We start from the raw sequence: 144179 nt of genomic DNA on the forward strand, positions 1-144179 counted from the left end.
TCAGTTGCTCCGCGGCATGTGGGATCTTCCTGGACCAGGGCTCGAACCCATGTCCCCTGCATTGGCAGGCAGAGTTTTAACCACCGCATCACCAGGGAAGCCCTAGACTTCTTCTTTGGCCATATTATTTTCTTTAATTTTGTTCCTTTCTTTGCCAGTCTGATTTGTGTAATTATTTTGTTGTTTTAATTTGCATTCTCCTAACTTCTATCTTTCGGTGTTTATTGGCTTTTTGCATTTCCTCTTCCGTAAATTGCCTATTCATATTCTTTGCTCATCTTCTAAAGTACTGTCTTTTCCTATTGATGTGTAGCAGTCTCTTATATATACTGGATAATTATTCTTTTTCAGTTACATGCTTTGGAAATATCTTCTTCCAATCTGTGGCTTATTTCAACTCTAGGGACTTCTGTCGGACAAAAGTTGTAAATTTTTATGTAGTCAAATTTATCAACATTTCCACATCTTATAAGAAATATTTCCCTACCCCGAGGTCACCAAAATATCTTTCTATATTTTCTTCTAAAATTTAAAAAATTTTACATTTCACTTTAGGTCTTTAATCCACCTATAATTGGTTTTTGTATGTGGTGAGGAATTTTTTTCTCCATGTGGGTGTCCTTTTCCTCTATCAAACCACAGTCCATGTCAAGTTTCTGTTTCTGGGCTCTCTATTCTATTTGTCTGCGCCTGTGCCTGTACACACCATCTCCATCATTACAGCTTTAGAGCAAGTCTTGACATTTGGAATGTTACTAAGCTCTACAAGGGCAGGGATCAGTGACCTTTTTGTTAACTGTCATATTCCCAGCATCTAAAGCTATAGCACATAGTAGGTGTTCAATAAGTATTTGTTGAATGAATGAATGAATAAATGGTAGGGCAAGTCTCTTTTCTCATTTTTTCTTTTTTCTTCAGGAGTGTCTTAGCTATCTCTGGTCCTTAATTGTTCTGGATAAATGTTAAGATCAGGTTGTCAAGTCCCACAAAAATCCTTACTGGAAATTTTATTAGAATTGCTTTGAATTTATAGATTTATAGATTAGTTCATGGAGAATTGACATCTTTATAATACTGAATCTTTCCATTTAGGAACATGGCATATATCTAGATTTATTTAGGTTGTCTTTTATTTCCTTTAGTAATAATTTGCAATTTTCTCTGCAAAGGTGTGGGTGCATATGTTATTGAAATTATTCCTGGACACCTTGTAGTCTTTATTATTATTATAAATGAATTCTTTTTTCTTTCCATTTTCCCATAGTCTCTTCTTGGTGTATTTATTTTTGTACGAATAAATCTTGAATTCCCCGAATACTTTGTTTGCATCTACTGAGATGATTCAATTTTCCCCTTTAATCTGTTAATGTGCATTTCTTTGATAATTTATCAAAGCCATCTTTGCATATGGGAAAAGCCCGTTAATTTTCTCCATTAGTGCGGACCAGTAGAAGTCTCTGCAGTGATGGAAATGTTCCGCTCTAAGAGAGTAGTTACTACCCATGTGTGGCTATTGAGCATTTGAAATGTGGCTAGTGTGACCGAGGAAGTGAATTTTAAATTTTACTTAATTTGCTCAATTTAATTATAAACGTAAATAGCCACACGTGGCTCATGGCTGCTGTCCTACACAAAGTCCAGCTGCGTGCCTGGTGCCGGCCAACCTGTGATGCTGCGCTGGGTTTATCTCCTGTGTTCTCTTCCCTTGAATGGGCCCTTCCGGAAACGCGATAAAGACTCTTGCTTTTCCTGGGGAGACATAAAAAGGCAGCTGAACCCAGACCATGATGCAGTGAAAAAAGTCACATGGCAGCCGGAGCAACCACCACCCCAGGTTCTTCTGTTTCGTGCTCCTTCCCATAAGCAGGGGGCTGTGCCCCTCCTCACTTTACCAGACAATGCAGACACCACACCTTGAGTGCAACTCCTAACACCAGCTCTTCTTGGGAAAATAATGTGTATGTGTATTCCACTGTTAAGGAGATACATATTCACTATAGAAGACACAGGAGATACAGAAAAATGACGAGGAAAAAAAATCAAATCAACCACTTAACATTTTGGTGTATTTCCTTCTCGTATGCTTTTAATGTATAAGTTTTTGTTGCTGTTGTTTGTTTGCAGGTGTACAGTTGAGATCATTCTCCAGATATAATTTAAAATCCTGTTTTTTTCCTATAATATTATAACGTGAGCATTTCTTCCTCTTATTACAAACTTTGTAAACATCATCTGTTAGAACTACCTATTTTTTGCAGTGGAGAGACTATAATTTACTTAATTTATTGCACATTATTTATTCCTCTCTTTTGCTATTATGAATATAAATATCTTTGGCATAAAGCTCTTTCACCGTTCCAGAATTTACATCAAGTAGAATTACTAGGCACAAGCAAAGTAACGCATAGTTTAAGGTCTCTGATGCCTATTGCCCAGTTGCTTTCCAAACAGGCGTGCAGATCTACCCCCTCAACAGTAATGCAGGGGACCCTGCACTTCATTACCCCACCCCTTCTCCTGCTCTGCCTGACCGTGATGGGCAGGAGTACTGGTCAGACTGTCCTTTTCTCACTCGACAGCCCTTCTGTTGGCAGTCTTACTCCGGGCTTGATCCTCACTGACAAGTAGCTGCCTTTCCAGCCTAGAACACACCTTGGGCTTCAACCGCCCCCTGACAGCTCTATTTGGATGACTCACGGGTGCCTGGGACTCAGCACACTCACATCTGATGTCATGACTCTCCCCTCAAATCCCCTTTATCTGTGTTCCCTGTTCGGCCATCTGCCCTCCTCACACACCCGCCTCTTTCCATGTTCTCCACTGTCTACCTGGCTGCCCCTGCCAGAAGCTGGGGGACATCCTTGACCAACTTCCTTCTCCACTTTATGCTATCAAATAGCCAGTCCATTCTGCTTCCTACCTGCCCTTTCTTCATCTCCACTGTGATTGTTCCTGTGAATTCTCTCCTGGATTACTTGAATCATTCCCCCCTCCCCAACTTTCTTAATAAAGAATTTTCAACATATAAAATGTTATGTTGGGACTTCCCTGGTGGCGCAGTGGTTGAGAATCTGCCTGCCAATGCAGGGGACATGGGCTCAAGACCTGGTCTGGGAAGATCCCACATGCCACGGAGCTACTGAGCCCACGCTCCACAACTACTGAAGCATGGGCCTAGAGCCCATGCTCTGCAACAAGAGAAGCCCATGCTGGCTGCATCTAGAGAAAGCCAGCGTGCAGCAACGAAGACCAACGCAGCCAAAAATAAATGAATAAATAAATTTAAAAAAAATGTTATGTTATACAACTATGCAACCTACTACTCAGACTTAATAAATGCTAACATTAGCCACTAAACGCATCACATTTTTAAAAGAATGAGAATACGAGATATAGTTGAAACTCTCTTTATGACTCTAAATGCTGTCACCCATTTTCTCTCCCCAGCGGTAACCAGTGTTCTACAGCTGGTGGCCTCCCTTCTATTCTTATACTTCCATCATACATATAAGTCTGCAAATACAGGGTATTATGCATTTGAAGTGTTATATAAGTGATACCAAATGCCACATAATCCTTCTGCCTGCAACTTGGTTTTTTCACTTAATATTATATTTTGAGATGTAGCTCTGTTAGCATGTGTGGCTCCAGTTCATTCTAATTGCTGTATAGATTCCACGGTATGAACTTACACATCTGTTCCCGTATTGGTGGACGTTAAGTTACCACCCCCCGCCCTTTTTGCATTACAAACCATGTTTTAATAAATGTTCTTACACTCACCTTCTCTCATATGCAGATGGTGTCCACAGGGCACCTCCCTACAAGTAGAACTGCTGACAGAACACATCTGCAACCTCATTAGATTCTGCTAAATTGTCCTGTTGCAGGGTTTGAGGGCTTGTTTTCCCACATTCTCGCCAAAAAGGTATTGACAGCTTTTCCACTGCTGCTGACTTGATGGGTGTGAATCACATTTCACTGCGGTTTTGATTTGCACTTTCCTGTTTACAAGGGAGGCTTAGTGTCACTCCCCTTGTACATTTCCTCCTCTGTGAGTTGCCTGCTCGTGACCTTTGCCCCCACAATAGCCTCCTGCCCTCTCCAGTCTATTCTCTGCACTTGCTGCCAGAGCAAGCTTCTAGAAAAGGCAGCCCTGACCAGGCATCCACTCTGTTTAACAACCCCCCGCTTCTCAAAGCCCAAGACTCATAAGGTGGCCTCAGACCTGCACCAGCCACTGCGGCCTCCGTTCCGGCCATGCCCCTTCATCTCTCTGGACACCAGTTGCCTGGACTTTTCTTAGTCCCTCAGATGTGCCAGGCTCTTTCCTGCCTCAGGGCGTCTGAGGCACAGTTTTCTCCACTCGTGCCCGACCTCCTCTCCCAACTCCTGAAACTCTCCAAGCCCAGAAGAGCGTGGGGCTTCAGGGTCCCTTCAGGGAAGCCCCGTGAGCCTGATCGACGTGCCCCCAGCAGCCTCTCTGCTCCCGGGTCCTTGCACATCCTCTTGGGTCCCGGGACCCCAGTGGTCTCATTGGCGCGAAGACAAGGCGCTGGATGCACAGGTGTTAGATCTTTCCACTCTCTCTCCCCTCATTCAACTCCTGCCACGTCTGCCCCATCTCCTCAAGCCCCTGTTGGATAAAAACGGGTAAGACTTGGGAGGAGAAGATACAGTTTCTATATATATCAAGGCTGCAAGCTATCATGAGATTTAAAAATGCATATAGGGAATTCCCTGGCGGTCCAGTGATTAGGACTCTGCACTTTCCACTGCCGAGGGCCCGGGTTTGATCCCTGGTTGGGGAACTAAGATCCCACAAGCCATGAGGCGCGGCCCAAAGAAAAAAAAAAAGAAAAGAAAAAAGAAAACTGCATACAATGACGAGCGCTTGCACCAGAGCTGTCTGAGGCCCCCCACTGCTGTGTGTGGCTAAACATCTCCGTACTCCCTTCCTTCCACCTAACGAAGGCCTTCCTCAGAGTGTAATTAAATCTCATGTGCACTTGAGCCTTCACAAGAGAAAAAACCCAAAGCGTGCTACTGCATTATTAATACTGGACCAAGAGAGCCTGAAAAAGTGTGGCTTTGCTGACCTGCTCAGGTTTCCCCCCGACCAGGTTTACTGAGATATTATAACACTGTGTAAGTTTAAGGTGCACAATGTGATGATTCGATCACATTGAAGTGTACTGTACACAGTACACAGTGAGTGTACTGTGAAGTGATGACCGCAATAGGGTTAATTATCACCCCCATCATCTCACCTATTTACTTTTTTTTTTTTTGTGGTGAGAACATTTAAGATCTTCTCTTTTGGCAACTTTCAAGTATATAATACAGTATTGTAAGCTTCAGTCACCACGCTGTGCATAGAGCCCCAGAACGTATTCGTCTTAATAGCTGGAAGTTTGTGCCCTTCGACCGACATCTCCCCATTCCCCACCTGCGCGGCTCGGAACCACATTCTACTCTGTTTCTGAGTTCGGCTTTCTCAGATTGCACCCGTAAGTGGGATTGTCTGGCGCTTGTCTTTCTCTGACTTACTGCAGTCGGCCGGCTCCTTTGGGAATGGCCTCGCTCCCCGCTGGCCGGGAGGAGGTCCCCTCCGGGAGCCGTGGGAACTTCCCTGGGAGTTGTCATCCTCGGAGCTCGCGGTGCGGGGAGGGGCTTTTGCTGTGACAGCCGCGGGGACGCAGCCCTCCGAGCTCTCTCTGCGGGCGGGCCGACGGCTGGGCTGATGGACAGACCCAGCTTTTCTCTCTGGATCCCCCGCTGCGTCTGTGCTGAAGCCACTTTTCCCACGAGCTGCCCCAGCCAATGACACGGGGCGGGGCACAGGGCAGGAGCGCTCGCTCAGACCCCTTCCTGAGGGATCAGGGCTCCTTGGTGGACAAATTCCTTCAGGCACTCCCTTGGCCTGGTCCAGCTGCCTTAGAGTCACCTGCAGTCTGAGCTCCGCACCTTCCCCACTCCATCCTCCCTCCTACTCTCTCTCTCTCTCTCACACACACACACACACACACACACACACACACACACACATGCACACACGCACACACACACGGTGAGGTCTGCATCGCTCCTTTCTCCTTTACCCTGGTGTTTCCCCCAGCACATCTCGCACATCTAACCCATCTTGGTATCCACTTCAGTGGGAAGCTGAAGCAACACAAATGGTGCCAGGAGGGGTCCCAGGAGACGAGGGGGGATTGCGCACTGGCTGCCTCACTGCCCAGGGCGAGGAGGCGCCGTTCTGAGTGGTACGTGGGCCCCTGACACACCGTGGCAGCCCGGTCGCTAAAGATTTCATCAGTGGTGATCCAAGGAAAAGGTCCCGGTGGTGGCAATTATCCTTCCAACGTGAAGACGGGAAAACAACGTCTACGGGAGTGGAGCTTTTGGTAACTGCTAAGCTGCCTTAAGGCCCCGCAGAGGGATAATAAATACTTATTACTATTATTATGCCCTTAATGAGCAGTTAAAGGCTGGGTGTGAGGCCTCTTGGTAAAGAGGCTTTTACCTCCTGCAGTAGAAGAACTGACACAGCTGAAGAGTGGATGGAGGACCTGATAGACTCAGAACTTCAGAGCTGTTTAAATACTCCGTCAAGGCAGGTCTGTCAGGCTGCTAAGGTCTTTGCCTTGGCTGGGAAAACATGACGCATGAGCATGTGATGGGGACATGTGGATGGGAAAACATGACCCTGAGCATGTGATGGGGACATGTGGATGGGAAAACATGACCCTGAGCATGTGATGGGGACATGTGGATGGATGTCTCCGAGGATGTCGGCTCTGCAGACCCCCCTGCTGCCCCCTCTCCCAAGCCCTCAGAGCTTGTGGAAGTGGCCCCTCCCCAGTAAGATGGCCCTTCCCTGCGCTGGAAGACACTACAGAGGCCACGGTCCTGCAGGGCGGCAGGAGTCCCCTCAGGAGCTGCCCTCATCTCCTCTCCTGGCCGCCAGGCTGACAACTAGGGTTCAATTCCAGCATAATTTGGCTGTACATAGACTGTTCCTGATCAGGGAGGAAGATGATTATATTCCAAAGGCGTTGGGAGAATCAGCAAGCACGTGTGGGCAGGAGCCAGGGGAGTCTCTCTGGGATTGGATTTTGAGGGGCTTCATCAAAGAGGCTAGAATATAAGATTGGATAAGCAAGAATGCATCGATTTGGGGCACTTTATCAGACATGGGGTTTAACACGCTGGCAAGGCCTCCAGAAGAGGGACAGACTCCTGCTGAGGTGGCCATTAGAAGCCTGAAGTGTGGCAGCCAACACTGAGTGAGGTGAAAAGGCCTGAGCTGCCCCAACAGATGGTGAAGGAAGGAACAGAGACTGAGGGGAATGGCCACACTGGAAAGCTTATCCTATGTGAGGCCGAAGACCCACAAAGAGGTTCCAGACGGGGCCATCAGGAACACATGGGGGAGAGGGACCCAGCATCACCAGGAAGTTCAGCGGTGGCTTTCTGCTGCAGCCCAGGGTTGATGGTAAAAGGGATGGCACAGAGCAGGGCTCGTTAATATCCATTTCCCACCCCCATGAAGTAGTAAAGACTGGGTGGCAGTGCTTAGCTACCAGAAACTGGAGGCTACAATGATTTTACAGCAAGATGGGAGGGGGCTTGACCAGCAAGAGTCATGGGGATGGTCATTAGAGCATGGTGACCCTTGAGGCCAAGTAGATGGGGAGTCAACAGGGGCACTGCTTAACATCTACAACCAGAGCAAGGCAAGGCTGGAAGAGTGGAAAGCTAAGGGAACTTACCCAAATAAAGTAATGATCCTCTCCTCCGTTTCTGGACCAGAGTCTATTTTCAGGTCTGGAACCCATTACCTGATGAGTGGCCACGTCCTTAGGAAGAAGGACCCTCTAACACCGTGGCAAATGCGTACTGTGATGATCCCCCAGCCTCTCCCTGGAGGGACCTGTGGCCAGTTAGTCAGGTGACTGTATACAGGAAGGACAATACCCAGGCATTTGGAGGCTATGGCAAATGCATTCTTTTCTATTCCAATTAGAAAAGAAGACGAGAAACAGTGCATTCACATTGGATGGACAGCAAATTCATTTACAGTTTTGCCTCAGGGCTATGTTAACTCTCCTGCCTTCTGTCGTGATCTAGTCCAAAGAGAGCTGGATTGCCTGAACTGCCCATGGAACATCACACTGACCCATCAGTCACATTGATGGTATGCTGATCAGATAGGAGAGCAAGAGGTGACTAGTAAGCAGAGGCCTTGGTAAGACATACGCTCACTAGTGGCGGGAGATAAACCCTATGAAGATTTAGGGACCAACCACTTCAGTGATGTTTTCAGAGGCCCAGTGGTCAGGGGCATGCCCAGATGTCTCCTTCAAAATAAAAGACAAATTACTGTATCTTGCATTGTCCATCAGAGAGAAGAAAACTCAGTGCCTGATGGGCCTCTTTGGCTTCTGGAAGCAACACATTCCACACCTCCAGCCCATATACCAGGTGACATGAAAGTTTGTCAGCTTTGCGTGGGGTTGGGAGCAGGAAACAGTTTTGTAGCTGGCTCAGGCTGCTTGGCCCATAATATCCATCAGACCCTATGGTGTTGAAGGTGTCAGTGGTGAAAGAAGATGCAGGGTAGAGCTTATGGAGACCCCTCGAGTGGGAGAATCACAGCACAGACCCTCGAAATTTGGAACAAGGCCATGCTATGCAGTTCTTTTGGGAAGTAGTTCCTGGTATGTTACTGGGCCTTGATCATGGGGTGCCAAGTGACCATGCAGGACTGTCCATTACGGGTCCTATCATATGATTCATCAGGTCATAAAGTTGAATGGACCCACCATCAGTCCACTGTAAGATGGAAATGGTACATCCAGAATCAAGCCTAAGCTGGGCCAGATGGCACAGGTGGGCTACATGAGCAGGTAGCCGGAACCGATATCACCACCAGTGTCATTTCCCCAGCTCACACTTATGGCCTTAAGCGGGGGGGGGGGTCCTATATGACCAGGAGGAAAAAACCCAACCTTGGTTAATGGATGGGTTCATCGGTATGTGGGTACAAGCTGCAAATGTACGGTGGCTGCATTACAGCTACGCTCAGGGGTGCCTTGAAAGACAGTGGAGAGGGAAAATCTTCCCAAGGTGTGGAACTGTGAGCAGTACACCTGGCCACCCACTTTAAGTGGAAGGAGAAACGGCCTAAGGTGAGACTATACATCACCCTGGGCAGTGGCCAATGCCTGGATGTCTGATCAGGGGCTTGAAGTAAAAAGGATTGGAAGATGGGAGACAAGGAGGTGGGGTTAGACCATGTGATGGACATACGGGGGGGGGCATGAAATGAGAAGTTATCATACGTTATGTCCATCAGAAAGCATCACTATGGAAAAGGCACTGAACAACCAAGTAGACAAAATGACTTAGCCAGTTGACATCGGTCAAACTTTGTCATTGACCCCCTGGAACTGGCATGATGGGTGCACAAGTGGAGCGGCCATGGCGACAATGAGGGAGGCTATGTATTAATACATACCTAATATAGACTCTAAGTCCACTCTCTCTACTTCAGGCCCCTGGAGGCCAATGCTGAGCCCCTGATATAGTAGTCTTCCTCAAAGGACCACCGCCAACCTCTTGGGAGCACGTCAACTACACTTGGCCCCTTCTGTTCTGGAAGGGCCATCAGTTGTTCCTCATCAGAGTAGATACCTATTCTTGGTGTGGGTTTGCCTTTCCTGCCCACAGAGCTTCAGCCAGCACCACTATCTGGGGGCCTCCTGAATGCCTTATCCATGGGCACAGAATCCCACACAGCACGTTGTAAGGCCAGGGGATGCTCTTCACGGTGAACGAGGTGCAGGAGCGTGTCCTTGATCATGAGATGTTGGTCACATCACATACTGCAGCAGCCAGGAACGCTGGCCTCGTGGAGCACCGAAGTGGCTACCAGCACAGCTGCAGCCCCAGCTTAGCAGTAACATTCGGAAAAGGAGAGGTGCCACCCTTCAGAGAGCAGTTAGGTCATGGAGTCAGAAATCTCTATTGTGGGACTGTGTCCCCAGTAAGAGTCCTTGGGGCTAGGAAACAAGTGGTGGAACAGAAGTGCACAAATGACCATGACCACCGATGACCCACTGGGGGACTGTGTGCTTCTCGTTCCCCAACTTCGGGTCCTGCAGGGTTGCAGGTCCTAGCCCAGAAAGGGGGTGCATTCTTGCTAGAGTGCACAGCAAGTCCCACTGAACTACAAGGACTGTTGTGGCACTTTCGCCCTCTTGTCCAGTGCCCAGCACGTGAGGGGCCACGATCACGATCGTGGGGACCGGGAGGAACGTGTGTGGGGCCCGGGTGACCGGTGTGGTCACCTCCTGCTCCCCGCCTCAGCGTGGCTCTTCGTAGACCCTGGCAGCCCCTGGGCTGTGCAGGCTGTGCTTGCCGGGACTCAGCGCCCTCAGGCCAGGAGGTCTGTGTTACACCAGGGACACCCCAAAGACCTGCTGAGGGGAAGGCTGAGGGTGAGGGGAACTGGAAACTGGTAGTGGAAGAGGGCGGGGGTGAGCCCCCGACGTGGCCCCCAGATCAAGTGCGGTGACAGGAGCAGCAGTGTGACCGCCAGCCTCCCTCCTTAGCAAGAGGCCCACGGAAACTGTGGAGGCGCTGCTGCCCAGACCCACGTGAAGAGGTAAAGTCGGTCCGTGAGGCGCGTGGCTGAACCGTGACAGCCGTGAACGTGAGCTGCCCAGACGCCCCGCTGCGACCGAGGCCCCAGCCGCTGTCCCGGCGGATCCGTCGCCGCATCTGCGCCGAGGCTGTTTCCAGCCACTGACGGAGCCCAGGGGGTACCAGGACATGAAGACATGGGCTCTTCTGACAGGCCGCCACTGCTCAGGGCTCCCCACCGCCCCGGCTGGAACTTCCTTAGATTTGTGCTGCGGCCCGAGTCTGTCTGCCCTGTCCTTCCTCCCCGCTTCCCAGGGCTCAGGCCACGCCGTGCTCTGCCACCCTCCCCTCCCCCATCTCTTGCATCTCTACTCTCGCCTCGCCTCGGGTCGGCTTCTTGGTGTGAACTCACAGAGAGGCTCTTTAAAAAAACTTTAAAAAAAAATTAATTAATTAATAAATTTTTGGCTGCATTGGGTCTTCGTTGCTGCACGCGGGCTTTCTCTAGTTGCGGCGAGCGGGGGCTTCTCTTGTTGCGGAGCACGGGCTCTAGGCGCGCAGGCTCAGCAGTTGTGGCTCACGGGCTCAGTAGTTGTGGCTCGTTGGCTCTAGAGCGCAGGCTCAGTAGTTGTGGTGCACGGGCTTCGTTGTTCCGCGGCATGTGGGATCTTCCCGGACCAGGGCACGAACCCGTGTCCCCTGCACTGGCAGGCGGATTCTTAACCACTGCGCCGCCAGGGAAGTCCCATAAAGAGGCTTTTTGGATTTAAAAGCTCTACTGCTGGGACATTTCTCAAGGGGTTAAGGGTCTACAAAGAAATCTAAAAATGTTTAGAACAAAAGGCAGCCTTTAAAACAAAATCAGCTATGAAAATGCAGCATACTGTTCTCATTTTTTTAATTTGCTCCAGATCGCTGAAGGCATCAGCGTGGATTGGGAACAGCGTGAAGCCTGGCGTTGAGGAGCCACCGGAGTAAAAGCCCCTCCTGGGGGCTCTCCTGTTCCCCCGGCTCTGTTGCTGTTTCTCTCAATGAGCCGTGAACTAAATTTGTGCTCACGTTGTGGCAGCTCCTGTGTTTTTCCCGTGAATGATTTGTGAAGAGGGGTAGGGATGGGACTTACTCAAGGATAAATGCCCTAACCCAGCCAACACAGGTGGTGGGTGAAGGCTCACTGTGGGAAGGACTTTGTTCTCAGGCAGTAGAGGTGATGGCTTCAGGTGGATTTTCAAACAGCCCCTTCTGAGATGGAGTTGGAGGTGACAGCATCGAGGTCCTGGATGCTGGCTGCTCTGCTCGCGTCCAGACCCCACCGTGGAGTCTTTGCTTCCTCTGCTTGATATCCGTTTCCTATGATCAGCATCATAGGTGCTTTTGAAGGCTGCTACCACGTTGGTGCTGTCTTTTGGAATTAATCAAAACTTTAATCCTCTGCTCAAAAAGTTTCTTTTGAACTATGGAAATATCAACCCTGTCAGAAAATATTTCTGAAGGGAAAACTGAAAACAGCTTAAACTCCTCTCTTTAAAGTTTTTTCCGAGTGAGCAATGTTTTAAACTTAAAAACGTTCCCGTGTAATTATGCCTCTGTGTGTATTCGTGCTTTTCTTCTGCTTGACTTCTATTCTGTTTATTCAGCAGTTAGGAGCCGTGCCACACAGGGCTCAGCTGATGGAAGACGTCCTCATGATGTGCTTAGAAAGCGAGAAAGGGGAGCCCAAGGGGAGAAGCCACACGTGTGCTGTGTCCTCCCCAGCATGGCGCTTAAGGGGGAAGGGCATCATCTTTCTGAGAGACCCTCCACTCTCCCTTCCTTATTAAAGAAAACATTTAAAGACAGTGAGAAATGAACAAAAAACGATGTGGGATTTAGGAATCCATCCAACTTAAAATCAGCTGCTGCTGAGCAGACCGCACATGAAGAGACAAACGAGTGTAGGGTCAGAGCGACACTTTCCAGCCTTTCGGGAGCAGTGACCCCAGAGCTGCTCACTTGCCCGTTTTCCTCTCCACCCGCCTCAACAATATGACAACCAAGACCCGCTCTGAAGAGACTAACAGCTAATTTTTGGAGCATTTTGCAACACGTCTTGACAAGTGAGGTTCTCCACTATATCACAGAAGCAGAAGCCAGGAAAGTATCACAGTTTATCGTTCTTCAGTAAAAGAAATGGTTGCTCACCTTTAGAAATGTATTCTCGGGACTTCCCTGGTGTCGCTTCCACTGCAGGGGGCGTGGGTTCGATCCCTCCTTGGGGAACTAAGATCCCACATGCCCTGAGACTCAGCCAGAGCAAAACAAAACAGAAAAACCCCAAAATCCCCCAAAACTACTAGAAATGTATTCTCTTGAATTTGAGCACATGCTACTAATGGGAGAACCTGAAACCAAAATATGACAAGACCACTCTCAAAGCAACTGGGCAACATACAGAGAAGGCACGTGACAGGCAGTACTGGGCTGTGAGAGGTCCCGGGGGACAGGCGGGCACAGTGGTAACCGTAACGCCGAGTCTGTGTCCCCAGAACCAGAAGAGTGCTTGGCACATAGGACTGCATGTTTTGAATGAATAAAAAAGAAATGAAATTTCTAAATCAAGGTTTAACTCTGGTAAGCAGAAGCATCTGATAGTTGTTCGGGATTTGTCAGCATACAATGTTACATAGTGAGTGTAACCAGAGATGTTAATTTTATATACAAGAGAATTATTAGAATTAAACGAATAGTTTAGGAAAAAGGCAGTCAAAACTGGGAAAGCTAAACACGGGTCGCTCCCTGAAGAACATCTGTTTGTGCTGCAGAATTCCAGCTGCCAGAAGGCCAGAGGCTGTGTCCTTGGGACGCTGATGCTGTGTCCCTTTATGGAACATGCAGTGGTGGCTGCACGGGAGTGTGCACCGCCAGGACAAGGCAGCTCCTCCCTGCCTCACGAAGAATGATCCTCTGGAAGGACCTGAGGACTCAAAGTCCTCGGACAGCACCGATCTCGGTGTACATGTGGCAGAGTTCACCTGGCCACTTTCACAGCGTCCTCGTGGCCACTGATCTCACGCTGAGCTCCCTAGAACAGACGACGACACAATGCTCCTCAGCACAGGTTGACCTCACCTTGCTTAGCATTAATTCAGTCAATGGTTTGAGAAGAAAACTGACCAGGTATATTGGTTATCTGATAGACAGTGGTGATAGATTTCCCAGGAATTCCTATATACACTACTACTATGTACTTGTAAGTAAGATACAAGTTAGTGACAGTATAGATAATTGAAATTCTCACATAGGATGATGTCTGTGAGTCTTTAAACTTCAGATGTGACAAGGTTCCACCTTATAGCTGATAATTACTAAGAGGGCACCTAGCTGGCAACTTGTTTTGTGTTTCTGCTTTTCCCCTTATTTGTCTTTCTCATGGGTGTTTGTTCATCAGCTTTCCCCCCAAGGTATTAAAACAGATGTTTCCTCCCCTAAAGTTTCTTTTAAGATTAAATTTATTAATTTATTTTGATATGTACTGTTTTAATACAATAAAGTACACTCACATAAATTGTGTAATTTTTATACAAAAATTCCCATTTTTAAATGAGTTTCGACAAATGGATACACCCATGTAACTTTGCCACAATCAAGCTGTAAACACATCCATCACCCCAAAGCTTCCCTTGTGCCCTTTTCAGTGAATTCTATCCCACTGCTCTGTTTTCTGTCACTATAGATTAGCTTTGCTGTTTCTGTAATTTCACAATAATGAAATCATACAGAATGTACTCCTCTGTCTGGCTTCTTTCACTCAGCATAATGCATGTGAGATTCGTCTATGTTGTTGTATCAGTATTTGTTCCTTTTTAATCCTGAGTAGTGCTCCAGTGTATATATAGACCACATCTGTTTATCCCTTCACCTACTGATGGGCATGTGGGTTGTTTGCAGTTTTGGGCTATAATGAGTAAACTTGCTATGTGGACTTCTGTTTTCATTTCCTTGGGCAAGTTACCCCAAAACCTTCCATGGCTCATTATTGCCTATTAAATTAAGCACACTCTCAATCATCCTCCACAGAATGGTCCAAATTACCTTTCCTGTCTTTTCTTCCTAACCTGTACTCACCTTTCAGCCAAGCGAGGTTCCCTGCAGATCTCTGCACAGCCCCTGTAGCTTCTAGACTCCACTGGGGCTCACACTGTTTCCCGCACCTGGAATGTCTTCCCACCTCTGTCAGATTCCTGCTTACCGTGAGTCCCATTTCAAATGCCCCCCTTTCATAAGTTGTCTCTGACTCAACCATTAGAAGTCATCTCTCCCATCACTGAACTTTGTACCCCTCTGTACAGCACTTGCCTTATAATTATAGTCGATTCTTGTTATTTATGGTAGCTGTGTTCTGTAAAGTCTCCACAAACACTGTATTAGTGAAGACTAAACTCCTACTCCTAGGGAAATACAGGGTTATGTTCCCATGAGCCTCTGGTCACAACGTTTTCATCAACCAAGTAATACATGACCTTGTTTCTACGTGTGTTTCATAGGTACCCTTGACTCATTGACTTTGACCTCCCTGGCAGCACCATGACTCACGCCTGAACGAGGCTTAACCTGACACACTGTCTCTTCTCCTTAGGCACATCCTGGGCTTCCTGAACTCAGGAACACTAGACAGCACTTCAGCACTATGCTTGGGGGTCATCGTAAACAGCAAAATCACCAATAAAAAGCACAAAAATGCAAAAACTATGGCACTAAATAGACCATAAAAAAGGACAGGTGTTTATAGTAGGAGAACTGAAACAAAAAGGCAGGGTCCTCACCTTGTCTGTCTGACCTGAGCCTGAGTGTCAGGAAACTCAAAATTTTCATCGGTCTGTGCATGTCCATGAATGACTATAGTGAGTAGACAAATTCACAAATTTTATGAAATTCCAAGAATAACAAGGACTGACTGTACTGATTTCCCTTTTGTAAGCTCTAAGGCGGTGACTGTATCTGCCATGTTATCTAACACAATGCTTGGCCTATGGGAGGAATGTGATATTGAGAAGCATTTGGGGGAAAATGATAGAAAAATAAAGTTATACTAGGTCACCAAATTTATCAGGTAACTTAAAATTTGTTATGCACCTCAATGTGCCAGGCCCACATGGGGAGCAGGTACATAGTGGTGAACAGAACAAGAGACCCTGCCCTCACTCGCAGGAGTAAGACTAGGAAGGCTAGCGGAAGGAGGAGTAGCAAAAATTGAAATGCAAAATTTCTCCTCAGATGGAAAGAAGATTCCAGAGACTGAGAGCTGATCACTTACTATAGCTACCTTGGAATAAACAGCAATAAAGATCCATCTGCAAGCCCCTCAGGAGAGCCTGAAGGTAGCTCACTGTAGTGGTTAAAAGCATGAGTGGAGTCAGACTGCTCGGTTTTTAATTTTGGTCCTATTAGCTGTGTGACCTTGGGAGAGTTACTTAACCTCTCTGCTTCACTTCTTCTTTTGTAAATGGGAATATCATATCCTCTACCTCTTTGGGTTGTTATGAGGATCGCATGAGTTAATATTTGTAAAGCATTTGGAACAGTGCCTAACGTAGTAAAAAGCAGGTGTTAATCATATTTTGAAAATTACACAGTGCCCAATTCATCTGCCGAAGAAGCAAACCTTGTCAGATCAACGTGATTACCTGTTAAAGAGAAACAGGGAAGTGGAATGTGAGGTAGATAATCTCCTGGGCATCTCATTATCAAGCCAGGAAAGGTGTTCTTGGGCTCTCAGGTGAACTGTGTAGTCTGAGGACGTGCCAAGTAGAGATGTTCCAAGATGTTATCAAGGACTGAGTCACGGTTGGTCCTGAGGCTAAGAATCCCCACCCCATTCTGCTCGTCTCCTGGTGAGTCACAGACAAACCTACTGAGAAAATGCTCAGTACGTAGAAAAGGATTAATTTTGGATGGATGGTTAACACTGAAAGAGAAATTAAAGTTTAAATACTTTAAAACATTAGAAAAGAAAAGCTTCTATAAAAACAGCATAGGGAATTCCCTGCAGTCAAGTGGTTAGGACTTCGTGCTTTCACTGCAGTGGCCTGGGTTCAATCCTTGGTTGGGGCACGTGGCACAGCCAAAAAAACCCCAAAAAACAAAACAAAAAAACCACAGCAGCATAAAGTCAGTAGCCGTGAAGTAAAAGCACTGATGGATTAAGAAAACAAAATGTAACAAAAGCAAAAACCGGAGTGAGTAACTGGGTAGCACAATTCTAAGGTCAACTGAGTCCATGAAATCACCCTGAAGAGCATAGGCAGAGAGCTGTGTGACAAACGCCACAGGAGGAAACCTCCCACATGCCCCAAACGTGTAGCCAAAAGCACAGGACATACAAGTGCCAGAAAACAAGCATTAAGCCCATTTTCTTTCTTATTTTAATCAATCAATCAATTAATTATTAATTAATTAAGTTTTGGCTGCATGGGGTCTTCGTTGCTGTGCGCGGGCTTTCTCTAGTTGCGGCAAGCAGGGGTTGCTCTTCGTTGTGGTGCACGGGCTTCTCATTGCAGTGGCTTCTCATCGCGGACCACGGGCTCTAGGAGCGTGGGCTTCAGTAGTTGTGGCTCGCAGGCTTTAGAGCGCAGGCTCAGTAGCTGTGGTGCATGGGCTTAGTTGCTCCGCGGCATGTGGGATCTTCCCGGACCAGGGCTCGAACCCGTGTCCCCTGCATTGGCAGGCGGATTCTTAACCACTGCACCACCAGGGAAGCCCTAAGCCCATTTTCTGAATGAATAATGATGCCAAAGGTTCTATGTCCAATTATAATTCATAAAGCATGGTAGAGGAAGCTGGGGCCTTAGGAAAGGAAAACAGTGTATGAGGAAAGACTGAAGGTCGTTATTCTGTCTAGAGGAGAAAGCTGAAGGGTTACTGAATTGTATTCTTTGAGAACAGAAGGGCATTTTTTCCTCTGTATCCTTGTAGAAACCTGAGAAAATAGAACCCAATGACTCAATATAGTAACAAAATCCTTTTACTTGTGGACTCATGACTATGTAAAAAATGCCATGAAAAACGAAAGCTTCATACAACTCAAGGAGGTCTCAAGATTTCTGCACTGTAGCGAAAGTAGATGTCAGAGCACATGTGCTCAGAGGAAAAAAATGCCAGTTGGCCGAAGGTTTTCAGCGAGTCCTGCTTATTCTTTATTTCATTTGTCTTGGTATGTGGAGGCCATTTGTTTCATGTAATGTGAAGTCAGTGCCTTTAACTATGGTACGTTAATGGTTGTGAACAGTAGAAAAGAATAAGATTGTGGTTGATAAAGAAATACAGTGACAAGTTTAAAAAACTTTGCTGTATGTTTTTACCATTCGATAGTAATGTAATTATGCTCTGGGATACTGAATCTGGTGCTTCAGTGAAAGGGTTTGTGAAATAATTCTATTAAAACCCCAAAAGATAGTCATTATGACTTCAAGCCAATTCGTGTAATAAAATGTACCCTTGTTTCATGGTGCCCATCACACAGGCAGTGTCTTGGTTATACATGCCTGAGTCACAAACATACACCTAGTCCCTGCTCTCTGCTATTGTTCCTTTAGTCGGAAGCCTGTCTTTCCACCCCCTTCTTGGGAAAGGGGAGGAGTTATTTCACATTTCACATTCCACTTTCTTCTTTCTTTCCTCTTCTCTAGACCAGTTTTCTCAGGAAAAATATTCTCTCATGTCCTTCTCTGCTTCAATTGTGAATTAAAAAAAAATCGATCCTCGTTATGTTTAAGAACAAGCCACGCAAGCATCTTTACCTAAGAAAAAGGCAAAATTAAAGCTCTAAAGTGAAATCAGATGTAACAGAATCAGGAGACTCAACTTCAAATGCCAAATTTCTGAATCTTCCAGAATATCCACAAAGGTCTCTAATTCTCCACCCTCTTCCAGAAACGCACATAAGAGATTTGAAACATTTTCACTTAATTTCATTGTTAATTTACTTACCCCAATAGTACTGCACCTTGTTTCAGTATTTCAAATGCAAAGCATTCCAGTTAATTAGTGATCTGGCCTGGGAACCTATCACTTATGATATTGGCCCTATGAGAAAATACATATCAAGTTCAAAATGGCTGTACCCACTGATTAACTTGGAATTAAATGTTAGAAATTAACTTGGTCCTCAAGAATCATTACCACCATCAACAATTATTGACTTCTTGCTGTACATAGGGTATTTACTGTGAGGACACAAAGGGGGTGTGTAACAATACCTGCCCTGTCAGGATGTAAATGGAGAGGTCAAAGTAGCAGTGAATGCCAAATGGGCAGAAAATATAGCAAGTGCCATGAGAAGGTGCAGTTTGGAAAGTTCTCACAACCTTGACCCTTGACCTGATGCTTGAAAGGTTAAACTTAAGTAGAGACAGGGGAAATGTGATGGACAAAAGTACATTGGGGTGATGTGGGGCGGTGCAAGATCTCTTCAGGGAAATGATGAGGCCAATTTAGCTGGAAGAGTATTCTGTTGGAAAGTAACAAACCATTCTGAAAAGACGACAGAATTGTACAAGTTAAGCCCAGTCAGCAATGGGGAAACAGTAGAGGTTTCTGAAGAGAGCATGGAGATGATGTTCTCTCTTTAATCTAGCTGCAGGTGCAAGGTGAGAGGAAGAAGCCAGAGGCAGAACCAATTAGATCACAGTGCGAAAGGCACTGAGCCTACTAGGAACTAATGGTGGTTTCATAGGTGGGAGGGAGCTTTTTTCTTTTTTTAAAAAAATATTTTATTTATTTATTTATTTATTTTTGGCTGCTTTTGGGTCTTCATTGTTGCACGTGGGCTTTTCTCTGGTTGCGACGAGCAGGGGCTACTCTTCGTTGTAGTGTGCAGGCTTCTCATTGCGGTGGCTTCTCTTGTGGAGCACGGGCTCTAGGCGCGCAGGCTTCAGTAGTTGTGGCACACGGGCTTAGTTGTTCCGCGGCATGTGGGATCTTCCCGGACCAGGGCTCAAACCCATGTCCCCTGCATTGGCAGGCGGATTCTTAACCACTGCGCCACCAGGGAAGCCCAGCTTTTTTTTGTTTTTAAACTCTCTGGAAAGCATTGCCACGTTGAAGATACCACAGTTATTTATTCACTATGCTATGAGGATCAATAAGCATTTTTGGAATGTAGATTGGTAAGTTGTAATGGTTTTACTATGTAAGTCGTCCCTTGGTATTCACGGGGGATTGGTTCCAGGACCGCCCCCAAGATATTCAAAATCCAAGGATGTTCAAGTACCTTATATAAAAAGGTGTAGTATTTTCTATGCTTTAAATGATCTCTAGACTACTTATAATACCTAATACAATGTAAATAGCTGCCGGTGCACAGCAAATTCAAGTTTTGCTTTTTGGAAGCTTTTGGAATTTTTTTCCCCCGAGTATTTTTTTCCCAACATTTATTTATTTATTTGGCTGCATTGGGTCTTAGTTGCGGCACACAGGATCTTCCTTGTGGCATGCGGGATCTTTCGTTGCAGTGCGTGGGCTCATTGCGGTGCGTGGGTTTCTCTCTGGTTGTGGCACACGGGCTCCAGAGTGCGTGGGCTCAGTAGTTGCAGCGTGTGGGCTTAGTTGCCCTGCGGCATGTGGGATCTTAGTTCCCTCATCAGGGATCAAACCGTGGCTTTGGAAGGAGGATTCTTAACCACTGGACCACCAGGGAAGTCCCTTCCTGAGTATTTTTGATCTGTGGTTGCTTAAATCCGAAGATGTAGAACCTGCAGATATGGAGGGCCGAATGCAGTTGGGATCAGAGGAGAGATGTATTTCTGCCCTCAGAAGAGGGGGAAAAAAAAAAAAAAAGAGGTAAAAGAAGGGGATCTGTAAACAGAGGCTAGAATGAAGTGGACCTTGGGTCAATTTTAGGCTTAAAAGAAATATGCAGATGTGCAAACACTGGACTAAGTCCTTTGAAGAAAGTGTTTATTTTCCTAGAGAAATAATTTGCTATTCTCCATCATAAAACGTACATTCTTTAGAGAGCTGGACATGCAAGAGAAATATAAACACGCTTGATCTTCAGGTCAGCTTTGTAACCTTTGCAAAGCAATCAACCTTTTGACTTTAAAAGAGGGAAAGAATTACAGTGACTGAAATACCAAATTCTGATCGACTGAGATGTCCCTATACCAATTCAGAGAAATAAATAGTAAACTTACCATTCTGTTCATTAATACTGTTGAGAAAAATGCCTCAAAACCCATTCATACAGAAACATAACCCACTGTTTTAGGATAATCCGGTTCCTAGAGAGAAAAGAGGTTGGCTCAGATAGTTTCACATTAAGCCCCTCAACACCTCTGTGAGCAGGGTTTAACATTAATATAATTATCTTCCTTTAACAAGGCAAGGAAAGAAAAGCAAGGGACTATCCCAGGGTTACAGAGTAAATCTAGGGAGATGCCCGAATTGGATCCCAACTGTCCTGACTCTTAAGGTTTGAGGGGTCTATCTGGGGAATAAGGTGGCACAGTATTAAAAATGCAACTGCTTTCATAACCTTCTTAAATAACTAGGTGAATTAATGAACTATTGTACTGTAACATGGCAATTCTATTTTTGAACTTGCAATACAGGAAGAAATTTATAGTTGCAAAGACAATGCATTACCTAGCACTTTTAATGACTAACTACACTCCCTTAAAAAAACAAGAACAACAACAAAAAACACCAAACAGCCTACTACATATTGAGGGGGGGGAAATCCAATTTAACAAATATAAAGCTACAAAATTGTACTTTCTTTAGAGGAAGTCTTTTCTCTCAGTTGCCTAATTGTATTTTCAGATGGAAACAATAAAAATTAAAATGCAGCCCTGAGTCATTTCATCTTCAAGTATAATGGATACAATTATAGTTTCTAAAAACTAGAACCAAAAAAAAAAAATACGTTCACTTGTCACGGAGAAATATAAGTATTTGTAATATTATATAGGAAACTATGCTAATACCTGGCACGCAGATATCAAATCTGGACTGGCCTTTGGTGCCATTTAATATTATTTTCTAAGGCAACACAGTCAACTTCAATTACTCACAGACTGACGATTATATCTCATACCATTTACTTAAACTTATCATTGTTCACTATAATTTCCCATCAACATTAAACCGGGATAGAGGAAACTGATGAAATGTCAGTTAACCTTGCTATTTATACACACTTTGATTAAAATATAAGTTAAAAGTTAATAGCTAATATAGTTTTGAGCTATCATAGATATGAGTTTATGTACAATTTCAATTCTCCAATATAAAGTCAATTAATATTACACTGTAGTTTGGCTCTGCTTGTCATTTAAAAAAATGGAAATTGTAAAAGAAAAATAAATTTTTATATTTTTTCCACAAAAATTCTCAATACAACGTGCATCTTTGTATAACATACTAGTTATATAGTAGATATTGGCCAACATTTTGTTAAAAATAAAAGTTTTCCTGAGAAGTCCAGTTTACATGAACCGCTAACTGCCCACCTCCCTTTTCAATATAAAGAATGTCAGCACCCAAGGATGATCAGCAATGAGAAACGAAGTCCATCTTTCCATCCGAGGCTCTTAGTACCTGTAATTCTATTTTAGTGCAATATTTCCTGAAGGTAGTCTCCAGACCACCAACATATCCAGACCTCATATTCCCTGGCAAAGAATATTTATGTCCTACTAGGTTTCAAAGACCAGTCAAGGCAAGGCAGAGCTTTCTGTAAGTTATGTCACAACAAGATCAGCAAGGGCTACTCTGCTCTTTTCAAGCTCAGAAAAACTGAGTCATAATTTTTTGAAAACTCAATGTAAAGGTTCTCTTCAAGAGAAGCACCACCATCCTCAGCACTTCCACATAATACGAGAGAGCAAATATTAACTAAATGGCTACTCAGGCTAAATGGCCCAAGAAATCACATTTTCAACAACGGGGTAAAGTTTAAAAACCCCAAAAGAAATAAAAGAAAAAGCTATAATAAACTCTGAAAAAAGCAATATTCATTTTTCTGCCTTAGCTTAAACATGATTGCTTTCGTTCATTAGTTAAAAAGAAGCCTGGGGAAATTGATACAAATAATCCAAGAAATGCAGTGGAATGCCATGATGTCATGAGAAGACTCCAGAGAATGAGTTTTCTCTGGTTTATATTAACTATCAAATGTTCTGCTGGGGCATAAATTATCTCCTGTCCCACAAACTTTAAAAACAAGTCACAAAATCCACATTAGAATATAAGTTTTTTAATTTTTATAAATAACTTATCTGTTACAAAGATAGTTTTTACCCAGCTAAATCACAAAACCATCAACTCAAGATATCCAAATTACGTTTTATTAATAAAACAAGTAAAAACTGATTTATCAATCTTCACATAGAACTGCAGATGAAGCTGAAAAACAAGGCCTATTTTTAAAACAAAATGCATCAAAGGTAAGGGCTTTGAGTTTATCGTCTAATTAACTAGGATTGTCATAGTTCTTCCCATATACAAGATGCAAAGCCTGGAAGTTAAGGCTTTGACATTCATATAGAATCACCTGTAATAATCCTGTTTATTTAAAAATATTCATTTGCAAACATTTACAGTGGGTGACAGTCTACATTACCTCCTATCTTTTGCTACATTTCAGCACTTCCCTTAGCCCCATTCTAAGCACTGATATATAATTCCATAATTGTTTTTTAAAATGCACACTGTTATTTCTTTTTCTTGATTTCATTTAGTTATATACATTCCTGATCATCTGAATATTTATTTTCCTTATAAAAATATATCATCAAAATAAAGAGATGCTTGAGGTTGCTTCAGTGTTCAAGTTTGCTTGTTTTTCTTTTTTCCAGCTCTTCTTCAGTTGTCCTAAATATGACTAGCCTTGTTTTATAAATATACATGATACTGCCACCAAGTCAGGTTTAGAAACGGACTGCCCCAACAGTAAAGCATTTAAACTTCTCTCCGAAAAAAGGGCTGTAGGTACTGCTGCTGTTGCTGGTTTTGAAACTGTACTTTCCCAATAGTAATCTCTTGTGAGAGTTCTGTGGGACACGAGGCAGATAAAGCAAGCTTAACCTTGTTGCTGTCAGTGGGTTAAAAATATCTTTTGTTTTAAGCTTCCCTGTGGAAGATAAAACACTGTGTTGTGTTACCCACTGCTAAAGTCAGTATATAGTGTGACCTATAGACGTAAGTCTTGTAATATTTTCTGCAATTCACTGTGCAGCATCTGTATGTCTTCACAGAACATCGGCACTCATGAGGGCAAAGTACAGAATAAGTAGAGGAAAGTTATTTTGTGCATAGTTTCATTTCATTAATGCTTTTTTTATTTTAAGGCATTGCTTCTCTCAGGTAAGGCTTAAAAAGGGACATGATCGTGCTTAATCACTAAAAGGAAAAAAGAAAATTAGTTAACAAAAGACTATTACACTATACATATAGAAATACAAGAAAATAATAAGGAAGAAAAGAAATCACTTAAAGCAGACTCGAGAGATCTGTACAGTAGGAAAAGCTTTGGGATATTTCACTCCATGTTTGTACAGACGATGCGTGCTGCTTTTCTTTTCATCTTTAGACCCTAGATGCTGGCTTCACAGAGTGGAGACGTTTTCAGGGAAGACAAAGACAAGGCCAAGAGTACCACAGATTTGTGAAGTTCTTCCCCTATCCATTGGCACTATATGGCAGCAAACAGTTTTTAAATAGTTAAACCTTGTTCCTTTTCTTCATGTTTGTAGTGTTTCACCGAAAGCTTTAAAAAAAAAAAAAAAAAGCCATTGTTCTATTCCTTCCTCCTGTCAAAATTCAGTAGTGACATGAGGGGAAAAGGTACTGGGAACACCTAGGTATTAATATATTGAGAATTATCCTTAATGGGCTACTGGTAACACTGTACATGGTTAGGCAGTGGGCAACCAAGTCTTTCAGCAGATTACCTTCACGTGATGAATTTCAACTGCCCATGATATTAGACTGAGGTATTATTAGCTCTGTGGGTTGACATTTAACATTAGCACAACACCATCTTGTCACACCTTCAATTTGACAAAATCCTATGTAGCAGTGAAACTTTTCCCCTGATGACAGACTAGTTTCTTGAACTTCAGATGTGGTTTTAGGGAAGATATAGGGCCTCTTGGCTCAGAAATGCCTTGGCATCTCACACTGTTCACAACGGATTAAGGCTGGATGGTTCAAAAAAGTACAGGCAGTACAATTCCACTGAGCCCCCTCATCATCTTCTGTGTCTTGAGTCTTTGGTGTTTTGATGGTGGACCTTTGATCTGTAAGTAAGCAAAAATCACAAAGTCATAAATTACTGGCAACTTTAAACAGTATTTGTACTGCACAGCATGAAACAGCTTGTTAAACAAGTGAAGCATCTAGCTGAAACTGACACACATGCTTGATCCTCACAACCTGTCTCTATCAGGCTGGCACTTCTCTGCTGGGGAAGAGCAACATGTAAATGACATAACCACCTCAATATCTCCTCAAAGGGGAAAAGAGCATCACTTCCCCCAATTTATAGCAGGAGAAAAGGGAAATCAATTCATATGGTAACTAATAGCCAAGATTACCATAATGTCACCTAAGATGGTGAAAAGGTGTCCAACTACAATGCAATACTGCTAGTGCATTTATGTCTGATTAAAGTTTGAGTTTCATTTCTCACTGAAGTAGTATTTATATTTTTGTTTTCTACCAGGAATGGAAGTTTTTGTTAAATGTTCTCTATCTGAACAACACAAATAAAATATAAAGATGAACTAATTTCTAAAATCTTATTTATTTAACTAAATATCGACAATAGACCTCGGAGGAGTAAATCAGTAGAAAATTTTACCAGACTTTATTTCTCACTTTATTTTAAAATCATATTTATTATGGAACACTAGAAAGACTATTAGATTAAGAGTTGTGATAATGGAGTTCTACTCCTGGCTCTGCTACTAACTCCTAGTTTCTTTGCTCTGTGATCTTAGATAATAAATCATGTATCCTCTACATCTAATCTTTCTTACTTATAAAATAAAGTCACCGCAGCTTTATGAGACCAATGTTCTAGAATGTTTGAATGTACAGAGGTATCTTAAATATAAGGAATAATTATATTCCTCCATGGTTGTGTCTAAGATGAAATTACGTTTATGAAACTACTTTTTTGGGGGAGGGAGGTACCATTATAATTTTAGAATAGCATCCCTACAAAATATTGTGGGGACGTTTCAAGTAAAAGGAGCATGCATTGTTGGATCTCTCCAGTCAAGGCTCATAATTTGTAGTTTCCAAACTATGTTAAAACAATGTATATTAAATTGAAAATTCTACCTGCTCCACGGAGTTGGTAACTAAATGATAACTTTTCTGCTATTTTAAAAGACAAACTATTGTATATAGTAGATGAAAATATCAAGTTTCTATAACAAATTTAAAATAATTAAGTAATGTTTGGTACTTTGTACCCCTTTAGCAGCACTTCACTGTCTGGCGTTAAACACTTTATTGCAAAATTCCCACTTTAAGCACTGGTCACAAGTTTTTGGGCATCACCACAATTTCTGGCACATGCATGAGCAGCATGGAAGTACTATCTATACAGTAATTTTCTTTAAATTGAATAACTTTAAAACAAATATCTATTTAAGGTTTACCTAAGTAAAAATATTTGAAAAATCAAGGGTCTGACAGTACTAATTAGTACCCCCTAAAACACATTAAAATAAATACAGTTAAAAAAAGTTTGACTTTTTACCATCTACAATTATTTCACACTCCATACTTGGGAAACATTTTATAGCATAATTGTTTTAATCTGGGGATAATCCAGTCTACTTACTAGAATTTTGGTCTCACCGAGGTTAGAAAACATTCCTACCTGGCACATTTTCAGTAAAACCTTGTCTTTCCTTTTTGTTTAACTACAAAGGTTTTTTAGGAAGGCTATTCAATCTATATTAACACTTCAATATATTATTAAGTGCCAGAATCTTCTTCATTATTTAAGTAATATCTAAGGTATCAATAGAGGACCTAAATTTTTTTAAAATGGAAAAATCTCCAATGGTTTTCTTACATCTGCACAATCTCTTTTGGTACTTAGAATTATGACTCTTATTTATGAGTGTTATTTGGAAACTAAGTAACCACCAGAATTGAAAAAAGAGGAAGTTAGGTTGCACAGGATGACTTGTGATTGCCACACTTCATTTTAGCTGTTAAAAAACCGTGCATTGTCTGTTGGTGGGAATGTAAATTGATACAGCCACTATGGAGAACAGTATGGAGGTTCCTTAAAAAACTAAAAATAGAACTACCATACGACCCAGCAATCCCACTACTGGGCATATACCCTGAGAAAACCATAATTCAAAAAGAGTCATGGGATGGGGCTCTTTGGTGGGGCTAATGGCAGACTCTGGGAGGGCTCACGTCAAGGAGTACTTCCCAGAACTTCTGCTGCCAGTGTCCTTGTCCCAACGGTGAGCCACAGCCACCCCCGACTCTGCAGGAGACCCTCCAACACTAGCAGATAAAGAAACAGAGGCTAGCAGGAAAGTCCGCACTGGAACTCAAGACTTTTGACTGCAGAGACCACCCACACACTTCCACGTCTTCTGTCTCTCTCAAGGCCCAGCCCTGTCTTCCAAAGAGAGACCGGGTGCTGACAGGGTCTTGGTGCTCTGGCCGGGTGTCAGGCCTGAGCCTCTGAGGTGGGAGAGCCGAGTTCAGGACACTGGACCACCAGAGGCCTCCCAGCCCCACGTAATATCAAACGGCGAAAGCAAGGAAAAACACGCCAAGACACATATTAATCAAACTGTCAAAAATTAAAAACAAAGAAAAAATATTAAAAGCAGCAGGGCAAAGTAACAGTTAACATACAAGGGAATCCCCATAAGGTTAGCAGCTGATCTTTCAGCAGAAACTCTGCAAGCCAGAAGGGAGTGGCAGGACATATTTAAACTGATGAAAGGGGAAAACCTACAACCAAGATTACTCTACCCAGCAAGGATCTCATCCAGATTCGACGGAGAAATTAAAACCTTTAGAGATAAGCAAAAGCTAAGAGAATTCAGCACCACCAAACCAGCTCTACGACAAATGCTAAAGGAACTTCTCTAGGCAGGAAACACAAGAGAAGGAAAAGACTTAAAATAACAAACCCAGAAGAATTAAGAAAATGGTAATAGGAACATACATATTGATAACTACCTTAAATGTAAATGGATTAAATGCTCCAACCAAAAGACATAGACTGGCTGAATGGATACAAAAACAAGACCGGTATATATGCTGTCTACAAGAGACCCACTTCAGACCTAAGGACATATACAGACTGAAAGTGAGGGGGTGGAAAAAGATATTCCATGCAAATGGAAATCAAAAGAAAGCTGGAGCAGCAATTCTCATATCAGACAAAATAGACTTTAAAATAAAGACTATTACAAAAGACAAAGAAGGACACTACATAATGATCAAGGGATCAGTCCAAGAAGACGATATAACAATTGTAAATATTCATGCACCCAACATAGGAGCACCTTAACATAAGGCAAATGCTAACAGCCACAAAAGGGGAAATCGACAGTAACACAATCATAGTCGGGGACTTTAACACCTCACTTTCACCAATGGACAGATCATCCAAAATGAAAATAAATAAGGAAACACAAGCTTTAAATGATACATTAAACAAGATGGACTTAATTGATATTTATAGGACATTCCATCCAAAAACAGCAGATTACACTTTCTTCTCAAGTGCTCATGGAACATTCTCCAGGATAGATCATATCTTGGGTCACAAATCAAGCCTTGGTGAATTTAAGAAAATTGAAATAGTATCAAGTATCTTTTCCGACCACAACACTATGAGACTAGATATCAATTACAGGAAAAAATCTGTAAAAAATACAAACACATGGAAGCTAAACAATACACTACTAAATAACCAAGAGATCACTGAAGAAATCAAAGAAATCAAAGAAATCAAAAAATACCTAGGAACAAATGACAATGAAGACATGACGACCCAAAACCTATGGGATGCAGCAAAAGCAGTTCTAAGAGGGAAGTTTATCGAAATACAGTGCTACCTCAAGAAACAAGAAACATCTCAAATAAACAACCTAACCTTACACCTAAAGCAATTAGAGAAAGAACAAAAAACCCCCAAAGTTAGCAGAAGGAAAGAAATCATAAAGATCAGATCAGAAGTAAATGAAAAATGAATGAAACGATAGCAAAGATCAATAAAACTAAAAGCTGGTTCTTTGAGAAGATAAACAAAATTGATAAACCATTAGCCAGACTCATCAAGAAAAAAAGGGAGAAGACTCAAATCAATAGAATTAGAAATGAAAAAGGAGAAGTAACAACTGACACTGCAGAAACACAAAGGATCACGAGAGATTACTACAAGCAACTCTATGCCAATAAAATGGACAACCTGGAAGAAATGGACAAATTCTTAGAAAAGCGCAACCTTCCAAGACTGAACCAGGAAGAAACAGAAAATATAAACAGACCAATCACAGGCACTGAAATTGAGACTGTGGTTAAAAATCTTCCAACAAAAGCCCAGGACCAGATGGCTTCACAGGCGAATTCAAATCAAACATTTAGAGAAGAGCTAACACCTATCCTTCTCAAACTCTTCCAAAATAGAGCAGAGGGAGGAACACTCCCAAACTCATTCTATGAGGCCACCATCACCCTGCTACTAAAACCAGACAAAGATGCCACAAAAAAAAAGAAAACTACAGGCCAATATAACTGATGAAAATAGATGCAAAAATCCTCAACAAAATACTGGCAAACAGAATCCAAGAGCACATTAAAAGGATCATACACCATGATCAAGCAGGGTTTATCCCAGGAATGCAAGGATTCTTCAATATACACAAATCAATCAATGTGATAAACCATATTAACAAACTGAAGGAGAAAAACCATATGATCATCTCAATAGATGCAGAAAATGCTTTCGACAAAATTCAACACCCATTTATGACAAAAACCCTCCAGAAAGTAGGCAGAGAGGGAACTTACCTCAACATAATAAAGGCCATATATGACAAACCCACAGCCAACATCGTTCTCAATGGTGAAAAACTGAAACCATTTCCACTAAGATCAGGAACAAGACAAGGTTGCCCACTCTCACCACTATTATTCAACATAGTTTTGGAAGTTTTAGCCACAGCAATCAGAGAAGAAAAAGAAATAAAGGAATCCAAATCGGAAAAGAAGAAGTAAAATTGTCATTGTTTGCAGATGACATGATACTATACATAGAGAATCCTAAAGATGCTACCAGAAAACTACTAGAGCTAATCAATGAATTTGGTAAAGTAGCAGGATACACAATTAATGCACAGAAATCTCTTGCATTTCTGTATACTAATGATGAAAAATCTGAAAGAGAAATTAAGGAAACACTCCCATTTAGCATTGCAACAAAAAGAATAAAATACCTAGGAATAAACCTACCTAAGGAGACAAAAGACCTGAATGCAGAAATCTAAGACACTGAAGAAAGAAACTAAAGATGATACAAACAGATGGAGAGATACACCATGTTCTTGGACTGGAAGAATCAACATTGTGAAAATGACTCTACTACCCAAAGCAATTTCCAGATTCAATGCAATCCCTATCAAACTACATATGGCATTTTTCACAGAACTAGAACAAAAAATTTCACAATTTGTATGGAAACAAAAAAAACCCCGAACAGCCAAAGCAATCTTGAGAAAGGAAAATGGAGCTGGAGGAATCAGGCTCCCTGACTTCAGACTATACTACAAAGTGACAGTAAACAAGAGAGTACGGTACTGGCACAAAAGCAGAAATATAGATCAATGGAACAGGAAAGAAAGCCCAGAGATAAACCCACGCACCTATGGTCACCTTATCTTTGATAAAGGAGGCAAGGATATACAATGGAGAAAAGACAGCCTCTTCAATAAGTGGTGCTGGGAAAACTGGACAGCTGCATGTAAAAGAATGAAATCAGAACACGCCCTAACACCATACACAAAAATAAACTCAAAATGAATTAAAGACCTAAATATAAGGCCATATAAGGCCAGACACTATAAAACCCTTAGAGGGAAACACAGGCAGAACGCTCCATGACATAAATCACAGCAAGATCCGTTTTGACCCACCTCCTAGAGAAATGGAAATAAAAACAAAAATAAACAAATGGGACCTACTGAAACTTAAAAGCTTTTGCACAGCAAAGGAAAACATAAACAAGACAAAAATGGGCAGAAGACCTAAATAGACATTTCTCCAAAGAAGATATACAGATTGCCAACAAAGACATGAAAGGATGCTCAACATCACTAATCATTAGAGAAATGCAAATCAAAACTACAAAGAGGTATCCCCTCACACCAGTCAGAAAGACCATCACCAAAAAATCTACAAACAATAAATGCTGGAGAGGGTGTGGAGAAAGGGAAACCCTCTTGCACTGTTGGTGGGAATGTAAATTGATACAGCCACTATGGAGAACAGTATGGAGGTTCCTCAAAAAACTAAAAATAGAACTACCATACAACCCAACCCAGCAATCCCACTACTGGGCATATACCCTGAGAAAACCGTAATTCAAAAAGAGTCATGTACCACAATGTTCACTGCAGCTCTATTTACAATAGCCAGGACATGGAAGCAACCTAAGTGTTCATCGACAGATGAATGGATAAAGAAGATGTGGCACATATATACAATGGAATATTACTCAGCCATAAAAAGAAACGAAATTGAGTTATTTGTAGTGAGGTAGATGGACCTAGAGACTGTCATACAGAATGAAGTTAAGTCAGAAAGAGAAAAACAAATACCGTATGCTAACACATATATATGGAATCTAAAAAAAAAAGAAAAATGGTTATGAAGAACCTAGGGGCAGGACAGAAATAAAGACGAGCAGACGTAGAGAATGGACTTGAGGACATGGGGAGGGGGAAGGGTAAGCTGGGACGAAGTGAGAGAGTGGTAGTGTATATATGGACATACATACACTATCAAATGTAAAACAGATAGCTAGTGGGAAGCAGCTGCATAGCACAGGGAGAGCAGCAGCTCGGTGCTGTGTGACCACCTAGAGGGGTGGGATAGGGAGGGTGGGAGGGAGATGCAAGAGGGAGGAGATATGGGGATGTATGTATATGTATAGTTGATTCACTTTGTTATACAGCAGAAACTAACACACCATTGTAAAGCAATTATACTCCAATAAAGCTGTTAAAAAAACAAACAAAAAAACCCCCTGCATTACGAAGCAGAACTGATTTCAAGAACTAAGTAAACCTCTATAAGTGAAACTAGTACCTCCCTATTTTAGCTTTAAGGCAAAAATGACTGATTCTTTATTTCTCCAAAAGTAGCCAGTACACAAGCTTCTATCTTTTGTGCAAAGGTTTTTAAGTACTGGAGTTTCTCTTTTTCTTTTCTTACTTTTTATCACGGGAGAACAGTGAAATAAACCCTCATGCACTTATCCTGCTTCTACAACTCTCAAGATGAACCTTATTTCATCTATATTCCACCTCCCTCCTAACCTCAACACATAAATACTGGATTATGTCGAAACAAAACAGGATCTTTTTATATGAAAATTTTAGTTTTTGAAAGAGAGTAAAAAGATTGTATTAAGGCACTCATTTAGAGTCTAAAATACCCACTTTGCTTATTTTAAGAAGCTAGGCTATACCACTGTTTTCTTTATTCCTTTATTCAATTAACATCCAAATAGCATCCAATGTCTGAACACTGGCTTCCCCATGTACTATGCCAAATACTCTAATCTCACTTTTGCTCCTTTGTAGTAAGAGTTCATTATGTTCCAGCTAACGATGTTTAAAAACATTTAAATTAAAAAATATGAAGATAAAGCTAGGCCTAATTAAATTATACTTGAACAAAAACGAATGGACAGCACAGGATACTGAATGAGACTACGAAAATTCTTGTAACAAATTAAAAAACTAGTAACATACTTGGTTCTTTCTTATTCCCATTTCTGTATGTTTTTTAATGCCTGGAGTAAAAAAACCCACACAACCGTTCCGACATTTCTTAGTTTGGTGTCTATATAGTCTGTGAATATCAGTGATGTAAAAATGATAGTAGGTAATTATTTTAAAAAACCATTCGTCTGAAATTCCGAGTATTTTGATTACAGAGAACTATGCGTAAACTAAATAGGACAGAATACTCATGAAAAATAAACTTTCCTAAGGTGTCTTCCTTAACGTTTGTCTAAAATTTCAAAGAATGCAAGTTTCTGCACCTGGTGATTTTTTTTTTTTTTTGGCCAAGATTTGCTATTTTGGGAGTATATAATGAATCCTAAGGACATGCATATTACTTTTCAAGAGCTAAGTACATTACATTTTTGCATCCTCCCCAATTCCCAGCATGTAAGTGAAAATAAATATTTTCCGAATGAATCCATCCACGAATGCCAAAGTTTGAAGCACTTCTAGAGTGGAAGGTTTTTCCAAAACCTTGCTTTTCAAAATGCAACAGTTCTCACACTTACTGGACACACTAACCTTTGGGTTTTGGTGGCACAGGACCTACAAATCCAATATTGTCATAAAAGTTATGAATAGCGCTGGGATTAAAATGTGGTCCTGAAATACATAAAAAGTAAGTATATCAATGCTTATAGCTCAAAAATATTAAAAAAATTGTTTAAAAAACCAAAATTTTCTTTCTAAAAAATATCACAGTATAAATAGAAGAAATACTTTTTGCACCTCTAATGTCAAATTACATGTCAGGATTTCAAAAACAGCTGAGATAGGTATAATATAGTACCCATAATAGAGGTCTAAGTGGTAAATTGGGGAAGAAGGCAAATTAATGCCAGTAAGACAGACAGTAACAGAATTAGAACTAGACCCCTGTTCTATGTGACAAGATAACTTAAAATTTAACAATTTAAAATACAATTTTAACATGGTCTTAAGCAACTAAATAGCTTGGCTTCAAGTAAGTATAAAAACCTTGTACTAATGTAATACAATGCTTCAGATTTTAAACAAAAGGAACAAGTTCAAGAATTATAGTTTCTAGACTGGCACTAACTTCCTTTTTCTCTCCAAAGTTAAATTATGGCATTTTCAATGAATGTTTCAAGATAAACAGCTTACTTACTAAAATAAAACAAATCATCTTTCAGTTTAATGGATTTTGGCACATACTAAGAAGTATGATTAAGGGCTTATTTTTTGGCTTCTTCCCTTTCCTGTCTTTTCCGTTTTATACATTTCTATTATTTCTAAACTTTAGAATTAGGTTTAAGTTATAAATATTCCTTTTAGTTGTCTATGGAACTGAATTGTAAACATTTTTTTGTTCTACAATAAGCAGTTATTGCTTGTCAATAATAGCTCAAGTATAATAAACTATCATTGTCCTAAAAATATATAAGCCGTATTTTTATTTTCTTCTCTATTTTGGCAATTAAGTACCATTAGGGTGGCGGTGCCTTTTAAATTATGTTCTTAAAAGCATAATTCTTGAAAGGGAAAAAGGAAAAAGGTATATGAGGTTCGTACATTTTAATCTTAATAAATATTGTAACAGATTATACTAATACATAACAGCAATACTTTTGACAATACAGCCAGACACACTAATCACTGTCTTCCCTTAACACATGACTAAAGGGGATTTGAAGGCTATACAATGTATCAAATTACTCCGCAACCAAATACATAACTTTGGGGGGGAGTGGACAGTGAGCAAAAACAAAAATCCAAGTAGCACTATATGGCTCCAAAGTCAAATCGGAAACAGTAAGATTACAATTGATAAGTCTGTTTTTAGCCGTGGGAAAAGAGTTGGTAAAAATGAATTTCAGCTGAGTATGCATTGAACTTTACCTCGGGCTTGAAAAAGATCAATTTCTTTGGTTAAGCAGTCAATGTCAATCTGGAGTTGTCTATTACAACTTCTCAACTGCTGCATTTCTTCGAGCTGAAAAATAATTCCATGTGAGAAGGATCTACATTGAACTCTTGTGTTATTAGCTAAGAAAGAGTGAAGTTTTGCAGGGGGAGGTAAGGACAGAGAAAGAAGTATGAATTAAGAGCATTTCTAGAAAACAAGATCAAGCTTTTATACTTGGGACAGATTGCCTATTCTCATGTTCAAGCATAGCAGTCACAACAGTTAGAGAAAGAAAGACTTACTGAAGGTATTTGGGATATGGAATTTGATCTTTTCAGACGCCTTCGAGTTAGATTATTTTCCATTTCATTGACCTCAGATTTTAGTTTATCCAGCTTTTTCTTTTGAATCTCAAGTTCTCTTTGAAGTCGTTCCATTCTGGCCTTCTGATGTACCAAAAGAGCTGCAATACATATTAGTAAATATGAGGACCCACCCAGTTTAGTCAATTAACGTTTAAACAGCCTTGGGAAAACAAAACAAATGACTACTTCTGTGACAAACAAGAGGCTGCCAAGAATCCCAAAGATAACAATAACACAAAATATTGTGAGTTAAACATTTAAAATTTCAAAATTTTTTACTTGAAAATTATTTTAATTATTTAAGCATACAAATGTCACTCATTTTTTTGGGGGGGGGAGGTTTTAATATGGCCAATGACAGCATTTTTGCCTATAACCGCTCAAAAGGTCTAGTAGAGTCAATTAACCTACTTACTATTTAGTTAAAATTTGACCCCTTGAAAGGATAAGCCCCTCTACTCCAAAAAGTCTGACATGTTTGGACTATACATAAGGTATCCTAATATAGACATGTTATAGATATTTTAGAAGGGAACATGAGTTAGGTTAAATCCATTTTGATGTATACAACAAATAAAACTGATTTCAATTCGCACGAATGTTAACATTAAATTCCTCAAACTGCAAATTAAAAACCATACCATTCAGATAAATCAAACACATTTTCTTACACTGCAATTACATTTTGTGAAAATATTTTCCTAAGCTTTCCTAAGGAAAGAAAATAAGCAATCAATCTTGTCGCATGAATGATGAATTGCTTGGGAAACCTTATTAAACCATACAAATTGGTGTATGTTCTTGCCATCTCTGGACAATGTGAGCTTCACTTCTTAGGACACTGGACTGGTAGTGAAGATACCTGAATAGACTTCTATTAAAAGGCAGCTTGGGATGATTCTACCATGAGAAAACAGGCAGATTTGGGAAAATACAATAAATAACCTCTAAAAATGAAAAATAGTAATAAAATGAAAAAGTCAAGTTGATTAATCAGATTAGATTAATGCTAAACAGTCATCATCAATCAAATTCAAATTTCCATGAATCTAAAAAATAAGGAAAAGGCTATATACATTCAGGCCGTTCAATCCGGTAGTGTATTCTAGAATCAGAATTAGGGTGTGAGGTGCGGGAGGCTAGTTAGGCTCAAGTACTTAAAAATTACCTTTAAACAATAGATAATTTTTCCCAACAAAAATCTGACACTAATATAATCCACAGGTATTTCCTCTGTAATTCTCCTTTCTTACTTATTGGAAGAAAAGACTATTAGGGCATTATGTTTCAAGTTTTAAAAACCATGACTGATTCTTGGTACCCTCTCTCCCATTTTAATATATATTCTAATAACACAGGGCAGTGTTTTTGGAGGTACACATGTTCCTGGTAGAAAACTCACTGTGTCTTTGTACATCCATACCTACCCCAAGCTTGTTTTGTCAGGCTTTTATTAATTTGGTTTATTTTATTTGAATTGCAGACTTTTACCCCTCTATTTCCAAAATATAAGAATTCTGCATTAGGGTTTATTTTATTCTCTTAAAAGAAGATGAGGAGTGGGCTGTTAATTTTTGAGTGGGATAATAAGAGGAGAAAGATGGAGGCATGAAGTGGGAATGAAGGGCAAGGCAAAGGAGAACTAGGAGTACATAATGCACTCTTCTTTATTTCTAAACCCTGACCACATTAGACATTTGTTCAAATTAATGATTACTTAAAAGCAGTATTTCTTAAAATTAATGGAGATTTTCTCCCTAAAAGTTTTTTCCTAAATATGTAAAAAAAAAAAAAAAAAAAACTTAAAAAAAATACATTTATTTATTTATTTATTTAATTTTTGGCTGCGCTGGGTCTTCGTTGCTGCGCACAGGCTTTCTCTAGTTGCGGCGAGCGGGGGCTACTCTTCTAAAACACATTTACTTAGTGGTTCTAATGATATGTGATAATTTATATTTGTGCTGAATTAGAAAATAAGATATACATTTGTTATATTATTTAATATTATATATGGAGAGGGGATAAGAACAGATTTTCTAAGAAATTGAAACCCAACCTATATCACACTCTGAGTGGTCAAAATTCATACCACGAGGGCAGGGAGAGAACCTCAAAGTAAGGAGTTACAACAATTAAATATGAAGAATCAATTATATTAGAGAGGACTTCCATTTAAAGATGATTGAGCATTGTATTTACATAATCTTCTGCCTCCTGAAACCCCATGAAAATGACAGAGGAATAAAACTGATAGAATCCAACAATGATAAAAAATAGGAAGAAGGCAAGAAATGGACGAGAGATTTCAACAAGTTTCTGGAGAATGAAAGTAGATGAAGTGGCATAGATTTATGAAGGAGAAAGCTACAGTCTCATACACAAGTACTATACTGCAAACAGGCAGCTAACCTGCCTGCAGAAACCTAAAGAGGCTCCAGACTTTGGAGAATGAAGGTAACAACAGAAGGCAGAAGTGAGGAGTGGGCCAGAAAAGGGGGTTAATTGGATGTCTCTTTACGGAACAGCTGATCTCGCCTCATCCTGTGGAAGGGCAGGTAGCTGTATGCTTATTCTTAAGGTTCCTTCAAACACACATTTCTCAAGCTGGTTCCCATACACAAAGAATGCTAGGTGGTGATAGTGGAGTGTTCTCTTGCAGCAGAAGGCTCTTCACTTATTCCTCACAAAGCAAAGTCTGCCAAGTGACAAGTCTCACTTTCTTACACAGGGCTTTTAGCCCTCATAGTCCTTCATTCTTAAATATGAAGCAACAGCCAAGGATCACCACACGTTTGAGGAACATCTGACATGTGAAAGACCTAGATAAACAAAGAGAAAGACTAAACCCAGACTAAGTGAATATAACTGAGTAGGGAGATGAGAGAACTCAACTTCAAATGAACATCATTAAGAGAGTTCAGACAAGAGCATCCATAAAACAGCAATCTGCTATGAAAAAGGAATTGGGAGAACTAGCTCTTAGAAATTAAAAACATTACTGCTGAAATGAACATTTCATACATGGACTGAAAGAAAATTTAAGGAAATCTCAACTACAAAACAGAAGGACAAGGAGGTGGGATATACTGAGACTATGACAATGAGAAATAAATAGAAAATTGGTCCAGGACGTTAAATAGCTGATTAAAATAAGTTCTGGAAAGAGGCAATAAGAAACTGGAAATCAGGAGATTTCCTGGTCTGAAGGGGGACGCTAGCCTTCAAACTGAAGGGGTCCAATGAATGTAGAAAAATGGACGATTAAAAAAAAAAAGAAGACCTATACCTAGGTACATTACTGTAGTCTATATAGAGTAGTTATACATAGGATATATGTGTGTGTGTGTATATATATACACACACAAGTATGTATACCTTGATAAAATTAAAATAATATCCAATTATATACAAGTAGTTAAACCATAATAAGGCACAGGTAAAGACTATGCTGCACCTTCATTTGTAATATTTGCATTGTTAATAATATTTTAATTATTCAGCCAAACCACATTAATTTTCCCTATTCTGGAATCCTAAATTATTTAAATAGTAATGGAGCTGAAACTGCTTTTTGTACTAGTTCAAAGGGCATTAAGTAAATTACTACCATGAGTGAAGTGTGAAGGAAGGAAACAAAGGGAATAAACTATGTCAAGAGCTTACATATTATTACTTTGTATTTATAAATCATTTCACACTAAAGGGGAATCTTTTTTTGTCAGATGAGTTCATTTCATTTTTCACTTGGAAAAATTCAGCATCTTAGATTTTTCATGATAAAGTACATTTCTCAATTAAACTGTAATCTCCTTGAGGGTAAACATTTTTGTATCATCTTGTATCTACTTTTAACCGTGAAAATTGTAGGTACTTGATAAATACCTATTAAATGTAAAATAACAACAATAATTTGACTTTTAATGGATAGTAAAATGAAATAGAAATGTCCAGGAAATACTGATAAAACAAAAATTGGACATTTATTTTAAAGTCTCCTTGAATGTGTACTTCTAATATTTTTTACTTAGCAAAATTTTAATAATTTTAAAATATGGCAAGACTTTTTTAGGTTGCTGACACTGCAGAAAGATGGCTCTTTTATATGCTAGTTCTACTAAGGAAATAAGGGTTATATTTAACTTTTCAATCATACAACGATTTCTTTAGTTTGCCAAACTTAACTATCTACCTTGTCCTTTTAAATAGACAAAAAGGGCTTCCCTGGTGGTGCAGTGGTTGAGAATCTGCCTGCTAATGCAGGCGACACGGGTTCAAGCCCTGGTCTGGGAAGATCCCACATGTCGCGGAGCAACTGGGCCCGTGAACCACAACTGCTGAGCCTGCGTGTCTGGAGCCTGTGCTCCGCAACAAGAGAGGCCGCGATAGTGAGAGGCCCGCGCACCGCAATGAAGAATGGCCCCTGCTTGCCACAACTAGAGAAAGCCCTCGCACAGAAATGAAGACCCAACACAGCCATAAATAAATAAAAATAAATAAATTAAATAGACAAAAAAGGAGGAGGAATAACAGGCAGAGAAAAAATACTCAGTACGTTTCAAATCTTCTTTCAGTCAAAATTAAATTTTAATGGATAAAGGTAATTTAGGCATGCAACGCCCCCTGGTGGTTGTTAAAATAACTGACAATTAGTTACTTAAAATACACACTAAGGCTCTTAAAACCGCTTCTATAGGCATACTAGATATTTCACACAGCAATCTCCGAAAACGTAGGCTTTACCGAACTTTCGTCAGCTTCCAATAAACAATGGAGACAATTAGTTACTCAGCTTTATTTGTAAATAGAAAAACTCACCTGAAGTTTCAGACAGTGTTAGCTTTACTAATTTTAGGCATTCTATAAGTGTAAATGACATCTAATTTCTCCAGAAGTTAAAAAAAAAATAAGAGAATTGAATGGGCATATTAAAAAAAAGATGCCTTTGCCATTGGAAAACGTACCAGCCATTTATGGATACAAAGATTTTAGGCTTATTTTTTAAAAAAAGAGAGAGAGTGAAGGAGATAAACTTTATCACTGGAAACATAAGACACTTATTTCTAGTGTCTTTAAAATTTTTGTCTGTCAGGGCAATTTTAAATGCCTAAGTGTGGTACCATGTGGCCTAAGTCATTGTATCTAAAAAGGCACAATGTCACCTTCTAAAATAAATCAAGATTTTTCTGGACTCTAAGTGCTGACAGCAGGGATATTTAGATGTTTTATATTCCACCGTATAATTACAATCACTTATTTGGTGACTCAGTCACAAGATTCAGAGATGGCGATTACTCTTTAAAATAAAGCATGCTGATGTTTTAATCTATTTTGCCACTTTTAAGGACAGCTTGAAATCAGATCTTGCAACAGTGTTGCAACTGGGCCTGTAATCTGGGCAACACATTTTACAACAAAACCATGAATATAATGCTTAACCTCTGTAATTATTTTTAAGAAATTTAAATTATTTATATATTAGTATTAATAATAGATGAGTATGGGACCCCTGCTAGACAACTTTGTTGTCATTTATTTGCATATAATTAAGATGCTGCATGTACTCTTATAGCATTATGATATAGATACTGTCTAAAAGCTTTGTTTTAGAGAAAAAGAAAACTGGGGCCTACAGACACCTCAAGAGCCTCAAAGAAATACAACTGGATGAATCATAATAGGAACTGTGAATGTTTATAGCTTAGAAAGGTTTATACTTTTAAAGGGGATATGGTAGTTATTTTCAAGTTTTTGAAGGGATGCCATATGAAAGAGAAATAAGGCCAGTTCAATATGATTTCAAGGAGTATCACTGTAACTAAGGAGAAGATACACACAAGATTTCTGTTCTTTTCTCAAAATCTTGGAATGCAGAAGGGCTTTCTAAACATAAACAGAAGCCAGAGGAAAAAAAGATTAAAAAGTTTTAATGTATAAAAATAAAAAGATTTATAAAACAACAAAAAAATTTATTGACCAAGTTAAAAGTAACAACGTATTAGAAAAAACAGACTAGGCACAAAACAAGCAAGTTCACAAAATAAGAAATAAAAATGGTTTAAAAATTAATACATGAAAAGATGCTCAACCTCACTCATATTCGAAGATGCAAATTTAAAAACACCAAAACAATATATTTTTACCTATCAGACAGACAAAGATGCATTTTTTTCAATCACCTACATAGTGATGGGTGGGAGAAAGAAAGAGGAAAAGGACGTTCTTATAAATGTTACTAAAAATGTTCCCCATTTATAAATATGGGAGTATAAACTGGTAGAATCTCTTTAGAGAGAGTCTCAAAATTAAAATTGGCAACATGTACTAAGGCAGTCATCAGTGTCCTTCACCAAATATTTCTGCCTCTCTGCTTTCCAGGTATGTGGTAGAACTGCGCCTCTGCATTCTCTCTGAATTAGGGGTGGCTATGTGGACTTGTTTTCTCTAAAGAGTAACAAGTGTCGGAGCAGAACTTAAGGAGTCAGAGCTGATTTGCTGTATGTCCTTTGACCTGTCTGAACAATCACGGAAGCACGGAGATGGAGCTTCCCTTAACCTGGGTACCTAAGTGAGGATGATGTAGAAGAGCCCACCAGCTAATCTATTTGGCAAGTGAACTAGAAATAAACCTTTGTTGTTTAAAGACACAGTTTCTTACAGCATAACCAAGCCTAAATGATACATCTATCAAGATTAAAAATACACATATCCTTTGACACAGCAGTTTTCCACTCCTGGGAATCTCTTCTGCCAACATACTTGGGTGTGGGCAAAATTTGTATGCACAAAATTTTTACTGCAGCAGTCTGTAAAAACAAGACCCTAAGATCTGTCAAAAAAAGGACTGATTAGAGATTACGGTACAAAATACTATGCAGTCATTTTTAAAAGAAGCAGATCTGCAATGCCTGACGTGGAATACTCTCAAAGAGATAAAAACAAAAACACTGATAAAGACAGAGAGTAAAATACTATGTTTCATTTGTATAAAAAAAGGTATAAATATATATATGCTTCATATACAATTTCAATTTCTAGAAGAACACAAAATGAACTGTTTGTGACCAGCTACTGGTTGTCTCCGGGGAGGGGAACTTTCCATCACAAACCCTTTTTGGTCTGCTTGCATTTTTTTAAAAAATCAAGTATATTTAGAAAAATATTTTGGTGTTATCCCTATAGAATCCTAGCTGACTTCTTTGTAGAAGGTGACAAGCTGATTCTAAATTATATATGGAATAGCAGGAGACCTCAAAGAGCCAATCTAAAAAAAGAACAAAGTAGAACTTGCCTGCCCCAATTTCAAAACTTACTACAAAGTAACAATAATCAGTGTAGTAATGGCATAAGGATAGACAAACAGATAATAAAAAAAAAACCCTGAAAGTCCAGAAATAAACCCATGTGTTTACGGTCAACTCATTTTCTACAAAGGTCCCGAGACCATTCAATGGGAAAAGAAGAGTCTTTTCAACAAATGGTGCTGGACTGCTATATTTAAAATAGAGACCCAACAAGGACCTACTGTATAGCACAGGGAACTCTGTTCAATATTCTGTAACAACCTAAAACGGGAAAAGAATTTGAAAAAGAGTAGATACAAGTATACGTATAGCTGAGTCACTTTGCCACGCACCTGAAACTAACACAACATTGTTAATCAACTCTACTCCAGTATAAAAAAGAAAAAAAAAAAAGGCCACCTATGGTACAGGAGAGAACTTTGCAGCAACAACACAACAACAGCCCAAATGGTGATGGGACATCTGGACTGCCACATGCACAAGAATGAAACTGGACGCTTATCTCATACCATTACATAGAAATTAACTCAAAATAGATGAAAGACCAAAATTTAAGCTCTAAAACAATAAAATTCTCAGGAGAAAACACGGGTAAATCCTGATGACCCTGGATTTGGCAAATGATTCTTAGATATGACAGCAAAAATATAAATAATGAAAGGAAAAACATAACTTGGACTTCAGCAAAATTAAAAACTTGTGCTTCAAGGACACTATCAAAGTGACAGGATAACTTACAGAATGGGAGAAAATAGCTGCAAATCATATAAGGGACTTATATCTAGAATATACAGAGAACTCATACAACTCAGTAATAAAAACAAATAACCCAATTAAAGAATAGGCAAAGGAAATAAACAGGCATTTCTCCAAAGAAAATATACAAATGGCCAGTAAGTACATGAAATGATCCTCGACATCATTAGCCGTCAGAGAAATGTAAATCAAAACCACGATGAGATACCACTTTACAGCCACTAGGATGGCAAGAATCAGAGAAAAAAGCAACTGTGGTGAAGGATGTGGAGAAATCAAAACCCTCGCACATTGTTGGTGGAAATGCAAAATGGTGCAGCCACTGTGGAAAACAGTTCATTCCTCAAATGGCTAAACACAGAGCTACCACAGGACCCAACAATTCTACTCTTACGTGTATACCTACACATATGTGTATACATATGTCCACACAAAAACTTGTACACAGATGTTCACAGCAGCATTATTTACAATAGGCAAAAGCTGGAAACCACCTAAATGTCCATTAACTGATGAATGAATAAACAAAATGTAGTATATCTATACAATGGCATAATGGGCCATAAAAAGGAATGAAGTCCTAACACATGTTACAAGGTGGATGAGCTTTTAAAACATTATGCGAAGTGAAAAAAGCTAGCCACAAAAGACTGCATATTATGTAGTTCCTCTTACACGAAGTGTCCAGAATATGTAAGTCTACAGCGACAGACGGTAGATTAGTGACTACTTAGGGCTGAGGGTGGAGGTGACGGGATAGGAGGTGACAGATAAAGGGTATGGAGCTTCTTTTTGAAGTGATGAAAATGTTCTAATATTGGTTGTGGTGATGGTTACACACATGTGACTATACTAAAAATCACTGACTTGTACACTGTAAATGACTGATGAACTTTATCTCAATGAATGTTAAAATAATGACTAACACTTTTTAAAAGTAAACTAAAAGAATGAAATATTCATACCTGCTAAAATAAAATGATCTTAAGAGATGTTAAGCAAAAAATGTATATCATATATCCCTAAAGAGTATGTTGATGTTATACATACTGTAGAGTATGTATATATTATATAATGCCACATATATGTATGTATACCCATATACATATATTGCATTCCCATTAAAAAAAAAGTGTGAGTGTGAGACAGAGAGAGAGAGAGAGAGAGAGTGTAATTATAAAGGGAAGGAGGATCAAGAACTGCTAATGGAGATTACCTCTGATAATTAAATGGTGGGATGGCTGGGGGAAGGGACAGGTCAGGGATCAAAAGGAGACATTTTTATTGTATCTTCCCTTTTTTGGGTTAAATTTCTTTTACCATATGGATATGTTATTTTCATTAATACTTCTAAAAAATTCAGTTTAACATAGGAAATAACTTGCTAGTAGGCAGAACTCTTCAGAAATGGAATGTGCTGCCTTAGGAGGCAATTTGTCCCTCAGAAAGCACGCAGTACACAATGGGTTTACGCCTGACAGGGGTCCTGCAGGACCAACTGCTGGATGGGTAAGTGGACTGGATGACGTTTGTTGCAGAGTTCTAGATGAAACAAGTCTCTTCCAGCCTTGAGATTTATTCCAAATTAAAAAGGTAGGTAGTCTTAAGACCGGGAAGAACGTACGAGAAGTAGGCCAGATTCGAAAGGAAAAAAATTCTTTAAGTGATTTGAAGTCAAGGTTAATTACTGAGTTAATTTAATGTGACTTCAACGCCAACACAGTGAGTCAACGTTCGAAAAAAGGCATTTCCAATCAGCAGGTGAATAAAAGTCAAAGTGCAAATTTTAAAATTTAATTTCTAGTTCCTTTTGAAAAGAATATCTAGCCCCCTCAATTTTTGTCATGATTAGCATTTTTATTAAATCTCATTAAATAGAAAGGTGTTGTGATTTGGAGGGAAGTACTGCTGAAAAAAATGACAAGGAATGAGAAAGTCCAAGAAGCGAATTTCGTCTCATACATTTTCTTATTTGTATTTCTATTTTAGGTTTAAAGTCATAGCTGCTGTTTGACAATGTAATGGGACCATAAATGTAACTGGAAAAAAAAGTATTAAAGTATCATTAAAAATGCTTATTACTTTAGCTAGATCAATGCCATAGATGCTTTCTGTAGCGATAACGGAGAAGAAGAAATCATTTTTGGCAGCAATGTTAGTTTGGTAAGAGCCTCTGGCAACTGTAACAAAACACAGACCACAGGCCACTGCCCCCAACCCCCCACCATGAAAACTGGTTTGAATGAGTGGAGCATTTGTTCTCCACACCTACAGAAGTTTCCAGTGTTACAAAAAGCATACTTTTATGAACAGGGGGAGGACACCAGAAAGTCTCAGAAGACAGTGAATGATTAAGGACTCAAGTATAATTTACTTCCTTTACAGGGGGTGATGGCGATAGACTTGGTGCTGAGATGAGCAGGGTCGCGAAAGAAGATTCATTAACTGTCCTCTTTTTTCATTCTATAGCAGAGGGCATATGAAACAATAGATCTTTAAAAAACAAATTCTCATTTTTGACATTTTTATTGTAGTATATTTATATTTCAAATGTTAAATGATAAATAAATGAAAAATAATGCGTTTTGTTTACCACATTTATTTAGGCATGTTCTCGCCTCAATTTGAGAAAAATATTTTCCAATGATTCTAGTACCTGGCTTAACTTGCTTTTCTACTCTGAAACAGTATGATTCAGGAGCTTTAGAAAGATCAATTTCACTGCAGGAGGCAGGGATATTTCTTTTCTCTTTATTACCCATACCACCACACAAATTAGAGTTCAGAAAAGATCCTTACTTAGAGATCAGTATTATTCGGGTCACCTCATTTAGTGCTGTGTAAACTGTAAAGCATTACACATGTATAAGTTAACATCGCAAGAGACGCATTTTGCTGGAAAGAACGGTCCTTTGATTTGACTGGAACCAAGTCAATGAAACACTAGATCAAGATTTTGACACTGGATGACACATAAATCTTGGTCAACACCAGTTCCACACTAAACAGAAGGAAATGAGGTAAGAGGCTGCAGAACAGCACCCACCCCAATACAGTGTGCACATGCAGATAACACAAGGGTACACAGCCATACGAATGTTAGGAAATTCCTTACATGTGTAGGTATGCTTAAAGAAAGTGATCACGGTTGTTACAGCTGTCTGGAGGTTGCTCAGTAAAGACAAATAATTTGAGCGGCCCATTCTGGGGAAACCTGGTTTTTTTTTGGTAGGCTTTGAGCTCTCAAAACAGAGCCCTTGTTCATTAGCAAAGTTTTTTTTTACCTTCAGGTGTCTTTATAAGGTCTTCCGGGACTTCCCTGGCGGTCCAGTGGTTAAGACCCCGCGCTTCCACGGCACGGGGTGTGGGTTCGATCCCTGGTCGGGAAACTAAGATCCCGCATGCCACGCAGCGTGGCCAAAAATAAAAGAAAAAAATAAAAAGGTGCTTCCTACATCTACCAAGGGTATTACTTCATTGTTTCAAGTTATTTCAAATTATATCTATATATTATCTATATTGTGATTTCTTTTGTGATAGCTGCCTGTTTTTATTTTTATTGAGTGATCTTCTAGCTCCATGCTTCTCAAACTGAGGCATACACAGCCCCTACAGTGGTGCACCAGGGGTTATATGAAGGTACAAGACAAACCTGAAGCATCTTTCCAGAGGGTTTATTTTGAAAATCTGGAAAGACAGTGCCGTGGGCCCTGTGAACTGCCTACGTGAGAACCCTGACCCTGCTCCTTGCCCTGTGGCTAGGTATTTAACCTATGTGTTCCTAAGCATTTTAAGCTGAAAACAGGAATACTACTAGTGCCTATTTTATAGTTGGTTGTGAGAAATAAATGGGCTTTCAGAACAATGCCTAGCACATTATAAGCTTTCAGCAGGTACTAGCTGTTATATATCTTAATGTTAGATTATTCATTTCCCTGTTGAGCAAATACAAGCAATGATGGAGAGACAGGAAATGCTGGGGCAGGTGGATTCAGATAGGGAGATCAGGGATAGTCTCACTGAAAAGGCAGACTTCTGAGTAAAGACTTGAAGGGAGTGAGGGAGTTAACTGTGGAGTCAGGGAGAAGAGAATTTCAGACAGAGGGAATAGCAAGTACAAAGGCCCTAAGGTATGCCTTCTATGTTTAAAGAATAGTAGCATGAAGGCCAGCAGGGCTGGAACAGAGTGAGTGAGGTGGTAAGTAAAAGGAAAAGAGATGGGGGAGAGGCAGTGGATCGCTGAATGAAATAGGTAGTGATCATGTGCAGAGGAGTCATATGATCTGACTTATGTTTTTAAAACTGTATCCCAGTGGATGCTGAGTTAAAACAAGACCATAAGTAGGCAAGGGTGAAAGCAGGTAGGCTACTGCAATAATTCATCTAAGAGATGACAGTAGCTCAGGCCAGAGTGGTGACAATGAACGGGGGTGGTAAGAAAAAAGAATTCTTGATATACTTTGAAGGTTAGAGTTGACAGGATTTATCGTCAAATTAGATGTGAAATGTGAAAGAAGGAAGGAGTCAGTGGTATTTCTGAAGTTTCTGGCCTGATTAAGCTGCCATTAATGGAGATAGGAAGAGTAAGTTTGGGGCAATGTCAGAAGTTGTTTCAGACATATAGTAAACTTGGGATGCCTAGTAAACATTCAAATGGAGATGTTAAGTAGGCAGTTAATTAAACTGCTTGAAATTCAGGAAATAAGTCCAGGTTAGAGTTACAAATTTGGGAGCTCTTAGCATAGGATAATATTTAAAGTTATGAGGCTGATTGAGATCATCTAGGGAATGGTAAAGACAGAAAAGAGAGAAGGCCCAAGGATTGAACTTTGAGGCTTTGATCTCACTTCTTTGAACAAAGAAGTGGAAGAACAAAGAGGTGAAAGGTCAGAGAGATGAGGGAGAACCACCAAAGAATAAAAGGAGAGGTGGAATCCTAGTGTATTATCATATAGTAAGTCAAATGAACAAAATGTTTCACAGAGAAGAAGGTGCTTGACTGTGGCAAACGCTACTGATACAGATCAAGGAAGACAAGGGCTGAAAGACTACTGGGTTTAGTAATGATGCTGTCACTGATGACCTTGACAGGAGCAGTTGTGGCTGACTGCAGTGGGAAAAACCCTGACTAGAGAAGACTCAGGAGAGAATGGGAGAGAAGTTGGAGTTAGCACATATAAGCAACACTTTATTTTCACACTCCAGTTAGTATACGAATATCTCACATCTACTTTAAGCAAAAATTCCCCTTATCAAGTTATCTTCATAAAAAAAATTACTCTCTGGGGGGTGGTGGTGGGAGGAGGAGAGACACAGGTGAGGGAGATTAAGAGGTATAAACTTTCAGTTATGAAATTTTGAGTCACAAGCATAAAATGTACAGCATGGGGAATACAGTCAATAATTATGTAATATTTTTGTATGGTGACAGATGACAACTAATCATCATGATCACTTTGAAATGTACAGAAATATTGAGTCACTATGATGTGTACCAGGAACTAATACAGTGTTGTAGGTCAATTATACTTCAAAAACAAACAAAGAGACATCAGATTTGTGGCTATCAGAGGTGGGGGGGGCGGAATTAGATGAAAGCCGTCAAAGGTACAAACTTCTAGTTACAAGACAAATAAATACTAGGGATGTAATACACAACACAGTGAAGATAATTAACACTGTTGTATGTTGTAAATGAAAGCTGTTAGGCATAAATCCTAAGAGGGACTTCCCTGGTGTTCCAGTGGTTAAGAATCCACCTTACAATGCAGGGGATGCGGGTTCGATCCCTGGTCGGGGAACCAGGATCCCACATGCCGCAGGGCCACTAAGCCCACGTGCCGCAACTACGGAGCCCACCCGCTCTGGAGCCCGCGCACCACAACTACTGAGCCCACCCGCTACAACTACTGAGCCTGTGCGGTCTGGAGCCTGCCCGCCACAACTAGAGAGAAGCCTGCACGCCGCAACAAAGAGCCCATGAACCACAAAGAAAGATCTCGCGTGCCACAACTAAGACACGATGCAGCCAAAGAAATAAATATTAAAAAAAAAAGAAAAAAAAAGAATAAATCCTAAGAGTTCTCAATCAGAAGGAAAAAATATTTTTAAAATCTATTTCTTTAATATTGTATCTATATGAGATGATGGATGCTCAGTAAACCTACTGTGGTCATCATTTCATGATGTACATATGTAAATCAAATCATTATGTTGTACACCTTAAGCTTATACAATGCTATATGTCAATTGTATAGCAATAAAACTGGAAGAAAAAAATTACTCTCCATTTAAGAATCAGTAACTATCCAAACATAGGAAATCTACTATTTTGATGGAAGGAGAGTAGAAGAAAGGACTTTGGGGGAAGAACAGGAATTAAGTATCAGTGGAAAAAAATACTGTTATATTAAAAATAATTTACTGCCGAAACTAAACAAAAATGGTTCCAGTTTAGTCACAGATATATGGAAAATAAAGTCTCAGCACAGTTTCTAGTGAAATCAGAATCACCCATGGAGCTTTACAACACACACGAGCACCCATGCCCACGTGCACCCAGGCTTCACCGTTAAGAAGCTCTAATTGAGCAAGTGTGGACTGAGTCTGGGCATTTTTATGTTTTGAAAGCTTTGTAGTTGATTATAGAATTTGAAAGCACCACAGCCTAGCTTGGGCTGTGAATCACTAGAATATAATTGTTTAAAACATAAAATAAACCAAAACAACCAGGCTCCTCTAAGAAACTCAGCAGTAAAGTCACTACTTTTAGAAATTCTAAAAAGGACAAGTGGTACTAGTAGTAGTAGGAGGCTACATGCTGCATGGGGGTGATGATGTAGTATTTTCCAATCTGTAATACTTGGAACAATTCATTGGCGATATAAAGATGATTGAGATACATCCTTACTCTAAAGGACTCCAGCTAATTTACAAAACCTGCATCAATATTCAAGACAAGCATCCTCTCCTTTTTTATCTGAATGAATTTAACAGTTTCCTAAGGAAGATTAAATAACTTAAGGGGTCAGATAAAATGTGATATGATAGAAATTATCTCTAATTGAATTAATATAGATATAATTTAGTATTACGCCAATATTAACTAGTCTATTCCAGAAAAGGACAATCAAGTGAGATAGATTTAAAACTAATGTTCTCATTCACAATTCCAAACAAAAAGAAAGGTTGCATTAACTGATGTTAGGGAGACTGAAAGAAACAAGTATCAGGAATAGGATTCAAATTTCTCTTTGAGTTATTCAAGAATTCACAGCAATTTAGACTTTGTTATAAAATAAGACAAATAATGTTGTATTAGAAAAATGAAGAACAGAGAATTCTTCTGGTCAAAGAAGGCAGATTTACTATATAAGTTCACTAATCTCTTATTAAAATGTGTTTTTATGAATTTGTATTTGAAGAAAATTTAAAGGGAAAATCTACGTCACTGCAGGTGACAGAGTTACTGAAAAGAAAGTTTTATAAACATTAAGAAAACAAACAAATCAAGAGTTGATTATTCTGAAGATCTGATAAGGCTATCATTCAAGCTTCAAGTTATAAGATAAAACTGATATTCAAAATTTATATGAATACTCTCAAAGGTTCTTAAGATAGCATTATTTCAGGCAACATTTAAAAGATAAAATGATAGTGATATCCACCTCTGCAGTGAAATCCAATGTACACCACTTAAGCCCAGAATGGAAAATGATCCCATTGCCAATATTATTACCTTGTGTGTAGGCAACATCATCAGATCCCATACTCAACTTCCGTGCTTCACTTATTCTATCCACATGTGCTAAAGCAGGGTCCGTGAGGTGCTGAATATTCTCTGTTTCTACATAATGATCAGGATGGTTCAGAAGATTTGTAAGTTCAAAGGTAGGGGACACCACCCCTGGTGAAACTGCAGGGGGTTTATTGGGAGAAACTGTAATTTTGAAAGTATATTTTGTATTGGGTTGAGTGACCACCACTCGAGGAGAAGTTGCAGAGTTATTGCCTATTGCTCGACTTTTGGGAGGGTGGTGATGAATAAAGGCAGGCCCCATGCTCACTTGCCCGGACATATTCCTGGAGGCAGCAGATGCTCCAGAGTTTGTGGATATGAAGAGAGTGGGCTGATTCCGCATGACCTGCTCATCTCCTGTGGTGGCATTAGCTGAAATATAGACCTTAGGTTGACTACGGGACATCACCTCATCGGTATTTGGGGGACTGGCAGCTATGTAAACAGTGGGCTGATTTCTGTTTAAGGTCTGGCTGTTGACCGAAGAGGAACTGCTGGAGGTTCGAGGTCCAGAAGAACGCAGTTTCGAAGAACTGCTTCTTTGCGGGGGTTCAAGTTTGATTTCAATCTGGTTTTTCCGAGGTCCTGTTGAAATATTCTGAATGTTATATTGGCTATGGGTAGAAGACTGTGAGCTACCAGACGAATGAATTGTTGGTGGTTGTGGAGTAGTAGGTGAACTGATGGGCATGTAGACATGAGAGGTCTGGTGGCCTTGCTGATTTGGCTGCTGGGCTGAGGTATGTGGCAGAGGATTAGATGCAGGATATGTAGTCCAGGGACCAGCTTGTGAAGGTTGATAAACTTGTTGAGGGTTCATGGGATTAAACTGAGATACCCAGCCAGAATGCTGTTGTGTCTGTCGAGTTGTACCACTAGGCGTTGTAATGTAGGGCCTAATATAGATAGAATTTCCCTGTGGACTGTTAAGTACAGGTGGAGGTACACCATGTATGTGCAAAGATGTAGGAGTATTACGACCAGTCTGGATATTTGGGGCTAAAGTTACCATAATGGGATTAAATCTTGGAGTTTGTTGAGAAAGGTTAGATGTTCCTTTGCTGCCTAAGTGAAATCCAAGATGTGGTGCTGAATTTGAAGCACCAGATGTACTGGACATTCCAAAAACATTAAAGCCTTGAGGAACTTGAGCTGGTGCTGTCTGTGGCTCCTGCTGAAATAGTTCATTATTGGACTGACCACCTTGAAGTTGTCCATCACTAATGCTGTGCGTTAGAGTCCTACTTCCATTCATTCTATTTCCTTCTCTTCCATGGTGGTAAACATTCTGTGACTGCAAGTCCAAGTTGAGAGAAGTCATGTGATTGCGTAGACCAGAAATTCCAGAATCATCCGAAAAATTCAAGTCTCCTTCACCGTAAAGATACCTTGTACTCTCCTGAGAGAGAACTGCACAGCAGGCATCCAGGTTATTATTATTCTATAAAACAAAATAAAAACAGCTTGTGTTAACAACCAGAAGCCAACGCATATACTCTCATCACTACTAAAATATTACACGATTAACAAGAGATTAGTTAATACAATTATAACAGATACACTTGAGCTCTTTTACTTGAGAAGAACTAATATTTATGCAAATAGTTGAATTAAAAATCCTCACTACCAATGTAATGGAAAAGTTCTCTAACTAGCAATAGCTAAAAGTGAACCAAGTCATTATTCTGTTTTAGGAGTTATTTTATAGTAAAATGGATTCATGCAAATATAGTAAAATTACAACTTAATTAAAAATGCAGTTTGAATTTTGAACAAAATATAAGCATTTAACTTAAGCATGTAATACTGTATAATTAATATTTTGCATATTCATGTGCTATGTAATTCTTTTAAACCAATGACCTTTTAAAAACTATTATTTGTGGTATTTAAATTAAAAAGTTCTAAAATTCATAACAAAGGCATTACAGTTCCTTATGTGCTTCCTCTTGTGTTAAAAACAAACAAACCGCATACATATACATATGTAATGTAAGGTCAAGGTAGCCTCCAGAGTAACTGAGTTCACATCTTTGCCTTTAGACAGCATCATATAATTCTACTCCAGAGAAATGAAAAACAAAACAAAACAAAAAAACAATTAGACTGTTTCTAAAGAATTCTCAAAAGAAACTAACCACTACTTCTAAATTATCCATAAAAATATTTACTGAACACCTACGATATGTACATCATTCTGTTTGAGACTGTGGAAGACTCAAATGATGTATAAAACCAGACTTTTCCCTAGAAGAGCTTGCAACTCAATTAGGGAGACAAACCATGGATTTATGAAAAGGTAACATTATTAAAACATGAATATATGTCAAACAATAAGTGGTATTGAAGTTCAACAGAGAGTTAATACCATAGGCTACTGTAGAAAGGACTGTGTTAATGAGGGAGGTATAATCTCATGGGTTTCACAGTATATGTAGGACTTGGATAGGAAAAAAGGCACTCCTGGTGAAGGGAATGGCATGACTAAAGACAGACATAAATGTGATAGTAAGGAAAAGTATGTTCTAAACAAGGTGACTGGACCAGATCTGGCTGGAGTTAAAGGTTTGTATTGGAAATTTTGTGGAACAAATTGTTAGAAAAGCAGATTGGGATTAAATAATTGGGGCTTGTTAAAAATGAGTTATACTAGAGTTTGGGCTCTAATACAGGCAATGGGGAGAGCCACTGAACATTCATTAACAGAGAAGTGAAGACACAAAGGGTGTTTGGGGAAGATAAAGAACTCCACTGATACTTAAGATGAAGAGGAAAGGGAAAACTTTTTGACAAGAAGATCGGTTAGAAGATATGAAATAATGACTGATGGTGGAAACAAATTATGAAAGACTACAAATAAACAGTCAACACAATTTGGCTATAAGGGAGAAACAGAATTCAAAGAGAACTGGAAGACAAAGAGCCTGACAGAAAGGGGACAGTTTTAGACATAAAGAGGATGAATATAGCCAAGTTAAAATGTCTACAGGTGGTTTGACATGAGATAAAATCTTATTAGAGAAAATGGAACTAAAAGGCATCTCAAAGTCTTGTTAAGAAATGGTAGTCCACAGTTTGACCAGATAATACGAAAGAAAAGATTAGTGAGCAACGTTTGACTTTTTTTCTTCCCCAAACCAACACTTCAAATCTCTCATGCTATAAAAATCCTTTTATCCTACACATAACTCTGAATTGATATATACTAGTTTTTCAAAGAAAATTTAAAAATTCATCACAATCTTTATCAATTGATTACTCCTTATCATAGTTAGACCTTATCTTTTGCCAAACCTAATTGGTGCTTTTTGCTTCAAGCTAAGTTTATTGTTATTCTTAGTAAATTCTTCTCCCTCCTAAGCCAAAGCTCACAAAGACCTCTTCTTCTCATCTCCTTTGCCGACATTCCCAAATTAAAATGTATATTCCCTACTAAATCCGATCCCACACTTCCTTTTTTTTTTTTTTTTTAAATTTTATTTCTTTATTTATTTTTGGCTGTGTTGGGTCTTCGTTTCTGTGCGAGGGCTTTCTCTAGTTGCGGCAAGCGGGGGCCACTCTTCATCGCGATGCGCGGGCCTCTCACTATCGCGGCTTCTCCTGTTGTGGAGCACGGGCTCCAGACGCGCAGGCTCAGTAATTGTGGCTCACGGGCCCAGCTGCTCCGGGGCATGTGGGATCTTCCCAGACCAGGGCTCGAACCCGCGTCTCCTGCACTGGCAGGCAGACTCTCAACCACTGCGCCACCAGGGAAGCCCCCACACTTCCTTTTTAAAAGCTGGTACTGCTATTTAAAAAGTCTTCTTCTCTAATTCTCTTGAGCTCTCAAAAATCCTTTCAATTCTTTATAATCTCTCACTATTTAATATGTCCTAGTCCCAGCTATGCCATAACTCATGTGCCCTTAGGTTTTTTACTCTCTACAGACATTAGTTTCTTATCAGCAAAACATAAAAGAACTTACAGGGATTTTACAAGGCTACAATAGGATAAAAGGAAACGTACTTTTTATTAAACATTTTATTTTAGAAAATTTTAAACATGTATGAAAATAGAGAGTAAATACGACAAACTCTCCTATATTCATCATCCATCTTTAAAAATATCAATATATGGCAAATCTTTCTTCATCCAATGTGTACGCCCCAGCTGCTCCCTTCATCAAGCTAGATCAAGCCTGACATTATTTCATTTCCATCTGTAAATACTTCAATATGTATCTTAAAACATAACCACAATGCCATTATCATACCCTAAAATAATCAACACTTAAGATTGCATAATATCCAAATAGTGTTGAAGTCCCTTGATTGTCTCATAAGTATCTTTTTAGTTAGTTTAAATCAGGATCTAAGCAAGGTCCACATATTTCATTTGGTTGATATGCCTCTTAGGTTTCTTATAATAATAATTAATCCTCCCCTCTTTCTCAAATTTTCTAAGCCATTTGTTTTTTGAAAAATGATCATTTGTCCAGCGGATTTCCCATCTGGATTAGCTGATTGCACCCTGTGGTATCAATATTTTCTGTATTTCACTGTGAACTAGAAGGTACAACTAGAGGTGTGCGCAGGTTCATGTACAAATTGTTAGCAAGACCCTGTATGGGCTTTATTCCATAGTGTATCACACAGGAGGCACAATAATATATCTGCCTGTCTTTTTGTGATCTTAAGGCTGATTGGTAGGTTCTGATGTTGTCACAGCTTGATCCAGCTGATGATTTTTATCAGCCAATGATAATCACCGTTTAGAAACTTTATCTCATGAGGGGTTGCAAAATGGTGCTATTGGTGATATTCCAAATATAAGATTCCTTTATCATGTTTTAGCTACAATTCTTCCTCATAGAACTTGATCTCTTTAACTATTTACTTACTCTTTGCACAGAAGAGGCAGGATAAATAAGTTCTCTTTACTGGTTTTTAGAGTAATGAATTGGTGCCCTAGCAACTTCCAAAGGTGACACTTATTTTCAGTATCATTATAAACTCCTGTATCTTTAACATTTTGATATGTGTCAACTGATTGTGGGCATTATATCCTATCTTCAGCCTAGCGGGAATGACTCCAAGTTGGCTCCTGTGTACGTATGACATGAGCCCATTAGTCTTTCATAGCTTCCTTGCTTTCTAATATGACAAGATGTCTAAGATCATCTTGTATACTTCTTATCCCAGACCTGGGACCAGCTGTTTCTCAAAGAAGCCCTGGCTACTTTTAGTGGGAAACTGTATAGGACTCCCTTTAAGTGTATCAAAAGAGATGGGATGAGTTTTTAAAAGGTTGAAAAATCACTTCTTTTTTGTATAATACAAATCTGCATTCTTTTCAAAACCACAAAAGAGTCTGAATCATTATTTTCAGTTCATCTTTCATTTCCCCCCAAGCTTCTTGCACAGAGACATTACAGACAATATCAAAGTATACACTATAATCATCCTTCTCAAACTCTGATTCATTCACTCTTTCAACCGATATTTACTGAGCATCCCATTAGGATGTAGAAAGGAATATAATCCTTGCTCTTAAGGATCTCCCAGTCCAGTGGAGGAGATTAATGTGTATGCAAATAAATATAATGTACAATGGTAGGTGTTTCAATAGAAATATGAATAAGGATTATGGGTGGAGGGCACCTGAGAAGGCTTCAATTAAGGATATGGTAAGTAACACAACACATTACTTTGAAAAGAAATAGCAATTTTAAATTTACAGATTTAATCGTCATACTAAAAGAATTAAAAACTAGTGAAAATTTCAGTTAAAAAAATTAGTGTCAACTATGCAATATTTTTACACTATTCTCAGTTATGATTTAATTACCAAATTTTAAAGATATGAATTACATCCACTGATAACATAGCTATCTTAGAGAATTCCATAGCACAAGGAAATGATGTGAGTAGTTCCAAAAAGAGGGGGCTGAACAGTAAACAAAGTCAGGAAGAGAACAGAGGATAGATATTTCTGTTCTCCTCCTAAGAACATGTATACAAAGTGGTAGTGTGACATGATCCTTTAGCTACTAATTTTCAATATTCTATATACTTTTTTTTTTATCTAGAAAAGTTCTGAACCAGTATATTATAGGGAGGATCTCTCCAGAGAAAAGACAGCCTACCCAACGGAGAAAGGGAGAGCGGCTCCCAGAAGAAAGGCTGTCACCAAATAAGAGGTGTTTATACTACATTTAGAGGTAGCTTATTTGCCGTTACAGTTTAAAAGTAACTCTAAATTTGGGAAAACTTACACCTTAGTTGTATCCCCAGAGGAGCCCTCCGCATTCCTTGCTTGTCACATTTTTGTTATCAGCTAAAAGGGACATTATTCGAATGATTAGCAACTCAATTTAAAAAGAGTTGGGCATGGGGAAGCATGTCATACGGAGGTTTGTTTTTGTAAAACCAGATTAACACAGTGAAGGTTGATACTACTGGGTGCCCAAAAGAAATTCTAAATCATCTATTTTCTATTTTTTGGTAAAGTTAAAAACATGTTTACTTATTTTATTTTTTTAAAAACTAGGTAATTCATTTACAAAGATCAAAACAATATTAAAAGATACACGCTGAGAAGTCTCACTCCCATCTGGCCTATTCCTCCTTGCCCACCATGGGTAACCATCTTTTATTAACTTTGTTTTTAATTCTTCCAGTATTTCCTTATGCAAACAGGGGCAAACATACATACATGTGAATATTTATTTATAGATGAATTTACATACATCTATATATACTGCTCTACATTTTTTTTTAACTTAATATATCCTGAAGATCATACTGTAAGTGTTTCTCTCTCCTCCCTCCCTCCTCTCCCCCTCCATGTTCTGGACAGTTCTTTCAGTAGCAAATCTTATTGAAGAACCTATAGTATTTTTGAATTTTTCAATGACTCACTGAACATTCTCAGTATAGTCTTATCAGAAAATGCTATTTGAAAAATTAGGAAGAGGTACCTGAGTTCTAGGGGAAGATACCTTCCCCTCACTATCTCTGCTCCTTCCCATACTTTCTTGAGCTTCTGACTCCATTTTTATTACCCTTTTTTCCTCTTTCATTTCACTGCACATCCGATATCAACAAATATGGGCTATTGATTCATTCACCAAATATTCATTATGGGCCTTCCACTATTATTACTGTTATTCGTATTGGTTGCTAACATTTATTGAGCACTCATTATGAATCAGGTATCCTACTAGTTGTTTTCCTGCATTATCACATTTAACTCTCTGTGAACTTTCTTTATTCCCATTGTACCCCTGAGGAAAATGAGGGTCAGAAAGGTTAATTCAATTGCTGCTAATAACTGTCAAATCTTGAGCTCAAGTCTCTTTATCAGCAAAATATATACTATTTGTTATTATTTAAATTTTTAAATTTATTTCCCCCTAGCTTTAACTGAGGTATGATTGATAAATAAAAATTGTATATATTTTGGTTGTACATGATTTTTTTTAAAGGTATACAATGTGATGATTTAATATACATATACATTGTGCAATGGTTACTACAATTAACACATCCACCACTTCACATAGTCAACTCTTCTTTCCTTCCTTCCTCCATCCTTCCCCCCACCCCCCCACCCTGGCTTCTTTCTTTCTTTTTTGGTGGTAAGCATACTTAAGATTTGTTCTTTTAGCAAATTTCAAATATACAATACAGTATTATTAACTCAAAACATATGCTCTTAAACAATACACCACAGAAAGAGCCAGACATGTTTGGAGAATTCCAATCAGTTGAGGATGATTATAGCATAGGGTGTGAGGGAGGAAGGACTGGGTAAGAGATCATGCCGCAGAAGAAGGCAGGATTTTAGATCACAGACCTAGTATGTCCTAGTCAAGATATATAAACTTTACTCTGAAGGGTATGGGGAACAACCATGAGGTTTTTAAACAGGTAAATATATAATAAAATCTGCATTTAAAAAGACATTTTTAGCAGAAGTGAGGAGGATAGATAGGAGAGACCAAAGCTGGGTTAGACTAAAGGTGGGTAGACCAATTAAATGTATAGATAAAAGATGATAGGGTATGAACAAAATGTAGTCACTTGATATCAAGTACAGATATTGAGCCTTTAAAGTTTCATATAATTTCAAACTTTAAAAATCATTCATCAAGAATAAATATGTCTGAAACCAAATCACTTTTTTATATCTCCATTTTAACAAGCTGAAAAATAGTTCTTGATAGAAAGATTTCCAGTTTAATCAAATGAGAAGGTACACTATCACTAAATATTTAGAATTACGGATTTCTAAAATTGTACATACTAAGAAAAATGTAAAAATTTATTAGATAGTGGTATTAATTGGAAAACTTACAGATTAAATTAAAAGATATAAAAAGAAACTTTTTTTTTCTTTAGAATTGGGACTTCAGGCATTGTCTAGTCAAATTTCCTCATTTTACAGATAAGAAAACTAAAGTACAAAAGAAGGCATATTACTTGTCAAATATGTTTAGGGTGCCCATTTAGGATTAGATCCCAAGTTTCCTGATTCCTTATTTAATGATTTTCTCACTTTCATATGAAGACCTGGAATTTTTAAAAGTTCTGGCAAAATGGGGAAAGGGGGGAGTGAAGCAAGTTCATAGTAAGTGTGGACCATGTATCAATGCTTTATATTGAGATCTCATTTAATCCTCATATCTACTTTACAAGGTAGGTATTATCCATATGACAGATGGGGTACAGAGAGCCTAATAACTTGCTAAAGGCCACATGACTATCAGACACCAAAGCTCATCTCTCCATCATAGCACACTAATGCCAAAGAAGATAAAAGAGTTTTCTTTCAGTGTTTAAAAAAATACCAAGTTTGTATTAATAAATTCAGAAATCATTGAACACTGACCTGTAACATGCACCTGGATACAACAACTTCAGGTACTTCAGGGAATTTTTGTCGCAGGTCATGTAAAACCTGAAAATCAATTTGGTGGCTTCCTTGGGCCATTCGTATATTGCCTGATCAGGACTATTTGTACAGTAGGCAATTCTAGGCCTTAGTGGAAACAGTACTCATCTCTTCTGTCCAAGCATTTTCTGTGAAAGAAAGAAAAAAAACTTTAATGAGAACTGTTATAGAATGAATATTGTTGTGGATTTAAAATTTCAATACAAAAGGGTATGTGCTTTAGTACCTAACATTTAATATAAACTATAAAAATATTATTTAGTCCTATAATGCTTCCCATATAGTTATACTGTCTTCTCAGTTTATAACTACTGATGGCAAACTTTAAAATGTTCTAATTCCTATGTATTTGTATGCTTTATAATGGCTGTGCCAAAAGGCATTCAAATGAAACTGTCAAGGTTGTTTTAAAAGGGAAAACTGAAAAATGCTTTATAATGGCTGTACCAAAAGGCATTCAAATAAGAAACTGTCAAGGTTGTTTTAAAAGGGAAAACTGAGTAACTTTACTGATTTTTTTCTTAATGATCAGAGGACAGCCTAAAGTAAGTAATCTTGTTTATTCTACTTAAAATTTTTAAAGTTTGGATCCTGAAAAAGTTTGGTCCTACAAATAGCTTTGCCTGCTTTGTCTAAAACTGATCTGTAAATCAAAACATTTGATATTTTGCCTTAATTTTCAGATATACTTAATCTTTAAATGTGTAATCAATTCATTCTCAGGGGCTTAGCAGCATTTTATTCCCTCTGTTTCTATAAAATCAGTATTTTAAAAATACTAATGCTTGGGCCCCAACCCCAGAGGTTCTGATTTAATTGGTTGGGAGCAGCATGAGTGTATGGATATTTAAAAGCTCCCCAAGTGATTCTAACGTATGGCCCAAGTTGAGAATTACCTAACTTATTTATATTCCTAATATTCCTAATGTAAACCGTGTTTAATCTTGAAAGCCTCTTTGGGATATAAATAGTATAAAGTATATTAAACCTAAATAACATACTAAAATATTTAAAATCATTCCATTTGCATAATAATTAAAATACATTTCATTTTAGTATAAATTTGACAATAAGACAATCTCTTTAAAACAAATTCCTTATCTGTAGTATTTCTCTTTTCCATAAGCTTAAATACAAGTCTGTAAACTCTATGAATATAGTAATTAGGTCTCTTTTGTCCATTATTACACACCTAGCGCTTTGTAGACAGTTTTCAGCATAACAGTAGATATTAAAACACTTTTGAGTAAATTTAGTTATGATAGGACTCCCGAATCCTCAACACAATAAAAGCTCATTGAGATATCATGTTTGGTAAAGACCCTCAAGCTTTTTATTATCATTTGGTTAATTTTTCCTTAATTCTTTTGTCTGTGTGACTTCAGCTTAGTTACATCTCATAGGTAAAAGCACTGCCAAACCAAGTTATTTGCATCACACATTTCTCAAATCTATTTCTAAAACACACACACACACACACACACACACACAATTTTTAGCACTCAATGTAGTGTTTCTAGAAATGGGTTGCAGGAGAAAAGGAAAGTACTGGAAATTAGTAAAGATATTTAAACACAACAATAAGGGGCAATAAACAGGCTACCGTACTGCTCATCTTGAGAAAGCCTCCTTGACTTCACTCCAGCTATCAGCTCATTTATCTGCCCATTCCCTCTTTTGGGCTGAACTCCTTGAAAGGGTGGTTTATACTTTGTCTTCATTTCCTTCCTCTTATCACTTTTAAATCTACCCCAGTCAGGTTTTCATAGTTTTTCTCCACTGAAACTACACTTATCAAAGCTGTCCTGGATCTTCAGGTTGTCAAACTTAACAGTCACTCCTCAGGCCTCATCTCACCAGACCTCTCTGTAGCTTATGAACTAGTCAACCACTCCCTCATTCTTTAAACAATTTCTTCACTTGGCTTCTGAGATTTATACTCTTCTGGATTTCCTCCTACCCACTAGCAGCTCCTTCTCAGTTTTCTTTGTCAGATCCTCTTCCCTTTCGGAACATCTAAATGTTGGGGAGTTATGGAGTTCAGATCCAGGGTTTCTTTTCAATTACACCTACATTCCTCTTCAAGGTAATCTCATCCAAACACAATACTTTAAAGAGAGGCTTTGCAAATCTGTATGTCCAACTCCAAGGGAGCTCTCTCTCCCTTAAGTTCCAGACTAATATAACCAGCTGCCTGCCTCACATATCCTTTTGGATATCTAAAATTCACTTCAAACTTACTATGTCCAAAATTGAACTCTCAATTTTCCCCCATCCAAACCAAATCTTTCCCAGTCTCTTTCACCTCCGTGAAAGAGAGATGGTACCACCAGTCATTCAGTTGGTCCTTCTCACATGCCATATCTAATCCATTATAAAATTTTGTTGGCTGTTATCTGCAAAAGAATATTCTGAATCTGACCACTTCTCCCCACCTCTATTACTGCTCTTGTCCAAGCCACCATCATAGTTCACCTAGACTACTACTGCGAAGGTCTCCTAACTGGTCTCCTCCCTGCCTTAACTCTTTGCTCTACCCCCACCTCCCACTCTTTTGAACAGAGTGATCTTTGTGAAAAGTAAATCAGAACAATCATTTCCCTGGCGCAAAATCCTACACAAGGCCCCTGGCTAACTACCACCCGTGGGACTTTGTCTCCTACCACCATCTTTATTCCCTCAGCTCCAAACTAAGTTCCCTCACACTGGTTACTTTCCAAAGAGAAGCCAATCTCATTCCTCCCTTAGGGCTTTTAGACTCGTTGCTCCTTCTGCCTGGAACACTTTTCACTCAGATACTTGCATGGCTCTCTCTCTTACTTCATTAACACCTCTGATCAAATGCCACTTCCTCAGAGACTGCTTCCTTGACCAATCTCTCTATCTAAAATAATGCCACACTTGTTTCCCTTCCCTCCCTATCACATCCTCATACCTTGCTTTTACTTCATAGCATTTATCAATATCTGACATACCTACCTACCCATTGCCTATCCCTAAAGCGTTAGCTCCACAGGATTAAGAACTTTGAAGTTCACTGCTGTATCCCCAGGATCTCAGTCAAAGATGTAACATTTGTTGGATGAACTAAAGGTTTTACTGGATGGTTTCTTCATATTTTTTGCTTCTAAAATGCATTTCAAATAATCTAGATTGGAAATTTATATACATAATTTGAGGGAGAGGCAAATAAATAAATTCTCAGTCTAATTCAGGACAACCTTTCTTATTTAAAAGTGGATGAATCATGAAAATAAATTTCAACTTATTCTATTGTTAAAACATATACAGAAATTTCTAAAGTTCTTTGAAAAACTCTTATCACACTTGCTTGCTTTTTTAATAAAGACTATCAAGTACACTAACAAGAAAATTGTTCAAATGTACAACTGTATTTTAGGGATTCCACTTCCTGTAATGCCTAAGCAGCTCCTACTGGACGAATTCTCTCATGAGCAACTTCTATAACTAGACAACATATAAAGATATTGAAGGCAGAAACAGCAAAGGGAGAGTGGTGGTGCTGGGGGTGGGGAGGTGAAGGAAGTCAGTACGTAGAAGAAGTGGACAGCACAGGGTGATTTTCCATTTTTTAAATGGCTTTTAGCCAAAGAGCAGGCCTCAGTTGGTTTGCTCAGCTAAAACCCAAACAAGTAAATCTGTAGTCTTACTCACTTAATGAACCAAAGGATAGGTCATGTTGTGGCATGACCACAACAGCTGAAAATCTAGCCAGTAAATCATAGAAAGGAGAGAAGCACCAAATTCTGTGTATAAATTCTGCACGTATCTCTGATCCCCAAACTACACATATGCGAGAGATTCCAAATGGCCAGGCTAAGGCTAAAATAACAGAACTGACATTTCAGTTTGAAGTTTGATTTCAGCCAAGTTAACTGCCTACTGAAACAAACAAGTAAGGAAGCAAACCACCAACAAAACATCAATACCCACTAGAGGAACACAGTAGACTCCAGAGTCTCTACAATGTGTCATTCACAATGTCCAAGTTATAAACTAAAATTATTACACATAAGAAAGAGGAAAAACTGACCCATTCTCAAGAGAAAGGCAACTAAGGGAGACCAAGCCCAAGATGACCCAGATGCTAGAATTAGCACATAAGGATTTTAAAGCAGCTATTTTAACTATGTTCAAGAATGTAAAGGCAAATATACTTGGATTTCTCAGCCAAAAAAAAAAAAAAGAAAAAAGAAACTATTAAAAAAATGCAAATTCAAGAAGTGAAAAATTTCTGAAATAAAAAAATTCACTGGCTAGATTTAACCACAGATCAGAAATGACAGAAGAAAGAGTCAGTGAACTTGAAGACAAAGCAATAGAAATCATTCTAACCTGAAGAGTGGAGGAAAAGAAGAATGGTTGAGGTAGGGAGACGAACAGACCCTCAGGGGCCTGTGAGAAAGAATCAATAACTCTAATATAATATACCTGTAAGTGGAAACCCAGAAGAAAAGGGGAGAGAGAATGGGGTAGAAAAAAGTATTTAATGAAACAGCGGCTAAAAATTTCCCCAAGTTAGTAAATGATATAAATTTACACATTAAGAAGATCTTGACTGGCTCCCCGGCCATCTTGGAGGTTGCTCTTGGTTGGGCGCCATCCTGCACCTAAGGCAGGAAGGTGGTGGTCATAAAGAAGACAAAAAAGTTGCCTAAGTCAATCAACTCTAGACTCCAGATCAACTCAAGATTCCAACTCCTTATGAAAAGTGGAAAGTACATGCTGGGGTACATGCAGACTCTGAAAATAAGACAAGGCAAAGTGAAACCTGTCATCCTCACCAACAACTGCTCAGGTTGAGGAAATCTGAAACAGAGTATTATGCCATGTTGGCCAAAACTGGTATCCATCTACAGTGGCAATAATGTTGAATTGGGCACAGCGTGTGGGAAATACCAAAGAATATGCACAATGGCTATCAATGATCCAGGTGATTCTGATATCATTAGAAGCATGCCAAAACAGATTGGTGAAAAGTAAATCATGCAAAATTTTTCTATAATAAAACTGGCCAGAGCCTGTTTTAAAAACAACAAACAAACAAAAAGATCTTGATCAAGAAGATCAGCAAACCCTCAACTGGAAAAGCCAAAGAAAACCACACAGCAGCCTAACAGTAGAAGTGCTGAAAATCAAAGAAAAAGAAAATCTTGAAAGGAGCCAAAGAAATGAAATATAGGGAAACAACAATTCAAATGAATGCCGACTTCTCATAAAAAACAGTGGAGTCCAGAAGATACTGAAATGACAAAATTTAAGTGCTGAAAGGGAAAATAAACAATCAACCCATATTCTGCATCCAGCAAAAGTAAACTTTAAGGACAAGGCAAGATAACTATTTTTAAATGTAGCCTTTGTGGGTGAGTGAATAAGTTTTACAACTAAACATATTACTGAAACAAACAGGTATTTATTTAATTATGAAAGGAAAACCAAGAAATACTTTACAACTTAATCTGGAAAATTATTTCTAATAATAAATAGAAATATATTTTCTATGGTTAAGATGCAAAATGACTGCTCTTCTGAGAAAATAAAGAAATCATACTTTATAGGTATGCTTCTAACAGTAGGTGCAAAATTTTGGCACCTAACCTGCCACCAGCTCAAATGATCTAGGAGGAATAATTTCTTAAGGATTCTAAATAGTAGCAGAGTATACACAGTACTACAAAACCCAACCGTAAATATACTGGCAAGATTTACAAAATGTGCCATGTTCTTTCCTTTCTTAGAGTATGTAAGCAATTTATTTCTGACCTCTCAATATTATGACAGTGCAGAGTACTAAGTATCGGTTAATGGCTCACTCAGACTTCATGTTATGATAATTATCAAGTCTTCATTTTCACTATTGTTTACCATTGTGAATTCTTCCAGGACTGTAAGAGTATAACACAAATAACGGTTTAACTGTACTCACAAGAAGAGACCACAGTCTTCAGATTAAAAAACAACGATAAAGCAAAGCAACAGGACTTATAGGTCTGATCAAAATTTGAGCATTTATGAGGTAACTGGATATTTAAAATTGGCCTATCATCATCATCCACAACCCACGAATTTAAGGAGTGCCTAGTATGCAGCAGATACCATGTTGGAGATACAAGTATTAGAGTCTATACCCTTGCTCTCCAGGTCACAGACATTCCTGGATTAAAGGCACATCAAAACAAGCTCATAATTTAGGTAACTATTTTAACTTGTCCACTATTTTATCTTCTGTCTGCCTCCTGCTACCAGATCTGCTGCCTGCTATCTCAGTCTACCTTGTTGCTGACACAGTAATCTTTTTCATCCCTTTCACATCATTCAAAAACAGACTGGAAGGGAGTACATGAGGAAAAACTATAGAGAGCAGCAGCAAGAAAAAGGTAGGGGCCACATCGTGAAGTGCCTTTTGGGCCATTAAAATTTGGAGGTTTTAGCTTCAGGGTAATGGGAAGCCACTGAAAGATTTAAGCTCAGAGGCAGGAAAGGTGACATGATCAAGAAATCCTGTATGTATGAAGAATGGCTATAGTACAGAGAAAAGGGGCAAAAGAATGTATGAGAAGACCAGTTAGAAAAATGCTGTAGTCAGCCATGAAAAGGTTAATAGCTTGTAACTGCAGAGATAGCAATGGACAGTGAGTAGAAGGAAAATCTTCAGGGATATTTAGGAAGTAAAATTTAATAGAACTTTGAGATGGATTAGATATTGGGGTAAAGAAGGAGGTATAAAGGTTGCTTTCTTATTTGCTCAGATGGTGGTCCCATCTATAAACTGGGGAACAACAGAAAAGGTCCAAGAAAACAAAGGGGTGGATTCTAAGTTTAGTTTTGAACATACTGAGTCTAGGGTACCTTTAAAACCTCAAAGCAGTGAAATCACAGAGGGAGTTGGGATATACGGACCTGGAGCTCAGAGGAGAGGTCTAGGCTGCAGATAAACATTTGAGAGGCATCTATGGTGCTGGCATTAACTAAAATCTGAGCATAGATGAGACAATCCTACCATATAATTTAAGAACACTCAAAGAAAAATATTCTTGGTTATACTATGTATAAAACATTATACAGTCATTATTAATTTTTTCCCTAAAGGCCAACATTTCTTCCAGCCCAAACACTAAACATTATATACAAAAATTGATTTTAAAATATCTTAACTTTTTGTTCTGGAACTATTTTAAGGACATACCCTATAATGAAAAATTAAATAAAAATTTAAAGAAGAAAACACGTACATAGTTTTTTAAAAGCCAAATAGTACTACAAAGTTTATCGAGAAACCAGCAATTTCCCTGTCTCATGCCTCTCCACTTTTATCCTATTCCATATTCCACTGTCAACACTGAGCTGTTTCTCCACATTCCTACAAAGATGATTATAGGGCTATTTCTTGATTTTTCAATTTTATACATTTTCTATGGATTTCCTACTGTGGAAAATGAAGAGTTAGCTTTATAACTTAGTTCCCATCCCAGAACATAACCATGCTTCTTCACTCCTATGTCCATCTGCCCAATACTTATTTCACAATTTTTTGCTTCAATCCATATTCAGTATTTATATTACTTTTTCCTGTAAATACTGTTAGCCTAGCCACCTAATCTATTATGAGGGGTGGATTATATCGCCAAGGTCCCTCCCCTACTAGCATTTTGGTAAGAAAAGTGTGTGTGTTGTTAATGAAAAAACTGTAGAATATTAACCATATGTGACCAGAAGCTGGCTTTCCATCAAGTCCGAGAAAACAGCAAAGGTCTCGCAATTCTAACCCCAGGAGAAATGGGGAGAGATGAGAGGGGAGGGGATAGGGGTAAACACTACTATTCTACTATTGAAATTATAGATTTAGATGAGATGTATTACTTTTAAACAAACCTTGATAAGAGATTAAAAAACAAACAAAACCCCCAAACTATGACTATACAAATATGTAAAAGATTAAAGTTGACTGCTCCTGTCCAGGAGGTACCATACAAAATAAATGATGGAGCAAAGCAAAATTCCCAGAGATCCAACTTTAAAAAAAAAAGGAGTGGACTTCCCTGGTGGTGCAGTGGTTAAGAATCCATCTGCCAATGCAGGGGATATGGGTTCGATCCCTGGTCCAGGAAGATCCCACATGCCACAGAGCAACTAAGCCTGTGCGCCACAACTACTGAGCCTGTGCTCTAGAGCCTGCGAGCCACAACTACTGAGCCCTCATGCCACAACTACTGAAACACGCGTGCCTAGAGCCTGTGCTCTGCAACAAGAGAAGCCACCGCAGTGAGAAGCCTGTGCACCACAACAAAGAGTAGCCCCCGCTCACCAAAACTAGAGAAAGCCCGCGCACAGCAACGAAGACCCAATGCAGCCATAAATAAATAAGTAAATAAATAAATAAATTTATAAAAAAATAAATTAAAAAGAAGGAGTAACTGGTAATGTATCTTATATAAACTACTTAGATTTACGTAATTTAAACTTGACAAAGTGTTGGCCTTTATTATTAAAGTCTTATTAAAAAAAGAAATCAATGAATAAATTAAATGTAACTCTCAGATAAGCTTAAAACTTTCCTAAGCAGTAGAATTTCAAGAAACAATACTCTACTTTAACCATCTGTTTCTAAAATTTTCTGGCGAAAGAACATATTAATAATTAAAAACAGAAATAACACTGCTAAATATTTCACCCTCAATTTCTACATTAGTGGGCATTGTTTCATTTAATAAGATGAGACAATTAAATGGCTGGTTAAGTATAAATTCTAGGATTCTATAATCTGTGCTCATTTATTTATGAAATTTAATCTGTCACTTACTTGCAGTGTCTTCTTGGGCAAATCATTAAACTCCTCTGTCTCAGTTTCTTCACCTACAAGATGGTGATGACAGAGTAGCTACCTCACATGATTTTGAGAACTAAATGAGTAATACACATAAGATAATAAAAAGGAACACAGAGCAAGCAAACAAGTAAATAAAATAGCTTACGTAAATGGTAGCCATTAACACTATCATTTCTTCCTTGTAAAATGAAGGAAACTCCAAGAATTTACAGGGTTAGTGATAACACAGTGAAAATTAATGGTATTACACTTGCCTCGCCTGTAGCAGAAATTACAAACACTAGTAGTAATAATTATTTATTCTAAGTATCATGAATTTCCACAAAGTACAAAGGAACAAAACCTTAGCAAACACAGCTGCAGGCCACTCTGGCTGCAGAATACTGAAGGAGTTGACTGAGCCTTTGAGGCCTTCCTTTCCCATGTATATGGGACAAATAATTTGTTTTAATTGGGTAACTCAGATAAAGCTACCTGAAAACCAAATATTAGGTTGCATATAAGTGCCAGATAAGTGATATAAACTGTGCTATAGGTGTTTAAAGGGCTCTCTGGGCTGAGGGAGGGTGTGGGAGGGTCTTGAATCATGGGTACTTAAATAAGAAGGTTAAAGTATGAAGCAAGGCAACCAAATACTGGGCAGGTTCTGGAGACAATGAGTCAGTCACCTGTCTGGCTAAAAGAAGGAGGGACAGGAGGAAAGGGAATTATGAAGAAGGAGTTTGGGGTGGTGAGTATCTACAAGAGAAGACGAGAAAGGCCAATGAAGGCTGCAAGTGTACAGTGGCCTTTATTATAGAAGATCTTGAGTTAACACTAACGGTTTAGTATTATTATGTAAACTGGTATACATACTTTATCTTTGCCCAGTTTGTACATGGTTGAGTTTTGCTGGAACAAATTTAATTATTATAACAAAAAATATATAGTTCATGCTGAAATATCACAGAGAAATAGGATGAAATATATAAAACTAAAATTCACTTCTCAACTGCACTGGGATTCTCCTTTAGCTTACGGACAAGAAGGAGGTCTTTCCACTTTAACCATATATACCATCCTAAAATTTAACTCTGATTTCCATAGTGACTTCCAGAAATGATATTTTTTTCTATAAACAATGGAATCTTGAGTTGGATAGAACTCTAGGAAATTGTCTTGTAAAAGTATATATATTTAAGAGGTTAGAGAAAAGCCTTGCTGCCCAGTAGACTCTTTTTACCAGACTTCCTCTTCCATTCATCTATCCAATTTTACCTCTTAAAACTAACCCTTGACAACAAACAGAAATTTTTACACAAGTAATGTTAGTTTCAAAGTGGAGAGACTACCTTGTTCACTGCTGCTGTACCCTGAATACTTAGAAAGTGTAAGGCAAGTAGTAGATGTTCAAAAAATATTGTTGCAATAAATCTCTAAATACAGATCAGAATACATCTAGATTAAAGACTACTATAAAAAATGGTAGCTATCCCTCCAAACTAAAAGTGTTTGCCTTACCCTCGGCTATGTCAGTGCTGCTGTAATACTTGTTTTGAAACTGTAAATTTGTTTCAATGCAATTGATATGTTAGGGAACAATTTGAACACTAAATGAATTTTGCTGTGATTTCATCTGCCAGAAACACTAGGTGAATGCAGAAAACCATACTCAGCTGAAACAAGCTGCATGTGAATACACAAAATGTGAATGTGAACACACCTCAAACATCTGCCAGCTACCTTAGCTCACTGCATCTTCGTGGAATCAGTCACACCCATCCACAACTTGTGTTCAACTTCCCTTGTGATTTCAGAAAACCCTTCTTCAACCACTTCACAATAACAAGTTTCCACAACTATGTGGAAACTTCTTTTACAAGGCAAACTTCAGGAGGGTTTAAAAAGCAAAGTACAATATTTATTTGTATAAATATTGTACAAGTATTTACATATTTCTTAGCCATTTAACATGTGTAAAACTACACTATCATGTTTTTTAAGGTTCCTGTCTTTCTAAATGTTCACTGATGACATTCTGAGTGTTGTACCCCAATTCCATGTTTCCTGTAAGTCTTGTAGGGTTTTGTTTTTTTATTTTTTGACTGTATTATTTTCCATAGTATGGTGTTTTTTAGGAACACATATGTCAAATTGTAACAGAACTGTTTGTACTGCAAAGCCCCTGACCTCAACAACGGTTACTCAATTCCCCAGGATGTCTAATTGGAAGGTAGAATGTTTCAACTTAACATATTTGGTTGTCAATATGATGTTAACAGTTTCTTATTACTAACTTTAACTTGTGTCTCTCTGTGGACTGGCTGACAGGATCAGACTGTGCAGTGAGTTAGCTATAACTTTTTTAAAGTTAAAGCAAGTTTTGAAACTTTTTGGCCTCAATGAAGATTTCAGAATTCAACTTAAAAAAAAAAAAATATTACCTTCCTAATTACATACACTATTTTAAATACCTTTTTCATTATTGGTGTAGTATGTAAGTATCTCATCAAATGCCAAGTAGGTAATAGTTGATGCACTTCACATCTGATTAACTTTAAAAGAATTTACAAATGTCATTAATTGAATATGAAAAATCTCAAAATTAATTTTAACAGCAAATTTTTAGAACTGTATTTCTTGGAGCATGATGTTACATCTTTATTAAGGCAAAGCAAACTTGCTGCCCCCCCAAATTCTATAATATCAAATTATTTTCCTAAGATTTAAAATGTAAGAATTATAGCTATGGCAATTAAAAATCTAAAATTCAAATACTATCATCATTTACAATTAAAAACAGGATAAGTATAATTCACCTGTAGCATAAACTGTAGCATAAAACAGCTGTAATACTGAATCATTTTACATAGATATTTGCAAAAATAAAATAACAGAAACACACCAAGTTAGTCACCTAAATGCTACTTACTTTAAGTTACCTATCATGTTGAGATTTAGTGTTAGTTAAAAGCTTAAAGGGAACAAAGGATTATGTTACCAGAAAATGTATTTCTCAATTTTATAAGCCTACAGTAATTTATTTTCTAAAGAAAAACAGTAAATATTAATAACTGAAGTAACATAATGATCCACATTACCTCCTCTTAAAAAAATACTTCCCAAATTTCTCATTTAATACACTGCCTCAAGTTCACTGAACGTTGACCATTTCTTATGGTTAAAAGGCTTACCAGTTATAAGTTCCTCTAAAAGGAATGTACAAGTCAGCCACACTTGGCAATTTATGTATTGTGGTTTTGTGGTGAGTGCTACCATTTTCTAAGGATCAAGAAAAGTGCAATAAATCTAAGGCAGAATGGTTATAATCCATCAAAACATATTATATAACTAACTACCTTGTGTGTATTTTCCAATTCATACCCCATTATTATCTTTCAATACATTAGGGCTTTAAGATGGAAACAAAGTTACTTCTGAGTGTGCCCCTTTTAATGTAACTTTTGGCTAATGCATCCTGTATGCAAATATCTTTAAAAGAAAACATGATATAAATATGTGATATGATAATAAGCTCCTATTTATGGGTAAAAGGGAAAAAAAGAGGAGAAAAGGAAATGAAAGCACTGGAAAGAACCAGTTTACATCTTACATCAACCATAAACATTTGGAATGAACTAACAGTCTCAGTGATATGTGAAAATTATAATAATTTGGTTAAAATATTAATCTAGAATGGCATTTTAAGATGAAGATTCAGAGAAAGTTATAAGAAGTTTCACCAACTGATCTCCATGCAGTTTCAACCCCTTCCTAGACCCCTGTTTTTTCTGTTCATCTCATCTAACTTTGCCCATCTTCTTTCTACTGTCATGGCCCTTAGCTGACTTCTCCCCAGCATAGACTGCTGGCCAGATGCTAGGTATGTGTGTGTGTTATGGCACTGAGAGTGTGATGATTAACTTCATGAGTTAGACACAGTATAAATGCACAGTTATTCTCGATCTCCAAAACCTTTAATAACTAACAAATAGTTAAATCAGTAATTTAAAAATCATATACATACACTTCATTGGTAATTGACAACTGTGGTGAATCATGAGACTGCTAAGCCTGCTAATGGAGAAAATACATAAGGATCTATGTGCAAAGGAAAACATTTAAATGAAAGATTTTATTACTATAACAGTATTCAGAATCTTCAAAAGAAATTATAGTGTATTTAAAATGAGTAGTTAAAACAGTGAAACAATATTAAATTGAATCAACTCTCTAAAATAAAATAATTTTGTTTTTTGTTATGTGCCAGTCTTTCAAATCTAACACTACAAAACTGTTGAAAAGTTGGCTATTAATCTTGTTATAGTTATGGGGAATGAATTTTATATTAGATGGTCAAGAATAATCTCAAAACTGTACAGAAACTTCTATCTCAGCAGATTTATTACATATAAATCTATTTCACAATTCTCCAATTATAGATACCCTTAGAGAATACTCAATATTTTTAATTGTATAAAATAGCTGAATAAAGAACCAGAAATCTCATTATACCATACTTATCCATAAATCTAGAGACTTCCATAATAAGAAATATGAACTGCAAAAATATATGAAAGTGATCATCTACTTAACATTTTGATTTATGAAATGACACGTTTTCTAATGTATTATTGTTATATATTATACTTGCATATGTACTATATAGTATACATATTTTGCTTACTCAATAAACATTTGTTGAGTGTCTACTACTCACTCTATATGATAATGGGTGCTGAAAATATTAAAATTAATAGAAGCACAGTTGCCTCCATTCAAGAAATTTACATTTTAGTAGGGGAAGACAATACATCAACAAGTAAATATAATAACTGAATTGTAACTGAGTTGTGCTGCAGTATACATGGGAAACAAAGAAGGGACCCATCAAATCTGAGGGAAGTGGAGGATTTAAGGCAACGATTAATTAAAGAAGGCAACACCGAGACAGCGGAAGCAAGAAGAACTACAATCCTGCAGCCCGTGGAACAAAAACCACATTCACAGAAAGATGGACAAGATGAAAAGGCAGAGGGCTATGTACCAGATGAAGGAACAAGATGAAACCCCATAAAAACAACTAAATGAAGGGAAGATAGGCAACCTTCCAGAAAAAGAATTCAGAATAATGATAGTGAAGATGATCCAGGACCTCGGAAAAAGAATGGAGGCAAAGATCGAGAAGATGCAAGAAATGTTTAACAAAGACCTAGAAGGATTAAAGAACAAACACCTAGAAGAATTAAAGAACAAACAAACAGAGATAAACAATACAATAACTGAAATGAAAAATACACTAGAAGGAACCAATAGCAGAATAACTGAGGCAGAAGAATGGATAAGTGACCTGGAAGACAGAATGGTGGAATTAACTGCCGCGGAACAGAATAAAGAAAAAGGAATGAAAAGAAATGAAGACAGCCTAAGAGACCTCTGGGACAACATTAAACGCAACAACATTCACATTATAGGGGTCCCAGAAGGGGAAGAGAGAGAGAAAGGACCTGAGAAAATATTTGAACAGATTATAGTCGAAAAATTCCCTAACATGGGAAAGGAAATAGCCACCCAAGTCCAGGAAGCGCAGAGAGTCCCAGGCAGGATAAACCCAAGGAGAAACACGCTGAGACACAGAGCAATCAAATTGACAAAAATTAAAGACAAAGAAAAATTATTGAAAGCAACAAGGGAAAAACGACAAATAACATACAAGGGAACTCCCATAAGGTTAACAGCTGATTCCTCAGCAGAAACTCCACAAGCCAGAAGGGAGTGGCATGATATATTTAAAGTGATGAAAGGGAAGAACCTACAACCAAGATTACTCTACCCGGCAAGGATCTCATTCAGATTCGATGGAGAAATCAAAAGCTTTACAGACAAGCAAAAGCTAAGAGAATTCAGCACCACCAAACCAGCTCTACAACAAATGCGAAAGGAACTTCTCTAAGTGGGAAACACAAGAGAAGTACAGGACCTACAAAAACAAACCCATAACAATTAAGAAAATGGTAATAGGAACATACATATCAATAATTACCTTAAACGTGAATGGATTAAATGCTCCAACCAAAAGACACAGGCTTGCTGAATGGATACAAAAACAAGACCCATATATATGCTGTCTACAAGAGAACCACTTCAGACCTAGGGACATATACAGACTGAAAGTGAGGGGATGGAAAAAGATATTCCATGCAAATGGAAATCAAAAGAAAGCTGGAATAGCAATACTCACAGCAGATAAAATAGACTTTAAAATAAAGAATGTTACAAGAGACAAGGAAGGACAATACATAATGATCAAGGGATCCATCCAAAAAGAAGATATAACAATTGTAAATATATAAGCATCCAACATAGGAGCACCTCAATACATAAGGCAACTGCTAACAGCTATGAAAGAGGAAATTGACAGTAACACAATAATAGTGGGGGACTTTAACACCTCATTTACACCAATGGGCAGATCATCCAAACGGAAAATTAATAAGGAAACACAAGCTTTCAATGACACAATAGATTAGCTAGATTTAATTGACATTTATAGGACATTCCATCCAAAAACAGCAGATTACACTTTCTTCTCAAGTGCACAAGGAACATTCTCCAGGATAGAGCACGTCTTGGGTCACAGATCAAACCTCAGTAAATTTAAGAAAGTTGAAATCATATCAAGCATCTTTTCTGACCACAATGCTATGAGATTAGAAATCAATCACAGGGAAAAAAAAAAACGGAAAAAACATAAACACATGGAGGCTAAACAATATGTTATTAAATAACTAAGAAATCACTGAAGAAATCAAAGAGGAAATCAAAAAATACCTAGAGACAAATGACAACAAAAACGCGATGATCCAAAAACCTATGGGATGCAGCAAAAGCAGTTCTAAGAGGGAAGTTTATAGCTATACAAGCCTACCTCAAGAAACAAGAAAAATCTCAAATAAACAACCTAACCTTACACCTAAAGGAACTCCAGAAAGAAGAACAAACAAAACCCAAAGTTAGCAGAAGGAAAGAAATCATAAAATTCAGAGCAGAAATAAATGAAATAGAAACAAAGAAAATAATAGCAAAGATCAAGAAAACGAAAAGCTGGTTCTTTGAGAAGATAAACAAAATTGATAAACCAATAGCCAGACTCATCAAGAAAAAGAGGGAGAGGACTCAAATCAATAGAATCAGAAACGAAACAGGACAAGTAACAACTGACACTGCAGAAACACAAAGGATCATGAGAGATTACTACAAGCAACTCTATGCCAATAAAATGGACAACCTGGAAGAAATGGACAAATTCTTAGAAAAGCACAACCTTCCAAGACTGAACCAGGAAGAAACAGAAAATATAAACAGACCAATCACAGGCACCGAAATTGAGACTGTGATTAAAAATCTTCCAACAAACAAACGTCCAGGACCAGATGGCTTCACAGGCGAATTCAAATCAAACATTTAGAGAAGAGCTAACACCTATCCTTCTCAAACTCTTCCAAAATAGAGCAGAGGGAGGAACACTCCCAAACTCATTCTATGAGGCCACCATCACCCTGATACCAAAACCAGACAAAGATACTACAAAAAAAGAAAATTACAGACCAGTATCACTGATGAATATAGATGCAAAAATCCTCAACAAAATACTAGCAAACAGAATCCAACAACACATTAAAAGGATCATACACCATGATCAAGTGGGATTTATCCTAGGGACGCAAGGATTCTTCAATATACACAAATCAATCAATGTGATACACCATATTAACAAACTGAAGAATAAAAACCATATGATCATCTCAATAGATGCAGAAAAAGCTTTTGACAAAATTCAACACCCACTTATGACAAAAACTCTCCAGAAAGTGGGCATAGAGGGAACCTACCTCAACATAATAAAGGCCATATACGACAAACCCACAGCAAACATCATTCTCAATGGTGAAAAACTGAAAGCATTTCCTCTAAGTCAGGAACACGACAAGGATGTCCACTGTCACCACTATTATTCAACATAGTTTTGGAAGTCCTAGCCACGGCAATCAGAGAAGAAAGCGAAATAAAAGGAATACAAATTGGAAAACAAGAAGTAAAACTGTCACTGTTTGCAGATGACGTGATACTATACACAGAGAATCCTAAATATGCAACCAGAAAACTACTAGAGCTAAACAATGAATTTGGTAAAGTTGCAGGATACAAAATTAATGCACAGAAATCTCTTGCATTCCTACACACAAATGATGAAAAACCTGAAAGAGAAATTAAGGAAACACTCCCATTTACCATTGCAACAAAAAGAATAAAATAACTAGGAATAAACCTACCTAAGGAGACAAAAGACCTGTATGCAGAAAACTATAAGACATTGCTGAAAGAAATTAAAGATGATACAAACAGATGGAGAGATATACCATGTTCATGCACTGGAAGAATCAACATTGTGAAAATGACTATACTACCCAAAGCAATCTACAGATTCAATGCAATCCCTATAAATTACCAATGGCATTTTTTACGGTACTAGAACAAAAAATCTTAAAATTTGTATGGAGACACAAAAGACACTGAATAGCCAAAGCAGTCTTGAGGGAAAAAAATGGAGCTGGAGGAATCTGACTCCCTGACTTCAGACTATACTACAAAGCTACAGTAATCAAGACAATATGGTAGTGGCACAAAAACAGAAATACAGATCAATGGAACAGGATAGAAAGCCCAGAGATAAACCCACGCACCTATGGTCAATTAATCTATGACAAAGGAGGCAAGGATATACAATGGAGAAAAGACAGTCTCTTCAATAAGTGGTGCTGGGAAAACTGGACAGCTACATGTAAAAGAATGAAATTAGAACACTCCCTAACACCATACACAAAAATAAACTCAAAATGGATTAGAGACCTAAATGTAAGACTGGACACTATAAAACTCTTAGAGGAAAACATAGGAAGAACACTCTTTGACATAAATCACAGCAAGATCTTTTTTGATCCACCTCCTAGAGTAATGGAAATAAAAACGAAAATAAACAAATGGGACCTATTGATACTTAAAAGCTTTTGCACAGCCAAGGAAACTACAAACAAGACGAAAAGACAACCCTCAGAATGGGAGAAAATATTTGCAAACGAATCAACGGACAAAGGATTAATCTCCAAAGTATATAAACAGCTCATGCAGCTCAACATTAAAAAAACAAACAACCCAATCCAAAAATGGGCAGAAGACCTAAATAGACATTTCTCCAAAGAAGACATACAGATGGCCAAGAAGCACATGAAACGGTGCTCAACATCACTAATTATCAGAGAAATGCAAATCAAAACTACAATGAGGTATCACCTCATACCAGTTAGAATGGTCATCATCAGAAAATCTAGAAACAACAAATGCTGGAGAGGGTGTGGAGAAAAAGGAACCCTCTTGCACTGTTGGTGGGAATGTAAATTGATACAGCCACTATGGAGAACAGTATGGAGGTTCCTTAAAAAACTAAAAATAGAACTACCATATGACCCAGCAATCCCACTACTGGGCATATACCCAGAGAAAACCATAATTCAGAAAGACACACGCACCCCAATGTTCACTGCAGCACTATTTACAATAGCCAGGACATGGAAGCAACCTAAATGCCCATCGACAGACGACCGGATAAAGAAGATGTGGTACATATATACAATGGACTATTACTCTGCCATAAAAAGGAACGAAACTGTGTCATTTGTAGAGACATGGATGGACCCAGAGACTGTCATACAGAGTGAAGTAAGTCAGAAAGAGAAAAACAAATATCGTATACTAATGCATATATGTGGAACCTAGAAATATGGTACAGATGAACTGGTTTGCAAGGCAGAAATAGAGACACAGATGTAGAGAACAAATGTATGGACACCAAGGGGGGAAAGTGGCAGGGAGGGGGGTGGTGGTGGGATGAATTGGGAGATTGGGATTGACATATATACACTTATATGTATAAAATGGATAACTAATAAGAACCTGTTGTATAAAAAAATAAATAAAATTCAAAAAAGAATGATGACATGAAAAACAAAATGATTACAAGATTATAATTAAAAAAATAATAAAATAAAGAAGGCAACACCTAAGCTGGGTTTTGGAACATAAAAATGTGTTCGCTAGATGGTCAGGCAAGAGGGAAAGAATATTTCAAACATAAGTAGTTGTCTGGGAAAAGAGTTTAAATGTATGGCAAGTTTGGGAAACCACAAGTAGCTGGTTAATGTTAAAGCACAGGGAGTGAGACTAACAGGGAGAAAGTGTGATAAAGGATGAGGCTGAAGAAGTAGGGTAGGCACGGGCATATCCTGGATGATCCTAATTGCTTTCCTCTGCACCATATGTGCTGAATCCCACAAGTCAGCAAGAACAACATGCCTCTCACTTTCCAGATTCAGATAATTTATCTCTGAAGTTCCAATCCCTGCCTGGTTCTGTGACATTCCACCAAGTCCCAGAGGTGGGCATGCATTCATTCAGCAACATTCACTCTGTGCCATTTAGCGGTGTATAAGCTGCAGTGCAGATCAGGAGGAAGTGCCTAAAACTTAGGAATTAAGGAGAGGCAGGAGAAACTTCACAAAGAATGTAGTGCTTGAACTTAGCCATTACAGATGAATTATAAAAGTCTTGCAGGATATCACTGACTACTGTTTGTATTTCGGGAAAGACCATGAAAGAATAAATTTGAAGAATTATAGCTGTAGTGTAGAAGGGAAGTGAGATAAGGCTAAAAAGGTGGAAAGTTTTCAGTGAAAAATGTACAGATTCTAGATAATGTAAAAGATCTAAGAAAATTCTACTGGCCTAGAACTTTCTCATAAATGTGATCTACTTTTTGGTTCACCTTGATATCTGGGATCCATTCCACAAACACTGCCCACTATAAGCCTGGTAATGTGCTCTAAGCATGCAAAGATGAATAAAATATAGTCCCTGCTTCTGAGATTATAAATTAGTAGAATTCAGATTTATATTGGACTTCTTATAGCATATATTTGTTATCTAACTTCATCCTCCCCACATGTGAAGCAGAGAAGACAACTGGTAAACCATTTTTTTTTTCTTTTTAACTGAAGAGAATCATGGAAAGACGTATTAAGAGATATATCTACAGTTCCAACTAAGTCAGTAGCAGAGCAGTATTCTAGGCCAGCAGTTCTCAACTGTGGTGTCACTATCCAGTGTTAGCGCAATCAGTTGTAAATGAAATTTGTTGCTGATCATTAAGTACCAGAGCTCTATAACAATATAAAGTATCTAACCTATGGACAAACACATGTGTTTAAAGAGGAGCATATAAGGATGTCACTTCAGTGTATATTACTAAAAGAACAACCTGAATGACCATCGAGGAATGAATAAATAAATTACTGTATAGCAATACTTAAGAACATCATACAATTTTTTTTTTAAGTGGAGTAAGATATCCAAGTAATTATATGCAAAGACCTATAAGACATTACTGAATGAAAAAAGATGCAAAACCCATGTATAATGATACTCTTTGTGTTAAAAAAAAAAAAAGGATACAAAAAAATTTTTAAACAGATTATTTTTATATGAATGCACAGGAAATGCTCTGAAAGGATACACACTAATGAGAGTCGGCTGGGTAAAGGGACACATGGATGGAAGATGGACCAAGGAGATTTAGTCATCTCTGTTATGTTTTAATTTTTTATAAGAATATATATTCGTGTATTACTTGTATAATTAAGCATAAACAATTGAGCTTAAAGCAGAATATTTTCCCTGTAAAGTTATTTCCTACATATTTCCCCATAACACTACTAGTATTCTGATATGTGGGTAGGAGAGTAAGAGCAGAATAGAAAGAATTATTTGAAAGCACCTGAACTGAGCCAACTCAATGTACTTGCAAATAACTCAAAGCCTATCAATGCTGAAACTGTTACCGATACAGTTAGCAACTGCAACAACGCTCTGTCATCAGGAGTCCTGACAGACGAGATTTAAACGTCCATACATAAAGGTGGACAAGAGCACTCTCCTCTGAACTTATAGCATAATCACTCTGGTTTAGCACTCACTACAGGCTGGGCTCTGTGCTGAACGCTGTTAACCTGTATTATTTCAATTACTTCTTACAACATTCCTATAAGGATTAAATGAGAAACTGCAGGTAAAAACTCTTCACACATAATGCCCAATCACATAACAATAAGTGTTGTCCTTTATAGGTGTTACTACTGCCTAATCTCTAACCTTATCAAGTTTCAGCCCTCACTGTACAGCAGTCAGCTTTTCAAAAGCCTCACTGACTTAAGTGTGCCAATGCTAAGAAATCTGCAATGGATTCTCATTACCTACTGAACTAAATCCAAACTCCTTCATCAGACATTTGAAAGCATGTGTGACACAGTTCCATCACCCATCATATTCTTCTGTACCCTACTATTCTGTAGGCACACTGGAGTGCTCACAATTTTTAGAATATATTATATACTTTGACTGCCATAACTTAGGAATACTCTTGTCACTCACGCTGAAGAGTTCTATCTACTCTTCAAGGTTCTGTAGAAATATTACCTTCTCTACAAAGTTGATTCTCTCTGGCACTCTCAAGTACATTGTTTGCACCTCTATTATGATACTTTTTTTGTATTACTTGTTTGTAAGCTGACTGAAAGCAAGTTTTATTTATTTTTATATCCCTACTGTGCCTAGCACAGTGTTTTATACACAATTTGCATTTAATAATGTAGAAAACTTTCACCATTACTCATAGCCCCAGTGATAACCAGTACAACTTGAAATTCAGAAGCAATTCTCTCTAATTTCCCCTTCAATTCACCTACCAGTGGTAATGACCCTATGGTATCTCTGGTAGTAACTCTTTCCAGTCCTAATTCAACACTCAGTGAGATATAATTATTTCCATACCAAACAAATGAAGTGGCACATAATCAGTGACCTAATGCTGACAAGATTGGCTGACATTAAATTCATTATGCATTAACACTGGAGGAAGGAATACAAAAGCATAAGCTAGAATATTAGAATCATCTTTTAAAATCACAATGGGGATATAAAATTCCTCTGTTCAATTTTGGGTAATCTCTAACCTAACTGAATTGAACTTTAAAATCAAAGGATGTGTAAGGTCATCTACCCATTTAGTAAATAAAGTCACCTTTTATGGATTAATTATTTCTAAATCTATACAAATTGGTAAAAGCAGTAAATGTCCTTAAAAGCTAACTGACCTCAGCCCTCTGACCATTCGTAAGTGGTTTTTTCTCGGTTAAAATCTAAGGTAGCAAGAAACCTTAGTTTTTAGTTTTGTTGTTAAATTTCACAACATTCCAACTACTAATGACTTTGGTTTCTTTTGAGCAATCAAGTAAAAACATAGCAACTACTAGTTATATACTTACATTTAAAATATAATTAAATTCTTCAGGCGAAAGTATTACATAATACGTTACTTGATTCTATCCAGGAATCTTACTTCTTCCAATTTTTGAAAACCATATTAACTCTTTATGTGAAGGCATTCGTAGTGTAGAATAGTTGAGGATCTCAGGACAGAGAACTGGTTTCATTTAATTCTCTAAACTACTTTACCATATGTGAACTTCTTAAAGGAAGACAGTTTTGTTGTTACTGTTTACTTTTCAATGAAGACCAGAGTACTTTTTTGGAGATTTACAGGGCTTAACTCAATAGCATGTCAAATTTATTTTTCTTAAATTGTTTTTGCATTAGTTTGCTACTACTAGCAAACAAGTTAAATTAGAAATATTCAGGCAAAGGTACATTAAAGTCAATACTAGCTGCATGTTATCTAGGTGTTAGGGATGTTACCAAACTTTAAAGCAAGATGACCACAAGTTTTGAAAGTAAAGTTTTGGTTATTATAGATTTCATAGTAAGGCAGTTACATGGCTAAGCTTGGCTGGTACCATGGACTTTAGCATACCTGGAAATAGAAAAATTCAAATGGTAGCTGTTCTTGATTGGCCCATTGCCATTTTTGCAGCTTACAAATTTTTAATTAAGTAACTGCAGTGAGCTCATCTCTACTGGATACTTCTTTTCCAGGGCAGGTCCAGGAACTGGGTCTGGAGCCTTGAAAGCAGAAGAGAAACTAGAGTAAACTAGAGGTAGGCAGAACAAGAAACGTGACCAGATAACATTGAGATCTAATAGCAGTGAGGTAGTCCCCAATGTCTCTCACATGAAATATTTTTAAGTGGAAAAGAATCTCTTAAATTACAAGTTACCAGAAGATGCTATTTGCATTAGTTCAGTCATTGTCTTAATCTACACAACTCCACTTTGAACTCCCAATTCTAGAAACTAAAACAGTAGCCTTTATGAAATCTCTATTGGCTTTTAGCAATAGACTGTCTAATATGGGACCACAGAGTATAAAAGAACGAGAAAAACAACAATAAATTCATTTTCATTGGTAAAATTGGAATTGTAAAGTCCTCATTTTCAGGTCACTTTTCTCTTTTGCTATCTTATTTCCAATCATCTTCTAATTGTTCTCCTAAATTCCTACAATCAATTCTCAGAGGTTTCTTAAGAAATGCTTTAGATATATCCAAGCAATGAACTGAATTTCAAGTTCCAATTTTTAAAAATACTTCGTAATTCTTAAAGAGGGAGGCAAAGAACAGCTCATAAGATGTGGTTCTTAACCACACTGGAAATTCTTTTTTCCATTACCAAAACAGACTCAATGATTTTTTTTTTTTTTGGTTAGGTCCACATTATTTAAAAAAACATACACACGCAAAAACTTGCAACTACAAAGGTTACAGAAATGGTAGGCTATTAAAAATGTTAGACTGTTGTACTAATTAGATTACTAGGGCCTGGAAATGATGTCCTTATGTTTGGTGAGCTGATACCCTTAGAAGTCTCTCTCTAAGAAACGAATCAATCCCACAGCAGTCAAAATAAACTGAACCCTCTGCTGCTGTCAAATGATGGCAGATTGTGAGAATTGTAACAGGAGAAAAAAGTAGTGAAGACAAGGATTCAAAGAACTTAACTCCCTGCATTTCTAGTAACTAGAAACACAACAAAGCAAAATAAAATGAAAGTAGTTTTAAAGAAAAATGTCAGTTTTCCACCTTTTGTGATGGCATGTTGCAGGTGAAAATATTCAGGTAGAGAAAGATCTAGGTTCAAATCTGGTTCCAGTATAAACTAAAACGCTGCAGAAGTTTCCGGTCTATTAAATGGGATACCATCCCCCACCTCATTGGATTGTCATGAGAATTAGCACCTAACGACCTAGCACACAGTAGGTATTCAATACATTTTTCTGCATAATGGAACATTATTTTTTTGTTCTAAACATATGAGTATACTTAAGCTTTCATTTTCATAAATGCTAAAGCAACAGCTGTGTAACAAGCTTTAGGTTTAAATAACTCAACTGTGTCACATCCTAAGAGATATAACTGATTTATCAACACTGATTTCAGAACAAAGCAAATGTAAGAACGCTCAGTTCTGAGAATTGATGATAAGTAAAAATATAACAATTTACATTTAGGATATAAAGAGAATTAGTGGTAAACAAGTAAGTAGACATGTAATTCTTCCTCCTCCAAGTAAAGGAGAAAATACTTTTGTCAACAGGTTAAAAGGTTATAGATCTGGGATACAGTGCCTTTTAAAAAACAAAAGGAATCAATATATGATCTAACTAGGTCTTTAAGTCAGGAAATGCTTTAAGGGCAAAGAAAAGCCTTACATTTGAGCAATAATTTTCCTCTTACTGATAGAACAGTGGGTTCCACACAAAATTATTATTTACCAAATATGGTTCAAAGATCAGATTACACCTTCCCTGGCATTACCAAGTAATAGAACATTATCGCAGGCCACAAGGAATTTTAAAAAGAAAAAGAAAAAAAAAATTTCCTTAAAGTTACTCGAAATGTATGCACTGCTACAACTTTATTTCAAATAGTTTTTAAAAGTTAACATGGAAAAAGTCTTACTCAAGAGAGATTGCAATTTACTTAGAGATGACAAGATTAAACTAAATTTTGCCAGAAGGCAAAAAAAAAAAAAGGAAAAAAAAAGTATTTAAAAATGAGGATTCCTATTCATTAACCCATATGGATAGACTTTCAGTTTAAAGATATCAAGAAAAACACTTTTATAGACAAACCATTAATTTTTGTTTTTATTTTATAACTACTATCATATTGAAATCTCATTACTCAAATAATGTTTCAGTTGATTCTTTTTGATTTTCCAGATATAAAATGTCATCTACAAATAAACGTGCCTCCTCCCTTTCAATAATTACACCTCCTATTTTGTTTTTTGGTCTAATTATATTGGTCAGCATTCCCAAGACAATGTTATGTAACAGTAATGCTGGCCAGACCTTTTTTGATTCATGACTTTTAAAAAGGAATTTAGTATTTCACTAAATACTAAAATAGGAATTCTAGTATTTTACCATTTCTAGTAACAAAATGCTGGCTTCTGGTCTGAGATATATAAAATCTTGGCTATGTTCATTCGTTCTTGTTTCACTAAGCATTCTTATTAGAAATAAATGTTGATTTACCTTTTTTTTGATGTCCCTCAAGATATTCATACCCCCCGTGACCTACTAATAAGACTTAATTTGATTTATCATTATATTCCTAGAGTGACTATTACTCAGTTATAGTATTATTCTGTTAATGTAATGCTAGATTCCATCTGACAGTTTTATTAAGCATTTTTTGCACCAACTTTTGTGAGACTGATGTGCAATCTTTTATGTTCATATTTTATGTTAAGCGGCTTTGTAAAAAGAAACAGGAAGCTTACCTTTTTTTCTCTGTGTTCTGAAATACACAGCTAATTATCTGGTGCTTTTTGCAGGAAAGAGTCTCATGTCAGTTAAGACCAGCATTTTCATTTGTGGCTCCAGATCCTATCCCTTTCTTTCACATTTCCACAACACCCTTTCTTTTCAATCTCTCACTTCAACCTACGAACCTGTTTAAGTCTTCACCATCTTAAACATACATCCATGAACACATTTGTACCACAAAAACTTTCCTTCCCAGTTAAGTCTTGTTCAGCAAGTATTTATTCACAAAGCTATTTATTAAAACTGCTACTCTATTCAAGGCACTGCGAAGGAACTGCAGTTCCGGCCCTCTATTCCTAATCTAGTAAGGAACACAACCATGCATACAAAAAAACTGCAATAGCAATGCAAAGAATAAACAAGCTATGCTAGGCCATCGCTCTCTTACCATCTGTGCCTTGCCAAACTTCTCTACTGAGTAGTTATGCTATGGTCTCAAATTTGTTTTAATCTGCCTTCAAGTTTCGTCCCTTGATAAGTTTTATTCAAATCACCAAATCCAATAACCTCTTCGGGAGCCTTACCCACCATTTTGCAAAAACTTTGCGGCTTGTTTCATATTTTTTTAATAAATCCAATTAGATCTTCAAATGTATTGTTAAATTTTGTTTTTTAAAAGGAAGTTCATAGAATATTTTATTCTTTAAAAATTTATTTATTTATGGCTGCGTTGGGTCTTCATTTCTGCACGCCAGCTTTCTCTAGCTGCAGTGACCTGGGGCTACTCTTCGTTGCGGTGCGTGGGCTTCCCATTGCGGTGGTTTCTCTTGTTGTGGAGCATGGGCTCTAGGCGCACGGGCTTCAGCAGCTGTGGCATACGGGCTCAGTAGTTGTGGCTTGCGGGCTCTACAGCGCAGGCTCAGTGGTTGTGGCGCACGGGCTTAGCTGCTCAGTGGCATGTGGGCTCTTCCCGGACCAGGGCTCGAACCCGTGTCCTGTGCACTGGCAGGCGGATTCTTAACCACTGCGCCACCAGGGAAGTTCCCATAGAATATTTTAAGTTTTACTAGGCACTTTTAATTCACCATATCATTTGATGCTCATGAAAAACCACCCAGTAAGGCTAGGTAATTATTACTCTCATTTGCAAGGTTCAGAAAAATACACCAATTTACTGATTATCAAAACTCCAATAAGCAGCAGAGTTAGGGCCAGAGATGTATTTGTGGCTTTCTAACTCCAGGTCCAGGGTTCCCTCCTCTATATTTTATTAATTTGATTGATTAATTACTAACTTGAATACTTACTGATCATTCTCTTCTTTAAAACTTTTCTGGTCAACACTGCATATTCTTCTAGCATCCTAGGTTCCTTATTTTGGTACTTCTTAATGTTTGTCAAAAGGATGTATAAGTAAAAACTATGACATTTATTCTCTCATTTCTTGCTCTGGCATCTCATCTACAGTTACAGCATCATCTAGGGAGAAGCTCCTTTAAATTGTAGTTTAAGCTTTCTGTTCTACTTGATGAAACGTAAGCATTCAGAATCATAGAATTTGATGTTGAAAGGATCTTAGAGATTATTTAGTCCAACATCTTTATTTAACAGAAGAAAAATATAAAGTTCAACTCACACAAGTCAGTAGCAGAATTTGAATAAAAGTAGCAGAATTTGAATAAAAGTTTAAGACAAAATTTGCCTCTTTAAACTTATGAATCATAAAACAAATACATACATATACAGTAAACAGAAAGTAACTAAAATTTCAAGAGTAATTACTGGCCCCTGTTTCATTTTTGTTAAAGATACTTATCCATATTTCTAATATGACAATACTAACGTATGAGTCCATTTATCAAAGTAATTTTTAAAAAAAATCATGGAATGGCAATAAAGTTAAAACCTACTCAATTCTATATATTCATGCATTAATTATCTATCTTCCAGATTTTTAGAGTGAACTGGGAATCAAAATCACACCACTACCTAGCCTAATGCTTCCCACCTAGGATGATAATCATGACCTAGTCTACAAGGCAGGAACAGATACCACTAGACTGTTTGCTGAACACCACTTAGAACAGTGCCTAGTACATGTGTTAAGCACTGAAAACGTGTCAGCTACCACTGCTTCTCCACCAATTACTACTTCTGAATATATTCATATGATTATAAATATGGCCATATTAATGATTCAGCCATACAGACAAGCATCCTGTTAGAGGACCAGTACCTCACTCTTCTCCTTTGGTCTACTGTCCAAGTTTTGTTCTAGTGAGCAGGGCCACAACCCTTAGTTATCTAGGAATACCTTTCCAACAACTCCCAAGCTAGAAGTACTTTAATGTCTCAGCATCAGTCTATAGGCTCTGAAAATTAACAGCTCATTTTAAAAGGAAATTTTCTACTCCAACACTTCTAAACTTTTAAGCTCATTTACCCATGATACAGAATGCATGAGAAATAAAAGGGAATCTCATGTGAAGCAGGAAGATTTTTTTTCCTCTTAACTGTGCTTAAGTTTAAACTTAAACTCTTCCCCAAACTAGCTTCCCCTCTTCAACTTCCCATTTTTATCAGAAATAGCAATTTTCTTGTTAGCCTGAAAACTGAAATTACCTTAACTTTTCTCTTGCCTTCCTTTACCTTTCTCAACTGCTTCAAATTTCATCCATTTAATAACTAACATTCCTCAAAACACAACTCCTGAGACGCTCCTCACTGGATGTTACAGTCAGTACAGTTCACAATCACTTCCACAGTTCTGAAATCTAAAAAGTTCTGAAAAGATTTTTTATGAAGCTTCATGTCAAAACTCATCTGGTAGTGGCAAAAACCTGCTTTGAACTGACGTGAAGCTACTTATAGGCTTTATTTAGCCACTTACTGTAAACATTTCCATTTTTCACTGCAGAGATACTAGTGTTTAACTACTGGGTGATGCCTCAAACCTTGCTGGGCATGTTACATAGTATACAATATATACACGTTACCTTTCTAAAATTCAAAAAATTATGAATTCCAAAACATAGCTGGCCCCAGGGTTTCAGAAAAGGTATCATGGACCTATACAATATTGTTCCAAGAATCCTAATTTAGGCACCCTATTCTTAACTTTCTTTTTGATACTTTCCCTTACACCACTCCATGCATTTCAGCCTCCGTATTTACCACCAAGTCCTATAGGTTCTTCTTTCCACATACCACAATTGCCAATTCTACTCCACTCCTACTGCTACCACACTATCCCAATCATCCAATTTCTAAATGACCAAACCCATAGTTTACCTCCCGGACATTAAGTTCTTCCCATCTGACCCATCAAGCAGATTAAGAAAGGCTCCTATATAACCACTTAAAATATTTCACTTCTTTGCACAAGAACTTAATAAACTGGAACAGATACATAATAAGAGGGTAAAGATGGTGATTGTGGGATTATAGATGAATTTTTGTTACCTTTTAAGCCTTATCTATAACTGTAAGCTAAGAAGAGGTTCTCTTTTTTTTCAAACTTAATGAAGTTTTAAAAATTTCTAAATTGACATTATTTATTCTGTAATTAAACCAACACAAACAAATGAAAAATATACTAGGCCGCTCCCCTATTTATCACTTCAACTAAAATTCCTCAGTGTGGTTTTCAAGGCCTTCTCCAGTTTGGTTCCACTAGGACTGGTATCATGGACACCCCCCTGGCCAACCCCGGCTTTTCAGTAAAAGCCAGTTTTAACGAAATATAGCTAATTATTTTTTTAAAAGAATGATTTTTAATGAGTAAAATAAATGATCACAAAGAAAATCAATTATACTGAAAAGCACAGTAATCAAGTGTTCTTTAGAACCCATATTTATGATATATTTATATATTTGCTTCTTTATTAATACTCAACACAATAAAATCCAGCAGGGGTCTAATAACAACTATAATTTTGAAGTAGTAATCTATATAAACTATACTCAGAGACAGCCACAACAGTAAAGTAATATGAAAATATCTGTGCTTTTTTCTATTAGTAATAAAGTCACAGGTACTGCTAATACCACGGTGCTTTACTGTTTAAAATCATAATGGAAGGAAATATTAAATTTCAGTTACAGGTTATTTGTTAGTAAAAATATACAGATTTTTTTTTTTTTCAGGGACTCCTTTAAATTCTCTCCTCAGACCCTCTTCAGGGTTATGGAGTCTAGAGTTAAACTCTATTAAATCCACCTACTTTTATTTCCCACTAGTCCCCACAGTCAGAGAACTTCAGTCAGGCTTTGTCTGAACATGTTCAACCTTGCTTTCATTCCTGACTATGTTACTGCTCTAGCTTAGGATATCATTTCTCCACCTGGATGCTTATCAAAATCTTAACTATCTCTTCAAAAGCAATTCATGTTCTATCTCCTTTTTGAATTCTTTTTCTACTGCTTCAGCCCACATGGATCTCTCTATTCCTAGAACTCCTAATGTACCTGTGGGTCAATGCTTCATGACCCAACATGTAATTATTTTCTTATAGTCCCACTTCTTTGTCTCTTCATCCAAGGTGTAAGATCCCTGGGGACATGGGTGACATGCTTGTATACAGGACACTGCCCACATATAATATAGGCACATAGAATGTATTCAATAAAGAAACTATTCTCAATAAACCAAGTATCAGAAGACAATTTCTTTGGGAAGTTTAAGTACCAGAAAATACATCAAGAGGACTGAAAATTCCACTAAGCAGCAAAAACAGACTCATGAATTAAGCTTAATATTAATAATTCACCTCAATCAGAACCTAGATAGTCATATTATATTAAAAACTCAGAAACTTATTTACTAGGCAGTAATGAATTCCAAGTAATAAATCAGGAACGGAGTGCTAAAGTAGGCATAAAACAATGATTCATTCAAAAAATATTTGCTAAGCATCGACTACATGCCAGGCACAATTCCAGATTCCACTGATTCAATGGTAAAAAAACAAAAAACAAAAAACAAAAAACAAAAAACCCAAAAACCCCCCAAAAACAATGAAAAACAAAATCAAAAACAACTCACACAAGAATTTACTATTAGGCCTTGGACTAGAACCTGGGGCTCCTGATTCTCATTATGAAGCTCTGGAACAAAAAGCTGTTTCTGTCTTTCTGAATAGGTAAAGTTGGGGTGGGGAAATGTTCTCAGAAGGCAGTAAATCATATAAAACATTATAAAGAAAAAGATTTGGAGCTATTAAAATATATATATAATCTATATAGTATATAAATATAACATTAAAATCTCTATACATAAAATCTATAAAGAAATAGATTTGGGGATAAGTTTCAATTGTCTATGTAGAATATTTATTGCCTAATGATACTAGATGAACGAGGTATTACTCTACTCATTGATTAATATTTTAATCACAAACACTTCATGAAGTTTTATTCTTCTTCAAAGAGCTCTGCCAAGTTGCCTCATTTACTTTATATAAAAATATAAAAACTTAAATACCAATATCACAGAAGTGGGGTGGGTGATAGAAGTCATGGTGGTAAATATTATTCTAAGTAATCTTTTTCATCGGAGGGAAGAGCCCAAAAGAGGAGGATAATGTGAATGTGGGTAGGAAACCAGGAACTGCTCTCCACACATTTCAATCTCTAGTGCTGTTTATGACCAAATAGAAATTACTTTTCTTAAAGGGAAGTTCTTAGACTAATAGCAGTGGAATTCAGAGACTGAGTGAGTGAGTGAGGGGGAAGGATAAGTGGGTGGGACTGGAACAAATAAACTAGTAGTCTGACAGTGCCATGCTAGTAACCTTAAGTCATCTTGTCCAAAACTCAACCCACTGCCTCCCACACAATAATATAGCTATATGTTAATTACTAATAATAGAGCAGTGATTCTGAAGTTAGAAATCTCAGGGTCTTCAATTCTTTTCCTCACCATATACAATCACTGGCAAAGTTCTACTGATTACTCCCACAAATGTTTCTTGCATTAATCCCCTTTTCTAGTCCCACAACCTCCTTGTTCAGGTATCTTTTACCTGGATAATCGAAGTAACACAATAATCTCTTATCTGATGGCTTATTCCACTCTTAAGCCTTTCTAAGCTATATTTCACAGTGGTAACAAGCTTTCTAGCTCCTAAACATAGCTGGATCATGTCACTTTCCTCCCCAAGAGAGGTAAAAGATTTTGTAGAATTAGACTGTACTGAGTTTTGGTAGAAGGTGATGACATTGACCTAGGGAATAATGCAAAAGAGGTTGGACAGGAAGAGAGGAGACTTAAAGACCAAGAACTTACAACAAAGGAGTCAGAAAAGTTAGATAAAATGCAGGAAAGAATGGGATCAAGAAAGCCAAATGAAAAGAGTAATAACAATAAAGTTTTAAGTTTATTATTTTTATAATAATTTTATAACAATGAATAGCTAACATTTATTAAGCATTTATGTATGTGCTAAGCACTGGGCCAAATGATTTACAATGCATTCACTCATTTAATGCTCTCAATAATCATGAGAGGTAGGTACCTCTGTATCAGACTCAGCTGACTACACATTGTTCTCTCCCAGAGAAAATAAGGATTATTTTATATAGCGCACCCCCCCACCCCCCCGCCCCGGCCTTATTCCCCACAATGCCTAAAACAGAGCACCAAACAATTTACATTCTTACTATGTTGGTGTCAACAATACCAGAGGAAAGCCATTTTTCCTATGAATTTCATTAACATGTCATTGACTAGCACAATATATACATGTATATACAGCCATATACATACATACACGTACATAAACATACACATACAAACACACTAGGGATCTGGAAATAAAATACTATGGCTTTCAAAAATAACTCTTCTCTTGGGGCTTAAATCTGAATTGGAACAGTAAAGGCTCAGGGTACTTTTGTCTTGTAAAGCTCAAAGGAGGAAAGGTAAATGAAAATCTTTTTAACTGAAGAGAAAAGAGGCTTATACCCCTACCATCTACCTGGAAATAGGGAGGACCTAGTCCTCCTAAAGGCAGATGAAAGTTACTTTCTTTTAAAATGTGTATAGGAAATTTCCTATGAGATACTACTATGGACTAAACTCTAAGCCCAGCCTACTATTTGCCATGTGTGCTCCATTCCGTACAAGAAGTCTGGGCCAACTTTAGATGATTTTGCATAAATCCACTACCACTAGGAAAAAAGAACAAATAACAAATGGCAAAATGCGTGCTTCACTGACCTTGGGTTAGTAATGTTGCTATGTTTGGGTGCATTCTTCAGGAGTGTAATATTTGTTTGAAAGCATCAGGGTACTACTCAGAAAAGACATTTGACCATAACCTATACTCTGGAATCTCAAAAACTCACTTACTTTTAAAAGCAAGCAAATCTTCTAGCTTTAAACTTTAGTAGTATGTGTGTTCACTCATTCATTCACAAATATTTACATAGAGCTTAAATGTCAAGGCATTGTACTAATGCTGTAAAAACTTATTTAGTGGGAGAAACTGAAAAATAAACAGAATATTATAATAAAATATGGTAAATCCTGTGATAGGGGAAAAAAAGTGCTGAGATATTTAAATTATAAATAAGAAAAAGCATTAATCAGTTGCAACAGGAAATATCATGCCACTTAAAAAAGTATTTTCCAGAATACCTTAATATGAAGAAAACATACCTGAATGGAACTCAGAAGATCTTTTTACCAAGTCTGTAAACTGAGGCTTATCCTTTCCCCTTTACCAATTTACTTCTGGCTCTAAGTCAGAAATCTAAGTCTCTCCTTGCTAGCTATTTTGCATTCCTGTTTTAAATTTTTGTTTTTGACCTGCCTCTTTGGCTATCTGTTTTATCTACAAAAGAAATGTTGCCACAGAAAGCCTTTCAGTCACTTAATAATAGTGTCAAACCCTTTTCACAATATGTATAAAGCTACTTCGTTTACAAAGATTTAGGACAAAGCTCTGAAAATTAGTAAAGCACATGTGTCTATACTACTATTATAGCCATCTACTTATCAAATAAGCATGATTAAATACACATTACAATAAATATATATCCCCCAAATTTGTCTTCCAACCACATAATTTCTGGTGCACTCAATGTGAGATAAACAACAGTGTTGATAAACAGAACCAGTCAAAATTTTCACAAAGTTCTTCACGTGCTAGGAGAATCTTGCTTTTTGCTAATAAGCCTTAAACAATGGTACAGTAAAAAGAAAAAGGTTACAGGTATAATTTTTAATAACTATCACTATAATTTCTCACATATCAACTCAACTGATGACTCTCTAATTTCTATTTCTAGCCTGAATTTCTTGCTTGAATTCCATTTGCATATCAAATTACCTACTTGATAGGTCCAGTTAAGTGTCTAGTAGGCCTTTCAAAGTTAACACATCCCAAAAAAAAAAACAAAAACCTCTTGATTGCCCAGCCCAAACTTGTTACTTCACTGTCTTCCCCAACTCAGCCAACAACAACTCCATACTTCCAACTGCTTGGGCCAAAAATCTTGGAGTCATCCTTGACTTCTCTTTTATGCCTCAGATCCAATTCATCAACAATTCCTGCCCACCCAGGGTTTGTAATATATCCAAAGTCTGACCTCTTCACACTCTTTCCTGTTGTTACTCTGGTCTAAGCCACCATCAGCTCTCATTTGGATAACTGCAATAATTTCCAATATGGCTTCCCTGTTGACATCTTTGCCCTGCTCTTATAGTTTACTCCACAAAGAGCTGCCAGAGTGAATCTTTAACAAGGAAAGTTACCTTCAGTTAACAGTTTAAAGAAGAAAAATCATATGGTCATATCAAGTGATTCTTAAACTAGGAAGAGACAGGCACCTACAAAAAACCTACAGCTAACATGTACTTAATGGTGACAGACTTCATGCTTTCCCTTAAGATCAGGAATAAGACTAGCTTGTCTGATATCACCACGTCTACTAAACACAGTATTGGAAGTACTAACCAGAGCAGTAAGGCAAGAAGAGGAAATAAAAGGCATCCAGATTGGAAAGGAAGAAATAAAACTGTCTCTATTCATAGACACATTAGAAAACCCAGTCTCCACAAAAAAACTACTAGAATTTATTAGTTTAGCAAGGTCTCAGGACAAAGGGTGAACTCATAGAAATCAACCATATTGCTATAAACTAGCAATAAACAACTGGAAACCAAAATTTAAAACTCAGTATCATTTACAACTGCTCCAAAAAAAAAAAAAAATGTATCTAGTTATAAATCTAGCAAAACATGTATAGAATTTGTGTGTTGGAAGCTACAAAATGCAGATGAAAGAAATCGGGCAACCTAACTATAAGGAGAGATAAACTGTGTTTATGGCTTGAAAGACTTAACAAAATAAAAATGTCAATTTTCCCCAAATTGATCTAAGGGTTTAATGCAATTCCTACCAAAATCCCAGCATGATTTTTTTACAGATTCTAAATTTTCCATGGAAAGGAAATGCAATAGTTAAAACAATTCTGAAAAAGAAGAATTAAGTTAGGGAAATTTTACTACCTGGTTTTAAGACTTACCATACAGCTACAGTTATCAAGACAGTGTGGTAGTAGTACAGAGATAACCACAAAGATCAGTGGATCAGAATAGAGAATCTAGAAATAGACGCTCACAAGCACAGCCATCTGACTTTTGACAAAGGTGCAAAAGCAATTCAATGGAGGAAGGATAATTTTTTTTAACAAGTGGTGTTGGAACAGCCGAACAATCCACAGACAAAAAGTGAACTTCAATCTAAACTTCACACCTTTATGTGAAGATTATGTAAAAATGGATCATAGATCTACATATGCAAGATGTAAAGCTTTTTAGAAAACTTTTAGAAGAAAAAAGGAGAAAATCTTTGGAACCTAAGGTTAAGCAGAGACCTCTTATTAGACTTGACAACAAAAGGCACAATTCATAAAAGAAAAAAGATAAATTAGACTTCATAAATTTTTTTTTTTCTCCACTAAAGCCTCCATTAAGAGGATGAAAAGATAAGCCACAGATCAGGAGAAGATATTTGCAAATCACATGCTTGACAAAGGGCTTGTGTCCAGAATATATAAAGAACTCACTAAACTCAACAACAAGAAAACAAACAATCCCATCAGAACATAAGCAAAAGACTTGAACAGACACTTCACCACAGAGGATATACAGATAGCAAACAAGCACATGAAAATACATTCAACATCATTAGCCATTAGGGAAATGCAAACTAAAGCTACAAAGAGATGTCACTACATATCTATTAGAATGGCTGAAATAAAAAATATACTGACAATACCAAATGCTGACAAGGATGCAGAGAAATTAGATCTCTCATATACTGCTGATGGGAATGTAAAATGGTTCAGCCACTCTGGAAAAGTGGCAGTTTCTTATAGAGTTAAACATACATTTATCATACAACCCAGCCACTGTATTTCTGGGGATTTATCCTAGAGAGATGAAAAAGTATTTTCACATAAAAACCTGTGGAAAACTGTTCACAGCAGCTTTAGTTTTAGAGCCCCGAACTGGAAACACAGAAGTCCTTCAATCAATGGCTGAACAAATTGTGGTACATCCATACAATGGTATACTTCTTAGCATTAAAATGCAATGAACTACTGATACACGAAACAACTTGGATGGATCTCAAGGGCATAACGCTGAGTGAAAAAAAGCCAATCTCAAAATATATAACACAACGCATGATTCCATTTTTATAACAATTCTCGAAGTGACAAAATTATAGTGATGGAGAACAGATGAGTGGTTGCCAAAAGGGTTAAGGCTGGGTAGCACAAAGGAGTTTCTTTGTGTGATGGAACAGATCTAGTTCTATATCCTAATTGTGATGGCTACACAAATCTACATACATGAAAATAATATAAAATTATACACACGCAACCACTAACAATTAAATCATATTCTAAGAAGTGAGAGGGGAAAAAAAGGCAAATAGCTCACGTCTTAAAATCCTTCAGTGGCTTCTAATCTCATCCTGAATACTAAAATCCTTTCTACAATCTAAAGAGCTACAAGGAAAGCACATCAGTAGATGAGAGGATCTCATCTACTCTTCTCCCGCTCTCTTAACTCCAACTACACTGGTCTTCTTGCTGTTGGAACACGGCAAGCATGCTCCTGCCTCTCTATTTAGAAAGCTCTTTCCCTTTATTACTTCACTCAGGCACCTGCTCAAATGTCATCTAATCAGAGAAGATTTCCGTGTTGCCTCCCAAATAAAATGATGTCTTCTTCCTCTTTCTCTCTCTATAGGAAGCTTAAAACCAACAAACAGAACTCAAATATCTTCCTCACCTGTTACCGCCCCTGGTATGCTCTTGTATTGATGAATGGCAGGCATTATACTATGCACTCAGGTACGCAAGCCAGGGCGTGTGTGATTACTTACTTACTTCACACTCACTATTCTCAAATTCATCACCTACTCTTCTCCTTAATTACAGACTTAACTCACGTCTTTATCAATTCTCAAATAAATGGTTATAAGGCTACCTCCCGGCCCCCACCCCCCGCTCTTTTTTTTTTTTTAAACCCCTAGAACTTTAATTAATTAATTTATTTTTTATTTTTGGCTGTGTTGGGTCTTCGTTTCTGTACGAGGGCTTTCTCTAGTTGCGGCAAGCGGGGGCCACTCTTCATCGCGGTGCGCGGGCCTCTCACTGTCGCGGCCTCTCTTGTTGCGGAGCACAGGCTCCAGACGCGCAGGCTCAGTAGTTGTGGCTCACGGGCCTAGTTGCTCCGCGGCATGTGGGATCTTCCCAGACCAGGGCTCGAACCCGTGACCCCTGCATTGGCAGGCAGATTCTCAACCACTGCGCCACCAGGGAAACCCACCCCCGCTCTTTTCTAAATATTCTCTACAGCCATCAGAAACTACACTGCAGCCAGAGAAATCTTTCTAGAATGTTAATTTAAACATTCCATCATTTATGGGATGAAGTCAAATCTACTTTACAGAGCATACAAGTATTTTCATGCTCTTTCTTCTCATTTTCCACCTCACTTCCAATTAACCCACCACTGGTACCTAATGCACTGTGGAACTATTCACAGTACTGAATAGGTGTGGACTTTCCTACCTCCATCTTTATGCATGTTGTTCTCTCTGACTGCAATGGCCTCTCTTCTCCCAACTTGTCCTCCTCTTCCTTGCCTATCTGACACAGATTGTGTCACCCTTCCTATGAAGAATTCCCTCTTATATCCCTCCTTCCCTCACTGAGTCAGCCACTCCCTCTTGTAGATTCCTAAAGTGTTTTATGTCTAACCTTGTCACTGCATTTGCTAGTGTTAGTATACTATTGATAGCTTGTATACCTGTCCCCTGAGGGCAAGAACAATATGTTAGTCATCTTTCCAATCCCATCACCTAGCAAAATACCTGGCACACAGCAGGACTCAAAACTAATTCAAAACTACTGGATAGGTGAATTAGGTTGACCAATAAAGAAGGGAGAGATGAGGCATGGTGAAAGAGTAAGTCAGGCAAGATTTTTTGGGTTAGCTATTTTGCACAGGTATATCATAGAAGCCATATGAAACAAACTCTATGGAGTTTCTTTCTATTCTTTTGGTCGTGTGATACCCTATAGAAATTGAAGTACTGATTCCGTAGCTTGGTTTGGCTAAGACCACCAGTTCACTTTTCCCATGAACCAGTTACCTTCCTCAAAAGAGTACTTCTTGTTCCATTCACAGAGCTACAGCAACGGCTCTGAACAGTCATCCTGTAAATTCATGCCATTGTTCATGAGAGGAAAATCTCATGAAGAGAATGAGGATGTCTCACTCAGGCCAAGCACCACCTCAGCTAGAAAAATCTCAAAAAAGAAAAAGAAAAATCAAGCCCAACGAATACATGTCAATACATTTTCATATGTAAAAAAGCAGAATTGGCTTTGTGGAAATGGAAATTTTTTTTTTTTGAAACACCACTTCCACATGTTTATTTTTCCATTTCCTTAGAAAATCATCATAAAGTAGCAAACAGTGCTTAGTCAAGTACAGTTCAGGTATATGCTAGTCACAAGGTAAACAGCAAGTTACTCTCAATGCAAACACACAGTACCTGTATTTTCTCCAACTTTTGTTTGTCAATGATCCCTTAGATATTTTGAGTACTTTTACTCTCCAATTCTAGTAACTACTTAACGTGATGCCTACATGCATCTGCTTGAGTTCCAAAGAGTAGACGCCCATGTTTGTCAGGTCACTAACAGTCTTTTAAAAATTAACCAAGCAATTATACCACAATATGTGCTCAATGAATTAAAATGGAACACACACTCTGTTCTGAAGCCTTTTTAAAGAGCAAATTTTCTTGCCTATATTGCTATCTTCTCTGTTACTATTTTCTAGTGATAACTTAGCACCAATAAAAGCTGATGAACAGAAAATGTTTGTATAAGCATCACTGTATAATACAAACTGTATTATTAGGTTAAAATATTACTTATACAAATAGCAATTAATACTAATTAGTACAGCAAAATATTCTACAACAATCACCAGTTTACTCAATGAATTAAGATAAAAAAACTTTTAGGAAAACTCAAAGCAAAAAATCACAGTTAACCCAGTAATGAACATCAGGAAATTTAGCACTGTATCTGTTTTGAATATGAAATATGGACACAGAAAAGAATACTATTAAAATAATTGAAAAAATATTAACTAGCAATTTAAAACAAAAAAATTACAAAGGTCACCTTATACAGATAAAGTGGTATATGTTTTATAGTATTATATTTAAGCTCATATATTTTCAGTGTTTTCAAAATCTGATCCATGCCAATTTTCTAATGCTTTTCATAAAAAAACCTAAATTATGGGTTGTGAACTAATTTCAAATTAAAAATGTGGGCTTTTTCACAGGAACAGATAAGAAAAATACAAAGAATTAATAATTTGCATGTTTATTTTGTAATTAAAAAAATAATGGTGATGTTTTATTTCACCCTTGGTCTGAAGAGGTACAGTAAATTAAACAATATAGAAGTTATCTCCCTTTTATTCTACTTTTTGGGGAAAATGAATTGAACAGGTATTCTGAACGAAAAACCTAACAAAGCTAAATTCCAAATGTAAGATTACCTCCCATTATTTGAGCTACATGTCTACTAGAAAAAATAATTCACCTTGTTCTGTTTGAAAGATTAATACTTTTTGAAACTGAGCTTCGCTAAATAGAAGCTAATATTGATATAAGAAAGTTACAGGGAAGAAAATCTGCCTCAAAAAGCATAGGCTATATCAGACATTTTGACTACTACTTATTGATGTCTACTAAGTTCAGGTAAGTACTGTGCTAGGTAACATAAATACAGAGCTAGCTAACATAAGAAACGCAGATAATGTAGTTAAAACTACCATGCAAGGTAGGTATTATTATACCTATGTATTTTTCTAAAGAAAAGTCCTAGACTCAAAGAGTTTGAGTGATTAGCCTAAGACCACAAAGCCATAGTTAGTAATAGAACTCACATTTGAACTTGGGCTCATCTGACTTTAAAGACCAGGTCTTTTCTTATCATACGTCACAGATTCCCAACACGATAAAATTAAGATGTTTAGTTAAAAGGGTGGAGGTTGACAAGTTGACAAGTTAACAGAGACCAACTCAAACTCAAAAGTAGTATTTTCTTCAGCAGCTGAGAGAATTAAAACTAGGTAAACTCCCTTCTACTCCTATTTTCCCAGTTCATATCAGAATGATTGTTTTTGTTGATTTCTCTGACTAAACAAAACTTGCCTGGTGTGAGAACTGTGTTCAGCAAGGTCAAATTGCAGATTTCAAGTTTTCATTTGTATTGGCAAGTATTTCCTCCCATTGATAGGGAATGGAAAATCATTCTACTGAACTGCCATTGGCTCTACACTAATGAAACAAGCAGTATCTGGCCTGCCTGACTGGCAAACCGACAGGAAGCAAACTTGTGATGTGCTCCATTTTGCTAACACTAAAAAGGTTAACATTAAGACATTATGGGTCAAAATAAGTTTTCCTTAATATAAATGTTAGAGTAAAACTTTAAACATTAAAACTCAAAAGAAGAGTATTATTTAATAATTCAGATGAAAGTATAGTTAATAAACCAAAGAATAAAAAGAATTTACTAACTGAAAATTTACTCTTTTGTGCACTTTTTTTCCCTCAATAATTCACTGTCATCTGTTATTCTCCCAGAACCTGTCTTCTGCACTAGCCAAACAGACAAGTTAAATGGTCAGAATCAACCCCCAGAAACTCTGAAGTTTTTGACGGTAGCACTAATCTCTATAATATACCTCGGAATGTGGCATTGCTTTTGATTTACTATTTTGGCAAGCTTGGGCAGGGGCTGGTTGCAGAGACCACGAATTTTCTTTAACAGAGTAATTCTTTTGAATCATTTTATTAAAAACAATCAGCATTCATATATTTCCACCAAAATCTTTTAAATTCTACACTTCTTTACTCTTGCTTCTCTTCTCTGTCTCTCTCTGCAGGACCATTCCAACCTCTACTTTATTATTTGGCTTCTGAGGCTTGTACCAGGACTGTTTTTTGTTTTTCTTCTTAGGTGAAACAAGAATGCCATTTTCTTTAACAAGGCAATTAAAATACTACAAATTCTTAAAATGCCCTGGTCTATGTTGTACCTATTTGTGGATAAATCAGACTGACTTTCTTTCTGAAGCCACTCAAACTGACACCCTGTAGTAGTATCCCTTTCCAGTGGTAGGTTGTTACAGTTCAAAACAAACAAACAAACAAACAAACAAAAACCCCCAAGAGTATAAAAATATCCAATTGTAGATATTTCTATCTCATTTCTAAAACAGTATTGTGTCATACCAAGTTTACAAATTAAGCAATTTGTTTCTATACATCTTCAAGGGGAAATTTTTTAAAAGCCAAGAAATATTTTGCATAAATGACTAAAGATCTTAGAACTTAAGGGAAGTCTTCAGTTTTAGGAAAGCTAAAATTATTATTCATTAGGCAGAGAATAACTTGCTACGGAACAGGAAAAAGCTTACTGGTGCTAAGATTCAAACATCTGAAAAATGGTTACTGTTAAAGTAGGGTAGGGTGGGGTGGGATGTTTTCCCTTTTCCGTGAAAACACCAATATTCCCCACATCACAGGAATGTAAGAAAGTGACTGAGCCATTTAATCCATAATGTCAGTATAAATGTACAGTTGCACTGAAATTGCCTTAAAGAGGTAAGACAAACTTGTCTTTTAAAGGCTGGTTAAGAGCACATAATTATATATGAATTATTTTTTCTACTCTGCTTTTAAAAATTTCCATTCACTTTTTCACTTTAATGTCAACAACTTCATAGGAATAGGTTAATGAATACTAATTTAGCTGCAAATAATTTCTTTCTTTTCTTCCTTTTAAGTTCTAGGATGTTTTTTCAAACTTTTGGCGAGATTCAAAAAAACAGCATTCAGAAGACTTTGTGTGATATCTGAGTCTGTGCTTAAAACTAGAGATTCAAAGACTTAAGTCCAGTGCAAACACTTTTCAAAATCAGAAGGTGCTTACTACCAAAAAGAGTTGTGATACACAGGAAAACTACCACTAAGAGCCATTCAGCACTGAACACACAGTATTTCTTGAGCTCCTTAAGTACAGGCCAGGCACTGAAGATATGGTGAAGTCAAGACTGAAAGGAAAATAAGACACGGTCTGTCCTTGAGACAATTTAGTGATTTCCCAGGCTAAAAATGAAAAACAAATATTGCAATTTGATTGACTATTCCACTCTTTCTTCAAAAAACTTATCCACAATTTGCATTACTTTCTCTTCATAGAAGTTTTCCTTAATACTTTGTGAATTCTCTGAATTACCCCTTTTCACACAATAAAGGTAAAATAACTAATGACAAAGCGAACATTTATTGAATACGTAAACTGTACTAAATGTTTCACAAGTACTTCCATGTACTGGGATCTTATACAATATTTTTATCTACTTGTCAAAATGCTGAAATCCAGATCATCAAGATGTGTCACAACGTTTCCTCATCATAAAGACTAGGTTTACTCCTGACAGCATATTGACTACATAACATGTGCAAACGCTCCAGAAAGTATTAGTGACCATAAATTACAGTTGAGTTTTAATTAACCTTATTCTATCAGAGAAGAGTGCTTTAGTTGTTCAAATAAACTGTGTATTAAACAATGTCCCCCATAGTGCTATGACCACTTCTTGGAAGGGTTACCAACATCAACTATTTTGTTTTACAACAGAACTCCAGATAAGCAAGAGACAAAAAAGTTGCAGTTTACTGAGCCCCTTCTATATATCAGATAATTCACACAAAATGTATAATTTGTCATCACAACAAACCTATAGGTATTCTACTCCTTTTACAGAGAAGAAAACAAGCTCAGAGAGGCTGAGAAGTTGTAGTTGGCCCCAAATCACAAAGCTAGTAAGTGGCAAACCAGGATTCAAACCAGGATAGCAGACTCCAAATTTTCTATTGAGCCACAAAGCAGCTTTCTGAAGCACTAACAATAGGAAATCGCTATTAACTAAAACTCTGAAGTACAAACATAATGTTGTTCGCAAGTTATGAAGTATATTTCTAAAAAAAGTTTCTTATTGGAGTATAGTTGATTCACAATGTTGTGTTAGTTTTGAAGTATATTCTTAAAGAAAAAAATTTATGTATGGAAGTTTTTGTTTTTGAAATCAAAGATAATATCCACTATGCAGTTTTTAAAAGAGCAAATATGCAATGTCTGTTCCCCAACCTCCTGTTCTGTTTTACTTTTCTCCACAGTACTTTTTTCTCCCAGACACGCTTGATTTTACTCATTTATTATATCTTCCACTACTAAAATGTAAACTATATGAGGACAGAAATTTTGTCTATGTTATCCACTGCTGCCATCTCCAATATCTCAAAGAACCCTGTGCTCAATAAATATTTGTGAAACGACAGAAACCTTGGCACTTAGTAGGTATTCAATAAATATTAGTTTCTCTTTCTTTTACTATGCAGGAAACACTAAAAAGGTTAATGTTAAGATATTAAAGGTCTAAAGAAATTCACCACTCCCTTGATACCAAATTTTGAACTGAAACAGATTATCAGAAATCCAATAGAATTTCTTGTTCAAGTTTTACATTAAAAACGTTGAGGCAAATCAAAAAGATACATTCGGCAAAGCCTCATTTATAAAGCACTGTCAGGAGATACGGGGGTCTACATGAATGATATTTTGAACAAAGCACTTTTAAGTGGCAAAACTTTAATCAATTTTCACAGAGATCTTTTACTGATATTAATATTCGCAATTTTGCTTTGTGGCAATTCTGACTTGGATCTCCTTCTAAAACATCAACTTCTCAGCTAACGCATCTTACTGTGCTTTTAACAGTAGCCCATTCCTTCTGAGGATTAAGAAATTAGAAACTAAGCATACTTTGTAAAATGAGTCAATAAAAATCAAAGTGAAAAGCCTAAGTGAAATGCATAACTTTAACGCTAGAAGGCTAGTAGTAAGTACTACTTAGTACCAAACATTGTGTTTTGAGGGATGGAATACTTAGAAAATGAAGAAAAAGACAGCCATTCTTAATCTCTGACTCTTATCAAGATCATAGGCGAGTTTAGCAGTTAACTAAAGGGAATGTAAAAAGTACAGTACTGGCCACCCCTGAGTACTTACTCAGGGATTTTAGATTTCTGATTAAGTAAATGTCCTTGATTTTTAGGGTCGGAATCATAAAAAAATGAAATGTTAAAATATTATAAGTATTTTGGAAATATGAGCCAGAGGCAAATAAATATGAACATGCATACGTTTAGATTTCATACAATTTCAAAGTCTCCAAATCCTTACCATCTTGATACAGAGGACTTAAAATAAAATGACATATAGACTGTGAGAGTCTACCAAAAGATTCAGCCCAAACCTCCTTAGAATCGTTCAGCATGATCATCTTCCTGTGCTTGGCACCCACCACTGCCCACATCTCCATTTTCCTAGTTGCCTAAAACTGTTCATCTAATCCTCTACTAGCATCTTATCCCCTAGCTTCTCCTCCTTATTACTGTTTTGCCCCATTTTCACATTTGCCTCTGTTATTCCCTCATAATCCTTCTATTTTATAGAGTCCCAATGTTAGATGGACCAAATAAAGATGACATAAGTGAAACAACGGAAAAGTGCTACTACTGTTCTCTTCTGGGTCATAGGAGCGTGGCCAGGTAGAGATATAATGAAATTGAAGCTTTTCTGAATTACAGTTTAACTTACAAACTTTGTATGTTGTAAAGATTATCAGGAACCTTTCTTCAAAACATCTATAACAAGGTAAACATTGTCTTTTAAATACGTTGATAACCATTAAAAGATACACTTTTAGTCTTGATGAATTTATACAACTAAAAAAAATGCTGTTTCAGAAAATTCAAACATTCCTCATGGGACTTTTTTGGCACGAAACTCACAAAGTTTCATGTAAGTGGTGCCCATCACACCCATTTTGCAAAATGCCATATGTTCATAGATACATATGTAGATTTCATCCTCAACAGTATTTTGAGAAAAGAATTTTCCCTACAGAGAAAACTACAGAAGTAGAATAAATTTTTATTTCTGTCAAGACACAAGACTAATCATGTTAAGACACTTACCCAAGTATAACGTGTTACTAATACTAAAGAAGCAATTCTCAATAATAACGTAACTGGGGATCTGAGTAGTGTGCCCAGTTAACTCTGCAGAGTTTAAAAACCTCCTGATTTCATTAGATGCAATAACTGTATGCAAGTTTTAAACAATATCACTAGCTGAAGGCAAGCGCTTCTTTCCAGTAAAGAGAGGACCAAATATAGGTGTTATTTCAATCAAATCAGATTAGGTTAAAACTTATCTTTCAGGAAATTTGTATCAGATGAGACTGATCATTTACCCACTTCTTAACAAGTTACAAAACGCACAGGTTCTACTATGCGACAGTTCACTGAAGAGGGCTGAACCGCTTGCAGTTCATCAGTGTCCCCTGAGAATACTTTTGAACTCAAGAAAAGGTATTCCACGTGCCCAACAGGAAAATGAAATAACGGAGTATATTCAGTGGACGACTTACTCATCTAATTAACGCATTCAACTTTCAGTTGATCCTTTAAAGATTTAAATCTTAAGCACCCTCTATTAGAAACTGATTATATTTAAGGGGAAAAAAAACCCAACAGAAGTTCTGAATCACTGGAATTTTTGTTCTATTTCCTGTTAACACACTGATAGTGCCATCATTCAATATATTCGTTCCAGACACGTTTTTTCAAAGCTATTGAGTCCTTTTTAAACTTGGCCTTATTTTAATTTGTAACTCATTTATCTGACAATTCTTCCCATTGTTTCTAATTTAAGTGCTCAGCCAAAGCTTACAGTGAGATGAAGAGCATGTCTGTCTTTATTAGAAAATGCAGTGTTTCAAAATCTAAAGTTTCAAACTGTCAGGGTTTAAAACCAATCACGACTTCACTGTTCCAAGGAATTCAAAGATATTTTTAAAAAGGTGTCAATACTCTGCTACTGTACGAAGAGTGTGGTAAGCAGCAGCAGTGTAAAAACCGAAAGCAAAATTGTATTCCATGCCCACCAAAATTCCCGGCCAAATCTGAAATTGCATAATGAGCAACCTACTCTTTAAGAGTGAGCTAAAGCACAAACGAATTCCTCTTATAAAATGCGAATCAACCTGACCCTAAAGTTCGACACTTTACAAACTTACCTAAAACAGACAAAATGGATGCAAAAGTATACTGCTTCACTGTTGCCTCAAATACGACCTTAGTGTTCAAGAACTTTCCAATGAAGAGAGGCACTCAAAACAGCCTCGCATTGGGGACCCCGAAACGCATGAACTCCTGAGAAACCCCCGTGAAGCTGCAAATTCCCTCCACTCTCCTGGAAACCCCGCTTATCAGAAACATTTGAAGAATTCCTCCACGACAATTAAGCTGACTTGAAGAATGGAAACCGAACATCGCAAATATACTATATATGGAATGAAACACGGCCAAACGCATAGATACGAAGCCACACGGGCTCCGCCACTCTGCTATACTACCCCGCCCGAGCAGCCGTACAGCATCAGCAACGGGAAGATACACCTGTCACCTGTTCAGCGATACCCAGACCCTTTCAGCCTCCCGGCCCCAACCCCAATCTTAGGGTTTGAGGTTGACGGGACAGAAAGCTAGAACTATCCTCTGAAATCTAAGGGCCACACACCCACAGCGGGGATGGCTCCCCACTTCCAGAAGGCTGCAGAAAACCCACATCGGAAAAGGAACCACGCTCTCCCCTCGACCTCCACGTAACTCCCTCGATCTCTCCCCGCAACACCCTCGCCCCTAAGTCATCCCTCTTCGGGCCACGGCTCCCCCAGAGGAGATCTCCGTCCCCCCCGCCCAGCCCCCCATATCTCACACATGCCAAAGGGGCGGGCCGGGGGCACCCGTGCAAGCAAGGGCCCTCCCCGCCCCCGGCACCCTCCCCCACCCGGGGCTCTCCCCGGCGCCCGACTCCAATGAATCTCCCCCTCCCCCTACACACTTCGTCCCGGGAGCCCAGGCCGGGCCCGATGCTCCCCACCCCCGCCCGGTCTGGAGGACTTGGGGGGCCTCCCTCTCTGCCTCGCCACTGGGGAAGGAAGGAGGCGGAGGGAGGAAGAGCGAGAGGAAGAAGCGGACGCCCCGCAAGGGCCTCGCGAGTCGGCAGAGTCCCTTTCAGATGAAGGGGGGGGGGTGCGGGGAGCTGAGGGGAGAGCCGGGATTGGGGATCCCGCCGAGGCCCGGCAGCGCTGTCCGCTTACCCTTCGCCGCCGCCGCTTCCCCCTCCTCCTCCTCGGCCGCCGCCGCCGCCTCTCCCACTACGGCAGCCGTCTCCACCGTCGCCGCCGCCGCCTCCACCACCACAGCCGCCGCCAGCGCCGCCGCCGCCTCCGATTCCACCCGGCAGGGGGGACACCTCAGCCCTCCCTCCCTCCCCGCTCAGCCCCTCCGATCGGCCGCCGCCGCCAACTCCCTCCGGCTGCCGCTGCCGCCGCCGCCGCCGCCGCCGCTCGTGGCTGAGGGGGAGGGGAGGGGGGTCGGGTTGGGTCGCCCCGCCGGCGGCTGCTGCAGATCAAAAACGATGGCTGGGTAGTGTCGCCTCTCCCCGCTCCTCGGCTCCAGCTCGCTCGGCCTCCCTACCTCCTTCGGCCCCCACCCCCCTCGCGCTTGCTTGCCCTCCCCCCACCCCCCCAGCTCTCGCTCGCTCTCGCCGCGGCTCCGCCAGTCCAGTGCAAATCAAAATACTGTCACACAATATGGCGGCGCGGCCGCCGGCAAACACCGCGAGATCTGTGGGCGCTGCTGAGGCGGCGGCTGTGACGAGGCCTCCCCCAGTCGGGCGGCGGGGGAGCGGCCGGCGGCGGTGGCGGCGGCGGCGGCGGCGGCGGCGGCGGTGCGGAGATGCTCTTTCTCCGCCCTGCACCCCTCCCCCGACTCTCGCAGACTCCACACCCGTCTTGCGAAGGCTGAAGGGAGAACGCTGCCCGGCCGCGCGCACTGGCGCGGGCCGCCGCCGGGGCCGTGCTAGAGGGGCCGCCGAGGCAAACGGCCCGAGGAGGGCCCGGGATCCTACTTTTTAAGTTTTATCCCTGCCGCCGTTACTTGGAGGGTGTGTGTGTGTGTGGAGAGAAAGAGCAGGTTTACCCTTCAACGGGGGCCGATAGCAGTTTGGGTTGAAAGGAGAAAAGAACTCCCCGCGGCTCGGCCCGTCCGGAAGCGGGCGGCGGGACCAGTGGGCCTGCTGGCTTCGCCGCGCGGGGAGGGGGCTTCGAGCTCCGGGCGGGGGGCGGACCCGATGCCGCGGCACTGCAGCCGCCCCGCGCCTTCCCCGGGCCCGGGCCGCCGAGGGCGGCAGGTGGGCCTGCGGCGGAGGCGGGTGTGCGGCCGCTGCGGGGCGGGGACACACCCCTTTGGAGGCGGGCGGCGCCGAGAGCCGCTGGCTGACGCGGGTGACCAGAGCGGGAGACCAGCGTCGTCCCGAGAGTGTGCGGGACACGTCCTAGAAGGCTCGGAACTCGCAGCTTCGAGTTTGGAAAAAAATGTTGGGCTCTGAGTCTTCTTGAGCGCTGGAAAGAAAAAACCAGTCTAACTGCTGCAAGGGTTTTGTTGTTGCGATTTTATTTAAATTGCGCGTTCCTAGAAGTCCTAGAAGCAGAGCCAAAGACACTTTAACTTGGGGTGGGGGGAGGAGGCGAAGGAAAGACTTCTGTTTCTATCTTAAAGAAATATTTGTTTAATTTCCCCCTAAAATGAAACGTGTTTAACACTCAACACGTTTCTCACAATGTAAGATATTTATTTAAACATTCTAGCGCTTTAACGGTGTCCAAAACACTACAATTTTTTTTTTTTGTCCATTTCTCTGCCAGTTTTTTCCTTGAAACAATTCTTACTCCCCAGAAAAATCCTGAAGGAGCATTTTTATTTTTCTATTTCCAGTATGAGCGCTGTAGTTACAGCGAGAGCCTTTAAACACACACACACACACACACCTCCAAAACAAAACAAAAATCTCTTAAGAAGTACAGACTTCTCTCCGGTTAAGGTACTTTTGCCAGTTCTTTTCCCCTCACTCATCATTTAAAAATACCTGAAATATTGGGATAGGGCACCAATTCAAAACCCTTACCACGTCAAAGCCGGAAGTACTTATTATTACTTACTGTATCAGAATTTAAGTATTTTTCTCTCCATTGTCAATATCATTAAGAGAAGTAAATTAGGATTTTAAAAATGGGAAGACTATAGTTTTAATGTATGCAATGCTTGGTAATAAAAAAAGTCACTGAACCTTAATACTTCACAGTAGTCCTTTCTGAGGAACTATTTCTGAACTAAATGTTAAAGTAATTGATGAAATGAGTTTAGAGAAATTGAATCCATTATTAAGTAAATTTCACTTCTCTTTGAAACCACTATAAAATATAGAGCCAACAATTGCTTTTGAAATGGTAGAATTACATATTTTATACAAAATATTGTTAGAAATTTAATGAAATGTATATATACGTATTTTAATGGCAATATAATGCTTTGTAAACTTATGAATACGATAGGTGCGAATAGCTCAAGTCTAAGAACCAGTGGGTGGCAGAGAAGGTATGTATAACAATACATCCTTGCACCAACACTGAAGAGCTTTAACCTGGATCTAATCATGAGAAGCATCAAACAAACCCAAATAGAGGAAAATTCTACAAAATAGCTGGCCCGTATTCTTAAAACACTTTCAATGTCATGAGAACAAAACAAAACTGCAGATTAAAGGAAACTAAAGACATAACAACTAAATGCAATATGTGACCCTGAACTAGATCTTTACTGGAGGAGGAAAATGCTATACTTTAGGATGTTATTGGGATAATCGATGCAGTTGGAATATGAACTGTAGATTAAAGTACGTTATCCGTGTTAAATTTCCTGAATATATTATGTATGAGAATATCCTTGTTCATCAGAAAACACACTGAAATATTCCCTGCGGCCACCAGGGAAGTCCCCTTGGTTATTTTTAAATTTTAAGATAGTTTAAATATTTTAAAAAACTTGGTGAATATGGGAATTTCTCTACTATTCTTACAATTTTTCACTGTATGAAATTATTGCAAAAGAAAAAGTTTTAAAAAACAAAGAGCTTTAAACTGCAGAGTTCCCTGCTTAACCAAGAGAAGGAATGTTGTGAGATGGACAGATAGAGATAGAGAAATAGATATCCTTTCATAATGGAACTAGCCATCTGTTTCTCAGTAACAGATGGGAGTTTTGGTCATTCAACTTTTCCTTCTCGCCTATTTAATCTACTTGAATTTGGAACAGAGATAGTTAGGAACCCTTACTATATATTTGGTAAATGTGATACCCATATTTACTGATCCAATAAATATTCAGTGTCTATTATCCACAAGGCTCTGTGGAGAAAACATGAGGGAACAAAGCAGACTGTGCCTTTCAGATGCTCTCTGTAATGATTAGAGAGATAAAACAAGATATAATCCCTGTACTACATTCAAGAGTCTTTTAGTCTAGTGCTGTGTGGCCACTAGCTACCTGTAGCTATTTACATTTAAATTAATTCAGCAAAATGAAATGTTCAGGCCCCCAGTTGCATTAGCCACATTTCAAGTGCTCATTAACCCTCTTCACAGACAGTTCTATTATTGAACAGCACTGGTAGTAGAAGAGAATACACTATGTAAATAACACCAATACAAAGTAGATGGTAATAAACACCATAGAAGCTTAGAGGAAGGAGAGTTTACTTTGCAGGGGGTGGCAGTAGAGGAAATGTCAGGGACAGTTTCAAGAAGATTGTGTACAGGCAAGTGGAGATGGAGCAAGAGTATTCCAGGCAAAGACAACATGAACAAAGCGGGAAAGGGAGAGGCATATTCAAGGGATAGCACTTAGTTCTATGTATCCATAGTGCAAGGTATGTAACAGAGTGTAGCGCTGTACAACACCACAAATGCTGAACTGCTGAGCTTGGACTAATTCTCTAAGCAACGGGAAGCTACTAAAGAAGTTGTCTTTTGGACAAGACAAAAAATATGATCAAATAGTTCTTTAGGAAGGATAATCCAGCAGCAGATGTATGAAATGGATTAGAGTTGAGGGCATAAAGACTACATAGCATTGCAATAGCCCAAATGAGACATAATGAATTGATATAAAGCTGTCTATCAGTAAGGATGTAACAAATTCCAATTTAAAATGGCTTAGGCTACAAGGAAATTTATATCTCACAAATTTGGTAATTACAAAGTAAACTTTGGGTTCGAAAGATTCAGAAGCTTGATAATGTTGTCAAAGACCAGGTTCTTGCCATCTCTGCTCTGCTATCTTGGGTGTTGGCATTATTCTCCAGCTAATAACAGCAAGATGGTAATGGCAGCTCCAGGTATCATTTCCTGAGGTCATAATGTCTGGAGGGAGAAAAGAGTTCTTCTTAGGAGAGGGAAAATGTTTCCCAGAACCACTCCCCCATCCCCCCTCTGACTTCCCTCCCATCTCCTAGGCCATAGTTGAATCACATGCCTATTCATGAAGCAGTCCTGGGTTTACATGATGGAACAAGTGTGAAGGAGTCAAAGACGGAGAGATGAAAGTCAAAAATGACTCTACAATTTAAGCCTAAATGACTAGGGTCCATAGGAAGAAGAGAAGTTATTCAGGGAAAGATGATGATTTTTGTGAGAGTCCTAATTTGAGGTATCTAGGTGGAAATGATCAGCATGTGAAAACATGGGATTGACGTTCAGAATGAAGATCAAAGTTGGGGATATGCACTGGATGTCCTCTGCAGAGAGAAAATCAACAAAGCCATGAGATTGCCAAAGGAAAGGAGGGGTAGAGAGGGTCTACAGCACAGTTTCAGAAAATAAGGTGGATGCAGGGAAAGCATGGTCAGAGAAGTAGGCCATATATTATACATAAATCAAGGGGAATGGATGGAGTTTCAAGAAAGCCAACAGTGTTAAGTGCTATGGAGAGATTCAGGATGATGCAGATTTAGAAACATTGGGTTGCCAACTAGGTAACTGTGATCTTTAAGAGAGATGTTTCATAGTAAGGTAGAAGCAGATATATTTCAGGAGTTAAGGGATAAGCAGATAGATAGGAAGAAGCATGAAATATTGACTATTCTTTCAAAAAGTTTAGTAGTCACAAAAGGAAAAGCTATATGAATGAAGGTGTTTATAGCAATATTTATTTATAAGACTAAAATTTGGAAGCAACTGAAATTTATGAACGTGTTATTATTTAAAAAATTAGGATTTGTGTACTCAATTATATGTGATGCAGTCATTTAAATAATTAAGATTATGGAACAATATGGAAAAATATTTATTAAGCAAAGGAAGAAGACAGAAAACTTAAAGAAAACACCAAAGACATGGATTATAACAGCAAAAAGTATATATACGTGTGCATATGTAAGATACTATAAAATATACAAAATAATTGTAATTGTCTTGGGGTTGTTGAGCAATGGGATATATATTTTCCAAACTTTGTATGTTATAGAAATTTTATAATTAAAACACATATGCATATATTTTAAAATATTAAATGGCAAAGACAGAGAATGGTAACTTGAGGTAACTGTAAGGTTGAAAAACATTTGCTTTTTTTGGTTTGTTTTGCTTCGGCAAGAAATAAAAGACATTTGGCTGTGTTTGTAGGCTGGGGGTAAAAATTCAAAGTAGAGGGAAAGACTGAAGGTGCAAGAATGAGGTGATGACTCTTGAGCATCTAAGAGAAACTTATAGGAATAATATTGAAGGCACAAGAAGAGAGTTTAGCTTTTTAGGACAAGGGACATTTTCTGAGACAAAAATAATTAAGAAAGGAAGAATATCCTAAAATATTTGTGTGTGTTTGTGCATGTGTGTGTGCAAATTGAAAGGCGATTCTAAAGTTTATGTGGAAATAGAAGGGTCTACAGTAACCAAGACAATTTTGAAGAACACACTTAAGACTTAACACTACCAAGTTTAAAGACTCATTAAAAGTCTCAGTAATTAAGACAGTGTGGTGATGGCACAGAGACAGATAAATACACAAAAGGAACATAATAGAGAATCCAGAAATAGAACTTGATTTATGACAAAGGCACTGCTGCAATTCAGTGAGAAAAGGATATATTTTCAACAAATGGTGCTGGAACAATTGGCCATTCATATGGAAAAAAACGATACTTGACTCCTACCTCACACCATATACAAAAATTAATTCAAGATGGATCATAGACCTAAATGGGAAGTTTTAAAAAGCTTCTATTAATCAAAAGACACTATCAGGAAAGTGAATAAGAAAGAGAGAATATATTTCAATACATATATCTGACCATGGACTCACATTCAAAATATATGAGAAAATTTCCATAAATCAATAAGAAAAACCAAACAACCCAATTTTTGAAATAAGGAAAAACTCTTGAAGAAGTACCCTATAAGATGATTTCCAAATGGCCAATAAGTTCACAGAAAAGTGTTCAACATAATTTCTTATCAGGGAAATGCAAATTACAAACGCAATGACATATCAGTACCTACCTAACAGAAGGGCTAATGTTAAAAAGTCTAACAGTGCCAAGTGTTAGCAAAGAAAAGTGTAGAGCAAACTGAACTCTCATATACTGCAGATGGGATTGTAAATTGGTTCAACCACATTGGAAAACTCTTTGACAGTGTTTACTAAAGCTAAACATATGCCTACTTTATGACCTAACTATGTTGTTTTATTTTATGTGTCAATTTGGCTGGGCCATGGTGCCCAAACAGCTGGCTGAACATTATTCTGGGTGTTTTTGTGAGGGTGTTTTTGTATGAGAATAACATTTAAATTGGTGGACTTCGAATACAGCAGATTGCCCTCCACAGTGTAGATGGGCTTCATCCAATCATTGAAAGCTTGAATAGAACAAAAGAACAACTTTTCCCCAACTAGGAGGAATTCCCCAACTAGGAGGAATTTCCCCAACTAGATGGCTTCCTGACTTGAACTGGAACATAGGCTCTTCCTGGTTCTCCAGCCTGCTGGCTTTTGAACAGAAACTGCAACATTGGCTCCCCCTGGGTATCCAGCCTGCCAGCTCATCCTGTAGATTTTGGACTTGCCAGCCTACATAATCATGTGAGCCAATTTCCTATAATCTCTCCCTCATTCTTTCTCTCTGTATCCTATTGGTTCTGTCTCTCTGGCAAATTCTTATACACCAACAATTTCATTCCTGGGTATACACTCAGGAGAAATAAATGCACAGGTCCATCAAAAAACCGATAAATGGAATATTATTCAGCAATAAAAAGCAGTGAAGCACTGATACATGCTACAACAGCGATGAACTTTGAACACCTTCTGCTAAATGAAAGAAGCTAGTCACAAAGGACCACATATTGTATGTTTCCATTTATATGAACTGTCCAGAATAGGTGAATTCGTAGAGATAGAAAGTATATTAGTGGTTGCCAGAGGCTGGAGGAAAGGGTAGAATATGGAGTGACTTTTAATTGGTACACAGTTTCCTCTGGGGATGATGAAAATGAAAATGTTCTACAGTTACATATTGGTGATGGTTTCGTAACTCTGAGTATACTAAAACTCACTGAATTTTGCACTTTGCAAGGGTAATTTTATGGTATGTGAATTATATCTTAATAAAACAGTTACATGTTTAAAAAAGAATTAATTACTGATACACTTAACAAAATCAGTGAATCTCATGCACATTCTGAGAGGAGAAAAAAAAACAGACAGAAAAGAATACACATTGTATAATTCTGTATATGTGAAGTTCAAGAACAGGCAAAAGTAACTGGTGGTAATACAATTCAGAATAGTGGTTACCTCTGGGGGGTACAGGATGAGGAGTTTTGATTAGGACGAGTCATGCGGGAGCCTACTGGGACACTAAAATATTCTTCATCTTGATCTGGGTGGTGATTGGATTTAAACACATGCAAAAATCCATCGAGTAATATATACACTAAAGTTAAGCGTGACTTAGGCACTTTACTGAAAATATTTTGTGCTTCAATAAAAACATTTTCTAAAAGGAGAACAATGGGTGACAATGTAGAGAAATTTAATCTTAGAAAGAGGGACAGTAGAGAGGTTGTGGTGGCCTCGAAGCTTTTGAATATGCAGAAAGCAAGGTCCTTTGCTCAGAGTAAGAGTGTTGGGAAGGGGATTAAAAACTTATGGAAGGGACTTCCCTGGTGGCACAGTGGTTGAGAATCTGCCTGCTCATGCAGGGGACACGGGTTCGAGCCCTGGTCTGGGAAGATCCCACATGCCGCAGAGCAACTGGGCCCGTGAGCCACAACTACTGAGCCTGCGCGTCTGGAGCCTGTGCTCCGCAACAAGAGAGGCCACGATAGTGAGAGGCCCGCACACCGCGATGAAGAGTGGCCCCGCTTGCCACAGCTAGAGGAAGCCCTCGTACAGAAACGAAGACCCAACACAGCCAATAAATAAATAAATAAAATAAATAAATAAATAAATAAATAAATAAATAAATAATAATTAAAGGTACCAAAAAAAAATTTACCAACTACAATAAATGATTTATCAAAAAAAAAAAAACTTATGGAAAGGAGATAGTGATATGAAGGAAGAGGGTCACTCATTAATTGTTGTCTTATTTCTCTCTAGGATAAACAATGTGATTTATGTCACATGCTCTCATGTGTACAAAATATGGTATGTGTGTGTTGTGTGATGCCACTCTGGGTAGAAGCACCAGAAGTTTTTATGAATAATTTAAAAACTTATTCCAGGAGAATAATAATAACAGACAGATCCACGAGAAATCAACAGTCTTTTTCATGGACTCAGCTACGCTTCGCCTCAGGACTAGACTTGAAAACAGAGAGAATTAGAATGGCTAATATTCTCATCTTTGTCTCTCCCTTTCACCCTAGATCATAAACTCTTGAATAAAAATCTGTTTCATTCAGAATAGTTTATGTCAGCATAATTAGCTAGTGTTTAAATTCCATAATCTAGCTTTAGGCTGGACTTGGGTGCTGAGTACTTTTAAGGCTCTTTTTCACCTTTGGATAACCATTAGTTAAAAACTCTCTTATCTTCCCAACTAACCAGTCATGCTGATTTCCATTTTTGAGACTAGATCATGATGCAAGACCTTATCAGAAAATGTTGCGACTGTCTGATGTAGAATATGGCACGTTGATACACTGGCGTAATGCACAAATGTGATAGGAACCCAGGGCATATAAAATTTACCAGTTATAAACCACTATTTATTATACAGTGCTCTACAATTTACAAGGTTTTCTCACATATATTATCTTCTCTGTTCGTCACAGTTTCTTTTGTTTTATACATTATTACTACCACCACCAATTCACAACTAAAGATTTTAAGGTTCAACAGGTTAAATGACTTACTTTAGATTGGGTAATCTAAAACAATTATTAAGTGAACAGTGGGACTTTGAACAGATCCTCTGACCACATAGCCCAGGTCCTTTTCACCATACCATCCTGCAAGACATCTTCTCTTTGCTTAAAAAATTTACAGTGATGATAATAATAGGGTGGGCAGTTTAAGAGAAACAAAGTTACTCTGGAAATTCAGAAGAGGAGGGGATCACAGGAAAGGTTTCTTGGGGATTATATTCCAGATGGGCCTTGAAGAGGTGACGGGATTGCAAAAGACCAAAAAACCCTCAAAACCAAACCAAACAAACAAAGACAAGGGAAGGCATTCCAGGTGCATGTAATAGTAGGTGCAAAGCCATAGAGTCAGAAAAGCATAGACCATATTTTGGGAATATTCAGTAGTTTGGTTTTGTTGAACTGTAGGAAAAATGTAGGATAGTTGTAGGAGAGAAGACAGAAAAAGGTAGCACTATGAACTAAGTTTGATGGGCAGTAGTGTACCATTGAAGTCTTACGATCAACGGAATATACTTAAATCTGTACTTCATCTGTCCTCTATTCAGGTGGAGAAAGAAGAGGCTGGAGGTGGGAAGACCACAAAGCCAATCATTTCTAGGCAAAGGTATGGACAACCTGAACAAACCTGTGGCAATAAAAAAAAAAAAAAGTCAGGAGCAAGAGAAATTTCGACGGTAGATTTTTTTTTTTAACATCCTTATTGGAGTATAATTGCTTTACAATGGTGTCAGTTTCTGCTTTATAACAAAATGAATCAGCTATACGTATACATATATCCTCATATCTCCTCCCTCTTGCGTCTCTCTCCAACCCTCCCTATCCCACCCCTCTAGGGGGACACAAAGCACGAACTGATCTCCCTGTGCTATGTGGCTGCTTCCCACTAGCTATCTATTTTATATTTGGTAGTGTATATATGTCCATGCCACTCCCTCACTTCATCCCAGCTTACCCTTCTCCCTCCCCGTGTCCTCAAGTCCATTCTCTACGTCTGTGTCTTTATTCCTGTCTTGTCCCTAGGTTCTTCAGAACCATTTTTTTTTTTTTTTTAGATTCCACATATATGTATTAGCATACAGTATTTGTTTTTCTCTTTCTGACTTACTTCACTCTGTATGACAGACTCTAGGTCCATCTACCTCACTACAAATAACTCAATTTCGTTTCTTTTTATGGCTGAGTAATATTCCATTGTATATATGTGCCACATCTTTATCCATTCATCTGTTGATGGACACTTAGTTTGCCTCCATGTCCTGGCTATTGTAAATAGACCTGCAATGAACATTGTGGTACATGACTCTTTTTGCATTATGGTTTTCTCAGGGTATATGTGCAGTAGTGGGATTGCTGGGTCGTATGGTAGTCCTATTTTTAGTTTTTTAAGGAACCTCCATACTGTTCTCCATAGTGGCTTATCAATTTGCATTCCCACCAACAGTGCAAGAGGGTTCCCTTTTCTCCACACCCTCTCCAGCATTTATTGTTTGTAGATTTTTTGATGATGACCATTCTGACTGGTGTGAGGTGATACCTCACTGTCATTTTTTTCTCTAATAAGTGAGGTTTGTATCGTCTTTAATTTCTCAGTGAGGTTTGTATCATCTTTAATTTCTAATGATTAGTGATGTTGAGCATCCTTTCATGTGTTTCTTGGCCATCTGTATATCTTCTTTGGAGAAATGTCTATTTAGGTCTTCTGCCCATTTTTGGATTGGGTTGTTTGTTTTTTGATATTGAGCTGCTTGTAAATTTTGGAGATTAATCCTTTGTCAGTTGCTTCATTTGCAAATATTTTCTCCCATTCTGAGGGTTGTCTTTTCACCTTGTTTATGTTTTCCTTTGCTGTGCAAAAGCTTTTAAGTTTCATTAGGTCCCATTTGTTTATTTTTGTTTTTATTTCCATTTCTCTAGGAGGTGGGTCAAAAAGGATCTTGCTGTGATTTATGCCATAGAGTGTTCTGCCTATGTTTTCCTCTAAGAGTTTTATAGTGTCTGGCCTTACATTTAGGTCTTTAATCCATTTTGAGTTTATTTTTGTGTATGGTGTTAGGGAGTGTTCTAATTTCATTCTTTTATATGTAGCTGTCCAGTTTTCCTGGCACCACTTATTGAAGAGGCTCTCTTTTCTCCATTGTATATTCTTGCCTCCTTTATCAAAAATAAGGTGACCATATGTGCGTGGGTTTATCTCTCGGCTTTCTATCCTGTTCCATTGATCTATATTTCTGTTTTTGTGCCTGTACCATACTGTCTTGATTACTGTGGCTTTGTAGTATAGTCTGAAGTCCGGGAGCCTGATTCCTCCAGCTCCGTTTTTCTTTCTCAAGATTGCTTTGCCTATTCAGGGTCTTTTGTGTTTCCATACAAATTGTGAAATTTTTTGTTCTAGTTCTGTGAAAAATGCCATTGAGAGGTTGAAAGGGATTGCACTGAATCTATAGATTGCTTTGGGTAGTATAGTCACTTTCACAATGTTGATTCTTCCAGTGCATGAACATGGTATATCTCTCCATCTGTTTGTATCATCTTTAATTTCTTTCAGCAGTGTCTTATAGTTTTCTGCATACAGGTCTTTTGTCTCCTTAGGTGGGTTTATTCCTAGATATTTTATTCTTTTTGTTGCAGTGGTACATGGGAGTGTTTCCTTAATTTCTCTTTCTGATTTTTCATCATTAGTGTATAGGAATGCAAGAGATTTCTGTGCATTAATTTTATATCCTGCTACTTTACCAGATTCATTGATTAGCTCTAGTATTTTTCTGGTAGCATCTTTAGGATTCTCTATGTATAGTATCATGTCATCTGCAAACAGTGACAGCTTTACTTCTTCTTTTCCGATTTGGATTCTTTTTATTTCTTTTTCTTCTCTGATTGCTGTGGCTAAAACTTCCAAAACTATGTTGAATAATAGTGGTGAGAGTGGACAACCTTGTCTTCTTCCTGATCTTAGAGGAAATGGTTTCAATTTTTCACCATTGAGAACGATATTAGCTGTGGGTTTGTCATATATGGCCTTTATTATGTTGAGGTAAGTTCCCTCTCTGCCTACTTTCTAGAGGGTTTTTGTCATAAATGGGTGTTGAATTTTGTCAAAAGCTTTTTCTGCATCTACTGAGATGATCATATGGTTTTTCTCCTTCAATTTGTTAATATGGTTTACCACATTGATTGACTTGCGTATATTGAAGATTCCTTGCATTCCTGGGATGAACCTCACTTGATAATGGTGTATGATCCTTTTAATGTGCTGTTGGATTCTGTTTGCTAGTATTTTATTGGGGATTTTTGCATCTATGTTCATCAGTGATATTGGCCTGTAGTTTTCTTTTCTTGTGACATCTTTGTCTGGGTTTGGTATCAGGGTGATGGTGGCCTTGTAGAATGAGTTGGGGAGTGTTCCTTCCTCTGCCATATTTTGGTAGAGTTTGAGAATGATAGGTGTTAGCTCTTCTCTAGATGTTTGATAGAATTCGCCTGTGAAGCCATCTGGTCCTGGGCTTTTGTTTGTTGGAAGATTTTTAATCACAGTCTCAATTTCAGTGCTTGTGATTGGTCTGTTTATATTTTCTATTTCTTCCTGGTTCAGTCTCAGAAGGTTGTGCTTTTCTAAGAATTTGTCCATTTCTTCCAGGTTGTCCATTTTATTGGCATATAGCTGCTTGTAGTAATCTCTCATGATTCTTTGTATTCCTGCAGTGTCGGTTGTTACTTATCCTTTTTCATTTCTAATTCTATTGATTTGAGTCTTCTCCCTTTTTTTCTTGATGAGTCTGGCTAATGGTTTATCAATTTTGTTTATCTTCTCAAAGAACCAGCTTTTAGTTTTACTGATCTTTGCTATTGTTTCCTTCATTTCTTTTTCATTTATTTCTGATCTGATCTTTATGATTTCTTTCCTTCTGTTAACTTTGGGGTGTTTTTGTTCTTCTTTCTCTAATTGCTTTAGGTGTAAGGTTAGGTTGTTTATTTGAGATGTTTCTTGTTTCTTGAGGTAGGCTTGTATTGCTATAAACTTCCCTCTTAGAACTGCTTTTGTTGCATCCCATAGGTTTTGTGTTGTCGTGTTTTCATTGTCATTAGTTTCTGGTATTTTTTGATTTCCTGTTTCATTTCTTCAGTGATCTCTTGGTTATTTAGTAGTGTATTGTTTAGCCTCTATGTGTTTGTATTTTTTACAGATTTTTTCCTGTAATTGATATCTAGTCTCATAACGTTGTGGTCAGAAAATTTCCTTGATATGATTTCAATTTTATTAAATTTACCAAGGCTTGATTTGTGACCCAAGATATGATCTATCCTGGAGGATATTCCATGAGTGCTTGAGAAGAAAGTGTATTCTGTTGTTTTGGGATGGAATGTCCTATAAATATCAATTAAGGCCATCTTGTTTAATGTATCATTTAAAGCTTGTGTTTCCTTATTTATTTTCATTTTGGAGGATCTGTCCATTGGTGAAAGTGGGGTGTTAAAGTCCCTTACTATGATTGTGTTACTGTCGATTTCCCCTTTTATGGCTGTTAGCATTTGCCTTATGTATTGAGGTGCTACTATGTTGGGTGCATAAATATTTACAATTGTTATATCTTTTTCTTGGATCGATCACTTGATCATTATGTAGTGTCCTTCTTTGTCTCTTGTAATAGTCTGTATTTTAAAGTCCATTTTGTCTGATATGAGAATTGCTACTCTAGCTTTCTTTTGATTTCCATTTGCATGGAATATCTTTTTCCATCCCCTCACTTTCAGTTTGTATGTGTCCTTAGGTCTGAAGTGGGGCTCTTGTAGACAGCATATATACCAGTCTTGTTTTTGTATCCATTCAGCCAGTCTATGTCTTTTGGTTGGAGCATTTAATCCATTTACATTTAAGGTAGTTATCGATATGTATGTTCCTATTACCATTTTCTTAATTGATTTGGGTTTGTTATTGTCGGTCTTTTCCTTCTCTTGTGTTTCCTGCCTAGAGAAGTTCCTTTAGCATTTGTTGTAAAGCTGGTTTGGTGGTGCTGAATTCTCTTAGCTTTTGCTTGTCTGTAAAGGTTTTAATTTCTCCCTCGAATCTGAATGAGGTCCTTGCTGGGTAGAGTAATCTTGGTTGTAGGTTTTTCCCTTTCATCAGTTTAAATATGTCCTGCCACTCCCTTCCGGCTTGCAGAGTTTCTGCTGAAAGATCAGCTGTTAACCTTATGGGGATTCCCTTGTGTGTTATTTGTGGTTTTTCCCTTGCTGCTTTTAATATGTTTTCTTTGCTTTTAATTTTGATAGTTTGATTAATATGTGTCTTGGCATGTTTCTCCTTGGATTTATCCTGTATGGGACTCTCTATGCTTCCTGGACTTGATTGACTGTTTCCTTTCCCATAGTAGGGAAGTTTTCAAGTATTATCTCTTCAAATATTTTCTCAGTCCCTTTCTTTTTCTCTTCTTCTTCTGGGACCCCTATAATTCGAATGTTGGTGTGTTTAATGTTGTCTCAGAGGTCTCTAAGACTGTCCTCAATTCTTTTCATTCTTTTTTCTTTATTCTGCTCTGCGGTAGTTATTTCCACTATTTTATCTTCCAGGTCTCTTATCCGTTCTTCTGCCTCAGTTATTCTGCTATTGATCCCATCTAGAGTATTTTTAATTTCATTTATTGTGTTGTTCATCACTGTTTGTTTGCTCTTTAGTTCTTCTAGGTCCTTGTTAAACGTTTCTTGTATTTTCTCCATTCTATTTCCAAGACTTTGGATCATCTTTACTGTCACTATTGTGAATTCTTTTTCAGGTAGACTGCCTATTTCCTCCTCATTTGTTTGGTCTGGTGTGTTTTTACCTTGCTCCTTCATCTGCTGTGTGTTTCTCTGTCTTATCTTGCTTAATTTACTGTGTTTGGATTCACAGGCTGCAGGTTTGTAGTTCCCATGTTTTTGGTGTCTGACTGCAGTGGCTAAGGTTGGTTCAGTGGGTTGTGTAGGCTTCCTGGTGGAGCGGACTGGTGCCTGTGTTCTGGTGGATGAGGCTGGATCTTGCCTTTCTGGTGGGCAGGACCACGTCCAGTGGTGTGTTTTGGGGTGTCTGTGGCCTTATTATGATTTTAGGCAGCCTCTCTGCTAATGGGTGGGGTTGTGTTCCTGTCTTGCTAGTTTTTTGGCATAGAGTGTCCAGCACTGTAGCTTTCTGGTCGTTGATCGAGCTGGGTCTTCGCGTTGAGATGGAGATCTCTGGGAGAGCTTTTGCCGTTTGATGTTGCATGGAGCTGGGTGGTCTCTGGTAGACCAATGTCCTGAACTCAGCTCTCCCACCTCAGAGGCACAGGCCTGACACCCGGCCAGAGCACCAAGACCCTGTCAGCCACATGGCCAGGTACGTGGGGAGTTTCTTGCCTCTTGGGAAGTCTGAGGTCTTCTACCAGCGTTCAGTAGGTGTTCTGTAGGAGTTGTTCCACGTATAGATGTATTTCTGATGTATTTGTGGGGGGAAGGTGATCTCCATGTCTTACTCCTCCACCATCTTGAAGGTCTCCCAGATGGTAGATTTTTTATAAAGTCGTTTTAGGCAAATGAAAGGGGTGAGGAAGAAAAAACTTATCAAAGAAAGACTGATTTTGAGCCTAAAAAATGATGAATTGTTATCACATTAACAGAAGCGAAGAAGTGTTTTTGGTGGAAATAATGAATTAGATTTTCAATGTGTTGAACAATGGTTTTAGTTGCCCTCCGCAGCTTTCCAAGCCTCTGTCATTCAGATGTTTAAAGATGAGAGGATGAATTGACAAAGAATACGAATGGCCAATAAATGTATGAAAATGTGTTACCTCATTGGTAATAAAGTAAATGACATTAAAAAAACAAAGGAGATATTTTTTTCTTCCAGTGTATCAGATGGAGAAAGATTGAAAAGACCAACTGTTCAGAAACAAACTTAAGAAATATTTAGGATTTATAAGAAAATGAAAAGCTCTGCTGAAGAAAACAAAACAAAACAAAAAAAACTAGAAGAAAAATAGAAATAATATACCTTGAGTTGGAAGATAATATTTTAAGGACAAAATTGTCCCCAAGGTTATAAATTTAACTCAAGCACAATCAAAGATTGACAAAGTAATTTTAAAGAGCATCTGGATATTTTATTAAATAAAAGTTGCAGAACAGTGTGTATAGCATGCTACAGTTTTTGTAAAGAAAAGGGGAAATACACACACACACACACACACACACACACACACACATACACGCACTGGGGAGGAAAACGGGGGCAGCTGAGATGAGGGGGAGAGAGTGAGACATCTCATTTTTTTAAAATTAATTTTTATTGGAGTATAGTTGATTTACAACTTTGTGTTAGTTTCTGCTGTACAGCAAAGTGAATCAGTTACACATATACATATATCCACTCTTTTTTAGATTCTTCTCCCATATAGGTCATTACAGAGTATTGAGTAGAGTTCCCTGTGCTATACAGTAGGTCCTTATTAGTTGTCTATTTTATATATAGTAGTGTGTACATGTCAGTCCCAATCTCCCAATTTATCCCTCCCCCCACCTTCCCCTTTGGTAACCATAAGTTTGTTTTCTACATCTCTGACTCTATTTCTGTTTTGTAAATAAGTTCATTTGTACCCTTTTTTTAGATTCCACATATAAGCGATATCATATGATATTTGCGAGACATCTCATTTTATTCCTTTCCTCCTGATTTAGAAAATGTGAAAGTGTTACACATCAAAATTAATGAAATCAATTGAGAGGAAGAACTAGAATGGTTTTTTTAAGGAGAAATAATTCGGGTGGGGGTAGGGTGGGATTCAATGACTAGACAAAAGGCTTGTTACAAGGATTAAATGAAGGAACATAGGTAAAGTTGTTACTACAGTTCTTGGTACATGTGGTGTACACAAAAATGCTTGTTGATATTATTTTTTAATAATCTTTAGATGGGAACTACATGACTCAAATATGTAAAGAAATATATTGATAGATTTTTTACGACATGAAGTTTAAAAACTTGTGGATGGGGAAAAAAGATTGAGAAAAACATAAACTGGAAAAATATACTTACAACATATATGAGGGAAAGGTCAGTCATTCCACAGATAATTTTTGAATGTCTGCCTTGGGTGAGGCATTACACTAGAGGCTGGCTACGTGGTGATGAAGAAGATGGTCTTGGCCTTCGTGGAGTTTATAGTCTATATAGAATAGTATTACTATCCCTAATATATAAAAGCTTATTAAAAGTCATAAGGCTGGAAACTTACAGGCCAACAGGAGATGGACAAAGGACATAAAGGGGTTGTTTTAAAAAGTATTGCTGATGGTCAATAAACATAGAGAAATAAATTCATTCTCACTAGTCAATTTCACTCATAAACAATGAAATTTAATTTTTTGTTTATTAATGGTGAAAATTAAAAAAGTGTGGAACCCCAATGTTGGCACGGTGGAGACAGAGGCATTCTTATATCCTGGGATTGGGAGTAGAATAGTATAAGCTTCCCACAAAGCTGTTTAATAACATGTATTGGAATTTTAAATATGCAAACTGTTTGACCTAACAATTCCACTCCTAGGAAGAAAAAATTGTACATATATTTGAAGGTATATGTTCAAGGATGTTTACTTCAACCTTCCTTATGATAGCAAAAAAATAGAAAACAACCAGAATATATCTTAATGAGTAACGAGCTAAATTCTGGCGCATTGATAAAGAATACGATGCAAAGATTAAAAAGGGTGATGTACTACACACATTGACATGAAAAGATGCCACAATATTGTATTAAGTGAGGAAGGCAGATTGCGTGACAGATTATTAAAAAAAACTCTGATCACATTGAAAACAGTGGATGTATATGTATAGAAAACATTCTTGCAAGATAGGCTCCAAAACATAACACTAGGTGACGATAAGAGGGGCCACCTTTATTTTATGTTTTATACTTTTCTGGGGGTGGTATTTTCTGAATTTTTAGCAATGAATACATTACTTATACATCCACACACAAAATGAAACTCCAATAAAAATAAACAAAATAAAGCTATGTTTCTTAAATATTTTCCTTCAAAAGTTCTTTAGGAATAATCTTTGTTTAACTAAAGCCACGACGATTGAAATTTTTATGATTAGGACTCTCAGGTTTTGCACATTCATAATTTTTCCTGTCCTAAGTCAGTAGGGAAATCTTTTGTAAATAATAAAATATTTCAAGAATTTGGAATGAAATGACAATCACAGAGTACTGACCTCATTTCCACGATGGTTAAAAGAATCGAAGGAAAAGAAACCTTGACAGGGCAGCAGACAAGAAGTCTGAGAAGCACCGGCTGCCTGAGGTTTGCAGCAGGTTCTGTGGCAGGGGCGGGGGGTAGTGGAATGGAGGAGAGACAGGCAGTTTGCCTCTTTTTTGGTTTGCCATCCATACTTACTCTTCCCCAAACTGTGTAAATTTCCACATATGTAAGTCTTTAGGATACAAGAGAACTCCTCTCCTTGTCCCTGTCATTCTTCTATCCTTGTTGAACCAGGTCTTATGTGCACTGTTATCTGGACATTAAGTCCTCTTGGCTCTGCAGACATTATTATGCAAAAATGACTGAAAATCCTTAATTCAACCCACTTTGCTATGGGATTCAGAGGCCTAATGCTTATCATGTTTGCAACAGAATCGCTCCATGACTCACAACGCTACCCATCTATGGACAGAGAAAAACTGTGTCTCAGCCTCAGATCTTGGAGTCGGAGAAAGGGGCCCAACTCCGCAGACCATGGGGTTATTGTAAGGAGCCAGTGATTTCGTATAGGTCCCAAGCCTAGTCTGAAAACTAAATTGACTAAAGTACAACTGCTGCTGTATGGAGAGGGCCACATTATTAAGATACTTAGATTAAAAAGGAGTTCTTAGTGTCAAAAAATTTACCAGCTACAAACTTAAGATGATAAACTTTGTATGGTCTTTCATGCCTTCATCTCTCTCTGTATATGAAGGGTCTCTCGCGCCCCACCCTACCTTCCTGCCCTGGTGAATCCAGCAAGAGCATGACGCCAAGCACACAGTAAATTTTCAGTAAGACTGTTTAGTCCAAATTCTATAGATCTGTAGAACAGAACCCCCTCTTCTTACTCTTCCTCTTATTTCTCTTAGAGCAAACTTCCTATATAAATACAAGAACAAAAAATAAAAAATGAAAACCAAGTTTGATTGTTCAGAGGTGGGGTGAGGAGAGGCACTGAAGAATTGTCATGTTCCTAGACTTAGTTATTGGTTTACTTACTAGAAAAAGTCACACATTTTTCTAAACAATTTTTTCCAAAATAAATGCTGAGATGCTCACTATTCTAAAATGGAAACCTTATGAATTCTGAAGAATTTTAAAATAATGAGTCTATGTATCTGAATTGGAGGAAAAAATGACATGCGAAGGAAACACTTTAGACTCTAGTTTCAGCTACTATAGTGTTTCTTTAAAAAAAATTCAAAAGAATGTTACCTCAGATTTATGAATAACTGCTTTGTCTGTGTTACACTCAAAGTCAGCATTTCACTGCAGAATTTTGTGTTCTATTGTTTTTTTCTTCGAACTACTTTTCTTTCCACGTGATAATGTCAGGATCTTCCGTTTCTAACTGCTCATCTATTAACAGCAGAGAACAGGCAGGACATTTGAGATAAGAAAATGACTTGGAGGTGCTTTTATACGTTTAATGGTTCCTGAGTCTGAACAGTCTTGTGAACTTTGGATAGTGCCCTTAGAAAAAGGAAATGAGTTCAAAGAGACAAGCTATTGCAGTATTTGAATTTCAAGCTTGTGGTGAGCCAAGTAACATGATGGGCTCATGTAGCAGAAGTTAATAATAGATTATCTTAATGATGCACACTCCCACCCCAGTTCTACCCTACTTATAGTAATACTCGACATTTCAGTAAGACATTTGAACAGGAAGAAAGATGTGCCAATCATGACAAAATAACTTTCAACAGTTCTCAAGTGATACTCCCAAATTTGGAAAGACTGCTGTACTGAGCCACTTTTAAACAAATGAGTCTAGTCCTTTAGGTGAAATGATGGGAGATCCTGTGAGATCCTAGTTGTGGTTCACCTGTGCCATTTTCCACAGATAAACCAGGGTACATGTTACTAATTTGTAAAATCAACTACTTTGTGAACATTGGTAGAGCATTGGGACCTAACCTTTTGCTGTTGCACCTGTCATTTTTTCCACCTTTACCCATCAAAGTGTGACCTGTTCTAGAACGTGTCTGTCTTTGGTGAGGGACACGCCCAACTTCTGAAGCTCCAAAAAGAGAGTTTATCTGACTAAAACAGGCACTTGAAGACTGAATTCCCAGACTCCTGTTACTGAAAGAATAGGAGGAGCCAGCAGGAATCTGAGCTGTCTGGCAAAACCCACTGTGCCCATCAGTACAAATGAAGATAAGATCACTGTAAAAACCAAAAGCATCTTTCAAATTAATGAGAACTCCTTTAAGATGAGAGAAGAATTTGAGGAAACCATACTAGGTGGCCAGAAAACCAAGAATACAGTGACCTTAGATAATGACTCCTTGATTCAGGTTCAGGACTGGGCTGGCAGGGAGACCCCCAGAAGGAGAAAGTTGGTGGATGGGAAAATGGTGATGGAAAGTGCAAAGTGCCATGAACAATGTTACCTGCACTGGGACACATGAGAGAGTATAAACAAGCTGTCTCAAACTCTGAGGCACTCCCAAACAGTGATCCAAACTCCTGAGGTGGTTTCAATAAAATTCCAAAATTAAAAAAAATTACCTGTTCCTTCAGGGTCCAGCTGAAAACGCGAGACCCTGGTCTTCCTAACAGGGGTCCTCTTTCCATCTTTTGTATCTTCACAGCACTTGCTTTGTGCCTCTCTCAGGGCACTTCCCACAGTCCACTCATCTCCATTCAGATTCCTCCTTCCTTGGCTTCACTGATTCATCTTTACCTTTGCATCTGCCATGGTTCCTAGTACAGGCTTGCACATAACAGGAGTAACAGATGTTTCTGTGAAGAAATGAATGAATGGATGTATCTTTAACCAATCTGGTAAAACGTAAAATTAGGCATAAATGTATCTGTCACAGATCGAACTAAATTAGTAACATGCAAAAGTTTACTTTTCATTTATTACACAGTAACACATATTTAATTTAGAAATTTAAGAAAATACAGATAAGCCCAAAATTACCTATACTCTTTCTATCCAGAGAGAGAAACTCTTCCATGCTTTTTTCTATTTGTAAACGTATATGTGTATATACATAATGGAAATATACATACGTACACACACATACACACCCACAGGTATATTTTTCTCCTTAACCAAAGTATAATAATATGCTATATTGCTTTGTAGCCTGTGTTATTTCAGGTTCTCTGAAAAGCAGACACCAAGATAAGACTAAAGGTACCTGAATTTCATCAGGAAAACACCTGTGAGAGAAAATGGGGAGGGAGCTGGGAGAGACTGGAGAGGCATCAGACTGTGATCTAGGTCTGATCCCAAGTGAAGGAGAGAGAGACAGGAGGTTGAGTGGTGTCATCTAGGGAAAGTTCAGCAAGTCTCTGGGGGAGTCCTGGACTAAGAATCAGCCATCAGAGGAGTCCCAGGTCCCCGAGGAAGAGGCCCGCCTTACTAACCCTGTCCGGCTGTCATTGGTTGCGAGCAGACGGTAGGGGTGTGGCCTTGGCGCAAACGCTGTGGACAGATTTGCCAGCGCAGCCGCCTGAGGCCCTTGGTCAGTTACACTCCCTGAAGTTGGAAGTCTGATGCCAAATACCCACTTTTTATTGTGAACATCTTTCCAAACCATAAACTATTCATCTATAGTGTTCTAATAAATATTTCTATTTCACAAGTAATACATGGCTGTTTTAGAAAAACTGGACAACTGAAAGAACATAAAACTTACTAATAATTCTAAGACTAGAATTACCTACTGTTAACATTTTGCTATATGACTTTTCTGATAAAAAAGTGCAAATATGCATATATAAATAAAACACAGGTTTATATATTTGTGTGTATAATGTATACATATACACACACAAAATATGCATACACATATATGATCATAATTTTCTAGCATTTGTGAGAATGATGGGATCTGCTCCTGAGCCTTTCTTGGGCATATTTTTGAATGACTATGTGAAACAGAACAGGCTGTAAGTTCACAGAAGCTGATTGAGAGGTTTCAATAGGCAGAACTTTAAGACTTTGTATATGTCAATGATTTCCGTCTTGGATATGAAAATAGATTTAATTTTATACCTCTTTGTCAAAACTGTTCTTCAAATGGCATATATAGTTTTGTATTAAATAATAAAAGAATGTAATGAGTAGATATGTCTTAATCCTTCAAAGTTTCCTTCTGTTCTCCAAAATGGTGGCTCAGGGACTACTGAGTCTATGGTTTTATAAAGTGATTTATTTTGCAATCACAAAAATAAGATTTGAAAGGATGTTGACCTGTTCAGTATAGTGTTTTCTGACAAGTATTCTTTTAATACATAGCACTCTTCTTAGTGAAGACAAAATATTATATGGAAACAATGGATGAAGACACTACAGCTTTTTGACACAAAATAACTTTCACATGGATGAAACAAATAAATAAAAAGAGATTTTAAAATGTGGACTGGCATTCATAGATTTAGGGTTTATAAACATGGGTTCTTATTACTCCTAACCGTATTTTTTTTGATGAATGTTTAAGTGTAATATGCAGAAATGACCATTTCATCCCCTTATTAACGCCCTTATTAAATTCCCATTTAAATGGACTTCATTTTAAGAAATTTTAATAGTTGAAAACATAATCTTTATACTGCAGGCTTCAACAACCTCAGTGTATAATTAAGATTACAATTACCTTAATACTCTACATTATAATGTCCCCAAGAATCTATGACTTGATTAGCAGGCTTTCCAGTTTTTTCCCAGGGTTATTGTAATTCCCCTGTTAATATCCATTAGAGGAGAGAGAACTCAAATGTTCCTTGGGGCTAAACTCTGTAGCTGTTGGCTCCTTGCCATGCCTTCTGGTTTTGGCTGCCTCAAGTGCTAGAGATTTGCCCTTGGTGTCACTGGTAATGTTATATGGTTGCTGACCACCATGTCAAGAGACCCCACTGTCCCACAGAGATGTGTCTCTGGCCAACCACACTGTGGACCTCTGCCAGTTATCCCATTTCACGATGATTCCAAGGATGAGAGGGAAGGCAGTCTCTTGTCATCACTCAATCTCTATCCCGGTTGTCTCATAGCAAAACTCCCCAAGCCCTGAATGGTGCAGCATTCAATTTACACATGGGTTCGTTTTTGCCAGGGTGCATCCAATGCACTTGGGTAACTGAGTCAGGATCCTCCCTTTCCGTGCAGCAAAAGATGCAGAGTCCAGAATATTCCATGCTAGTGACTTAGGCCTTGAAGCTAAGGATCATTGGTATTGACAACCCCTCTCTCAGCTTTCAGCCCACCTCTCCCTGTCTTTGCCTCCTTAATTTCCTGCTGGAACCCCTGGTCCTTTCCTCAGTCTGACATTGGGCCTGTCTTTTAACCGCAGTGGTGTGTGTGTGTGTGTGTGTGTGTGTGTGTGTGTGTGTGTGTGTGTGTGTGATGGGGTGAGGTGGGGGGGACATGGTAATGGGGGGAGAGATGATTTTAGACACATGACTGACAAAAAGTTCTGTTGCATAACACTAAACTGTTCTCTAAGAATAACATTCAATCCGAAAAAGGTTGAAGGAAAGAGAATGATCCTAAAGCATCACTTTCAGTCCTAAATTGAATTTTAAAATAACCCACAGAACTACAGAATTTTACAGCTGGAAGTGATTTTAAAGACCATTTCATGCACTTCACTTGACCTGTGCAGAAACTAAATGATTTGCTCAAAATCAGAGTTATTGGCAGAATCAGTTCTAGAATCAAGATTATCTGACTCCAGTCAATCTTATACCCATGATTCAGCAAACATGTCTTATTGATCAAAACCATTCTGTATGATTTTTCCTTTTATATGAGAGAAATAGGACATTTGAGGTCTCTTGAGCCAAACATACAAATAAGGGCTTAAATTTAATCAGAGTAACTATTAACAATATATAGACTTCTTAGGATGAATCCCTTTACCTGGATTCACTCACAAATGATCAGAATCACAGGGTCTATCCTCAGTTTACCATCTTTCTAGTCCTATATAAGTTATTGTTCCTATATTGTTAATACTTCGAGACCAACATTCTTCAATAACAATAAAAAGAAAAAGATTATTCTGTCTTCATCCAGAAGACATTCATCTAGCAAAAATGCTATCTAGTTTATCTAGCTTCATTTTTATCTAGCAAAAACCTGGGTATAGGAAAAATAGATTTCCCCTAATTTGCACTGCACTATTAACTTTCTTTCTGTTGCAACTTATAATGGCAGCTGACGTTAGATACACTAACGTAATTACTATAGTCTCTTGACCAGAATTAAATATTTCGAACCAATGCTGTATTCACAGATGAACATTTCCACTAAAATTAGACAGATTCTTAACATAGTTTTTCTATTCCACTGTAACACTTTTCATTTTCTGTTGTATTTGAAATATGTAAAAACATTCAGAGTAAGCTGTCCAGTCAAGGAAAAAAATTAAATCTCTGTATTTATTTAGCATGAAAAAGATTCTTTAAATAAATCCCCAATGAAAAGCTATGATTGATAGTAACAATGGAGCTAGGCATATATTTTTAATTCAAAAACAACATTAAGGGGAAGGAATGTACTTAGCCAGTTACAGAGTTAATCCTTTTAGCTGAGATTATCTTCAAAGTTCTCAAACAGGTTCTGTCAAGTGGGAGAATATAATATCATTTTATGGGATTTGCCCCTGAAATAAGGAAAAATAATGTTTCTCTCTGTGTCTGTGTGTGTACTAGACTTTCTAAAATGTCCTCCATATTTTAATTCTCCCTTAGAATACCTTGAAGAGTAAATACTATAATCTCCAATTTATAAATGACAAAACTGAAGTACAAAGAGCTTAAATGACTGGTTCAGGGTTACACATGTAGTAAGTAGTACAGTCTTGATTTAAAATGATGTCTTCTGACTTTAAAACTACATATCTTTCTCCAACAAAAATGCATTTCCTAGGAATATCATGTGTATTTTCAGAGATATTGAGCTCTACTCAAATCCCCTAATCAGCTTGACCTCCTTCAGATCTTTGGGAATGTCAAACCTTGAATTTGGTGTAAGGTGGTGTTGGGTTGGTAGCATGCCAGTCTTGGCAGAAGTAAGCACAAATCCTCTTTGGAGGAAAGTGCCTTCACTGTAAGCCTCAAATTATTTCTATAAATTATTCCTTTTACAAATGCAATATGTAGTGCATGGTTAAAGATAACCAGGCACAAAGATAACTGAGAAGAGCAATCGTGGTGGATTTGAAGCTGTCAGCTATAAAAACCAGAAGTAGATGAACACATATGTGAAAAAATTTAGTTTAATTTTTTAAACTAAAAAATTAGTTTAAATTGTTTTAGTTAAAAAAAATTTAAACTAAATTTAAATTTAGTTTAAATGGTTTTAACCATTTAAATGGATGGTTTTTTTTAAATGTTTGCTCATTGGTTTTTAATTAATTAATTAATTTATTCATTTTTGGCTGTGTTGGGTCTTCGTTTCTGTGCGAGGGCTTTCTCTAGTTGAGGCAAGCAGGGGCCACTCTTCTTCTCGGTGCGCGGGCCTCTCACTATCGTGGCCTCTCTTGTTGTGGAGCACAGGCTCCAGACGCGCAGGCTCAGTAGTTGTGGCTCACGGGCCTAGTTGCTCCGCGGCATGTGGGATCTTCCCAGACCAGGGCGCAAACCCGCACCCCTGCATTAGCAGGCAGATTCTCAACCACTGCGCCACCAGGGAAGCCCTAAATGGATGGTTTTAACCATAGGTCAGAGGCAGCTAAAAATAGAATTGATGAACTATATAATAGGTCAGAAGAAATTATCCTGAGAAGAGAGAAACAAGAAGAGGGTTCGAAACACAGAGATACTGAGAGAAGATCTAACGTGTTTAATTGGAGTTCCAGAAGGAGAGGAGAGAGACAATAGGAAAGAGTAATGTTTGAAGACATAATGCTTCAGAATTTTCCAGAACTGATGAAAGATAGCCACACATTATAAATTCTCAAGCCAGGTAAGTTAAAAAAAAAAAACAAAACACCTCACTTAAACTCACTGTAGCAAGACAGCAGAAAACCAGAGACAAAAACAAAGTCTTCAAAGCAAGCAGAGAAAAAAAAAGATAGATTATCTTCAAAGGAGAGACAGTTGGGCTAAGTAAAGGCTTGGATGGCTTCACTGGCAGCTCTACTAAACATTTATGAAAGAAATAAATCAGATCTTCCACAAATTCTTCCAGAGAATTTTGAGAGTCCACTATATCTTAAGAGTCCACTATAACATCCACTCATGATGAAAACTATTCAACATTGTACTGGAGGTTTTGACGGTACAGTAAGGTGAGAAGGAAAAATAAAAGTGTAATGACTGGAAAGGAAGAAACAAAACTGTAATTTAGAGGGCATGATTATGTACTTTTCTATATCTGCATTATATTTCACTCTAAAAAAGTTTTTTAAATGCCTTATAATTGCATAGCACTGTGTGGTTTTCAGTGCCCTCTTATATTAATGGTTGTATTTGATCATCACAAGTCTGTGAGAAAACTCAAGTTCAGAGAGGTTGGGTCACAAAGCTGGTCTATGGTAGAAGCTGCACTAGAACCCAGGTTTACTGTCTACTGACTCTTCAAGAGCCTTTCCAGTTCATAGGTATTTATACTATGGCATCCATTTTAATAACAATTGTCCATAAAGCAATCTATTTATTCGGGAACGTAATTTATATTATGTGCAGTGCTGTTTATTATAGAGTAATACCAAACGACACATGACCTTGCAATCAGATAAGAGAAAGAAACTATAACCTAACCAATGCAGCTGCTTTACCTGAGTGTCTTGGCTTATCAAAACAGCAGGTGGTAAAATTATGTTAGAAACCATTGATAAAGCTAATGTTATAATTTGAATTGTGCCCCCTAGCCCCCCCGCCCGCCAATTTATATGTTGAAGTCTTAACCCTTACTACTCTAGAATGTGACTGTATTTGGAGATAGGATCTTTAAAGAGGTAAAGTTAAAATGAGGTCATTAGGGTGGGCCCTAATCCAATATGACTGATAAGAAGAGGATATTTAGGCACATATGGGTACAGAGGGAGGACTATGTGAAGACATAAGGAGAAGATGGCCATCTATAAACCAAGGAGAGAGATGTGGAATACATCCTTCTTTTATGGCCCTTAGAAAGAATCAATCTTACAGACAGCCTCCAGAATTGTGTGAAAATAAATTTCTGTTGTTTAAGCTACCCCAGTCTGTTGTATTCTGTTACAGCAGCCCTAGCAAACTAATACAGCTAGTGACATACATACATACATAAATGCCATTACTCTTGAGCAAAACAGATGCTGGATTTGTACAATGACACTTAGGATTTATAGCTATTCACTTATATATAGCTTTAAAAGCTTTCTATTTGTTAAGATTTTTTTCAGGGAAAATAACTTTGTTATTGAGTGTTTAACACTCTCTAGATCTCTGCCTTTTTACCATTGAAACAATTGCTTTTATAACACTGTATTGAATTATTGACGCTTTTCAGTAATTAAATTATCACAGCAGAATAAACATTTTTATGATGATTCGTCTAATATTATCAGATGATGTAAATGAAGTCATATTGTCTGTGAAGTGATCTTACAGCATTTGGAAAGATATCATAAATTTCTCCTTAACAGATCATGTTAAGCTTATATTTAGAGGATGGTAATTTTGAAGAGTTGAAGTGAATTGTAATTTATTAATGCTTTTAAAAGGCACGGGGGTACTATCACATAAGCCCTTCTCAACCCAGGCTGACGTACCTGGAACATCTGGTCTTTCATTCATTAAATTCAACATTCCAATGGAAAATGCTATTGGAATGTGAAAAGATTCAAACAACAAGCCAGGACACCTGCATCTGAGACCAGTTTTGTTTTGAAACCAGAAAACCCATGCAAATAAACAAACAACAGCAACACACGTAAGGAGTGAATTAATGACAGCTTACTGGAGATAACTCAAAAAGAAAAAAATTTCAATAGTAGTTTCCAGACTTCTCTCTAGAATCAAAAGAGTTGGGTTAATAATTATCCTGAACGAGATGGTAGATTTATATAAAATGAATTTATTCTACATTAAATATAAGAAAATATTTCAGAACATTTTATACTCAATGATCTTTGAAAATAAAATAATTCCATTTACACTTCACTACAAATTTCTCCTCTCTCCATCCCCCCATCCCCTGTCCCCAATTCTAAATGAAGAAGAAGAGAGACAATTCAAAAGTTTTCTAATGTCCTATTGTAATTAGTAAGCCCCATAACCAGAGGCCTGTGGTCACGAAGCCTGGCCCGAGAAAGCAATTTCTGGAGTTCACAGGGTTGTTTTCATTGGGAAGCAAAACTCAGCTGGAAACTCCCAACTTGTCGGCTTTTCAATCAGGGGAACTAATAAAGATATGTGCCTGGAAAAATTAATTTATTCATCTAGTCAAAAAATTTTAATTCAATCCTCATATATTGAGTAACAATGAAAACTTTCATAATTAGCTTGAGTTATATGATATTTTTATTAAAGAAAAACAAAGGAATTTAATTAAGATTAAGGATGTCAAGGAAATAGGTCATATGATTAGCTATGAAATAACTAACTTTTGAATAAGGTCATTGTTGCTTAATTAAGGTATATTGATTTGTAGAAACTTCAGGGGTGCTTTTGTTACAAGTTGGAAATACGCTGGATTTCTTAATACTGATATGTAAATTTTATGCTTCTTAATTTACCTATTGGAACACTGTCAATAACACAGTTCAATTCTTTCAAAAATAAAGTTAATGATTAGCTCTTCCTCTATTTAAACAAATCTATTTAGTTAATTTTATGCTCTTTCTTAAAATAAACAAAAATTCTCGGCTTCCCTGGTGGCGCAGTGGTTGAGAGTCTGCCTGCCAATTCAGGGGACACGGGTTCGAGCCCTGGTCTGGGAAGATCCCACATACCACGGAGCAACTGGGCCCGTGAGCCACGGTTACTGAGCCTGCGCGTCTGGAGCTTGTGCTCTGCAACAAGAGAGGCCGCGATAGTGAGAGGCCCGCGCACCGCGATGAAGGGTGGGCCCCGCTCGCTGCAACTGGAGAGGGCCCTCGCACAGAAATGAAGACCCAACACACCCAAAAATAATAAAATAAATAAATAAATTAAAATAAATAAATAAATTAAAATAAACAAAAATTCTAGATAGTCTCATTGTTTGAACTTGCAGCTCTATATTTATAGCTAGGCCCTTACTTACTAATAACTTTAATTGCATCAATCATTCAGTCTAAAATTATGCTTTTTATTTTGACTTGTTCAGTGCTCATGGACTCCTGATTAAGAAACAGTTTTCTGATGCCAGCATGGATGGAATTCAATCTGTGGTCCAAAGCACTGGGAAATGAGATTAATCAGTCTGTGTTGTCAAAAATTTACCGAAACACTTACTCTTTCCAGAGTGTTGTGCTAATCAAAGCACCATACTTCTGTCTAGTGACTCAATCTGCCTGCCATTCCTACTCTTAAATTCTGCAAAATCCAGTTGCCAATCACTTCCTTCTAGAAGGCTGCTAAGATTACCCATTTATGTTCCTCATTTATATTCTTAATTTGTGTCATTTTAATGAACATTCATTGGTATGTTGCCTTATAACTTGTTTTCTAATGATTTAGTTCCTATGATGTGTCTTCATAGTTAGACTGTAAACCCTTGAGGACAGGCACTGTCTAGTATTGCTCATATGATCAGCAACATCCCCGAGATTAGCACGTATTCGCCTAGAAAGCTCAAATAATACTCCTAATGATTACATCTAGTCACAGTAAAATTCTTAAGTGGTTTCTGAATAATCAAAGGAAGTTTAAACTGAGTTTCATGATGGACTCTCACTTTTTGAAATGCGACAATCCCTGGATGGTCAATGTATGCGGTCACTTTTGGTTCACAAAGTATGCATTTCCCAATCATTCTGAAGAAACAGGAGCTTACTGTGTGGTGTTCTGCATGCAGCCGGAGTTCAGGGATTGTGTTTGATTTTAACAAAATGGCACAATCCCCCCCACCCCCCCCCCCACCCCCCAGGAAGAAACTGTCTTTAATCTGGATCCTGTTATTTTAGATTTTGTGATAAATTGTCAAACAAGGTTCAGGCTGAAGCATATCTTTGTTTTTGCTGTGAAAGTGGGGTTTATCTAGTAAATTATGAAGAAGGTGAGGAAATTTTAAATCATTCCCTCATTCAACAGCTATTTATTTAACACCTACTAAGTATCATATACTCTTCTAGGCTCCTGGGATGTATAAGAAAGCAAAACAGACAAGTATTCCTGCCCTGATGGAGTTTACATTCTAGTGGAAAGGAGTAGGGCAGGAAATACAATTAAAAATTAGTAAATATATGGGGTAGTGACAATTGCTATAGAGGCAAATAAAGCAAGGAGGGAGGATAGAGATGAAGAGAAGAGGGGAGAGGACACAAAGGTTGGTTAGGTAAGTACTCTTTGTTTGAACAAAGACATGCTGAGGTGATAGCTGAGCCAGGGGTAAACCTGCAAATGCAAAAGCAGTGAAGTGTGTACCTGTCAGGCACAGGCACCAGCAAGCAGCCCAGTGGCCTGGAGTGGGAGAGTGGTGGAAAATGAGGTCAGATCCTGCAGAACTGGTTCTCCACACTGCCTGCACATACAAATCACCTGTGGAGCTGGAAGGACTCAGGCTCAGGCCCCAAACCAGAGACTATGGATTTCAAAGGCTCCTCAGTTGATCCACTGAAGGCCATGATGAGAACTTGGGCTTGTGTTTCTATTTAAAAATTTTTTCCCCCTGTTTTATTGAGGTATAATTCACAGACAGCACTGCATTAGTTTAAGGTGAACAGCATAATGATTCGATGTAAGTATATGACGTGAAATGATCACCATGGTAAGTCTAGTTAACAGCCATCACCTTACACAGTTATGAATTTGTTTTTCTTATGATGAGAATTTTTAAGATCTACTCTCTTAGCAACTTTCAAATTGACAATACAGTATTGTAAACTATAGTCACCGTTACATCCCCAGGACTTATTTATCTTGTAACTGGAAGTTTCTACTTTTTGACCACCTTCACCCATTCCCCTTCAACCCCTGCCTCTGGTAACCACCAGTCTGTTCTGTTTCTATGAGTTCAGTTTTTTTCAGATCCTATGAGTGAGATCATACAGTATTTGTCTTTCTCTGTCTGACTTATTTTACTTAACATAACGATCTCAAGGTCCATCCATGTTGTTGTAAATGGCAAGATTTCCTTTTTTATGGTTGAATTATGTGTGTGTGTGTATATATATATATATACATTTTCTTTACCCATTCATCCATCGATGGAGGCTTAAGTTTCCCTCTCTGGCTTTTATTTTGAGTGAGGTGAGGGTCATTGGATGGTTTTGAACAGAGGAAAGACATGATCTATCTTTTAAAAAGCATTCCCTTGATTACTGTGTCGGGGTGCAAGTGCAGAAGTAGGGAAACCATTGACTTAAGAAAAGCTACTTTTGTGCAGTTTTACAAAGAACTGCCGTGAGTTCAAGACACTCTTATTAGGACATCGTCAGATATCGTCTAAGTTCCACTATCGAGTATTGCTTGGTCCTAATAAACCAAGTATATTACAAGTTCCTTTGTGCATAGTACAATTGCATCATTCGAAAAGTATGCTGGAAATCAAGGTTTTCACTAATTTGATTAGCTTTTTCTGCAATGGTGTGGGTTGGAGACGTTTTGCTGGACAAAGAGAAGGCCCTTTTCTTTCTCTACCGGCAGTGGCATATCCCTCTCCCTCATCACTCATGTCTCAGGGACCCCAGAGATGAGCAGGAACAGAGGAAAAGGAGCTGGTAGGGTGGTGATGTGGCCACAGGGGCAGCTTGCGTTTGCTTGAGGCTTTGCCTTGAAGTGCACAGAGCCCAGATGGGGCAGAGGAGCCTTGGTTGTCTCTGTGAGTTTGTAACCGTCTACCCTCCGCTGGTCCGCAGAGATGTGAGAGTAAAAGAAGAGGGAGCGAGAAACACATCCACTCTGCTGAGCAGACCATGGTGTGAGATGGAAACGATGCAGGGACCACTGTGTTCGGATCTTTGCCCCTCGGGTTCCTCATTCAGAGGTAACAGTGCCCACCTTATAAAGTGATTTTGGGCTGGGTGAGGTAATCCACATAAAGTGCTTTGCACAGTAGCAGGAGCAGAGTAAGGACTTAAACATATTTACTGTCATCGTGCTATTTGTTTGTTGCTGATAGTTTTAAACAATTAACTAATTCATCATAACCATAATTTTATTCCTTGGCATGACAGTAATTTGATGATTGAATTTAAACATGCTACACATTTTTATGAGAGCGTCAAAATTCCAGATATTATTTAGTGGGAAACTAAATTTTGTGGAGCAATTGAAATTAATGCTTAAGACCTCCTTGTAAAGATTATGCCCAGTGCTTAAGTTCTGGGGACTTTTATTCACTAGTCCGCTTTAGATAGTGTTCAGAACTAACCTGCTTTTTCCTGAATTTCTCTTTACAGGGAATAGTGTTACCTGGCAGTTTAAGTGAGCACAATGTTTTTATTTATTAATTTATTTTTCTAACATCTTTACTGGAGTATAATTGCTTTACAATGGTGTGTTAGTTTCTGCTGCATAACAAAGTGAATCAGCTATACATATCCCCATATCCCCTCCCTCTTGCGTCTCTCTCCCACCCTCCCATTCCCACCCCTCTAGGTGGTCACACAGCACCGAGCTGATCTCCCTGTGCTATGCAGCTGCTTCCCACTAGCTATCTATTTTACATCTGGTAGTGTATATGTGTCCATGCCACTCTCTCACTTCGTCCCAGCTTCCCCTTCCCCCTCCCCGTGTCCTCAAGTCCATTCTCTATGTCTGTGTCTTTATTCCTGTCCTGCCCCTGTGTTCTTCAGAACCATTTTTTTTTCTTACCCAATGTCTTTATTTTAACACATATAAAAAATAAGACCAGGCACAGTACCACATTGAAAACAAATTCTGTAACAGTCTGATGGAGTGGCCCTGTGCTTGGTGGGCTGGAAAAGAAGTTGGTATACACATGAGTAGTTTGTATCAAAAGAAATACCTTTACAACAACTTTTAATAAGCAGATTTCATTTTCCTTTGGAAAAAGTCACAACTTTCTACCACTCTTAAAAAAAAAGACACCCAGAAAACAAAGTTTGCTTGTTAATAGTCCCTCCAATATGTAGGGGAAGCTTATTTTTTCTATCCATTTAATATTTCTGGGAACATTTGCAGTTTGGGCATAAATTTATACATTTCAGGGGCTTCTACAATTTTTATACTTGTTTCTAAAACAATGTTTATTGTTTTCTATTTATAAATTAATACTTGTGTAATGTAGGAAAATATAAAGAAGAAAAGAAAATCACCTATAATCTTTTCATCTGAAGAAATGTTCATCTGTCAACATTTCATGTTTTGCTTTCAGTCTTTTAAAAAATACATTCTTTTATGGTTACAAAGGCAAAGTTAAATGATATATACAATTGTTAGCCTGCTTTGTTCCCTTAGCATTATATCATAAATATTGTCCTATGCTAGTAAAAATCCTTCATTTTAAGGGCTGTCAAATATACCAATGTACAGATGTATCATAGTCTACTGAATTAGCCCCCTATTGCGATAGTTGGGTCTCAAATTTTTGCTATAATAAATAATGCAGTGGTGAACATTTTTGTATATAAACCTTTTGTCAGGTTATTTCCTCAAGATTGGTTTCTGAAAGAGGTATGAATGGGTCAAGACATGTGAAAACTTCTAAGGGTTCTGATAGGTACTGGGAAAGTCCTTTCCAGAAAGATTGAACCAGTTTGCCCTCCATGGGACTTCAAAGTACCATGCACTTTCAAACATATATTTTTTTAGAAACATTTTTTCCTTTTTAGAGGGTTTTAAAAAATGCTGTTTATATCCTGTTTGAAAAAACAAAGTAGAGTAACATCAAGTATTGGTAATAACTTAGAAAACTGAAAACAGCCATAAAAGCAAATTATTATCTTAGATATACAGAAGTAATTTGTAAGAAATGTACACTGTATAATAATATTTGAAAATTGTTTTTTCTTCATGTTCTGTGCATATGTCAGATATGAAAGTCCATTGGTAGCAGCTGGGATTTTTCTAAACTCTAAGATTTAAGACCAGGGCATTGGAAAAAATTAAATAGTAGTGCGTAACTAAGTTTGAGAAACTGGATTGGAACTACTAGATTATTAAAAAGAGATTTTTTTGAGTAATATATACCTCATTTTTAAAAATGAGCAAATTATATCTTAGAAGAATATTAGAAGAATTTGTGAAATATATTTTCAGTGCCTTTCTTTCCCTGAAAGGAAAACTAGGACTGTAGTTGTTTTAAGCCGTACACAGTGTTATTTAGAGTGCTGGTTCTCAAAGTGGAGTCCCCAGGCCAGCGGCAGGAGCATGACCTGGGAACTTGCCAGAAATTCAAATTCTCAGACTCTAAGGCCTAATAATTGGACCCCCTGAGCATAATTCCCAGCCATGTGTTTTAACAAGGTCTCCAGATGATTCTGATGCATCTGCAAGATTGAGAACCACTGATTTAGGGTTTAAAAGCAAATCAGTTTGTCCATCTCCCCAACCACCACGACCTGAGGTGAGATAGCAACCGGTTAGACATAGAGAAGGACATTTCTGCCTTCCAGGTTCTGTTTATCTACAAGTGTTTGGGAAGTCACTCAATGTGCTTAATTAGTACATGTCTGTATGTGATGAAGCGGGTATATAAGTATATTAAAATACACATCTTAGAACTTTCCCCCTATTTCTTACTTCATAAGAAGGAAGGATTCTTTGTTGCTCCCAGAGTTTATAGGGATAATAGGTGGAAATGGAGAGAAAGTTAAGAGAAAGGAAGTAGCTCACTGTTTAAGATAGGCCTAGTACTACCCCTGGGAGATGGGGGAAGCTGGTCCCCTGTAAAGAGATTCTAGGAAATGTACAAGACTCTAGGCTCCAGGCACAATTGTAAAATATTTGAGAGTTGTCTTCAGTGCCCTCTGGCTTTCTCTCCCCAGGTCTGTGCTTTCCGTCTACCCACTTACAAGAGTGTGAGCGGTAACTAACTTCTTACTTACTGAGTGCCTGTCCTGCGCCCTCTTGAAGAGCTCAGTGGGCATTGCATTATTAAATCCTACAACTACACCAGGAGAATGTGGCCTCTTGAAAGCAACTAATACTCAGAGAGGTAAAATAACCTGCCTGACATCACAGAGGTGTAAGAGTCGGAGGCAGGTCAAACCAGACTTTCCTGATTCCAACAGCTGTGCTCTTCGTCTCTGAGCAGTGGCCCAGATGGGATGTCTTTAGGCAGCGCCCCAGGCTGCAGAACTGCCTTCCTCCTGCCTTTAGCCAGCTCCGCTCTCTCAGAGCTCCTGGCTCTGTGGGGGCAGTGGGCATGGGGAAATAGCTCCAAGGGGATAGGGAGCATAATTCAGGGTAACCTCTTTCAAGATTGGTTGTGCCTAAAGGAAGAGGCAGTTTTTCAGATGTTAACAATTTGCGGGTGGCCTCTCTGGCAGTATAGCAGCTAATGGAGAAGGTATTTTGGAGTGGATTCAGGGGAACTTTCTAGTAACTTTTCAAATTGTGCCCTTCAGGCAACTGCCTACCCTGCCCATGAGTAAGGGCAGATTGCTCATGTGCTTTGGGAATGTGTGTGTGTGTGTGTGTGTGTGTGTGTGTCTGTGTAAAGGGATCATTGTGTGGCAGACACAGATTAACCCAGAGTGAAAATTAGCTCTAATTTTTGTTAGATGCTTCCTCCTCTTAGTCCTTGTGAGAGTTGCATTCTCAGAAGTAACTAAAAAAAACACTTATTGAGCATTTACTAAAACTCAGTAATAGGCACTGGGATACAAAGACTGACTTCAAGAAAGGATCTAGTAGGGAAACTAAAGATACAACACTATATGATTTTGTTGAAACAGTGCTGGAGATGTTCACAAAGAATTACGGGAAAGAGAAGAGGCACTCAACTCAGCTTGGGGGCAGTCAGAGGAGGGTTGCGTGTGGTGCAAGTAAGGTGTTGCTTATTCTTGGAGAAAGGATACAAGTCAGGGTGGAGAGCATGGCTAGAGGCACTTGGGCTGGGTATGTGGGGAGATGAAGCATTTTGGTGTTGTGAACTAGTGGGGATGTAGCAAGTGGGAGGCTGTTAAATGCCCTAAGAAGAGAAATTGACAAAGGTCAACTTGCATTTTAAGTGTATAAGCTGGCAAATTAGTGTTAAGTTTGGGGAAACCAAATGAGAAAAAGACATTGCAATTAATCATTGGTGGTCAGATCCTAGTGATAACACACCTACAAGATTGTTGTTATTTGTATTCTGAAACCTTGAACTATTCGCCCTACTAATTTTAATGATTTTTATTATATTTCAAAAATGTGTTTAAAAATCAAAGTTATACATGCCCAGTTATAAGCCATAGTGCCCTGCCCTCCTTTATTCAACTCTAGTCCTGTTGGGCAAAAGCCACCACTTCTCTTTGAGTTATTTCTTCT

The 144179-nt window shown here is 38.1% G+C and overlaps 1 protein-coding gene and 1 pseudogene across 4 annotated transcripts; one reads left to right on the forward strand and one right to left on the reverse strand.

Annotated features, from left to right (window-relative positions):
- Window positions 1-22961: 22961 nt before the first annotated feature.
- TAB2 (TGF-beta activated kinase 1 (MAP3K7) binding protein 2) lies at window positions 22962-107435 on the reverse strand. 4 transcript variants are annotated; one of them, XM_068550981.1, is made up of 8 exons: window positions 107235-107435; window positions 82523-82671; window positions 59655-59845; window positions 50724-52224; window positions 34866-35026; window positions 34557-34650; window positions 33219-33299; window positions 22962-24926 (listed from the first exon to the last, which is right to left on the reverse strand). In XM_068550981.1, the coding sequence occupies exons 3-8, from the start codon at window positions 59754-59756 to the stop codon at window positions 24784-24786; spliced, it is 2082 nt and encodes a 693-aa protein (XP_068407082.1). In that variant the 5' UTR covers window positions 59757-59845; window positions 82523-82671; window positions 107235-107435; the 3' UTR covers window positions 22962-24783. The 4 variants fall into 4 exon arrangements, with proteins under 4 accessions (XP_068407082.1, XP_068407083.1, XP_068407085.1 ...); XM_068550982.1 differs by lacking the exon at window positions 82523-82671; XM_068550984.1 differs by lacking the exons at window positions 82523-82671; window positions 107235-107435 and adding an exon at window positions 106149-106169.
- LOC137769095 (large ribosomal subunit protein eL30 pseudogene) lies at window positions 63425-64721 on the forward strand (annotated as a pseudogene).
- Window positions 107436-144179: the final 36744 nt, after the last annotated feature.

This window comes from Eschrichtius robustus, chromosome 9 (assembly GCF_028021215.1).
Source record: "Eschrichtius robustus isolate mEscRob2 chromosome 9, mEscRob2.pri, whole genome shotgun sequence".
Taxonomy (NCBI): domain Eukaryota; kingdom Metazoa; phylum Chordata; class Mammalia; order Artiodactyla; family Eschrichtiidae; genus Eschrichtius; species Eschrichtius robustus.

What these genes read in the sequence shown, in the direction of transcription:
- TAB2 (XM_068550982.1), bottom strand. Translation starts at nt 59,756, where the DNA reads ATGGCCCAAGGAAGCCACCAAATTGATTTTCAGGTTTTACATGACCTG. An exon ending in TATCCAGGTGCATGTTACAG is followed by an intron (nt 52,225 to 59,654) that starts GTCAGTGTTCAA and finishes TTTGTTTTATAG; the next exon opens with AATAATAATAACCTGGATGC. An exon ending in TGATGTTGCCTACACACAAG is followed by an intron (nt 35,027 to 50,723) that starts GTAATAATATTG and finishes TATGTATTGCAG; the next exon opens with CTCTTTTGGTACATCAGAAG.